The sequence below is a fragment of the Peromyscus maniculatus genome, chromosome 12 (assembly GCF_049852395.1).
Source record: "Peromyscus maniculatus bairdii isolate BWxNUB_F1_BW_parent chromosome 12, HU_Pman_BW_mat_3.1, whole genome shotgun sequence".
Taxonomy (NCBI): Eukaryota; Metazoa; Chordata; class Mammalia; order Rodentia; family Cricetidae; genus Peromyscus; species Peromyscus maniculatus.
Window position 1 is genome coordinate 35,623,275 of NC_134863.1, and position 144,179 is coordinate 35,767,453.

Here is a 144,179-nt window from a genome sequence, read left to right on the forward strand (position 1 = left end):
TGAAATGCTGTAGCTATATTCTGCCAGGCTTAGCTTTTAAGGACAGGAAGAAGGTTGGTAGATCAGTGACGAGATCTTGCCATTCTTACAGATCATCACACTTGTTTTTCCACTGTTGTCTGTCTCTGAAATGAACAGCTTTTTGGTTCCAACTGATCACGAGCTATGTCGATCCAGTAGATATCAAGTCTAGGGATTTTATCTAATCCAAGAGGAAGATAAGCAGTGTAGGCCTAGACCAGTAGACGGAATCATGGACGTTAGAGAGTCAGCAAATGCAGAGCTCACACAGGTCAACTCTTATCCTTGTTTAGACACACCACACTTTGAATGTCTGGATAGACATAAGAGTAGAGATGCTGGGAAAGCTTGCTTTTGGATATAGGGAGAGGTAATGGATTAGTATTCAATGTTTGTTTTTTTTACAAAGGTTCTTTCTTACCTTCACATTCCCCTTCTTAACAACAGTAATTACAATTCACCTGTTAAAATACCATGCCTAGTGGTGGTACCTGTGATGCTAGCACTTGGGAGGTAGAGGAAGGAGGACCAGAAGTTAAAGGCCATTTTCATCTACATGCCAAATTTGAGGCCAGCCTGGACTACATAGAGCTTGTCTCAAAAATGTTATTGAATGCTTTCCATAAGAGGAGTTGATTTGAGTATCAGGGATCAATTATGGAAAAGGCCTGGTCATATTCAAATTCAGGGCTTGCAATGGGAAGGAAATAGTGAGGGAAAAGAAGATGTATTATATAGAGAGTGACACGGAGAAACTCCAACACATAAATTGCCTGTTGGGATGAATTATTTAAGATTAAAATTCATTTTAAAAATATTTATTTTCGTGTGTGTGTGTGTGTGTGTGTGTGTGTGTGTGTGTGTGTGTGTGTGTTCATACCAGCAGAGGCCAGAAGAGAGTGTTGGGTCCTCTGGAACTGAAGTTGTAGGAGGTTGTGAATGTCTCAACATGGATGCTGGTAGCCAAATCCAGACCCTTTGAATGAGCAGCAAGTTCTCTGAAACACTGAGATATCTCCTCAGGGTAACTTTAAAATTTCTTTAATTATATTTTAACTTCTCTGTGAAACTTTCCCTTTAAACAATTATATTAGCTGTAACTCAGCACATTGACAAAGGTTTGTGACCCCCACACATACAACATGATGCGTGACTTTTCTACCTAATTTATTTTGGGGGGTGCAGGTTATTACATGTGAGAGTCATTATATTATTATTTTGAGAAATAACAGATGTATTTCTCATGATCATTTGGTAGTTTATCAAATCATTAAATTTCATTTGTATCTCATTAATGTTCCTTTAAAGAATGTCTCCAACAACGTCAATAATTGTGTTGTTGTTTTTCTTTTTTTCTCTATGAAGTCTTCTTGAACTTCTTTTCGGTTGTATCTGCCATGCTGACAAATTTCTCTAAAGAGATCTGGAGATTAAATATCAAATGGTAGTCATGTAGGAGGTGAGTTCTTAGAATAATTTGGGTTCTGAGAGGAAAATAAAAAATTGTTTCCATCAAGTTTTTTTTTCAATCAATAGTAATCAAGTTGCTTTAAACAATATTTTCCATTGTTAATTCTGTATTTCATCCTAATCATACTGATGTTACTGTTTTGAAACTCTTTGCCATATATAGTTTGGGCTTTTGTATTCGTTAAAAGCTCGTGTGTGTGTGTGTGTGTGTGTGTGTGTGTGTGTGTGTGTGTGTGTGCTGTAGTGGTTGAAAAAAAGCATGGGTTTTTCTGTTCCAAGTGATGAATTCATTAAAATCTTTTCAACATATTAGGTAAAAATTTTTTGGTGGGCAATGCTTGATTGTAGTATTGCTTTCGATACTATATGCAATTGCTATATTTAAACCTGTAGAGGTTTGAAGGAGAAAGGCCCCCACAGGCTCAGATATTTGAATACTTGGTCCATAGTTGGTGGAAGTATTTGGGAACAATTAGGAGGTGTGACCTGACCTGCTGGAGGAGATGTGGCACTTGGGTCAGGCTTTGATGTTTCAGAAGCCCACTTAGTTGTCTCTGTCTCATGCTTGTAGGTCAAGACATAAACTCTCATCCACTGCTCCAGTACCATGCCTGTCTGCCTGCTGTGATGCTCTCTGCCATAATGGTCATAGATTCCAACTTCTGAAACTGTAAGCTCCCAAAGCATTCTTCCTTCTATAAGTTGCTTTGGCCATGGTGTGTTAGAACAGCAACAGAAAAGTAACTAAGACAATCTTTGAACTACATCTCATATACTCTTTGGCACCCTGAAGAAACAGAGCAACATCCCACAGGTAGATATACTCATATATGTTCCAGTTTTAAAGTCATTCACAGATAGGTTTTTGTCAGGTATATCCCAAGTCTAGCTTTCAAATTTGCTGATATAAGAGGAAGATTCACGAAATTTAGTATATGGTTGTCTCTGTGGCTAGAATTTGTCACAGCAAAGGATTCAAATTGGAGGAACAGACTCAAGTTGAAACCTTGAAAAAATAGGTTCAAGTGTCTCAGAATTCTCTCTCATGGCACAGGCTGCATTTACATCTGCCAGCAACGAGTGTAATGTGGGAATGCTGTTCACATGGAGAACTCACTGGAACCCAAGAGTCTAAGGTTTATATCAAAGGCTGACCATGTAACTATTTTGTGGCTGTGTAACTGATTATACTTTCTGAAATTTCAGATCTCAGAAGGTAATCATGCATTCAGTATTGTTATAGTTTTCATTTTGTTTTTGAGACAGGGTATTACTATGTGGTCTCAGCTGTCCTGGAACTCACTATGTAAAGCATGCTGGCCTCAAACTCACGGAGATCTGTTTGTCTCTGCCTCCCAAGTGCTAGGACTTAAGGCATGCACCACCACATCTGGCTTGCTGTTGCTATAGTTTTTATCTTAATGCCCCTCCCAAAGGTTCAGGTGATAAAGGCTTGGCCAGTTTCTTAAGAGGTACTATCAGGAGGTCTCGAAAACTTTAAGAGGTGGGACCTGGTGCGAAATCTATAGATCAATAATTCTCAACCTGTGGGTTATGACCTTTTGGGGAGTTGAAGGATCCTTTCACAGGGGTCACATAAGACCATTGGACAAACACAGAGATTTACATTAAGACTGATAACAGTAGCAAAATTACAGTTATGAAGTAGCAATGAAAATAATTTTATGGTCGGGGGTCACCACAACATGAGGAACTATATTGAAAAGTTGTAGCATTAGGAAGGTTGAGAACCACTGCTCTAGATCATTGGGTATATACTCTCAGGGGGATGTTGGAACTCCAACCTTATCCCCTCTCTCTTTCGTTTCCCATGAGGTAAGCAAGTTTTCCTCTAGCAACCCCTCCTGCCAGAGATCTGCTACGTCACCACAAGCCCAAACACAGTAGGACAGACTGAAGGCTCCACAACTGTCAGTCAAAACACTGGGTCTAAGCTAATCATTTCTAGTGTTTGCTATGGCTACAGCAAGCTTCCCAACACAACCCTAAGCAGCCTTGTCCAGACAGAGCAAGCAAGGAAAGCAATTCATAAGTGAGGGAAGCGTTCGCTTAGTCAAGCACTCAGAAGCAGCTTGGGGCCAGTCTTATAGGTAAACTGGACTCTAGCCACTGGCCAACTATGTTATTCACTCCTTTCCATGCACAGATTTAAAAGGAAAACATTGAAAAGTGAGAACTTTCGCATTTGGATTTATTGCAAGATATATATATATATATACATATATATATGTATATACACATATATATGTATATATACATATACACTCACGTATATATGCATATATACATATACACATATGTAATGTATACAAAGTATTTATATATTGTATTCTTATACTATAGGTTCTGTTTTAAACACAATTAATTTCTCCGGAAATGCTTAAGAAAAATGGGACAGACTTGCCTTATCATTTTAATAAAACATGCAAAACCCAGAATTCTACGTGTCTAGGAAATTCTAATCAAAGCCACCGTCTCAGGCTAGGAAGTAGTACAGTGGCAGAGTGGCTGCCTAACAACTCCAGAGGTTCTGGGTTCTGTCCCCAGGACACCCCCACACTATCGCCCACTCCCCCCCCCAATACAGTTCCGGTATAGCAGATCTTTGGCTGACTAAATGGGGCTGAAGTATTGAGCCGGAATTGGGGCCTGCTATGGAGCATTTCCTTCCACTTCCTTACCCTCTTCCATGAGCTGGACCCCCAGTTACTAAAGGGAGAGGGGGAGGGGAAGGGGAGGGGAATATACATATATATATATAGAGAGAGACTATTTATTCTCTAGAAATGCATAATGTCTATGGTATGGATCCTGGGGATTTCCTGGTAATAGGATGGCATATCCAGCCATGATGGTATGGTTTTCTTCATGCAGCCTATCAGCTCTTGTACTAACCAGTTCCAGAAATACTCTCACATGCAAACCCATAAGTAATGCTTTTACTGTCAATGAGATGTCCCCAGCCCAGTCAAACTGACACCTAAAATCAGCCAACACATACACAACCGTCAGAGACAAGCTTAGGCAAAACCAGTAGTCAAGATAACTGAAGTATAAAGAACCCAATTTTTATAGCATAATCATGTGTGGAGGCTTATGAATCGTATACTTGAGGACTCTTCCAAACACAGAGGAGCCATCAAGACAACACCCAGACATCTACTAGCAACATTTTGATATTTTTCCTAACACATAGCCTTATGGAAACACAAATTTACATAAAAATGAAAGTTATACATGATAAGGGGGGTGGGTAGGACACATTTAAACATTTTGAATTACTTTATTTGTTTATCATGTGTGTTTGGTGTGTGCAAGTGCATGTACTCGAGCACCTTGGCCCACCTGTGGAGGTCTGAGGACAACTTCTGCCATGAGGATTGAGAGGATCAAAGTTAGGTGTCAGCCTTAGCAGAAAGCACCTTCAACCTCTGAGACATCTCACTGGCCCCAAAATAAACTTTATTGAACAAATGATGATTCTTATTTGTAACTTTGAAATACCTAGACATGTTATATGTGGGCTTCCATCTATGCTCTCACTAGAGTCTCAAGAGTATAAAGCCTGGGCCTGGTAAAGACAGAAAGATAATAAAAAGAATACAATCCAAGATATTCACATTAGTATGTAAATGTAGGAGCGATCTAGTGAGGCATTAATCTCCCGTTGTTGCTTTAGTAACATATCACAGACTTAGTATCTTGTAACTTCACAAGACATTTTGTCTCCTCGGCCATTATTTGCTTCTGTTTGTAGAAAAGAAAATCTAAATTATGCCACCTCTTCAAATTCTAGAAGCAGGCTTTTGGAGTCATTATGTTTAAATAAACTTATTTAGTAGAGACAAAGAATAGAGTATACAGAACATAGTTGAATTATATAATATTTGGTCTTGAATAGAGGAAATAATTGTTGTAAGAAGAAGAATGGTAAATACTATAAATAAAGCAAAGCCAATCAAACCAAAAACAAAAAGCCCATATTTAAAAAAGTATTTCAGTATGTCATTTTCTCATAGCCAGTTCCAGTCCGAGGAGTTACTCCTTGCTTCCAAATGGACCCAAGACAGACATTAGACCAAAGACCCACTGGCATATTCTGGAAAGCTTCCCTCTTTCCCCAGTAGCAATAATTTATATATCTCTTTTCTCAATCTTGCTGTGTGGAAAACTGAAATTTTAGCAACCATAAAACATTTTATTGCAGTATGCTTATTTAATACATGTTGCTGCGATCTGCATATGGTTTGTTGCACTGAATTCATGGGCTGCCTGGTTGGCCCCCAGTGTGGCATTCTTGAGAAGTGGTGGCATCTGTAAGGGGTAGGGTCTAGTGAGAGGTAGTTAGAGTGACTCTTGAAAAAAGTTAAGAGGTCAGAGAGGCAAGTTAGGTTCTGTGGTACTAGACTGGTTACTACAGAGTGAGCTGTTCTGAATTAAGTTCAGCTATTCAACTATTGTCTTCCTTTTCTCCTTTCTGGCCACATGACCTCTCTGTCTTGCTTGGTACTGTCTCTGAGGCTCTCAAAACAAGCTGATGCCTGTGCCATGTTTTGGGGCCTTCAGAACTGTAAGCTAAACCAATATCCCTTCTTCCTAAAGTATTTACTAAGACATTCTTACCCACAGGATGGATGCACCAGGAGACGTTAGTATTAAGAAAGTGACTTCCCAATGACAACCTAGCTCCATTCTAAAGAACCACAGTGGTTAGGTATAGAGTAAGAGCCTGGGAGGGGTCAGCTCTCTCTAGGAAATGGAAATAGGATAGTTATGGATGGATGTGGGAAGCTGGAACTGGAGGATCAAGTGGGAAGGAGGAGGGAAGAGGAAGGGAAGGGGGAATAGAGAGAGACTATTTCAGAGCTAGTATGGAAGCCTAATACAATAGAAGCTTCCTAAAATATGTACATATATGAAGGTGATCTCAATGAAATTGCCAAATAACAGGTGAGATAGCTCCCATTGGCCATCTCTTGTCACAAATGAAGCTTTCAGTACTGGGATTGGGTCACATCTAATTGAGTTGTTGGCCAAAGAGTCCCCACGGGAACCCCCAAACAAATAGAGCTGTTGCCAGCCTATAGGTTACTCTCCCCAAACTGACAGCAAAGCCCCGTTTTGAAGACAGCACCTACACAACTCACTGGACACGGAGAAGTCTAGCTGGTGCCTACACAGAGCCTTCACCCCTATGTGCTATCATCTTTGGTACAGGAAGGTACTCGGCACGCTACCAAAGGAGAAACATAAACACCAAGCCAGCCACAAATCTTTTGATCTACAATGGTGTCCTGTTTACAAGATACTCTCATGCAATGGTGGCACAATGCTGTGGGAGTAACCAACCAATATCTGATTTGACTTAGGGCCCATTCCGTGACATGGAACCCATACCCTACATTGCTTGGGTAATCAAGGACCTAGGACAAAATATCCCAGGGACCTAGGGTAAAGTCAAACACTACTTTTCTAAAAAAAAACAAAACAAAACAAAAGAAAAATAAAAATAAAAAAATAAGAGCAATGACTCTTATACATTTTGCTGTGTTCATAGATCTGTTCCCAGCTATCCTGAAAGCTTCCTCCTGCAGCAGATGGCAACAAAAAAAAGACTCACAGCCAGAAAATATGTAAAGAGTAGGAGATCTTGGAACACTCAGTCCTGAATGGGATGTCTCCATCAAATCCCTCCCCTCGGGGCTCAGAGAACCCTGCAAAAGAGGTGGTGGAAAGAAAGTAAGCGCCAGACATAGTGGAAGACACCAAGGAAACAAGGACCTCGAAATCTAAATCGACATGATTGACACATGTATGAACTCACAAAGACTGAGGCAGCATGCACAGGGCTGGTACAAGGCCCTAGAGCTGAAAAGAGAAATAGACATGTGCCCCATTCCTAATCCAGGAACTAACTCCAATTGGTAACCACTTGCAAATGAAAATTTAGTTTCTCCAAGTGAGACACTGGGAAAACAAACTACCCTTAAGGGTAGGGTAGGCTACATGCCCAACAGTAGATGGTCAACGGAAAACAAACTCAATGGCACATTTGGAGGTTCTTTGTCTCTTAATCTCATGACAAGACTTTCATTTCTTTTGAAAAAATTTTATCTTGTTATTTTATATATATATATATATATATATATACATACATACACACACACATACACACACACATGTGTGTGTGTGTGTGTGTATGTGTGTTATTTCCGCTCTTTTTACCCTACAGGTCTTTTGTGTATATATTATGGTTCCCAGTTTAGTGTTTTTATGGGATTTCTGAGTGTGTGAATGAGTGGGTCTCTGTGTCTGTATCTGTTTCCTATGCCTTTTCTTTGGCTCTTTTCTTTCTGTTTGCTTAGTTTGTTAGTTTTTGTTTTGTCTTATACTATATTTTATTATCACCCTTTAAAAACCTGTTTGTTTTCTAATGAGAGCTAGAAAGGGGGTGGATCTGGATGGGAGGGGGTGAGGAGGAACTGAAAGGAGTGGAGCGAGGGGAAACCATAATTGGAATATATTATGTGAGGGAAAAAATCTATTTTTAATAAAAAAAAAGGCAAAAAAGAAAGTGACTTCTCTGCCTAAACATGGCCTGAATAAGAAAGGGGGAAAACCCAGGAGACCTCAAACTGTGACAAAGAACTATAGGCCACTAAGGAACGCTGACAGTGAGAGAAATAGTCTTGTCCAGGGAAGAGCACCCCAACTGGTTATCCAGTACCAAATGATCAGCCCTGAAAACATATGTACAAGTACCATTATACAGACTGAGCAGGTTGTGCTTGGGGATTTAGGAGTATATATGTATATGTATATATATATATATACATATAAATATATAACACATATAAATGTACACATATACCAATATTTCATACATATACAATATTTACTATGTGTATATGCACAACAAAGAAAAAGTGGCTATGAATTTGAAAGAGAGTAAGGGTGTATATGGGAGGGGTTAGAGCAGTGGTTCTCAACCCATGGGCCATGACAGCTTTGAGGGTCAAATGACCCTTTCATAGGGGTCACCTAAGACCATTGGAAGACACAGATATTTACATTATGATTCATAAAAGTAGCAAAATTACAGTTATGAAGTAGCAATAAAAATAATTTTATGCTTGGGGGGTCACTACAACATGAGGAACTGTATTAAAGGTCACAGCATCGCCGGGCGGTGGTGGCGCACGCCTTTAATCCCAGCACTTGGGAGGCAGAGCCAGGCGGATCTCTGTGAGTTCGAGGCCAGCCTGGTCTCCAAAGTGAGTTCCAGGAAAGGCGCAAAGCTACACAGAGAAACCCTGTCTCGAAAAACCAAAAAAAAAAAAAAAAAAAAAAAAAAAAAAGGTCACAGCATCAGGAAGGTTGAGAATCACTGGGTTAGAGGGAAGACAAGAAGGGGAGAATGATGTAATTACTTTATACTCTCAAAAAATAAAAATCATATGTAACAAAAAAGTGACTTCCCATTTGAAGATGGAGGCATGGCTGCTTGTGGTCCCTCTGCCATTGTTTCAGACATTCTTAATTATTTTTTTAAATTTTTTTATTTTATTTTATTTTACTTTACAATACCATTCAGTTCTACATAACAGCCACAGATTCCCTTGTTCTCTTCCTTCCTGCCCCCCTCCCCTTACCCCAGCCCACCCCCCTTTCCCACCACCTCCAGATCAAGGCCTCGTTCGACCTGGTAGACTCAGTCCAGGCAGGTCCAGTCCCCTCCTCCCAGATTGAGCCAAGCGTCCCTCCCTAAGTCCCAGGTTTCAAACAGCTAACTCATGCAATGAGCCCAGGACCTGGTACCACTGCCTAGATGCCTCCCAAACAGATCAAGCCAATCAACTGTCTCACCCATTCAGAGGGCCTGATCCAGTTGGGGGCCCCTCAGCCTTTGGGTCATGTGTTTCCATTCGTTTGGCTATTTGTCCCTGTGTTTTACCTAACCTTGGTTTCGCATTGGCATAGGAGATCACTTCCTAAATATAACACCAGTAGCACAGACACTGAGAGAAACAATCAATCAATGGGACCTCTTGAAACTGAGAAGCTTTTGTAGAGCAAAGGATACGGTCAACAAGGCAAAGCGACATTCTTAATTCTTAATTCAGGCAGAATCAAGGTTTATAGGTCAACCATGGTTCTGTTTCATCCCATGTTCATTTTCACCAAAGTGGCTACGTCACAATCAGGAGCTCCGTTACAATTGTTTTGTTTATTCTTGGGGCAAAATTGTTAGAAGCAGGACATTATTTCTCATGGGTTTAGTTGCTGAATTATGCTCAGCCAAGTAAAACATAGAAACACTAAGTTTGAAAAAGATGTTATCTACTACTTCCTTTTCTTGGTAGGGAACATTCAAAATCTAAACATTTTCAACAGTCCCATAATCCTTACTTCTTCTTTTCCCAAGCTGAGATAATCATAACAGTATTTTAATAAAACTCCCCTAGATAAACTTTCAAGTCATATTAAATCAGCCTAAAACTATCATCAATACTGTATATTAAATTAAAGGTGGAATTGAAGCACACAATGAAGATCATGAGTAGAAAAATAGTCACAGAGATGTAACTTAGATGTTAATGTAACAAACTATTTTAAGGAAAAACCATCTAGATGTAGAACTCCGGGCTTGTAAAGTTCTGATATTTCATGCATGGAATGCTGAACCTCTATGGTTTATTAATATTAACAACTGCTACAAGTGACCAAACCAGATGAATATTGAAACAGACCACACTGAAGACGGTTGTGATGAAATAGGGCAGCTGAGAAATGTAAGGATTCTTGAGGATCTGTTATCTACCCTTTTTGTTTTTTTTTTGGGTAGCCGTGGTCTTCAAGTTAAATGACACAGATGTTGTTTTTCAAAAAAAAAAAAAACTTGCTTGTGAATGTGTAACTTTATCTCCATTTTTCCAATGTAGCAGAAGGGCCATCTGTGTAATAGCCGATGAAGACCTTTAGACCAGCTCTTCCACTGAAGACAAGTAGAAAAGCTGGACGTAATAGCAGTAATAAAATCTGTTAGCAGGTAAGAGAGCTAGCCAGGCAATGTTGAATTGCCTGGGTAAGGTACATAAGAAGAAAGAAAGGAAAAGGAAAAAAGGAAAAAAGAAGAGAAAGTGAGAGAGAGACAGAGACAGAGAAAAGCAAGGTGGATAAGCTGGACATGGTAATGTTTTAACTTGGTGATGCTTGCTGAGCAATCTATAAAAGCCGATTAAAAAATTAAAAAATTAATGGTGTTAATTTTTTTTCCTTGACTGGGGAAGAGTAGGATGAAGTAGGCCTGAGTGGATGATAAAACCTCTTTTCTTCTAGACTTTATTCTTGCTTTGAGTCACAGGATGTCGCCCTCTACTCCTAGTCATACCTTAGGATGAAGATATTCTGTTCACAGATTCTGGGAAGAAGTACATGAAAATCATTCCCAGAGGAAGATAAAAATCACAAAGGGGCTCAAATTACCGCTAAATTTTCTACAATATGAAAACCAAAACAGTGCCAGACACTTGAGACCAATCTTTACTGAAAGAATCATAAAGACAAGATTTTTTTTGGACAGGATTTCTCAGTAGCCCTGGCACTCGATGTGTAGACTAGGCTGGCCTTGAAATCACAGAGATCCTCCTGCCTCTGCCTCCTGAGTGCTAAGATTAAAGGCATGCACCATCATCAACCAGCATGACCCAATATTTAAAAAAAAGAATCAAATAGAAATTCTAGAACAGAAAAAAAAGTTAAGTGACAGAGATGATGTTTGCCATCTGCAATACAGCTCCCTCAAAAGGGAAACTCGTCATGATTTTCTTAACTCTGTATTTAACATATTGGATTCTGACCACTGAAAACTCACCTACTCATTGAAAACATCATATGATTATACAATACAGCATGCTTAGCTGTATATAATTTGAAGACAACATTTTTAACCCCCTCGGAGGTAAAACCATAATAATTCAACAGAACATTTATCATTCCCTTTTAGAAATCTTGAGCCAATGAAATTCGAATGAAATTTCAGGAAAACATCAGCTTTTGTGACTGCTGTGGTTTTCATGTTTCATATTATTTTAGAAGAAGGCCAAGGAATTCATTTATTTAATAATTTGATACTATCTGAGGCATTTAAGATAATTTCACGTGGAATGTTCTTTTTCAACTTTCAGCCTTAGTAATTCTTGAAGATCAGATGATCATTATCTGAATTTAGAATATTTTGCCACATTGTTAGTTTTTAGCCAAGATATGTGGAGGTGATTTTCATTTTCTTTTCTTCTTCTTCTTCTTTTTTTTTGGTGGTGGTGGTTGACTTCTGTATTTTTCTGGAATTCCCAATTACCACCCACAAGTAAAAACTGCTTTCAGTAGGAAATATCTTAATGCAGAAAATACTTCAAGATTGTATTCTCAACAAACTCTACCATTTATTTGGCTTCTGGGGGCATAAATACAGTTGGTAGCACAGAAAAGCACTGTGTCTGAGCACAGAAATGGATCCGATTATTTTTCAGTATTTATTCTCGTAGCAGACACTGCAAGGTGCCATGTGACCCCTTTCAGTAAAGGATTTTTGCTATTCCAGTTTTGATGGTGTTGTCCACAGTTCAGAACTTTTCTGGAATGTCGCACTCAGGTCTTCCTGTAGCCAGCTATTGTGACTGATGAGTATGAAGCTTTGAACCTGGTCATTTGGGGCCAATAGAGGACAACTCGAAAGGATGATTTACACTCTGGAACCCTGTATGGGATTACCTGAGTCTTGTATAGTGTTCTCTCCCTGTTCCACCACCTCCCTCTATCCCTTCATTTGTACAAATGATGGCTAAAGTTTCTCCACACACCAAACTCCATCTCTGAGTTTCTTTTCCACAGTACCCAAGGATGGCAATCTTCAAGTTTTCCTGAAATGAGGCATGGAGTCTCTTATCTATCAGTTTCTTTATACTCTTTGTATTAAGCTCCTCAGCAATTCAGAAGATTCATTATTACTCTTTTAAATAACATGTGGTCTGGCTAGGACACCCACACTCTCCATTAGGTAATCAGTTGTAATTTTTTTTTTTTTGAGACAAGGTCTCTCTATGTAATCCTGGGTATCCTGGCACTTGCTATGTAGACCAGGCTGGCTTCAAACTTAGGGAGATTTATTTGCCTCTGCCTGCCTCTGCTTCCTGAATTCTGGAATTAAAGGCATGCATCACCATGCCCAACTATGTAATGTTTAATAAATTTATAGATGACATTAATTAAGGGTGCAAGTGCATAGCTTATGTTGTGTTCAAAATCTCAAAGTAAAGCTCTTAACCGAATTTATCAAATATAATTTTGAAAGCATTAATAATTGGTTTCACAAAATTGTCTGTAGTGGGCAGCAGAGAGCAGTATTATTAATAAAAACTAGATTAGAGCAGATGGTTTATTTATTAAATAATCACACACAAAACGACAACAAACCTCAATGTAATAATAAGTGTGTGAAATTGAAAGAGAAAATAAATGACAGATGAATACTTATTGGAAGATATATTGAAGACAAGACAGAGCATTAGAAAGGGTTTAGAAAATGAAAGTCTAACTAACCAAGTACCCAACTATGAAGGTAGGTTTCCTGGGTCTTATTCCTGCTTCCATCATGTGTCACATGTGTGTCTTTGGGAAATTTACCTAGTCCTTTTGGCTAAGAAGGGGGAATGTAAAACGGGAATAATAAAGATACTATTCTGCATAGGGTTGTAGAGAGAATTAAATAGAGTAATATTTGTGAAGTGTTTAGGACTCTGCTTTGGGTGTTAAGTGTCGGGCTTAGTAAGTGTTATTTACCATGAATGTGACCAGTGAGATTTAGAATTGATTCTTAGCAACAAATAAAAGGCCACTAATGTTTCTTTATCCGTACAAAGTATGCTAACACACTAACCACTGAACATGTGTATCACTTGTTTGACATTGTATGTACTTTGCTTTCAAACACCCATGTCTAATTTTTTGTACAATTGGTAAAATTATAACAAAATGGTTGGCTCTTACATGATACATATGGTGGTTTTTATGTTGATGACATAGAGTAAGTAGAAGTGAAAATTTTCAAGGTAAATATCAACATAATGATAGGATGTGAAAGCAGAAACCTGCAGTTGACTGGCTGCATCCCCTTTTTCAGTGCTAGGGACTGAGCATGCTGGGCAAGCACTCAACCACTGAACTACACCCCAGCCCTTTGAGACTGAGAAATGCTCCTGAGCAGACGATGTTTAGATGTTTACTTGAATAGCCTTTGTAGACAGATACGTAATTTGGAGTAAGTCTAAGTTACTAGTTTGCAGTTGTCATGGCTTAAAGGGGCTCTAACTTACTGAAGCTTGCTAAGCCTTTGGCTTTTGGCTACCACACGATTGATCTATGCCATCCCACCCTGCTTCGGTTTGTTTTAAATCTCCATCACACTATTCTGGTTTTGGTTTTTGTTTTCTTTCTTCCTCAAATTCCCTGATTCGTAATAGATAACAGTAAAAGACAGTTGGAGGGTCTGTGTTTCTGCTTGAGCAATTTCTTTCTCTTGATCCTTTCTCATTCTTCTGCTCTGTCTCCTGAGGTCTGGTACCAAAAAGTACATGCAGGAAGAAACTAGGGCCTTGAGGTTTTCCAGAGAGAAGCCTGTACAAGATGCACACACACTTCTCTTATTATGGTGACTCTCACGGCACAGTGGATGATGATAAACTCTTGGAGGCTTAAATGCTTGTTCTTAAGAGGAGAAGGTGGGAGCTGAGAAAGCTGGGGTGTGGGGCGTGAGGGTAGAAGATGGGAGTGTTGAGAGAAAAAGCACACTCTTTCCACTCTTTGGTGAATTCTATGGTGTTGAAGTCATTGAATCGCCTCTCACACAGCTGGTTAAAGCTTGTGGTTTGTTCTCAGTTGAGAGCACAGGGAGCCTATCTGTGAAAAATCACACCTGAAGTCTCAGACTGGGGCGTGGGAGCCGAGTCTGAAGAACTCAGAGGCGGCAATTGTGAAATGCTGTGCTCAGCCCAGCAACCAGGTCTCCCTGAAACTTTGCAGGTCCCTTGAGCTTAGTTTTGATATTAGCATCAAGCAGGCATTAAAATAAATGACTAGTAACTTTTTTTTTTTCAGGCTGGAAATGTGGCTCAGTTGATGGTATGCTTGCCTAGCATGCAAGAAGCCAGGGGTTCAATTGCCAGTAGTGCTTAAACCAGGTGTGCTGACACAGGTCACAGTATAATCTGAGTACTGGGGAGGGGGAGACAGGAGGGTGAGAAGTTCAAGGTTATTCTCAGATGCACAGAAAGTCTGAGTCCAGGCCATCTCAAAAATGAAGGATAAAGAGAATAAAAATAAAGAAAAGCAAAATTAAACAATGTGTCCGGTCCCCCTCGTGCGCGCGAGCGTGTGTGTGCATGTGTGTGCGTGTGTGCGTGTGTGTGTGTGTGTGTGTGTGTGTGTGTGTGTGTGTGTGTGTGTACATGCCATGGTGCATTTGTGAAGGTCAAAGGATAGCTGTGGACTTGGCTTTGTTCTCTCCCTCTCCCTTTACGTAGATTTTGGGGAGTATAATCAGGTCTTCAGGCTTGCTGGCAAACACCTTTATCCACTAGGCCATTTTGTTCCCCTCATCATCAAGCGTTTTTGATGACACGAAAAAAAAAGCTCATGTCATTATAACATCAAGTGGAAAAAAGAATACAGACATGACTAAGAAAATTAGCCAACATCATTGACATTTGCCTGGCAGAGAATTTAAGCCCTGGTTCTGTCTGTCACCAGAACCTACAGTGTTAACAGCTTCGTGTGATGGAAAAACAGTATCACGATTTAAATGACGTTTCTTTGATTTTTTTTTTTTTTTCAGATATCTGGTGCATCACCGACAGAAGGGAGGACAGCCACTGTCCACTCATTGTCACAGCCCACATCTTCAAGCCTTTCTCGTTCTTAAGGATCTTATCTCATTATCTGAATCAGATTGATTCACTGAGAAAGCTTGAGAGGGGGAGGGGAAATACACAGTTTAATGTTTAGTAAGCGGGAAGACGGAACTGCCAACTTTGAAAAAAAAAATGCGTGCTGTTTTTATCTTTTTTCCTGTTTGCAATATTTTCTTCCCCTTCCTGGAGCATTTGCCCTGGGGTAGGAAATTCTTACCACAGAGTTGTTGTTTTTTTCTTCCTCTCAGCTATAATTTATGTGCATATGAACTAGTAACATTACATAGAAGTTTTCTGGAAAGTCAGAATCTCAGATGTGTGACAACTGAAAGAACCTAACTCTTCAAAAGTCAGAGAGAGTGAGTGGAAATTCAGTATTGAACCTCTAACAGAGGTCCGTGACTGAATGTCCACTGGTCTGGCAAGATGGACTCTGTGGATGTAATTCAATGAAGGGTCTATCAGATGGAGAGATAATGACCAGGACCAGATCGATCACAAAGGATCCTTCTAAGAGAGAGGCGGAGGGGTCATGGTCAGGGAATCAGGTATGACAACAGAGCAAAGGCCAGCACGAGGTGTCCACAGACCAGAGAGCAGGGGCACCTTCGAGGTGCTGGGAAAGGTTGAGCCTCCAGAAGCAAAGCCCTGCCTGGCCATGCCTTGCCCACACAATGCCATTTAACCCCATACAATGTCATTCAGCCTCTGCCTCACAGGCACTGCATTTGTGTTGTGTTAAAGCCACTAATTTTGGGATTGTTAGAGGAGTAACAGAAAAGTGATACACTTATGATGCTCCTAACATTGTTTGGGCTTCCACACCAGGTAGTAATTTCACCAAAGCATTTCCAAGGAGAAACATTTATTCTACCTTTAAAGACTGAAGAAGGCTATACATTCCCCCCCAACCCCCCAAATTGGAGAACTTTCCAGAACTTAATTGTGATTGGGAAATTTACAAGCATAGACCCCCCGCCCCCTAGGTAAAAATCCCACTTCTGTTTTGAATGGACAAATCCATCTGTCTTAGGCACGTTCAGAACCTTACTGTACAGTTTATCTGTGGGCAGCAGGAGAGGAGAACCAATGAGCTGGAAGCAGCTAAGTCGCTCAATCTGCTTCCTCTGCAAAGCTTCAGGGCATTGCACAGGAAATCTACTGCTGTGTCAAGTCCCAGAGAAGTTTCTTCTCTTCCAAGTTACTAATCAGACTAAGGAAGGGGCAGAGAGGAAAGGAGTGCTTGCTGCTGATGGGTTAAGAGGTGCTACCACGCAGAAGCCAGCGGGAGAGAGGAGGGAGCCTGGCCATGGTCACTGTTGCTCCCCTACCTGTGAGGAGAAAACGTACCGAGTGAGCGGCAGACGCCAGAAACCAGAAATGTCCTGCCTTTGGAGAACTTCTGACCTAGCGGTACTCTTGATATGGGGGGTCTTTGTGGCTGGTGAGTCTGAATTTTCCTCGGGAGAATGACTAGGGATGAGAGAGAGACCTGCTCTGTGCTGCTTTTGAGCCTTGTCCTTTTCGCCAGGCAAATGCAAGCAAGCCAGTTGCTGCTGTAGAGATGGGGTGGTGGTGGGGGTCCTCCAGATGTGAGTTATCTCATCACCCCTACTTTCTGCGTTGTCTTATTTATTTTGCTTTGTGTCCCACAATATAAGCGTTTCTATAATTTCCTCCACTGCTGTGTCCTCGTCTTCCCCTCCCTTTTAGGGCAAAGCAGAATAAATTAAAGGCATATTCATAGCAATCCAAGTGACATCGGTTCTCTGTATTTTCTCCCTCTTCGAAAAAAAAATTTAAATGATTGACTTTTTCCATAACCCATCTAGGTCTCCCTTGCCAACGGTGTAAGTTAGGAATATTTGTTTCTTTCTCTCACTTTCTGTGACTGTGGGCTTCATGCATACAGTTACGCTGGCATGTCTGTGATGTATGTCTGTATTTATCTTGAAGATGTGTGGGCTACAGGAGACACTTTCTGAATCAGAAGGTGCACTCCTCAATGTCTACGTTCCTGTAGGAGTTGAATAGAATTTGGGGCTACTGTGGGGGTGTCCTGGTTTCACTATAGAAAGGAGGTGGGAGTTGATGTGGGAGGCATTTTCATGTTTCACTTTTAGTCGATGGAGAAGCTGCAGGGAGCAACGGACTTAGCTCTAAATTTTAGAGTTGAACGATTTAAAGGAGAAATGGTGTTTTTTCCCCTCTCATCAGACTTTCTTTAAAATCATTTTTGTCTATCGCCGAGAAAAAAGACTATCTCATGATAACCTTGTTGGTGAGCACACGTAAAATAACTATGGTCTACCCCTGCACTTCTCTGCTGAGAATTTTCAAGTATCTTTTCTCTTTGATGTGCATAGCAACCCAGTGAGGTAGGCATGGAAAGACGGCTCCATTTTACAAAGCTAGACCTTGAAGCTCAGAGAGGTGAAATGATTTGTCCATGGTGATAAGGAGCATCACAGAACACTTGCGTGAGCAGTTCACCCGTACCGTTTTCACTAAAGAGAACCGCCCATTGTAACGCTGCTGAAAAAATGCTAAGCTAATATTGGGCTATAGATTGAATGGGAAAAGAACAAGATAGATCTGCATCTTTCAGGAGCTGGGCTTCTCTGGAAAGCTCCTGAAATGTGTGAAGGATGAGTTTGACAGGGGAAGCCAGGCAGGCAAGGAGCTGTTTGTGTCAGGTTGCCTTATGAAGCAGACAGAAAAGCAACAAAGTGGGAATGTAACAGATACTTTGAATTTTAAAGGCTGAAGGGTGAGTTTTTAAAACTGCGTCTGAACACACGTTGGAGATGCTACGTTCATCAAGTCTCCGCAGTCCAGGCTTGTATCATAAAATCATCAAGTGTTTCGAAGGCAAACAAGCAAATTGCTTTATACTCATGATCTGGCATGATAAGGTCACCGAGAAGTCATTTAGAATGGTGAGCTGAAAGCCAACCAGGCTGCAACTTTATGGCTTTGGTACTGGTGTCCCAGACAGGAGTAGCTGGCTCGCTCTATGTAAGATCGGTTCACACAGGAGAGGGGGAGGGTGTCAGGGTAAAGGATAGGATATGTTTCTTTTGCCTATTTACTTTTAAAATGTACTTTAAGCTGTAAACCATGTGGTATTTATCTAATAACAATGCTTGAGGGGGAAGTTAAAAAGAATGGAATAAACTCTCCGCCTCATGCGTGGCTGCCTGTCCTCCACTCTCACAGACCATACAGACCATGCCATTTCTTTCTACTTACTTTTGCTCCATTGTCTTCTAGGTTTTCTCATGTTCAAATTATGGTTTCATTCCACCTTTCATTGAAGTTACTGGTTTTGTCAATGTGAGTTGAAAAAAAAAAAAAAAAAAAAAAAAAAAAAAAAAAAAAAAAAGGAACCTACCCCTGCAGTGTTTTCTTCCTTTTCATATTTTTTGCTCATTTTCCTTATCTTCCACTAGGGGGCAGGTAGTAACCGGAGGAGATTAAAAGCAACTTCAAAAAAGCAATGAATTGTCCTTACTAACTTCAGCTTTATCTTCCTTTTTTAAATTTTGTGCCAGCTGTAAATTTGCCTATTAGCTTAATATATATGTGTGTTTTTCTCTGCATGTTCATGCTTAATATTCTGGTAAATAAAAATGCTAAGAGCTCTCTCTCTCTCTCTCTCTCTCTCTCTCTCTCTCGTGCATGTGTGGTATGTATAAGAATACTGGCTAAAAGTTTCCAGCAATCTAAATGAGGGAGATGAAAATAAAATTAAATCCTCAAGGAATATTTAAAAATCAGAAAATATGCCAGGTGGTGGTGACACACACCTTTAATCCCAGCACTCGGAAGGCAGAGCCAGGCAGATCTCTGTGAGTTTGAGGCCAGCCTGGTCTACAAAGCAAGATTCAGGAAAGGCACCAAAACTACACGGAGAAACCCTGTCTCGAAAAACCAAAAAAAAAAAAAAAAAAAAAAAATCAGAAAATATTAAAGTAAAAATGAGGAAAGGTAAAACCATGGGGTGTTGATAGTGTTACAGAGGAGTTGGGTCTTGACTGACAGCTTTGGGGAGATAGAGAAAGTCAGAGAAGAAATTGAGAGGAGGGATGTGTAACAGGAACAAAGGCCAGGAGGTTCTGTGAGACAATGGGACCTAGCTTGCAGGAACAGTGTGTTATATAATAATAAAAAATAAGGGTGCATTCCCAGGGGCTTTAATGAATAAATAGATCATCTGGATATTGTATAGTTAACGGCGAGGTCATCTGTTAGCTTGTGAAAAGAAACAATAATCTAGGGCAGTAGTTTTGGAGAATAATGTGGCGGCAGCATCCTCTTGCTTGGCAGTGGCACTCAGTAAAGTATTCGCATACCAGATATGGTGAGTGGTAGAGCTAGCCAGGAAGAGCTGTGAGATAATAGAAATAGGGAGTTTCTTAGCAGGGGTTCTTACAATAGGGTTATGTTGGTGGCTGAGAAGGGAATTGTAGAGGAAGGACATGAATGCTAGACATTCCTATCTATACTGGGGAGTATAGAAAAATCCAGCAGTTTTGAACCACGTATGGAGCAGATGTTCCCTCTAAGCCAATACAGAGATTTGAATGATGGAGGAAACACCAGAAATGCTGACATTTGGGTCTGAGGGGCCAAAATCTCTTTTCCTCTCTGTAACAGAGAGCAAGATCTAAGAAGAGATGGGAAAGGAGAAAATATCGCCAACAGATTACGTACTTAGGAGGAAAGAAATGCTCTGAGATTGAGAAATGGGTTGAGACATACATTAGATACAGGGAGGCTAGCCAGCTCAGAATGGCTAGAACAGGATGGGGATAAATGAAGGTACTCACTGTAGGTAAACTATGTCTCAAAGAGACTAGGGGAACTTCAGCGGATGATGCTTCTGAACAAAACTATCCAGTGGTCATTTGGTTTTATATTGCGTCTGAAGAATTAATCTATGCAGTCATTAAGATGTTATCAGTGACAAGGCGATTTTTCCTCTTCTCCCTTGATGTCACTGACTCCCATTTTCTAGCTCCTGTCTGGGTCTAGGGAGCCAGACAATGGGTGTCATGTAGCTTTGGATTGTGTGACACTAAGAAGTAATCACCGTTTATCACTTTAAGAAATGATAAACATCACAAACACATGTAATTTTTATGAGAGTTGATTATAATCTACTCATTTCCCCCAAGAACTGACATCATTCATGCGTTAGCCCTAAACAAAGAATTTCAAGGTTTTCATACCTTGAATTTATATGCCTTGCACGTCTGAAAACCTAGGCTCCATTCTGGGAACATAATCTTATTCTGTTTAAGGAAAGTACCATAGAGAAGCTGCAGCACTGAGGTCCACCCGGCAGCTCTTCCGTTGATAAGGAGGTAATTTTCTTCAAGCATCTCTGATGCTCCTAACTGTTGATGCCATGGCAGGTTTTCCCGGAGTCAGACTTAGCTGGAGTTTGATGTACAGAACGTTCGTGCATCTCAACCCTCACTCTGATCAGACACAGCAGGTGGGGGTGGGGGACTACTGAGCTAGCTGGCCCTTGAGAGATTCCACTTCGATGAGAACGCTGGTCTTTATATCTCCGCCTTACTCAGTTACTGGGTGGGCTGCCCCGGGAAGGGCTTGATTTTGAGCAAGGAAAGCAAACCCCCTTTGAAGTCCCAGAAAACTAAAGGCTGTCCGCTGGCAGCGCTCTCGGCTGGAGCAAGGGGCTGTCCCTGAAGGGGATTCTGGGTGGCACATTCTAGATACGCACCACAGTTGCCACCTCTTATGTTCTTCCTTCCTTCGTGAAACTCCGAGTCTCTATCTGGTCTTATTTACCCGATCGATTTTTTATCTTTAATTTTTATTTCATTTTCTTTTTGCTGTTGAGAAGTTCCCTCAGTTTTCTTTCGTATGAAAAGAATTATTAACGATTTTATGTTTGAGACATTTATTTTACTTTCATTATCAAAGCATGTTATTTGCTAGAGATGTGTAGAATTCTGGGTAGCGATTGGCTCCCCCCTACCCCCTTTTAGTGCCTAAAAAACTCTAATGAGAAGTCAGTCTGCCACTCACATCATTTCTCTAAATTTTATCTCCTATCTTCTAGGGCAGTTTTCAGCATTTCATCCTTGTTGCTGGGGTTTGCCACATTTAATCTGTTTAACTGTGGTAATTTCATCTGTAAAGGATTACTTAATCTTTTCAGACAGTATTTCCTCAGTTATGAAACAAGTGATTATGACACTATTAAGCGACACAGACTTTTCAGACTCAAGACACCTCTATACTAAATCTTTCATTTTGTATGTGGACCGATGAAGACTAGCCACGTTCAAGGAACTGCTGACCATGTCGCCTTACCTTTCAGTGGACGAGTTGGCATGGGACAGCTCTCCAGTACCAACAGTCAAAGGGAAAGAGCTGTGGCCAGAGTGTGTGTATGGGAACCCCTGATTTTAGGTGTGATACCCTGGAAATGACAGTGACATTCAAGAGAGAAACAATAGCGACTAAATTAGGGTTGAGATTCTTTTTAAGGAAAAACAAGTCATAGCTAAAATGAGGCTTGGCCACTTGGTCAGCCAAGAAGTAAGGGAGTGTTCTGCCATATGTCTGTCACTGTGCTTTGTACTGGGGATATTTGATGAAGAAAGATGTGGAGGGGCCGGGGATATAGCTCAGTGCCAGAGCATTACTCTATCATGTGTAAGGCTTTAAATTAAACCCTAGCACTTAAAAAAAGACAGCTATAGAGCTTATTTTCTTGGAGCTTAGAATCTGGTAGGGAAGACAGATATTAAACAAATTCTTGAAAATAATTAACATAAAGAATGTAGGGAAAATACAGGGTGGCCTAAAAATGTAATTGGTGAGTCGGATCTTGTCAGAGGGTCAGGAAGGCTGCCCCGAGGAAGTGACAGATATGGTGAATGGCAGAGCTAGCCGGGAAGAGCTGTGAGATGAACTCCAGGCTGGTGGAAGAGCCTGCACGATATTCAGAGAGAGCTGATTTACGGTTGGAATGAGCGAATCAACGGTGTGGAGGTTTAGTAGGAATTCTGGAAGCCGGGAGGGATACCGGGAGAATCAGAGACACAGGAGTGGGTGAAGACCTACGGATGGTGGTGCATGCCTGCAATCCCAGCATTTAGGTTGGTGGGGCAGGCAGTATGGGCCAGCCTAGGCTACATCATTAGAGGTTGTCTCAAAGGAACAAGCAAGTAAACAAAATGTTTTTAAACACGGAGGAGCAGCTGACATGAGAGGAATACCCCACACCAAGGTGCTGGAGGACAAAGGTAACTTGTGGAGAGGGTACTGAGTAGGCAGGCAAGGAGGCAGAGGGGGAAATGTGTAGGTGTTGTGGTGGGGGTGATGAAAGGGTCTTCAGAAGGAGAAAGTGCCCAAGTGCGTTGTTAATTTAGAGAGCGAACCGCCAGAGGCGACCCACAGATTAGTAAATGTATTTAGGAGCAGTAGCGTCCTGTTGGTACGTGTCATAGTTGACTGTGTGTGTATTCAAGGAGGCAAGGGACATTCTTTTTTTTTTTTTTTTGGTTTTTCGAGCCAGGCTTTCTCTGTGTAGCTTTGCGCCTTTCCTGGAACTCACTCTGTAGCCCAGGTTGGCCTCGAACTCACAGAGATCCGCCTGCCTCTGCCTCCCGAGTGCTGGGATTAAAGGCGTGTGCCACCACTGCCCGGTTGGCAAGGGACATTCTTAAAGGTGGAAAGAGAGGGATACACAGGGTGTGTTCAAGTTATCATCACTGGCTGCAAGGATCCATGATGTGCCGTGAGTCGGGTCTGTCCACATTTGCCCATAGTGGTTGGGTCAATGTCTTTTGTTTTCTGTGTAAGGTAGCAGTGGCCTTTATCCACAGTTCTTCAGTGTCACAACAGCTCTTATTACCACACAGAAAGCACAAGATCCCTGTCCGTCATAATCTTCTGACATTATTTATTTTATTCAATTTTTTTTTAAATTAAGCCTTAGTACAAACAATTCCATTTTAATTCTAACTTTCCCAGTATAAAAACCCAGCCAAGCAACTCAGGTGCATCAGTACTGCTGAGAAGATATAGGGGGACTATAAAGACGGTGGTGGCCTTTGAGATTGCCTTTTGAGTAGAAGGTGTGTTGCGGGGGGTGGGGGGGGGGGTGGGGAGCAGCCACATTGCTGGTACTGCTGGGGAAATGAGTGGGAGGAAAATCGATGCTGAGAGCCCCGGCCACTCATTCTAGAAGTTAGGCGGCAGAGAAAGGGGAAAGCAGAATCTACCTCTTTTTTTTTCCCCCTCCTCTATCAACAGTGGTAAACCTGGGACTATGCTAATGATAAGAACACCATCTGAGACAATGCGGTGCCTCAGTAAAAATGTCTTTCTGATCTCCGTGTGTGCATGCAATTTTAAGGTATTTAGTAACTTCCTTTTTCTTTTGACATTTTCTTACTTTACCATGAAATTCCACTGCCTTACCCCATTGCATGCTGCAGGGAAATTTACTTCTATGACCCTTTCTGGGGTGTTGACAAAAAAGTTGAAGTGGAAAATACGTGTAGATTCCAAATGATTAAGTCTAGCTGTGTTTATTCCCAAAGCAAGCCTTAATTGGTTCCTTCTTAGAAGTTACCCAGGGGCGATTGTAATCCAACACTTTTAAGACGTGTCTCACAGAGCCAGGCAGTGGTGGTACACACTTGTAATCTCAGCAGTCAGGAGACAGATCTTTGAGTTCAAGGCCAGCCTGGTCTTCAGAGCAAGTTCCAGGGCAGCCAGGGCTTCACAGAGAAACCCTGTCTCAAAAAAGCAAGGGAGAAAAACAAAACAAAACAACAACAGATGTGCCACACGGAGTCTTCTGTGGAGCCTAAACCGCTAGGGACACCCAGGCTCTCAAAGTTCCAGGTATCTGTGCTTTCAGGAACCTTTGCAGATGATGATGGGTAGAGCTGGGGTTCAGAGTGCTGCCCCAGGTCTTTGTTAGTTTCTTACTTGGGTTAGTCCCCCAGTCAGAGGACTGGGATCATTTCTGATGCACCCATCTTGCAATGTGAACTTTAACCAGTGGTAGAGCATCTGAGACCTTGCTTCATTCATCCTAGTATGCATAGAGCTCTACCAGTCACCGGACACCAAGCTACTTAATGGTAGCTGCCTTGAATGTCCTTACCACCGCGTGTGTCTGTAATCATGCCCTCTTAGGTCTTTTCAAAAGGAAACCACTTGGCTTTTTGCCTCCTACTCCTTCAGTACATCTAGGATCCTGCTTTCCCAGTTACCTTTCTTTACTCTTTTCTGTTCTTCCCATCTACAAGCACACTTTGTCTTCCTCTGTTTTTAGACACGTCCTTGGTTCTCAAGCACCATGTATTGCTCCATCTCTTACCCAAGTTTGAGATGACCAGGTAACAAGGTCACGGTCTCACGGCTTCCATCTTGTCTAGGGCAGAATCCTTGAGAGTTTAAGCCTCCATTTTGTTGACTCAATCGGCTCTACTCTCTTGGCCCTTTCAGGCTGGATTCTGCTCCAGCATCTTTACTCAGATCTTTTCCTTATATGGACTTCAGGGCCATCACTGACATTCTTGCTGCCAAGTTATAAAGTTCTGACTTCAAGATTTTCCGCATTTTAACTTGATTTAGATCCTTCATGTCAGGAGATCTTTCTTCTTCTGGATTTCATGACACTGTGTTTATTTTCTGTTTTGCTACACTGTTTCTGCCAAGCTCACAGCCTTCAACAGAGCCGCAGGTATACATGTTTTAAAGGTCTGGGTTTGACCTTTTCTCTAGTTCCCATACCACAGACATTCGGCAGTTTATGGGCTTGAGCTAGCTCTCAGTTGTCACTCTTCATATCATATTTTTAAAACTTTAAGTTAGCTGCCTATTCCTTAGTCTAGTGTCGAGAGTTGCTGGGAAGATTAGGTCCAATAATGCAACTGAAGTTTTTGGCATAGTTTGTATTCATAAACATTTAAAATGATTATTTTGTGCTTCTCAAATACATTGTTTCATGCCATTCAGTTAGCTCTCTACAGATGGACTTTTGGCCATTTTCAGTTTTTTGAGAAATAAGAGCTTTTTGTTTCTTTTTTCTTTTTCTTTTTCTTTTTCTTTAAGATACAGCAAGATGACTTTTATTAGCACTCGGCACAGATAATTACTTTGCTGTGGGATGGAATAAAATTTATTACTTACCATAAGTATTGTTTGCTTTCTAAATTTTATCTACCCGTTGAATTTGTTGTTTGAATTCTTGTTTCTTAAGTTTTGTTTTTGTAAGCAGTTTCTTCATGTCTTTGTTTTATAAACTATCTGGGTGTTTTATTTGATCTCTGAATCCCACTTGACCAGTAGGATCAAAGTCGCTAGCTATGACACATCCAAGATGCTGTTTAATCTTTTGTCAAGATATTTATGTCTGTTGTCCAGTTTTCCTTCATTCAGATTTTCCATTTTTTTCCAAATTGATTGTATACTTTCTGATATTTTCTGAGGAAAATTGGCCTTTGATGACCAAAATCAATGTTGTGAACAGTCTTTAGAATTTTGCCTGGAAATTTTTTAGTGATTTTTTTTTCCATATGAAGGATTTAAATCCTAGAGTTAAATATTTTAATATTTTGATCTCTAGTTACAGTTTCTATAGTTAGAAAAGTTTCTGGGTAAAGTCAACTGTCACATTTTACCTGGAACTTTCTCCCTGGTTTCAGTACTTGAACTCTCACATCCCAGGAAGCCCTACAGCTCCAGCAGCATATTATCTTACCCATCCTCCACCCTGCTCAAGGTGAAAAACCCCAAACTACCCATGTTTTCTCCCAGGGCTTTTGTTTTATATTTAAATATTTGCTTTCCTTTTGTCTGAGGAGTGAGATAGGAACCTGATCTTATTTCTTCCACATGCCTAGCTATCCCTCTTAATACCACTCACAAATAATGAAATGAATCACCCTTGCCTATAGGAACATAAGTTGCACTCATAATGTCAGACACTCTGTTCTCACATGTGTAATTAAGCAACTGAGATTCTCAGAAGCCCGTGTAAGATTACAGGGATCAGAAATGAAGACCTAATACATTGGTTGGTGTTCTGACTTGGATTTTGATGTCTTCTCTGTTTTCACTAGAACTTTGGGCTTCTGTCCAGATTTTGTTCCTTAACACCTAACTAGGGTGTTGTCTGCTGCTAGGTTGGTATCTTTCATAAGAAAAGATAGTTTCATAAAGTCTAAGAATATGAAACCAATTCCTAGATCCATAATTTAAGCCAATTGTGCTTAAACTATTAAAACTAAAACATACATGTTTGTACTTTTAATTTGCAATTTTTTAAAATTTGCAATTACTTTAACTTTCTTCTATGTTAACATATACTATGTTGTACAATATATGACGTGCACAGACATGAAGGGCTCATTCTATATCGAGGACCTGAGGGAGTTAAGAAGCAGACCACTGCAGACTCCCTCCAGCTTCTGCTCTAACAGCAGCAACTCTTTTGAGGTGATTATTCTCTGTGCAGAATCGTTGTTTCCTTAACTGTCTACTCATCCTCATCATCACATACATGTCCTGCTCTCAGCAGTAATATGTCGTTTGCTTTTTTTTGTGTTGTTTGTAACAGAAATATTGAACATTCTCTCTCATAATTGCTTTTGATTGCTCAGTGCAAACGAGCCATCTCAGTTTACCTGGAACTCTTTTTTTTTTCTTCTGGTTTGAGCACTAAATTTTCTGCATCCCAGGAAACCCCTTAGGTCTAGCAAAGTAAGGTCCTACTCATCATGTATGCTGTTCAAGACTCAAACAAAACAAGACAAAATAAAACAGAATTGCCTATTTTTTTAAAATTGTTTTTGTTCTTTATGTTTAAACCTTTGATTTATTTTATTTTCATATGAAAGGTGAGAATAATCCTTGTTTAAGTTTTTTTTTTAATATTTATGTGGTATATGTTCCTGTGTATATGCATGTATGCATTGTGTGTGTGTGTGTGTGTGTGTGTGTGTGTGTGTGCATGTGGTGTTCCTGGATCTTCAGGTTAGCTATCACAGACTTCCACCTATCTCCATACCACACTGTGAAAACCACTGCCTTAGAGTAGAATACAGTGAGGTCATTTGGATGATGATAATTTTAGTCTCAGAACCTCTGAGAAATAGGCAATTTAATCCCACAATTCAACGAGCTTTAATCTCATTCTATCTATAATTCAAAAATACCTTGAAAAAAATGACACTTTTCTAACCTACAGCTACAACATGCAGCTTATAAAATGTAGAAAAACATCCACCAAATAACAATTAAAGTTGCCATGTTTGACCTTTACTGGAGCTGGGAATTTTCCACACTGTAGTGACCTTATTGTCCTTGTGGGTTGCAAAAGTCACCTTGCAGTTGAGCTAAACTAAGGTCTACCAATGCTATCTGAATTTCTGGATCTTTTATGATGATGATATGAGTCACAAAGATGCATTCATTTAAAATAAAACCTCAAGCCTGGTATACTGGCAAACACCTTTAATCCCAGTACTTGGGAAGCAGAGGTAAGTGGATCTCTGTGAGTTTAAGACCAGCCTGGTATGTAGCAAGCTCCAGGCCAGCCAGGACTACATAGACAGACCCTGTCTGAAAAGAAATGAATAAATAAGATAAAATGAAACCTTGAATCTTTAGGAGAAATGGATCCATGATTACAAATGGATTTACCATCTCAGTTTACAATGTGCTTTTATATTCTACTTATACATAGTTTGTAAAACAAATAAACAACACTGTATGTATTTGTCAGAGGGAAAGCAATGCACCGTAATTCACCTCATTATATAAAACATTCAGAGGAAAAGGAAGAAGTAACTCTAGCCATTAGAAATGGCTTCCTGCTTCGCCTCCAAAGACTCAGACCCAAGTGTGTTGGAACAGTCACGAAGTTTGAGATTTAAGAGTGACAAATGAAGACAGAAATACTTTTACTTGTTTTTCCTTAGATATTTCCACAGATTCTGATGTGTCTTTCATGTGTTAAATAACAACGCACATGACAGGTTCTGAAGTTTATGATAAGCAATAAGAATGAGTTTTACGTAGCACAGTACCCATGTTGAAATATCTGTAGAAATGTGGAAACAAAACTACTTTATACTTTTTTTTTTTTGTGGCAATACAGTTGTGAACTCATAGCTTCATGTTTAAAAACCTACAGTTTGGACCTGATTTCAAAGTTTTGATACAAAGTTCACTTATTAGACCTTTAACCGTAAGTTTGCATTTCCTCCAAAAGACCTACAAATGAATGAAAAGGAAGAAAATCTTTACTTTTTTGTTTCTCATTTTTATGCATTAGTAATAATAAGTGACTATTAACAGGAGCGTTAGCTGCTTCACTATGGCTCACTCTGTGCTTGATTTGAGCTAATAGTGGCTCCCGAACCAGGAACTGTTAATGCTGGTATTTCAGAAATGCCTCCCTCCAGTGTTTTTTTTTTTTTTTTTTTTTTTGAGTGTGCACTCAAAACGCAGCATTTTGCAACAGATGACAATTGTTTAATCTCCCCAGGAAGTCATGTGTTGTCTCTGAGAGCCCTTTTCTGTCACTGAGGAAGCTTCTCCGGGTTTGCACAGTCATGCCTAGGCGACGTGTCCCGTGTGGGCGGTATTTGCTTGCTCAGGCATATATGTGACAAAGATGATTTGGGAAAGGAAACTTCTGCTTACTAAGTTACTAAGAAGTTTCGCTAACAGTAAAACCAAAAAGCATTCTCCTGTGCCGATTTTGACTTTGGTGGAAAAGTATTTGAATACTGCTTTCATTCAGAACCAAGGTCTTTGATATGTGTTGGTGATGGTACATGTGTTAAAACTTGGCCTTTCTTTCTTTCTTTCTTTCTTTCTTTCTTTCTTTCTTTCTTTCTTTCTTTCTTTCTTTCTTTCTTTCTTTCTTTCTCTCTCTCTCTCTCTCTCTCTCACTCTCTCTCTCTCTCTCTCTCTTTCTTTTTTTAAACAATGTTTTATTTTTAAAATTAGCTTACAGAATACAAAGTCTCCAGATGGGATTTTTATATGTATTCCATTTTGGTTCAATACCTGCTCCCCACTTGCTGGTTCCTCCTCTGCTTTGTTCTATTGTCTTCCTCACCCCTTTCCTAAAGCCCTGCCCTCCCCCAAGTCTGACTGACTCCTTTCTAGTTTCCTGGCCTTCACCCATATTTACTCCCTCCTGGACATACATTTAATAGCTAGATGCTAGGATCCATATATGAGAGAGATCATATGGCATTTGTTTTTCTGACCCTGGGTTACCTTGCTTAATATATATTTTTTTAGTTACATCCATTTTCCTGTGAATTCCATTTTTCCATACAGCTGAAAAAAGTTTGTTTCTTTTCTTTTCTTTCTTTATTAAAGTTTTTCATTTATTTTACATGTCTACCACAGTTTCCCCCTCCTCTCCTATTCCCTCCCTTCATCTCTCATTTATCCCCTCCCATCCATTTCTCCATTCAGAAAGGGGCAGGCCTCCTATGGGAGTCAACAAAGCACAGAACATCAAGTTGAGGCAGGACCAAGCTCCTCCCCCTACAGCAAGACCAGGCAAGGCAAACCAGCATGGGGAATAGGTTCTCAAAAGGCAGCTCAAGTGCCAGGGACAGGCCCTGATCTCACTAGGAGCCCCACAAACAGACCAAGTAAATACGGAATCATACCATCTGCAAGTAGGGATAGTTCTTTCTCTTGTGTTGTTCTAGCTAAGACAACACAATATTGACCACTATATTGAATAAGAAAATTATTTCATCTTTTGCATTTATTAAGACTTACTTTGTATCTTATAATGTGGCCAATATTAGAGACAGTGTTGTCTCTATCTGTTTGTCCATATTTGTTGAGTGGAATGTTTGGTAAAATATCTAAGTCCAGTTGATCTTTGGTGTAACTTGGCTCTGCGGTTTCTTTGCTGAGTTTTTGTTTGAAAGATTTATTTTGATGTGAGATTGAGATATTAATGTCTCTCATTATCATTGTGTCCAGATCTGTGTAGTATTTTATGGCATGTAGTATTTGTCTTAATGCAGTTGGGGTTCCAATAGTCTGTGCATAAATATTACAGCAATTACATTCTCTTGATGAAGTGTTCCCTTTGTCAGTATGTAATGGCCCTCTGTATCTCTTCTGAGTGGTTTTGGCCTGAAGTTTATTTTATCAAACATAAAAATTGCTGTGCCAGCTCGTTTGCTGCTTCTGTTCATTTGGTAGTTGGAGTTCCAACTTTTGACTCTCAGTTTATGAATGTCTTTCTTAGCTGTGTATATTACTTGGAGACAGCAGATAGTTGGGTCATGTAAAACCTGATACTCCTGATACAATTTTGAATAACTCTTTCAGCTTCATAATGCAAAATGTATAGCTTGATGAGTTTTGTCAGGTGTATACACTTGTAAATGATCACCATCAAGAAGATAAAAAGAACATTTACATGATTTCCAAAATCTTCTTCATCTATCTCTGAAGTCCATCTCTGCCCCACCTACTAGTTACTACCAACCTATTCTTGTCACTGTAGAATATTTACCAATTTATATCAGAAGAAATAATTTTGCATACTTGCAGACTGAATTAAAGAGCACATTAAAATGATCATATACAATGACTAAATTCATTCCATTCAAGTGATGTAAGGCTGGTTCAACATTCACATCAATAAATATATACAACACATAATGACTCAAGGACAAAAATCATCATGAGTATCTCAGTTATTCAGTAAAGACCTTGGACAAAGTTTAAAATCCCTTCATGATAAAACCTCTGAAGAAACTTAGAATAGAGCCTACTTCAATAGAATAAAGCCTAAACATGAAAGATATATAGCAAAGATTACAGTAAATGGGGAAGAATGAAAACATTTCATCAGAAATGACAAAAGTGTCTACTTTCTCCACTCCTATTCAATACAGAGTTCAAAGTCTTTAGCTACAGCAATAATGCAAGAGAAAGAAATAAAGAAGGAAAAAGTTAAATTATCCCTATTTTCAAATGATAGGATCTTATACTTAAAAGACTCTAAAGACTCAATGAGAAACCTTTTGGATCTGATAATTCCAGCATAGTAGCAAGAAACAAAATCAACCCATGGAAGGCAGCAGCTTTCTATACAGCAATAATTACTTGTTGAGAAAGGAATTTTTTTTTGGGGGGATCCCCATCTCCAATGGTCTCAGAAACAGGAGACCAAGAAAGAAACTTAAAAATAACTCTCTCTCTCTCTCTCTCTCTCTCTCTCTCTCTCTCTCTCTCTCTCTCTCTCTCTGTATGCACATGTGTGCAGATAGATGCTTAGGGAGGCGAGAAGAGGGCATTGGATCCCCTGGAGCTATGAGTCACTGCACTGAACTCTAGTCCATTCCAACAAGTGATCTTAACTACTGAGCCAGATCTCTAGCCATAGAGAGGAAAGATCTTGAGAATGAAAACGGAACAAAGAAATTGAAGAAGTTATCTCACCCCAATAAACACACACATTGGACAGGTAGTTCACAAAAGAAGTACAAATGAACAACAAATATTTGAAAAACCTTTCAATAATCTTAGCCACCAGGGAAACACAAATTAAAAGTACCCCACAATTCATCTGACTGTAATAAAAATGGCTATCATGAAAAAATAAAGGACAGCAGATGCTGGTGAGGATGTGGAGAAGGGGAACTTTCATACACTGCTGATGTAACCACTGTGGAGATCTGTATTGAGTCTCCTCAAAAACTAAACATAGAATTATCATATTCTCTAGTTATACCACTCCTGGGTCTACACCTAAAGGAATCTAAGCCAGTCAGTATACCACACAGATGTTTGCATATCCACGTTTATTGCTACATTCTTCACCATAGCCTGGATATGGAAGAACAGATAAAGAAAATGTGGCACATGTATGAAATTCTCTCATGGGCATCTAAGCACACGATACTTGGTATCATGTTAATGGAACAAGCTAAACTGTGGAAGATAAACATCCCCCGCTTCTTTCTTATGCAGACTCAAGATTTATATTATATGCATAGATGTGTGGACAAAGAGGACCAAAGGGAGAGAGCTGGAGGTGAGGAGTCAAATCAAGGTATTTGGGGAAATAAAGACAAAGATCACAAATTTGTTCTCAAATGCAGTATTTATATTTAAACATACAAACATGTGGTTTTGTATGTATATTTGACAGGAAAGCAGAAGGGAGACTATTTGGAGAGACCCAGTAAGATATAGGAAGTAGGGATGGGCAAGATAATGTGGGTGGTGGTGGTGGTGCAGAGAAAGGTCTATAATGACACATATCTATAAAAATGCTATAATGAAACCTAAATTTTATGCTGACTAAAATATTAATTAAAGATAAGTATCTTGCATGGCATCTTAGGTCTGCCTCCTTAACCCACCTATATCCATTTATATTTAGAATTAAAACTGTCAGTTTCCAGATTCAACCCAAATTATCCATGTGATTTTTGGCAACACTGATTACCTGTAACTCTTTAAAAAACCCTTTTGTTTCATGCTTCCTTTAAACGTTATTATTTTTCTTTACAATTCTCTTTTCTTTTCTTTTGTTGTTGTTGTTGTTGTTGTTTTGTTTTGTTTTTCAAGACAGGGTTTCTCTGGGTAGCTTTGGAGCCTGTCCTGGAACTCACTCTGTAGCCCAGGCTGGCCTCCAACTCACAGAGATCCGCTTGCCTCTGCCTCCCGAGTGCTGGAATGAAAGGCATGTGCCACCACCGCCTGGCACAATTCTCTTTTCTTAGAAGTTCCACATCCTAAGGTCCAGCTCAAATTCCATCTATGATCGGGAAGCTTCCCCATTCTCTAGTCCTCATAGTATTCCTGTCCAAACACACACTGAACTTCTGGATACCACAGCATGCTTTTATCATCGCACTGAAACTTTACATTGTACTGTTGATACAGCTGTTTAATCCCCTCGATCTTAAAGTCTTGGGTATAAGGAATATTTATTAATTAAAAAATTTTAATGGTCTTTTTTTTTGCCAGTAATTTCTGCTCAAAGTATGGACACTGACAATGCAGTTCCATAAGATCTTATCTCACAGAATGTTAGATTGTAAGCTGTTTATATGTTATGATTAGAACAAAGGAAAATCCTCTTTTGCTGTTTCATATTCATATCCAATCAACACATTACAATCATATTGGAAATCCTTTAACAGATAATTAAGAGCATTTTCACACTGGGATGCACTAAATATTGTGACACTGGAAGAAGAACTACTTAGTTGTTGGACATAGACAGGAGAGAGGGAAGGGGAGCAGAGGTGTCCAATGAAGAAGACCAAGTCAAAAGTTGGTGGTAGGGCAAACTGCTCAGCTGTGGTCATTTATGTATTTATTAGCATTAGCAATAGCAATCTGAAATGGCCTGAAGAATACAGAAGAAAAGGTGTTGTTAAAAGAATGGATTCATTTATGGATATTACCTCCCTGCATCTCTTTTCAAAACGTGTAAGGTCAGCAATGAAAGGTCTAGTGTCACCAAGGCCCTAAGGGATTCTCTACTGCAGCAAATGAGCAAGCTCGGTCACATTTTAGTTGATGCCCCATCCTTTAATGATAGTCATAACAAGTCAGTGCTTGATGCTTAGGTAGTGTTTGGACTTTAGACTATCAAACTGCTTTGTATGCAGCTAATGTTAATAGAGTATTTTTCTACTGTCATACTACCCTGCACATGCCTGATCTTGTCTGGTCTTATAAGATGAGCAGGGCCATCCTGGTTAGTACTTGGAGGGGAGACATTTTATAGCAGCAGTTCTCAACCTGTGGGTCTCGACCACCAGAAAACACACATTTCTGATGGCCTTAGGAACTGAGACATTACTCAGGAGCAAAATTACAGTTACAAAGTAGCAATGAAAATAAATTTATGGTTGGGTGTTCCTAAGATCATTCGAACTATGTGTTTTCTGATGGTAACAACCCATAGCTTAAGAACTGCTGCTTTATAGTATCATCTAGATTATGTTTTTTGTGTTTAAGAGTGTTGACCAATTTCCGATTCTGAAATTATTTGTTTATTTAGTACCAACTTCAAGAATGCAATCATTAAAAAGAATCATGGCATATCTAAAACTTTTTTCATCTGATGTTTGCAGCATACATTAGCCCAGAACACTTTTGAACAATGAGCAGCTAATAGTTTATTTTCTGTTCTGCTGTTTCCAAAATTTTTGTTTGGCGGTAACTTTGAAATTAAACTTTAATAGATTTTTCAAGAGCAGTATTTGATTCACAGAAGAATTCAGTGGAAGGTACAGAAAATGTCCACATCTGTATCCCTGCCCCTGCCTCTGTATGTGGGAAGTCTTCTCAGTTATCTGCAGTCCCCACTAAAATGATGCATTATTATTACAGCTCATGAATTTACACATTTGCACTTTAGGGTTCACCCTTATGCTGTGTATTCTATAGGCTTAAACACATGTAAGACAGCAATATCTAAGATCATAGCATCATACAGAGTCATTTCATTGCCCTAAAATCATCTTTGCTTTGTGTGTTCATCTTTTCCATTCCTCTAACCCCTATTGTTCACTCTAGCCACAGTTTTGCTTTTCCCACCATGCCACGTGGCAGCAATAAGTGTGAAGCTTTTCCAGTTTTTCTTTAAGCTTAGTCATGTGCATTTAATTTCCCTTCGTGTCTTTTAATGACCCAATAGTCCTCTCTCCCTCTTTCTGTAACTTAGGATTTCCAAATGTGGCCAAGGCGACCCTTGAACTTTCTAGTTGTCCATTTTCTACCTCCGAATTGCTAGGATTACATGAGTCTATTATGTCCAGTTTAACGCAGAGCTGGGGACTGAACTCAGGGCTTTGTGTATGCTAAACAAGCTCTCTATCCACTGAGTTTTTTCCTCAGCTCTGATAATTTCATTCAAGCACTGAGTGATATTGTCACTTCCAAATGTGACATAATATATATTTACCTATTTGTTTACTAAAGAATATCTTGGTACTTTCCAAGTTTTGACAATTATGGTGGGAGCTAATTCACATTCTTAGCAGCAATGAATAAGGGCCCCTTTTTCTCTGTATCCTTATCTGCATGTGTGTGGTTGTCTTCTTTTTCTTTTTTGTTAAATTAAAATTTCTATTTTTATTTACTTAAAGTATTATTACATTATTTTCCTCTCCCTCTTCTGCCTCTAATCTGTAATTATTTTCTCAACCATTATCATTCTGAGTAGTGTGAGATTTAATCTCAATATGTTTTTAATTTGCATTTCTCTGATGGTTAGTAATAGTGAACATTTTTCATATGTTTACTATTTATTTTTACTCTTTTTTGAGAATTGTTTGTTCATTTCATTAACTCATTTGTTAATTGGGCCATTTAATTTTAATTTTTTTTTTTTAGTATTTTGTGTGTTAGTCCTCCATTAGATATATAGTTAGCAAAAATGTCTCTCCTATTCTGTAGGCTGCCTTTTCACTCAAATATTTCCTTTGCTGTACAGAAATTTCTTACTTTAATAAAGTCTCTTTTTCAATTGCTGGCTTTATTTCCTGAGTGACTAAAGTCTTTGTCTATTACTATATTTTTAATGTTCCTTCTACCTTTTCCTCTAACAGCATGTCTTAGGATTTCTATTGCTGTGAAGGTACACCATGACCATGGCAAGTCTTTTCTTTTTTAATTTATTTTATGTACTTTGGTGTGAAGGTGTCAGATCCCCTAGAACTGGAGTTATAAACAGTTGTAAACTGCCATGTGGGTTCTGGGAATTGAACCCAATTTCTCTGGAAGAGCAGCCAGTGCTTTTAACCACTGAGCCATCTCTTCAGTCCCGCCATGGCAACTCTTAATAAGGAAAACCTTCAATTGGGGCTAGTTTACAGGTTCAGTGGTTTAGTCCATTATCATCATGGTGGGAAGCATGGCAGTGTGCAGGCAGACATGATGCTGGAGAAGGAGCTGAGAGTTCTAGATCTGGATCATCAGGGCTGTAGAAAGGGGGAGTGACACTGGGGCTGGCTTGAGCATTTGAAACCTCAAAGCCCCCCCCCCCCAATGACACACTTCCTCCAACAAGGCCACACCTCCTAATAGTGCCACTCCTTATGAGACTATGGGGGCCATTTTCATTCAAACCACCACACAGCAGCAGAGCTTCAGAGCTCATGTAAATGTCTGCTCCATTTGAAGTTGATTCCTGTAAGAGGTGAGAGATTGGAGACTGCTTTGGTTCATCTACATATGGATATCTAATTTTTGCAGCACTATTTTTTGACAAGGTTATCATAGTCCAATATGTATTTTTGGCATATTTGTTAAAAGTCAGGTGGCTGTATTGCCAAGGCTATTGGTTCATCTCCACAAATTGAAGATAAGGCTGTATTGCTGAAGACAACGTCTATGTAACTCATTGAACATGGAGAAGTCAAGTTGGCACCTACCTAGAACCTTCACCTCTGTTGACTAGTGTTCATGTTACTGGAAGGTACTCTGCATGCTACCACAGGAAACAGTAACTCCTAATGAAATGTCTCCATCAAATCCCTCCTCCCAAAGCTCAGGTGTCTCTGCTGAAGAGGAGGCTGAAAGATTGCAAGAGCCAGTGAGGATGGAAGACAACAAGGAAACAGTGCCTTCTGGACACAGAATGACTGCCACACATATGAACTCACAGAGACCATGGCAACATGCACAGGCTACACAGGTCTAAGCCACATGGGGTCCCAATGCTGAGGGAGGAAATGGACAGATCCCCACCCCTAACCCAGAAGCTATCTCCAACTGATAACCACTCACAAAGGAAAATTTAATTTTCTCCAATGGAATCTCACTGGGTATACAAACCACACTTAAGAGTGGGCCCCATGTCCAGCAGTTGATGGCCAACAGAACATAAACTCAATGGTATTTTTTTTTTTTTTTTTTTTTTTGTGTGTGTGTGTGTGTGTGTGTGTATGTGTGTGTGCCACAATGCTTTGTTTGGGCATTTCTTTTCCCTTACAGGTCTTTTGTTTATGTATTATGGTTTCTGTGTTTGTGTTTTTATAGGATTTCTGTGTGTGCAAGTATGTGTGTCTCTGTGTCTGTATGTGTTTCTTATGTTTTTTCTTTGGCTCTTTTTCCCTCTGTTTGTTTATTCTGTCCTGTTTTGATTTGTTTGTTTTTATTTTATCTTACTTTATTACAACCATTAATTTTTAGATGCCCGATGTTTGTTTTCTAATGAGAGAGAGCAGGAAAGGGTGTGGATTTGGGTAGGTGGGAGGATCTGGAGGGAGTTGGGGGAGGGGAAACCATAATTAGAATCTATTTTGTGCAAAAAAAAAAAACTACTTTCAATTAAAAAATCAGGTGGCTGTAGAGTTGTGGTTTACACCTATGTCCTCTATTCTGAAGAAAGGAAAGAAAGAAGAAATTTCTTCTTCCTTCCTCAGCCTCCCCTTTCCCAGCACCCTCTCCTTTCCAGTCCACTGTAATCCCACTTCTGTTTTCAGGTCTGTGGGTTGTATTCTGCTTTCACATGTGTAACATGTGTTACTTATCTTGATGTACCTGGATTATTCTGCTTAATAGCACACCTTCTAGTTCCATTCATTTTTCCAGCAAATGACAGGCTTATTTTTCTTTGTTTCTTTTTATGTGAATTTATCCTCAAATTCACTTTGTGGCCAGCTGCTCTGACATTCATGATTCTCCTGCTTCCCACACTGTGTGGGCATGCCTGGCTTGGGACTACTATAGTTGTGAGAAAATCTACAGAACTCAAGGAAGGAATACAAATAGGTTCCAGGGACTGTATAACAAGAAAGTGGACAGAGGAAAGGACACATACCCTGTTCCTACCTCTGTTCTGCTTCACTTCCGTTGTTCATTCTCAAGGTAGAAAGTAGGAGGAAAGAGAGAGGGTGAACTCTTTGTGCTTCTGTTTCTTCAGTTCTTGAGAGAGGCTCTGTTTCTTCATCTGTGTGAAGTGTTAATTACTGGACCAAATGTCTTTAACTAGGGGTATGGTATCTGGAGAAAGGAGTTTAATCAAGTCAGCTCATGTGGTATGCCTACACTGGACCTGCCAAGGGGCTGGAAGAAGAAAGGCAGGGCTACCCTACAAACTATTTGACAAAATAAGGTCACTCATAAGTGGGAAATAATAGATTAATATCTTATAAATGTTATTTTCAAGATGTTGACATATCAGTGATGATAAAACTTAGATTATTATCTTAAAATCATCTAAATATTTGAGCACTCTTATTTAAATATTTTCTAGAGTCAAGATGTATGAATGGGACTCAAACAGCACAGAACAGTTCATCACCTTTGCCAGAAGGTACTACTCTTCTTTATCTTGTGGACAACACTGTGGGAATGGAGAGTTGAACCTCCTTAGAAACAGTAACTAATGCTTTGCCTGCTGGACAGATTCAGGAGGAGTGGAAGGATCTGGTGATATGAGGGTTATGGTACGAGGGACCCTGAATTATTGCCTCTAAACCTTAGCTGTCTTAGAGTAAAAATGGCTATGGGTTTAGCACCCTCCCAGGTCTGTGTTGAAGAACTTTTCATCATCTAATTAGATGACTTTTATTTGGATGTGATTTGTGAGAACTTAAGGATCCCAAAGAGGCAAGTGACATAGAAATAGGATAGTTGAAATACTTAATACAATGTTGATCAGAAGCAAGGCTTATTCACAGCAATTTCGGCTCCTGTTAAAGTGATGATATTATTGACCTTTTGTCCCAGGTGATTGTAACAGATAATTTTGTTGAGTAATCATCACTCAGCAAATGCATGTCCGTCATGGATTCTTTAAGTCAGTGTACAGGCAGTGTGAGGTTTTATTGTACAAAATATATGTAACCCACAGGCCTTGAATTTTTACTTTAGAAGGTGAATGATGTATTTAATTCTGATAGATTGAACATATAGAAACAAGAAATGTGAGAAAAATCAAACATTTGTGGGATACACTCATTAACCAACCAATGCTCTAGTGTAACTTCATACATGCTGCTGTGGTTGGATTAACACAGATTTCCTCTTGTTCTCTTTGTGTGTGTGTCCAGCTAACATTACAGTGTCTGTGCAGATGGGTACAAAGGCTCCACTGTGCTGCCCTCATATTTCACTGACAAAAGCAGTACTAATAACATGGGAAATAACTACAAGAGACCAGCCTTCCTGCAGAATATCCTACAGAGTAGAAACCAAGGAGACCAATGAAACCAACTGTACAGACAGGAGAATCACCTGGGCCTCCACACCTGACCAGAGTCCTGACCTCCAGATCAGTGCAGTGGCCCTCGATCATGATGGGCATTACTTATGTTTTATAGCAACACCTAATGGGAATTTCCAAAAGAGACATGACCTCCAAGTTCTAGGTAAGCAACAGTGTCACACATTGTGGTATTTCAGGTCACCAGATTTTAGATAGAAACAAATATCTTTGTAATCTGTGACCAGACTGAATCCTTTTTCCCCTTCTATCTCCACAGTCCCTCCTGAAGTAACCCTGTCTCCAGGGAAAAATAGAACTGCAGTTTGTGAGGCGACTGCAGGCAAGCCGGCTGCTCAGATCTCCTGGACTCCAGATGGGGACTGTAAAACTAAGAAAGAATCTCACAGCAATGGCACCGTGACTGTCAGGAGCACATGCCACTGGGAGCAGAGCAATGTGTCTACTATGTTCTGCTTTGTCTCCCATTTGACTGGCAACCAGACTTTGTCCATAGAACTGAATCAAAGTGAGTATCCTTTAAAAAAAAAAGAATAATTGATAGTTAACATACTCACCTCTTTAATTTTTTGCCTGTATTTATGTATTTGTTTATGTATTTATTTATGATGTATTTATTTATGTATTTATTTATGATGTATTCATTTATGTATTTATTTATGATGTATGTATTTATGTATTTATTTATGTATGTATTTATGTATATATTTATTTATGTATGTATTTATGTATGTATTTGTGTATTTATTTGTGTATTTATTTATGTATGTATGTATTTATGTATTTATGTATGATTTGTGTATGTATTTGTGTATTTATGTATGTATGTATGTATGTATTTATGTATGTATTTATGTATGTATGTATGTATGTATTTATTTATTTATTTATTTATTTATTTATTTATTTATTGTGTTTGTGCATGTGCCATAGAAAGTACATAGAGGCCAGAGGACAACTTGTTCTTCTACCATATGGAATAGAACTCTAATCCTCAGGCTTGACAGCAAATGCTTTTACCAGCTGAGCTATCCACAGGCCCATCTACCTCTGTTTCTTTTTTTCTCTTTATCACTTTCTTCTTCTGAGATTAGATCAGATCTATCTTTGCAGCCAAGACTGGCCTTAAATTCATGGTCTGCTTTGTCTGCTGCCTGAGTGCTGGGATTACAGAGGATCTGTTTCTTCCTTGTGAGGGAACTGGCATTTAACTTATTCTTCAAGTAGTAGGTAATGAATAACCAGACACGGAAGGCAATTTGAGCTGCTCACTTGGACACTGCTCTACTGCTAGGAAATGCATTGTTGTGCTGGAGAGGTATTTTGTAACTTTGTATCAAGTTGGAAGAATTGCCAGTACTAAGTACTTCTTGTCTGCACTTCCCTAAATGCCCTGTTATTAGGTTCACCATAAAATATTTTCGTACTTCTATGATGTGTAGACTTTAATGCTCAGATTATTAATATAATACATTAATGTTCATGGCATTGGTATTTCTTCTCTTCCTGATTTCCCTTTTTCTCACAGTTGACCAAAGTGAGAGCCAGGTTTCCCTGCTCATTTTGTCTTGTCTTCTGAAGCCAGTATTTATTGGAAATTATGTGTACATTTGAAGCTCAATGATACATTGATAAAATGAGAACCTCCCCTGCTTTCTATTGAGTTGCAGAATACAATATGGCAGTTAGGAGCAAAGTCTTTGCACACCATGGCTTCTCATTCACAGCTGTATAAATATGAATATTATTCAAAATGTTCTGACTTACTGGGTAATCTGCCAGTCCCTTCCTTTTTCTTTCTGAAGAAACAGGGTGGCTTAGTATACTGCAAAGACAGCAAATAACAGAAGAATGTCCTACATCATTTTTTTCCTTAAAGACATCTCTTATTTTTTTCCCTTTTTGAATCAACAAAGGGATTGACTTTTATTTTGTCTCTGAAAGTTATGAAACACATTTTAAAGTTTTTCTTCTTACAATTTATTATTTTATGATATATATACATATATATGCATGTATGTATATATATATTACTTTGTTCATATTCCTCCCATTATCCCTTCTTATCTCCTTCTATTGAACCTCCTTTCCCAGCATGCTCCTTTCTACTTCTTTCATTTTTTTTTGGTGTTTGTGGCACATTATGTTAATTCGGGTTGCTTGCATGAGGGTGGATGGGGATTATGTAGTTGAACAACTTATGACCTCTCCCCCATCAGTGGTGGAATGTTGAAGAGTTCAGTCTTGTACAGCTCTTGTACATGTAGCCACTGCTGCTGTGAGTTCAACACCCACTTCATGCCTGGAGGACAGTGTTTTGCAACACTCCTTCCCATCCTCTGGCTCTTACCTTCTTTCTGCCCCTCTTCCTCTGTGCTCCCTGGACCTAGGATGCAGTGATAGAGATACAGTGTTTGGGACTGAACATTATTCCATTTAACTTTGATTTATTCTCACAACCTTGAGCAGTTATGGGTCCCTGCATTAACCATTACCCATTGCAAACAGAAGTTTCTATGACCAAGATCAAAAGCAGCATCAATCTCTGAGTGTAAAATAAATATTTAGAAGACAGCGTAACACCATGTCCATTTAGCAAAGCAACAGTAGGCTCTCCCTCACCCCAGGGCTCATGATCTTCCTGACCACCTGCTTTTGAGCATGTTTCAGTACCAGACATGAAGTCCTCCGTTTCATCAATGAAAAATATCCTACTATCAGGATTTATTACCTTTGAACCATAACATTTCCTGTCTGTCATTACAGGTGGCAAAGCATCACAATCTTATATTCTGTACGTCATCCCATGTACTACTATTATTATTGTTTTGATCATCATAGGATGCATTTGGCTTTTGAAAATCAGTGACTTCAGGTATTAACTGACAATTTTTTTTCTTCAATCTCATTGGACTAGAAAAGGCTGAGAAATGTGGGGCTGACGGGTCCATTGGGGAGTAACAACCATGTTCTCATAAGCAAAAGGGATGCATGAAGTGTTAGGCTGGGACACTTTGCTTGGTGACAGTGTTTAATGAGTTGCTCAGGTGTGTAGGCACCATGAATTAAGTCAGTAAGGGCTGAGAAGCTGGGCATGCTATTTTTTTTTAATTTGAGAAAATAACTACAATAATTATTTTCATGTAACAAAGAAATTGAGTCACATATATTTTATTTCATGAAGCTCCTATCTCAAGATTTTGCTTTTCTGCCTAAGAGCCAGAATTTTTTATTTGTTATAGTAAGTGCAAATCAGTGTATTCCATTCATTTCTGGTAGTTCATTTTTGATTTACTGAGACTTACATAATAGTTATCAGAGTATTTCGGTACTACAATTGTTTATCCTGAACAATGATGCTGCCTGCATTCACTCCAGATTTTTATGTTATTTTTTAGAAAATGTAAATGGACAAGACCAGGAGCTTCTACAGTTGTTGAGGAGGTAAGATAAATTAAAGGATATTTGCAAACTTTAAAGCCACATGGTCTGAATTCTAGCAACATAATCTGTAATTTGTATTAATATTCATGTTCTAGTTGAACAAAACAATGCTGATTTTACACTGTTAGTAGTCAGACACACTTAGTTCACTAATTACCCATCAAATACTATGTATATGCTACTCAGATACACCTTTTCACCTGATAAATTGTATCTTCATCACTTTTGCCCTATTTGGACTGTAATCTCTGGGGAAATCAAGTGGGTGTTTCCTTCTCCAGGAACTTGTGTCTAATTCTCGACTTCCCCTTTTCAGCACCACTATCATTTTTCTCTTATCTAAACTTAAAACACCTTGCCCCTTAGTCTCCTACAACCAACTTCTTATTGTCTTTGATTCATCCATTTGAAGTACTTCTCACATCACCACATCCCTCTACATTTCTATTTCACCCAACAGCTGTGTCACCCAAAATATAAATAATCAACAAATGCTTTTTGATAGACTATTAGAACAAAGCCTTGTTCTTCTGTTCATGTAAGTCAGAGACACATGTATAAGCATTGCTAGTAGATGCTAATATGGCAGAAAAATGGGTTATTTGGGTAATAATTTCTGGCTCTTTTGAATGGATTTTGACTTTGAGCTTTTCCCAAGGATGACATGCAGCCTTACGCCAGCTACACGGAGAAGAGCAATCCACTCTATGATACTGTGACCAAGGTGGAGGAGGCATGCTCAATGCCACAAGGTGAAGTCAATGGCACGGACTGGCTTGCTTTATCAGCCACTGGAATCTAGAACCAAGAAAAATGAATCAAGAGACACCATAATTACTGTTTTGCTTTCCTTAAAATTCTACAATGGAAGGATTGCTTGGAAACTTGCTCTTCAAAAGTTCTTAGAAAGCACAAATGTTCTAATGGATTTGCATTTGTATTCTTCTATGGTTGGAGGCTTGGAATCTCTGCTGCTACCAGTTAGTTCTTTGAAGAACTGATGTAATTATTTCAAAGAAAGCACAAGGTTCTTATACAATATCACATTGTGCAATATAGTGTGATGAAAACTGAGTTTCCTCAAGAAATAACTGCAGAAGGAACAATCATTACTAAAGAGTTTCTTATGAATTCTTCCAAAATTGTTTCTCTGTATATGACATAGCTATGGTATATGTATGCATTTATGTTTATTTACATATGTGTATACATGCACACATCACCTTGTCAAGACCGCTCCTTGTCAAAACATACTGGAATGCTGGACTTACAAAAGTTAATAATGTGAGTCTTGGAAACCTTTTTATAACAGCATAAGCAAAACTACCTCATTCTTTTTAATGTCTACGTAAAATTCCACTGTATGATTATATTGTAATTTAATTAATCATGGCCCTTGGATGGGCATTTAGATTTTGTTTTGTGTGTGGTATTAAACAATACCAAGTAGAATGTTTCTTATGGATAATCTCTGCATTCTTTGAGCACATAGCGAGATAATTTTTTGAGAGTAATGGTCCTGCCAGTTGGAATGTGTTTTTTATTATTAATAGATCAGTCAAATTGTGTCAATTGACATTCCCTCAAATTATGTTTGAATGTGCCTTTCTCCATATTCTTATTCTTGTTTCCTTAACTTTCTCACTCCCACAGTTTCTATTTTTCAGTTTTAATTAACTAGTTGGGGGATAAGTCTTAAGATTATGATATTAACTCTATTATTTAATGAAACTGGAATCATGTCTTTGTCAGGTCTGCAAGAGAGAGACAGCATTTGAGGGACAGTATTTTCACCTCCTTGTATCAATACAGAAATGCTGACATCTCATGCATGACAGTTTTACAGATGTGATGAGCTGTGCATTTTAACACTCTATTCTGATACATTTATCAAATAGCAAGTGTCTGTAAGTGGGACAACGGGGTTATTTACACGCTAAAAAGATGGCAATGGGATGATATAACTTTCTCCTTCATTTTTTGTTTACAGGGAGATATGGGGAATATATATATATATATACATACATACATATATACATATACATATATATATAATTTTTAACATCTTTTATTGTTAAAAATAAGCTTGTTCCCCTTTATATTAGGAAAAATATTTAGGATGGATTTTTTTTGTCTTATTTTATCTGCTTTGTTTTTTTTTGAAACAAGGCCTTGATGATTTCTAAGGTAGTTCCTCAACTCACCATACAGCCCAGGCTGGCTTCCCAAGGGCTGTGATTACAATTATGTGGCAACATACATGCAAAAATCATCTTCATATAATAAAATGATAGAAATTATAACAAGACTCATTCACTCTTCACATATCCCAATTGAGACATTTAAGGTAATTCGTTTGTATACTCAAGTATTTTCTTTTTTCTTTCTGGAAAATTATCTCTCTTTTCTTTCTTCCTATTTCTCCCTACTTCACCGCACTACTTTGAAAGTTATGCATTATAACATACATGTATTAGTGGCTATGTTTTATTTATGAACATCTAAAAAAGTGGTATCAAAGTATTATTGAAATTTAAAGTTTATTCTTTTATAAAATTTTTTATTAAATGTTTTCATTTATTTTACATACCAACCACAGTTTCCCCTCCTTCCTCTTCTCCCGTTCCCTCTCTCCACTTCTCATCTACCCCTCCCCCATCTACTCCTCCTCCTCTGTTCAGAAAAGGGCAGGCTCCGACGGGAATCAACAAAGCATACTATATCAAGTTCTTGGTCCTGAGGCAGGACCAAGCTCTTCCCCCTGCATCAAGACTGGGGGAGGCATGGGGAACAGGTTCCCAAAAGCCAGCTCATGCGTCGGGACAGGTCCTGACCCCGGTACTAGGGGCCCCACAAATAGACCAAGCTACACAACTGCCACCCACATGCAGAAGGCTTAGGTCATCCCATGCAGGCTCTCTAGGCTTTATCTTTATATTAGTCAGGCTTTTCTAGTGGAACAGAACCAATAGAAGGAATATATATGATTTATTAGATGGTTAATTCTCATACAGGAGAAACAGAGACTCTAATAATTGCTCAGTTCATGAGCCTGGCTTTCTCAGCGGTCCCAAACTGTTGCTGAAGGCCTGGAATATTCCGGGAGAGCCACCAGTCTTCAGTCCATGTCAAAGAGCCGCAGAAGCTGAGTCCCGACGTCAGTGAAGAACGAAACAGCAGGAGCAGCTGCTGCACAGGGTCAATTATGGAAGAAGTGCTTCCCTTTATTTGGTCATCTAGACATTCTCAGGCCATGTTGGCCTTGGATTACCACGTGATCTAGTAACAGACCTGGGTGTTATGCAGACACACGGAATTCAAGTGTTGTGGATGCTGCCACTCGGATGTAAGGGAAAGCCTGGGAGGCATCAGCTTCATTAAGAATATTGGCTTATAGTTTTCCTTTCTTATGATGCCTTCAGTTTTAGTATCAGTGTGAAATGGAACTGGAAAAACTGTATGGATTTGGGTAAGGGGTTGGAAGACTTGGTACTTGTTATTCTTCAAATGCTAGAAATTTTCAGTGAAGCCCTCAGGTCCTGAACTCCTATTTATTTTGTTTTGATGGGGAGTTGTTCATTACTGATTTAATCTTATCCCTAATTGTATTTGTCCAAACTTTTTATTTACTCATAATACTTCTTTGTGGGCAGTATGTTTCTGAGATTCCCTACTTCTTTTCAGTTATCTGGTTTGTGGTTTGTAATTATTCGTGGTAGTCTCAATGATACTTTAACTTTCAATTTACTATTATTACTATTACATCAATAGCTGTACAGTACTATACAGACAGGGCATCACTATGTTGCCCTCTCAATGCTCTTACCTCCATCTTCCAAGTGCTGGGATCACAGATGTGAACCACTGTTCCTGGCATTTTTATGGTGTTTTTGTTTCTATGATAACAACTGTAATGCTTCCTCTTTCATTTTGGCACTATCTATCTGTATCTCTTATCTCCTTTTTCTTGATAAATATGCAGGTCTTAATTTTGTTTATATATATATTTAAAAAAAATCCAAATTTTAGTTTCATTATTTTTTTCCTGTTATTTTCTGTTCTCCATTTTCCTTCTTTCCTTCATTCCTTCTTGAGCCTGGGCCTTATCCGTGCTATGCAAGCACCTGCCTTTAATCTACATCCCCAAGGCTTCTCATCCAGTCCTTATTGTTTCATTTCCTATGTTAACTTTCGGTTTAGTGTTTTCCTTCTTTTTCCTGCTCTTTGAAACATAGTTACATTTTTCATCTGATATTTTTAAAATATAGGTATTTATCATTATAAACTTTAAACTTAAAATGTCATTTTTAATTTTTCTTTTTAATTTACTCTTTAATCTACCAGCTGTTCAAAAATGTGTAAAGTTCCACACACTTGTGAAAAATTTCCTCAACACAGAAGAATTAGTTGTATATTTATACCCTGATAACAATCCACCTGGAAAGGAAATTGAAAAGTAAATTTTATATGCAGTAGTATCAAAGAGAATAAAGTCCTCAGAAGTAATTTTAGTTAAGTAGAAAAATACTAAAAACTACAGAACACTGATGAAAAAATTATGATTTAGACAAATGGAGACATTTTGTTTATTCATAGATTGGAAAACTTATAGTTGTGGGCCAAAGAATCTACAGGTTCAATACAATCTCTATCAAAGTCACAATGACATATTTTTATAGAACAGAAATTTTGCTGAAATCCATTTGGACCTATAAAAAATTTAGACTAGCCAAACCATTATAAATAAAAAGCGAAACCTGGAGGCACCACACTTACTTATTTCAACATGCATTAGAAAGCCACAGTAACTGAATTGCACACGATTGCTATAAAGGCAGATGTATATAAACTAGAATAATGTAACAGAGGCAGCAGAAATAAATCCATGAATATTTTAAAGATTTATTTTTACTTATGTGTAGGTGTGTGTGTGTGTGTGTTGGCATGTGGGCATGTGGGCATGTGGGTATGTGCACATGACTGCAGGTGCCCTTGGAAACCAGAGGCATCAGATCTCCTGGAGATGGAACTGCAGAAAGTTGTGAGTTGTCTGACTGTGTACTGGGAACTTGGGTTTTCTGCACGAGAACCTTTCCCTTAAGTAACTGCATTTTGTAATCTCCTGTAAGAGCAGCAAGTGCTCTCAACCACTGGACTATCTTTCCAGTCCCAAACCCATACATATTTATGTTAACTGACCTCTGACAAGGGTCTAAAGAATACACAATGGAGAAAGGATAGACTCCCCCAACAAACAGTATTGGAGAAGCTGGATATCCACATGCTATGTCAAATCTGACCTCTGTGTTACCATGCATGCAAAAGTCAATTCAAAACTCTGGGTGGATGAGGAAAATAAGGCACATATGAATCGTCCTTTCACCAAACACTGCCGCTTTGACCATCAAAGCACTGAAGAAGTAGTCTATCTCATGGCAGAGATCAGCCCTGGTGATAACCTCTAGACTGGAGAACTAAATGTAGATATCATATTGACTTTTTTCATAATAAGATAATATCAATTGCTCCTTTTGGCTAACCAGTGTTAACCATGGGGGTTCGGAGGGTGCCACAGGATAAAACTAGAGGATGAGACTACTTCCTGTTTAGGATGCTGCGAAAACAATGTGTGAGCACAAACTTCAGCCTGTGGGTATGTGTCCTCAGTCTTCATCTTCACATTCCACAACGAAAACCTGTTTGTGGCAGGAGACAGCGTATGCTAAATTGCTATAGCCGGAAAAACATCGAACAGAGGAAGAGGGTGAAATACAAAGTAGGAAGAGGTTAATGCTGATATTTGGATGGAGAATTACTTCTATTGCAGTCTTCCGATAGATCATACAATCCAAGCTTGTCAATCCTAAACACATGTACATACAGGTAACATTAAGTGGACTCAGTAGGTAGGTGCATGTGTGTGTGTGTGTGTGTGTGTGTGTGTGTGTGTGTGTGTGTGTGTGTGTGTGTAACAACAGTAATTAAAGAAAAAGAGGTCATGAAATTCAGAGGGAGTGGGAAAGCAGGAGAGATGCTGGCAGGGCAAGAGGAAGGGGTGGGAATGATGCAAATTCATTACTCATATATGAAATCCCCCCAAATAAATATTTTATTAGTTTACAAAACAATAAACGTCCATAGAGGCTTTCCATGGTTCTTTCATTTTGTTTGATTCTCTGCCCCCCCTTTCCCTGCTGTACCTTTGTCCCGAGTGTCCCCTTCCTTCAGGTGAAGCTCTTCAATGGCACTAACCCCATGTCAGCACAGAACAGCAATGTTTGCTGTCAGCTATTCTCTCTGGAGATGTCCTTGCATCTCTCACTTCCTCAACAGGTCCTGTCCTAACCTATTACCTTTCCCTTGGATCATAGCAAGAGACCCCTCCAACCCATAGCCCTACATCTAGTCTCTTTTTAAGAGTCATCCTTCAGAATACAACCATATATCCTTATAGATTATCCCATCAACACCCACGTTTGCCAAACTCCCCAACAGCCAGCTCTCCATTTGCTGTGTATTGGATGATGTGTGTATTTCTTATCTTCCCCCACTCTGCTGTTCCCGCATGTGCTCTTCTCACGCAACCCTATGGAGGCATGCTTCTAGACTTTGTTCGTGCTGGGTTTCTGGGTAAGCTTGTGTCAAACAGCTCTTCAGTCATCTCAGAACACTGCTCAGATAACCCAAACTTGGTCATTTATGTTCTACCCGTGTCAGATGGTAGTGCTGCCTCTTTGGACAGAATGACATCCAAAGTAAACAATATGTTTATTAAATTACTAGTGAGTAAAGAAGAGATCTATGACATGGTTGATTGCTTTACTTATACAGATGTTCACAATGAAAGTAATATTTGCATCCGGTGGATCAATGAAGAACACTGCTTTGTATTTATTTTTATGAATTTCTGTATTTCTATGTGTGTGTGTGTTTTCATGTATTTGTGCATGCATTTATGTGTGGGTTCACACACACATGTATGTGTGTGCATGGAGAAGCCAGAGGCTATGATCAGGTGTCTGTTTCAATTGCTTCTCCAGCATATTTTTGGAACGAGGTCTCTCGCAGAACCTGGAGCTTACTTTTGGCTAGATTGGCTGGCCAGCAAGCCCCAGATCCTCCCATCTCTACTTCTCCTGCACAGACAGTGCACATGCACAGAACTCCATCTGTGCTTTCCTTTTTCTTTTTTAACATGGTTGCTGGGAATCGTAACTCAGCTCTTCAGGCTTGAATAGCAAGCATTTTTACCAATGGAACCATCCCCTCAGTGCCCATTTTTATGCCTTTAAAGTGTTCCAGGTAAGAATGTGTTGAACAGTGCTCCCTAATGTAACTGGTGCATGGATATTACTAATCATTACTTCTTTCCTATGTCCAGTTAACATTTCTCAGTTTGTATCAGGAGCTACTGGCTCTGCTTCCCTCTGTCTCATGAAAAGCTTGATGCTAAAAACATAGGAGACACTACACTCTTCGGAGACCAGCCTTCTGATACCAAGGTCTACAGCCGACGTAGAAATGAACTTCACTCACCACCAAATGGCTTGCACGTCCTAACCGGCCCTTCAAGTCACTCATTATTACATATGTACTCATGTAATGCTTGCTGGAACTTTCCAGTGTGACAATCACCTTCTTATATTAAGTGAAGCACTTCACTGAAAGAGTGATATACTAATATATCAGGTTCAGGTTCAGGATGGAAAGACAGAATTTTTCCATGATTCTTGGAAGAATCCTTCATTTTTCCACCAATATTCTATAATCCACATCACCCACTACAACACTTTAAAAGTACTAGTGTTGATTATTGATGGAAGTATTAAGGCAACTCTACGTAGTTCAAAGGGAGGTTTATTTTGTGGGGTAACTTACAACTGAAGGGATAGGTTACAGGGTCCTTGAAAAGTGTAGTGCAGTCCAGCAGTGTTCTCTGGAGAACTCTGCTCAGTCTACCTCCAGCGTCCAGGATTCAGGAACCAAGAGAGCCGACACATACGGATCTCAGGTCCTAAGGACTCCTGTCTCAGCCCTGCCTCGTAGCTGTGACAGTTGCCAGAAGCCTCAATGGGGGTAGTACTTCCAGGTCAAAGCTGGAACAGCTACCCACTACAGTTGATAGTTACAGAGCCCTTACTACTTGCTAGAAGCTTGTGTGTTCTACATGCATTAATTTATTTAACTGTCATATTTCAAGAAGGACAATTAGTCTCAATTCACAGAGCGAAAACTGAGGCATACAGGGTGATATATATCATTCTTTATTATTCCTAAGGTGCATGTATTTTCTGCTTTTTAATATCTTCAATGTAGAATGAGTATCAGCTATCTCATATCTCAGTGGAAATATGCACTAAAAATATATAATCAGACGTAGAAGATTTGGCAGAAAGAATGTAAGCACCAGGGGAGGGGGTGGTGTGTTATTGATGCTGTATTCCAGGCATGGTATGGCCATTGTATTCTCAAACTCATAACATCTAGGGTTACTTGGACAAGATATAAGCAAGATTGGGAACATCAACACACTGTCATGGAAGGGTTAGAGGATCATAAGGTCCCACCGCTCTATAAGGATGGATTGAGAGCTAATGGCTACTAAGGGAGGGAACAATATTTCCTTTTTAAAAAGTCTTTATTTTTGATACACACATGTGGTGTGTTAGTATGTGTATGCATATGTGGGTACGTATATGTGTGCAAATATGCCTCTCCATGTGTACACATGTGGAGATTACAGGTTGTCCACAGGTATCTTTATCAATTGCTCTGCACTTTTTTTTTCTTTTTTTGAGGCAGGGTCTTTCACTGAAACAGGAGTTTGATGTTTCAACTAGACTGGCTGATGAGCAGATCTGTCTGTCTCTGGCCTCCCCACCCCTGCTCCAGTGCCCAGCAGAGTTGATCAGAGTAGTGACATGCAGTGACATCTCAACAGAAGTTATATTGTGAGCTCAGTTTTTCCTATCTGCTGATCTGCACTGTCTGTTTTCTGCTAGTGATGCTAATGAAGCCCCTTCTGGGCCCCAGAGAACGATGGAAAAGGCTGAGGAGTGGGTCTAGACAGACAAATGAGCTATTCTAGTACAGGGTGTACCTTATGAGAAATATCATGAATTGTTGACAGTTTTTTTTTTCAATTCTTTCACTATACAGCTAATATGTTAAAAATCAACAGCATTGCTCAAGTCACAGGAAGTAGTTGTGGCCGAGGTTGAAGCCGGATGTCTTACTTTAGAGTCCAAACCCCATAACTCAGGCTCATTAATAGTCCTCAGTCACTGACCATAAGCTGTCATGCTTTTCAAAACCTTTAGCTAGAAGCAATTTTCTGTCCTTGTTTATGTCGTCCCTCGAGGTCACACCTTTCTCAGCAAAGGACAGCTCTAGAACACAGCAGGAAATCGCATCATTGAGCAACATCGTCGTAAGACGCGACTGCAAAGAGCACAGGGCAGACCTGTTCTCTTGGTCATTTGTTTGGAGCAAGAGTCTGATCACTGGTAAGTAGGCTGGCATTATCTATCCAGTTATTAAAACATTTTCACCCATTGAATTATCTCTTCCAGAATCCAAATCGACTTAGATTGGATTTTCTCATTCTCTCCATTTATTTCACTCCCTCTTTCATGTTTCTCTTCTCCAGATGTTGCACTGAGATTGGTCTCAGATCAATCCCCTTCTCCCTTATTAGTTTAGATAGATTCACTAAAGAATTGGAGTGCATGTATAATGTAGTGAATGGACTCGGTTGACTTATGCCTTTTGATAGGAATTACATTTACGCCTTTAAAAAATGGCAACCTACCTTCTTCTGACTTCGCATTTATTTTGAGATACCCATAGGCACACTCATTTGTTTCCCTTGAATGCTAAGCTCATGGATTTCTCTTCAGTTATATCCAGTCTGTTGCTAATTTATCACTGAGATTTAACTTCAATGATTTTATTTCTAAAAAGTTAGTTCTTTTGTTTCTTTTCCTTTTAATCATAATAACCGTGTTTTATTTTAGGGTAGCTTTTTACCCTCTTCTGTTATTTTAATTATTGTTTTGACATATTTCCTGTGGACTACCCTAGTGGAATTGTAGACTTATAGACACAATGACCAATAGATATATTGTGAATGGGAGTGTTGTGTGAGTGCAGGATCCAGAGCATACTTTGGAAAGTCTGTTATGTATTTAAAGATTTAATTCTATATAGTAAGAAGAGGGCACTTTAAATGAAGGTGCCTACATATGAAAAGACATAGAATTATGAGATTGCTTGCAGGCTGCAGAAGAATTACAGTTCAAGTTGACTTGAGTAGAGCAGACAGACTGAGGAGACTTAGGAGTGAGCACTCCCACAGATGACTTCACAGAGGCATTCTTCTTGATATAAATACATTGCTACTTTTAGCTGAAACTGAGCATTTTTCTACCTATTGCACTTTAGCTTACAAAACTGAAATGTTTTCTGGTTTCTTCTCTGGGGGGTTTCAAGTTTCTCACTGATTTTCTTTCTTCTTTCATATTGATTTTTTCAAGATACTTTCATTTTCATCTTGGCTGGATTTAGCATCACCCAGCAGACTGAGGGGCTTTCCAGAAGATTAATTGATAAGAAAGACCCATCCTGACTGATTACAGGGATCACCACAACATCAACTAAATAAAAGCGACAGGAAAAAGCACACATTGTGCCGACATTTCCCCTTTTTCTCAAATTCCTGACCCACTTGTGACCTGAGCTGCCCCACTCGGCCACACCCTTTCTGCACCCATATGTTTGATCCTCTGAAGTAATGAAGCAGAAATAAATCTTCCCCATAATAGTTACTTTGTGTCCCTGCGACAGACTATCCAGAAGCAGGAGAATTTAAGAGGAGAAAGGTCTAGTTTGTGCCACTGTTTTCCGAGAATTTCAGTCCATCTTGGAAGGGAAAACATCCTGTCATTCACAGTGGTGGGATTGTGTCCTGGAGAATCCTCACATCATAGCAGAGTGGAAAGGAGAGAGATGTCCAGGACATGGGTCCAGTTTCACCCTTCACAGGCCTGCCTTTACTGAGGTGATTCTGCATGGTAGGCTTTTCTTCCTGAAAGGCCTTAGACCCCCAAATAGCATGACCAGCTGGGGAATAAAGCAACAAACCATGAGCTTGTTGAGGACATTTTAGATTTAAGCCACAGCACTTCCTTAAACTGTCACGCACTACCTTGTTACCGTGAATACAAGACTCTGCTCTGTAGTTATCATGATCACTCACATTTGCTGTAGAAATGTTTACTAGTGGTCCTTTAGGCATTTGATTTTCTTTGTTTTTTAAAATGACATTTTATTTTTGTGAAAATGAGATATTTTTTTTTTCTTCGAGACAGGGTTTCTCTGTGTAGCTTTGCGCCTTTCCTGGGACTCACTTGGTAGTCCAGGCTGGCCTCGAACTCACAGAGATCCGCCTGGCTCTGCCTCCCCAGTGCTGGTATTAAAGGCGTGCGCCACTACCGCCTGGTGAGATTTTTTCATTTGTTTTTTTATATGAACTTCAAGCAATCCATAAAAATCTTAAGTGCATCAATTTTTTATTGGTCGCATATACTGTTAGCATTAGATGAATGATTTTCTGTGAATATGCCTGTAGGTATATATCTTACATGGAAGGACAAAAAAAAAAAAAAAGGATTTTAAAAGTGCTTTCACTGTACCTGGAGAGATACCTCAGTGGCTAAGAGCACTAGCTGCTTCTCCAGAGGACCTGAGTTCTGTTCCCAGCACCCATGTTCTGTTCCCAGCTTACAACTGTCTGTAACTCTAGATCCAGGGGGATCTAACACCATCTTCTGGCCTCTATGGGCACTGCACACAGGGTGAAACACCCCCCCCCACACACACACAAAATAAAGAATACTTTCATTGAAAAGTTTGATTTTCAACAAAAACACCACATTTCTTGTTTCTAGGTTTTAAAATAGAGCAAGAAACTGGAACTGTTTATGAATTTGAGATTAAAAATGTCTTAAGCAAATGCAGCCCTGAGTGAATACCAGGATTAGTTAGGGACTTTAAATAGTAAAGCATCGGGGTTGGTTCATTAGTTACAACAAATGTACCATGCTAGTTGTGTTGTGGTCATTGTCTCTATGAAGGCAAAGAATTCATTGAAGAGACACAGGTAGTTATGCAGAAGTCTACTTAGTAAACCATAGCAAGCACTCCAAAGAGAGATTAGAATGACTTGTCCCAAGAAGGTGGGTGTAGAAGCATCCTGAGTTCCATATTTTGAGTGTTAAGAAAGTTTTATGAATATTTATGAGGTGGGTGGCATATTCATTGGGTAAGATGACAGTTTTCTCTCCTGAATCATGACGGAGCAGATGGATGGTACCTTTCAGATGTTTCCTACCATGACCCTCTAGAAAAACCCACAAAGCGCGAAGTGTCAAAACCACAATATAAAAGACATAATAGTGAAGCAGAAGCCTTTTGAAGATTCAGATACTTTGTTAGTACACATGTGCGGGAAATGCCCCAGAGCCTTGGATTATGAAGTGATGGGAACAACCTGTCTGCAGCCTCAGGGAGGTTTATTCTGTGTAATAATTTTATTATTACTTCACGTCTAGCTTCTCAAGACTGCTCAAGGTCTCATGGCTGTTGATTAAGATGTTTGCTGCCTCATGTTAAGAAATTGTGTCACTTTAAAAACTGTTGCTTTATCATTAAGAGGAGGCTGAGGTTTTATTATAGGTTGTCCGTCTGTGCAGACCAGAATGAGGCTTGGGCTGCCGTACATGGGCTGCTTCTCCCAGCTCCACAACTCCATCTGTGTTCCTGTGAATAGTAAGGAATGTTGATGGTGGGGAAATCTATGCTTGTGAGGAGGGCAGAGGTATTGGGAATTCTTTGTACTTTCCACTTCATTTTATTATAAACTTAAAACTAAATATAATTACTCTCTCTCCCCTGTGTCTTTCTAATGAACTTCATTTTAACAGGAATTTTCTGACTTACCATAATATGTAAGAGATTCAACAAATTAAAAAGAACCATGTTAAAAACAGAGAGACATCTACATAAAACAAATGTTTATTTTAATGAGTCTAAAGTACTTTCCTCTATGTTTTCTAAAGATTTATTAAAAACTTTTAATTATATGTATGCACATGTGTGCACACACATGAGTGCTATTGCCCATGGAGGCCAGAAGAGGGCTCCAGAACCTCTGGAGCTGGAGTTATGGGATGTTATGAGTTGCCTGATATGGGTGCTGGGAACTGAACTCAGGTCTTCTACAAGAGCAGTGCATGTTTCTAACTGCTGAACCATCTCTCTTATAACTTTTTTTTTTTAAAGAAAGAAAAAGATAACTTTATCAGATTGGGTGATGTTAAAGGAGTTCTCTAACACACAAAAATAATATTGTGAACCATATTCAAGAATTAAGTCAATGTGATGGAAGCAGATGCAGAGATCCACAGCCAGGCCACATGTGGAGCTCCAGGAGTCTAATTGGTGAGAGAGAGGAGGGATTCTATGAGCAAGAGATATTGAGACCATGATTGGAAAAAGCACAGGGACAAATAGCCAAACTAGTGGAAATTTATGAACTATGAACCAATAGCTGAGGAGCCCCCATGGAACTGGATCAGGCCCTCTGGATAAGTGAGACATTCGATTAGCTTGAACTATTTAGGAGACTCCCAGGCAGTAGGACCGGGACCTGTCCTTAGTGAATGACCTGGCTTTTTGGAACCTAGGGCCTATGCTGGGACACTTTGGTGAAGGGAGCTCAGCCTAGGTGAAGGGAAGAGGGGAATGGATCTGCCTCAACTGAATCTACCAGGCTGAGCTGAATTCCCAGGGAAGTCCTTGCCTTGGAGGAGGTGGGAATGGGGGATGGATTGGGGGTTGGGCAGGGGTGGCAGGAGGACAGGGGATTCTGTGGCTGATATGTAAAATTAAATTAGTTATGAAATTAAAAAATAAAAAAAGAATTAGGTCAATGTACATTGGTAAGACTGTGTTTTCACCTTTACACAGTCTCCACTGATCTCATATCACTAAAAATGAGAAATGGTTTTATTTCTACTTTATGTGTATGTATATTTTGCCTGCATGTATGCATGTGCACCATGTGTGTGCAGGTACCTTCAGAAACCACAAGAGGCTGTTTGGGCCTTTAGCACTGGAGTTGCAGATGGTTGAAAGCCACCTGATGTGGTTGCTGGGAAGGAAACTCAGGTCCCTTTGTGAAAGCAGTACATGCTCTTAAATATTGAGCCACTAATCTTTATCTTTTTATTAGTTAATTAATTAACTTATTTATTTTAGCTCTGTACTCTTTGTTACAGATCTTCAGGTAAGATAAAGGAAATCTCCTAGTGCTCATTTTGGTTCACAGAGTCTGTCTGTCTCTCTTTGTGATGCTGTTTATGAAAACATGGTGAGATCAGACAACAGAGAGTCAGCAGGGCCAGTGCTCATTCTGAGTGAGAGAAACAAAAGAAGCCAAACCCCCAGGAACAAACCAAATTCTAACTTGTCATTATCAACAACATGTCAAACATTATTTTTGTCAGAGGTTAGGAAGACATAGAACCTGCAGCATTTGAACAAATTTGTATGTGGCTCAGATGAGAGATGAACAGAAGGCAGTGTATTCTAAGCTAAGCTGAGTCTCACAACCTCAAGTGATCATATGATGCTAACCGATTATCTGCTTTATATAGAGAGATGTGGTATTTTTTACTCATGCAATTAATTCTATTACTTGAAATGCTTGTATTTTGTGGTGGAAATATTTGTGATAACATCAGCTCGAACAGGAAATTCATGTGGGTAACTTAAATTTAAGTGTTGAATGTGTGTTTTGGAGAAGCAGGTGAGGAAGGGTCAAAGGGCTGGCCAGAGCAGTGGGGGACGATGGTGCAGATTATGTGAAGGAAGGCAGAGACCAGAGAACCTGAGATGTTCAACAAGAAGGCAAAGGCATCTGTGGCGAAAGGCTGTCACCTTGAAAGTGAACATTTTCCATGTAGGAGATAGTTTACCTATCTTCAATATAAATAGCAGAGTTTAGCTTCTGAGATCAGCAGGGCTGCAGGGGTCTGGAAAATGCAGACCATTGTCAGGAACTGTGGTGTAGAAATGACCCAAACCATTTCAGAGTAAATCTGCTGGGTCACATCGGCAAAAATGGTTGGGTCAGAAGCCCCGAAGCTCTGTCTCTCCACCCAGGCAACAACTAAGCTGCACCCAGTTCACATTTTCAGAACTCTGAGACTCAGTCTAAACAAGGAGAGGAGGGCTGCTGAACTTCAGGAAGAGAGGGGTTGGCATCCTAACTCACCTGCCTGCCACTCCCTTCTTGGCTGGCTAGTGACCACTGAACTGGAAGCAGTCTCGAGAGTCCTTTCCTTGAAAAGTTGTCTTTCATTTTTTAGCTACCAGAGAAGTGCAAATCCAAACTACTTTGAGGCTCCATCTCATCTGCAGCCAGAATGACTGTGATCCAATAAACAAATTACAAATGCTGAAGTGGATGTGGGAAAGAGAGTGTAAACTGGTGTGGTTCCTATGCAAGTAGAGCTGCCATATGACCCAAATATACCACTCCTGGGCATATGTCCACAGGAGTCAATATCATAACAAAGAGGTATCTGCATATCTGTGTCTATTGCTGAATTATTCATAATAGCAAAGAACGGAATGGTTCTTGATGTACACCAACAGATGAAGGTAATGGAAATGATTCATGTATGCACAATGGAATTTTATTAAACTATAAAGGCAAATGAAATTTGCTTGAGTAGGGATCTAAAAAGTGGTATATTAAATAAGGTTACTTAGACAACAACTAATTTTTAAAGTTTAAATGTATGTAAATAAGGGGGCATGACTGTGAGTATGTAGAGATAGGAGACTATGGAAGGGAACAGGCAGTACTGAGAATGTCTAGGGGGGTCACATGAGACATGGGAGTGGAAAGGAGCCTCCTGGGGGTGGCAGAGTAAAAGAGAGGATGAAGAAGAGTGCTGTGGGATATCTTTCTGTGTGCTGTATGTGTTGCTCTGATTGGTCAATAAATAAAGCTCCATTGGCCTATGGCAGGGCAGGATGGAACAGGGTGGGAAAATCCAAGAGAGACAGTGGGAGGAGAAAGGAGAGAGGAAGGAGTCGCTATGAGCCACCGGCAGGAGAAGTAAGATGTGAAAATACAGGTAAGCCATGGCCACATGGCAACTTATAGATGAATAGAAATGGGTTAATTTAAGATATAAGAGCTAACTAGCAAGAAGCTTGAGTCATAAGCCCATCCAGTTCATAATTGATATAAGTGTTTGTGTGTTTACTTGGGGCCAAGGAGCTGTGGGATGCAGGTGGGAGAGATTCATCTCAACTGCAGGCCAGGCAGGACACCGGAAAACTTGTGACTACAGAAGAGGAGTGGAGAGAGGGGGAAACAACAAAACAAATTTTGTTTGAAAACCGACATAATGAAACGTAGTTCTTTGTATGATAATAAAAAAAAAAATAATCATGTTTGTGTATTTGACCTGCCTGGTGGCTCTCTGAGGAGCTGGCTCGGGGCCTTGCCTTTTTTATTGCTTCTACTTTAGAACAATCCAGGACTGAATCAGCCCTAAATAGCATTGTAAAAAGCTATTTACAGGTAGCTCTGTGGGTGAGGGATTAGAAATCTAGGATAAGCAGGAGACAGATAAAAAATATGGAAAGGAAGAGGCTGGGAACTGAGAAAGCAAGCAGGAAGTGAAGTATCAGGCACACGTGTAAACTCTCCAGTAACTAAGAGAGACACTGCCCACCTGCAAAGGCTGGAAAATGCTTTCTGGAGATGGAGTTGTCTACAGAAATCTTTGTCAGATCAATAGATGATTAGCAAGCTAAACAGACATGTAGGCAGACACAAATAAAGAGGAGTACAAACGTTAAAAACCAATTTAGAAAATTCACTGGACAAAAGGTACTGACCACAAGCAACAAAAACCCCAGGGACAGAGGAGAATATGAATTCCAGGCAGCTGCATTATAACATAATATGCAAATGTTTGTTTTTAACAATTAAAAAAATGAGGAACGCAAAGAAACAGGAAATCATGGCCTATATACAGGGAAAGAGGAAGTAGAAAATGTCTCTAAGGAAACACAGAGAACTTACCTAATCATCAAAAAAATTGGTTTAAGCATTTTGAATATGTTTAAAGAGCTGAAGAAAGCCACAGAGAAGCAAAACCAGAGGAGTACAAAACCAAGTAAAAGAACAAATGTGACAGACTTTTCCTGAAAAGAAAAAAATTGGGTTAATTGTCAAGTCCTTGAAGACATAGCTGTACCATTTGCTGTTCAGTCTCTGAATAACGGGAAAGTGCAGGTCTTGTCTCAAGTCCTGACTAGCATAGTCTGTGAGGCTGGATCATCTCAGCTAGCCAATTGGAAATTGTCCTGAGCAGTTTGTAGTCCAAAGCCGAACTTTGGATGATGTCTGTTGTAGCTGGAGGGCTTCTCTCCAGGTTCCCCAAGCCCTGGTGTCCCACAATCCACATATAAAATAATCACTCAGACACTTATATCACTTATAAACTGTATGGCCATGGCAGGCTTCTTGCTAACTGTTCTTTTATCTTAAATTAACCCATTTTTATAAATCTATACCTTGCCACATGACTGGTGGCTTACCGGTGTCTTCACATGCTGCTTGTCCTGGCGGTGGCTGCAGTGTCTCCCCCTCAGCCTTCCACTTCCCAGAATTCTCCTCTCTCCTTGTCCCACCTACTTCCTGCCTGGTCACTGGCCATCAGTGTTTTATTTATATATAGAGCAATATCCACAGCAGTCTGTTGTGGATATCATTTTATATAAATAAAACACTGATGGCCAGTGACCAGTCAGGAAGTATAGGTGGGACAAGGAGAGAGGAGAATTGGGGAAACAGGAAGAAGGGGAGAGACACTGCAGGCACCGCCAGAACAAACAGCATGTAAAGACGCTGGTAAGCCACCGGCCACGTGGCAAGGTATAGATTTATAGAAATGGGTTAATTTAAGATATAAGAACAGTTAGCAAGAAGCCTGCCACGGCCATACAGTTTATAAGTATTATAAGCGTCTGAGTGATTATTTTATATGTGGATTGTGGGACTGCGGGGTTTGGTGGAACCTAGAGAGAAGCCCTCCAGCAACAGGTGTCTGTCAGCCCAGTGATGTTATCACAGCTCTTGCGGAATTATTGTTATGGGGACCCATTATCCTTCTGGAGACATCAAAGGTTGCTGTTAGGTGTGGTCATGGTTCACTGCAGAAAACTGATAGAGACTCAAAACTGAAATCATGCACAGGAAGCTAGATGAAGCCTTTTTTTTTTCTAGAGTACTCTATATGACCATTAATATCATGACAAAAATTTAAATAATATATTAATCTTATAGATTTAGATATAAAATTCATGCCTTAAGAAACGTTTTAAAGAGTCAAAATAAAACCAAAGGATCATGAGATTAGTAGTAATAGAATAGTCCCTTAAGTTTGGTTTTCTTCTGTCCCATATCATGTCCCACATCTGACATGATACAGAGATTTTGCAGTTCCCTTTAACAAGCATCTTGGGTTTAGAGAAGGAGAGAGCCACCCTCCATCTCTAAAGCCATCTTTGCTTTTTAATTGAACTCAGACTGCATAAAGATCATTTCTGTTATGTGTCTGTAGAGAACAGGAGAAACAAACATTTAGGAAGATTTATGAGATTTTATCCTGTTAGATATGTGATATGCCAATAGGCCAATTTACTTTTTTTTTTTTTGAGACTTTTTTTTCTGGATGATTTACTCTTTTTCTCCAGTTGTCTCATTTGCTCAGTGTTCTTCAGATTCTTTACCCTTCATTCTCCTGAAAGACAAAAACAAAACCCTTCCCCAAACCTAATTTCAGGGAGGTTCTAAATCTAATCTTTATCAGTTTTGATTTATGGTTTCTCCTGAATTTTTTGTTTTCTTTTCTTCAGCTGTCTTATCACCCAGAGCAGTATGTTTTTGTTTTTTTTTAATTTTTTTTTTACAATAGGCATTAGGTTCTTTAATAGCTCTGTGAAGAAGTTTCTTCAAGGATGACAGGAAAAGAATGAATGGAATTTGACGTGGGGGCCTTTGAGAGGCTCCTAGGGTGTTTCCCTGATGGCAAAGGCAAAGGATTACCTTGTCTATCCCTTGCTGATCTACATTCATTAGTTCAGTGCCTGCCTTTGCCACACCTTCTGCATAATCCAGAAAAGAGGGAAGTTCTATTGGGATTATTCCTTGAAAAAGAAAAAAAAAACATTGTTTCTAGAAATGCTATTTACAGTCTCTTTTTAGATGACCTTGTTTACTACAATTGAAACATGACATTACTATTTTTCTTCAAACCTCTTGAAGTCACCTCTCCTATATAAGCATCATCATGGTCATAAGATTTAGTATTGATTGTATCTTGGATCCATTCCTCCAAGGGTGCTGATCTTTCCTTTAATGACATAATTACCCCTTTGCATTGTGCATTAGCACAATCAAAAGCTAGAGATTCAATTAATATTTGTCTAGCTTCTGAATTTGGTATCATTCTACTTACTTCTGAAGTCAATCTTTGTAAGAAATCAGTGAAGGTTTCTTTTGCGCCCTGTATAATTTTTGCAAATGATTCAATTATTATTATTTTTTTTTACAGAGACTGAGGCAGCAAGTACGAGACTACAGGGTCTTCTGTGTTTATATTATAGCTTTCATTTTAGTATTTTTATGGGATTTCTGAATATGTGAACAAGTAGGTCTCTGATTCTTGTGCCTTCTCTTGGGACTCTTTTCCTTTTGATGATTTCCTTGTCCAGCCTCAATGTGGTGCTTTTTCTTTTATCTTATTATATTTTGTTTGGTTATGTTTTGTGGTTATCTCTTAGAAGCCTATTCTTTTCTAGTGATACACAGAAAGGAAGTGGATATGGTCAGGAGCAGGGGTGGGGAGGAACTGGGAGGAGTAGAGGGAAGAGAAACTGAAATCAGGATATACTGTATGAGAAAGAAATCTATTTTTAATAAATGGGGGAAAATACTATCCTAAAGACAACCATGCCCAGGATCTTTTGAGGTTATTAACACTAGACAACCCTGCAGGCCTACTCCTCACCCCTACCCCTTGCTTTTCACACATGAGCCGTCTCCTGCAGATCCAGCTTGCTGTTACCCTGCTGTTGGGCACAAAGCCTTTGTGATCCTGCATAACAGCTTTGTCTTTTTTGGAGTTATAAGTAAGTAACTCTCTAAGTGTGTAGCTTGATTTTTTCGCCTTGCCCACAGTCAAGACAAACCTCTGTCACCCGCCAGTCCCACAGCTGCTCAGACCCAACCAAATAAACACAGACACTTATATTGCTTGCAAACTGCATGGCCGTGGCAGGCTTCCTGCTAACTGTCCTTATCTTGCTAACTGTGCTTTTATCTTAAATTGATCCATTTCCATACATCTATACCTTGCCATGTGGCTGGTGGCTTACTGGCGTCTTCACATGCTGCTGGTCATGGCGGCGGCTGCAGTGCCTCTGGTCATGGCAGCGGCTGCAGCCTCTCTGGTCATTGCGGCGGCTGCAGCGTCTCCTTCTGCCTTTCTGTCCTTTTATATCTCCTCTCTGTTAGTCCCACCTATCTTTCCTGCCTAGCCACGGCCGATCAGGTTTTATTTATTAACCAATCAGAGCAACTTGACATACAGACCATCCCCCAGCACAGCCAAGTGCAGACCATCTCAAACACCTGCACTCAGGCCCATGGTCCTAATCATCCTCTATACGGACCTGCTGGGTAAAGCCACAAAGAACCTGAGAATGGGCTCCCACAGGACCTACAGAACATCCCACAGCACTTCCCCTTTCTTTTTTTTTTAAAAAGGAAGGTTTTAACTTTTACACATCTCCAAAGCCAGCTTGGTATATTTGGGAATTTGGGCGTAGCTTCTCTTAACTACTTCCTGCTGGAGGGGGGCGCTGTATCTTATGGGGACGCAAAGAAAATTTTAGGTTCATGGAGTAGTCCGTGAGACTGTATCGTCTGAGCCAGTTGACTTGAAACGATTCTGGATGTTGGATCATCTGGGCCATGGTGTCATCGGAGACCTTTCAGGGGGTCTTGGCTGGTCAAACCTGATGTATCTTAATCTGGAAAAAATCCATAGCCTCTGGCTTTCTGTAGAGACAAAAGCAGAGTCTCCTTTCCAAAGTAACACATCCTTATATCCAAATTTTAAAGTCAAGATATCTTTAATATATACATATTGGTTTAACTCAACATCTTTTACGATCAAATGTTTTTCTGCAGTTAAAAATCCCAAAGACAATATAATCCAAACTCTCTGTGTGATATCCATCTTTACATGGCTTATTTTTTATATTACTTTTACTTTCTCTTTAATACCAACGTCACCGTTCCTGGAGAACTTACCGACGTCACTGCTCCGTGTGTTGAGTTCTGAATCCTCTTTACCACCACGCGAGGATTCTTCTCAGATCACACTTTATTGGAGCGCCTCTTGGTTAAGGGACTTTGTCTTTAGTATTTTTTTTTTTTTTTTCATAACACCGGCCTTTATCCCTGTTCATTTGTCCTTTTTCTTTAGTCCCTTTTTTTTTTTCTTCCCTTTTTTTCTTTAGCCCTTTTTTTCTTTAGCCCCACGTTCGGGCGCCAAATGTAGCTTGATTTTTTCGCCTTGCCCACAGTCAAGACAAACCTCTGTCACCCGCCAGTCCCACAGCTGCTCAGACCCAACCAAATAAACACAGACACTTATATTGCTTGCAAACTGCATGGCCGTGGCAGGCTTCCTGCTAACTGTCCTTATCTTGCTAACTGTGCTTTTATCTTAAATTGATCCATTTCCATACATCTATACCTTGCCATGTGGCTGGTGGCTTACTGGCGTCTTCACATGCTGCTGGTCATGGCGGCGGCTGCAGTGCCTCTGGTCATGGCAGCAGCTGCAGCCTCTCTGGTCATTGCGGCGGCTGCAGCGTCTCCTTCTGCCTTTCTGTCCTTTTATATCTCCTCTCTGTTAGTCCCACCTATCTTTCCTGCCTAGCCACGGCCGATCAGGTTTTATTTATTAACCAATCAGAGCAACTTGACATACAGACCATCCCCCAGCACAGCCAAGTGCAGACCATCTCAAACACCTGCACTCAGGCCCATGGTCCTAATCATCCTCTATACGGACCTGCTGGGTAAAGCCACAAAGAACCTGAGAATGGGCTCCCACAGGACCTACAGAACATCCCACAGCATAAGTGCCTTCGTGCTGTGGTTTGTCATCACAGGACTCTAAATTTCCTAACACAGGAAGGAAGAATCTGGTCTTTGCCTTTTTCTAGATTCTGGGGGCCTGATGACAATCTTTGTTGGTTCTTGTAGAAAAAAATATACCTCTGTTTTTGCCTTTGTGTTCGAGTGAACGTTTCTCTATATGTATGGTTATGCCCATTCTTCTTTACAAATGGATACTAGTTACACTGGACTATAGTGCCCAAACTATCCCAATTTCATTTTCACTACTTATAGACGAAATGACTTCATTTAAAAATAAGGCCACATTCTCAAGTATTGATACACAATTTTAAAATATAAAGGAGGCGGCAGATAGGCAAGTTAACCTGTGACAGGAAGTATTTGTTTAAAGTCACATTATTCTATGATCCATCACCTTTATTTGTAGGTTTATATCCAAGAAAATGGGTGCCATAGAGACCACAAAGCTTGTGCAAATCAAGTATTCTCATAGAATCTTTATATATGTTAGTTACCATATAGAACAATTTAAATTCATAGAGAAGCTGATGAATGAATTATGATAGATTCCTTGGTAAGTCCAAACCAGTATGCAGGGATGAACTCAGCAATGCATTTCATTTATGTGGAGCTCAGTAACCAATAAAATGAGCACATAGTGATAGATGTTAGAGCCGTGTTTGCTTCTTGAGAAGGAAAACCAAGGAAGATTATGTGGGGAACTTTGAGTAGCAAAATGTCAGCACCTTGGTTTGGAAATGTTGCAAATACTTGTCCAATTTCATATAGATGTACAGATTCATCAACTCAGTATTTGCTCATTTTTCAGGATATGATTTATTCTATAAAAACTTCACTACAAGGAGGATTGTCATAAAGTATATCTTAAAGTTTGAATATCATGAGAGAATGAATGAGTTAGGCATTGGCTTCTTTATCACTCAGAAAACATCACTTCCAATTTTTCCTGTGCAGGCTTAATCATCCAACAGCATGTAGAATGGAGATGAAGATAAAGATAGGCGAATGAGGAAGAAAAGTCACCCTTAAATCTGGTAAACTGAGTACAAGCACAGTTGACATCAAGGAACGACAGCTCACTGAGTCCATCCAGGGATTTATGGTGACTTGTGTTTAAGTAGAAACCACTCCAGATGAGTGCTTTCAGGAGGACTTTGGCTTTGGGGTTACTGATCTCCATCACTATTCTGGTGCTGGGTAAGTGTGACATTCTGAGGTTTTTAGGAAATGAAACCATTCTTCAGTTAACTTAGGACTGTGATAATCATCCTGCCTCAACCCTCTGACTCCTGGCATTACAGACATACACATTTGGTGCAGGCTAACAGGGCCACTTTAACAACTTCAGGTTACTTTAAAGGTGATTATTTTTAATAGGCAGGTTTTCTAAACATATTCCATATTTGTTGTTATAATAAATTTGAAGATGAGTGACTGTCTGAAAAGAAATGTTTTACTAGACTTCTTGCTTGTCCTGTCTTTAAGGTTGACACATATAAAAACAAAAACAAACACAAAAAAACACAAAACAAACAAACAAACAAATAAAAGACTAGAACAGTCTCTGAGAAGGGAAGCAGTGGATCCAGAGTAAAGTGGAGGCACTGAACTTAGGCAGGAAGGGATAGTCCTCCATTATTGTAAGGGAAAGAGGGACAAGGTGGTCTGGAAGCAGGTCAGCTCATGGATTGGTGTCATAGTTACAGAGTCTGTCTTAAAGCATTTGAAGTAAAGCTCTTGGATGTTGCCAGCAGAAAGAGGGGCCAAGATAAGGACCAGAGTCCATGAAATACCACTACAAAGATGGGACAGGCCATCCTGCTGGCTGAGGTGGTAGAACTCTAGTCTTAGTCCTGTTTCAGCAGAACCACAGTTCCTAAGAAGACTGATCAGTGTGAAAGTAAATTGACTTTTCCTCAAATACAAAAATACTAGTGTATTTTCTTCTACTTCAAAATGTAAAAAATATAAGTCTGACACAAAGCACACCATTAACGATCCATTTTCAACAGTTAAGGAAGCATGAGAGGCCTTTATATGAGGTTAATTTAACCATCTTCAAAATTTTTAAAACTACATATGTATGTATTTATGTGTGTTTCCATGTCATAGGATTTGTGTGGGGGCACAGGACAACTGTAGGAGTTGTTCTCTTTTTCTATGTGAGTCCCAGAGTTCAAATTCAGGTTCCCAGGCTCGGCTGCATATGTCTTTACATCCTGAGCCATTGCTAACCCCTAACCTTAAAGGTAGAGATTTGTTTTGTGATCCAGCACAAAATCAACGTTGATAAATGTACCTAGGTCACTTGAAAAAATACACACTATGTACATTGGAATTGTTTTATGAATGTCTTTTTGATCACTATAATTGATAGTGTTATTAATATATCCTATGTCTATACTACTTTTTAAAGTTCTGATTGCTTGATCCATTTCTGAGGAAGATGTGTCAAAACCATCATCTGTGATTATGAAACTATCTGCATGTCTCTTTAATTTAGTTAAAATTTGCTTTATGTGGTTTGAAGCCTCAATACTACATATGTACTACATCATGACAATTAACATTGTGTAGTTTTTAAAGTGACTAGTAACATTTTTTGAATAATTTTTCTGTTATTAACACAGACTCTAGTTTCCTTCTTTCCCTCTCCTTCTCTCTTCTCCTTCCTTCCCCTCTCCCATTTGTATATAGTTAATATTTTACCACCAGAAGTTTTTGGTGTAGTTATATGGTATTTTACATCATCACCAGTAACGCCTGTAACTACCTGTGGGAACATGGTTAAAAGATTGACCCATGGTGAACAGTACCTTGAGGAACTGTGAGAGAGGTTCAAGGAAGAAGGGCAGAGGGCCTTTTACCTCAGGAGCATTATGTTCCCTGGCTTGTTCTTGCATGTGCTTTTGTACCTCTGGTGTTAAAACATTTACATTAAATTTATATGACATGTTTATTGTTGTCATATGTCAGATTATAGCTACAGAACCCAATTCGGGGGAAAAAGGGCTGCTTTGTCAATATTTATAATGTGCTTACTGGGAATTATTTACATGTTTTTCTGAGCTCAAGCAACCTTCCTTGGATCATTGCTTTCTTTGTTACATTCATGTATGAAAGTACACTTAAACTGAAGTAAGGATGTCTACAGCATTAGACTGTAGTCCATTCCATCCTTCAAGGTCTTTAAATCCCAGGTTCTATAGACACAGATCTGCACAGGTCAATGAAAGTCAATACTCCCAACACTTCATACACATGCACATATTACCAGTCATTTTAATTCTGTTCACGTTTCTAGGTAGGTAGTGATTATTTTCCTGGGTTTTTGATTGGCATTCCTTTATAGTTACTAATGCTTTCTGTGTGTTAACTGGCATTTGACGATCTTTATTCTTGTGAAGTGTTTACTCAAATTCTCTTTCTGGTTTTCAAATCTGGTATTTAATGTGATTGAATAGTTTATTGGGAGTTCTTCATGGATGAGTGCTGTGGGATGTTTTCTGTACGCTGTGAATATGTGTTGCTCTGATTGGTTGATAAATAGAACCATTTAGCCTATGGCAAGTCAAGTTATAGCTAGGTGGGAAATTGAAGAGAGACAGAAAGAAGAAAGGCAGAGAGGAGAGAGACTCCAGTACCACCAGGAGAAGCAATGTGAAAACACTGGTAAGCCACGGCCATGTGGCAACTTATAGAAACGGGTAAAGAAGCCTGCCATAGGCCATGCAATTGGTAATTAATATTAAGCCTCTGAATGATTATTTTATAAGCAGCTGTGGGATATTGAGGCTGGGTGAGACTGGAGAAAACTCAAGCTATATTTGGCTGTCCAACTTACTGGCTCAATTTTCTACCTAAAACTTGAGAGAACTTAAAAAGAGACTTTAAAATTGAGTTAAGAACAGCTTCCTACTTTATGTCTCATATGGGCTGAGATATAGAGACATCAAGGTATACAGATGCCACAACATTTGGGCTTGACCTACAGCATGGTGAATTGTTGCCTTGGTACACAGAGGTGTATTCAAGCTGTGCAGCATGCTGCATGGTGGATTTAGGTTTTACTCATACAGATAAAAAGGGGTTATGGGCCAGCTGCATGCTACCTGAAGGCAGCATGGGCCCCAGAGTTGGTGGGGTAAGCATGACTCTCCTGGGTACCTCCACCATACTGGAAAGCTGAAGTAGGCAGAGTCAGCAGCCAAGGCTGCCACTTTTTGTCCTAGCCAAGCAGCTTAACACTTTAAAGTCTCTCCTGCCAGAAAAGGATTATAGGTTTAGAATAAGGCTGATTCAGATGGAATAAACCTCTAAATGATTTACATTATGTGAAAAAATACATGTAGGCTTGAAAGAGAGAAGAAAAGGAGGATATACAGTTTTATAAAGAAATAGTTTTAAAAATTAAATCTTAAAAAAAGTCAATAAGAATAATATAAAAGTTAAGCCAAGTAAAGATGGAAATAACACAAAATCTGGATACTGCATATTATTATATTATCGTTGGGATTTTTAACTGGAGAGAGACATTTGATTGTAAAGCTGTTGAGTTAAACCAATATGTATATTTTCAAGGTATCTTGACTTCTAAATTTGGATCTAAGAATATGTTGCTTTCAAAAGGAAGCTCTGCCTTTGTTTCCACAGGAAGCAAGAGGCTATGGATTTGTTCCAGATTAAGATGGTTCAGATTTGATCAAGACATATCTCCTGAACCTTAAAAGATGGTACCTATCAACAAAGGTTATAGCTAGTCTTCCCAGGACTTGGCCATTTTCTCAGGATCCCCATAAGATTGACAGCACCCCTGACCATCAGGAAGTAGTATGAGAGGCTACACCCAAATTCCCACAAAATTGTTTAGAAATATTTACTATTGAAACTACTTTTAAAGAGCAATAACTTGTTTGAAATGTTTTAAAATGCTATGGATTTTAGTTTATTGATACAAATTTAAAGTTAATCTTGTTATACTGTATGTATATTTTTATTCTTGTTTAAGGTATGCTTGTCCAGCTCATTTGGAATTGTTATGTATAATTAAGAAATACAGATTAATAGTTAATCATCTATGATAATCAAACTTTCAATCATATTAGTTTTTTTTTAGGTATACAAAGATATATATTTCAGACAGGTAATCTTCAAACACTTCAAAGACCTACAGAATATGGCATTTAAAATGATATAAAAACTTAGACTTTCTGGACAATAAGACACATCTGCTCCTGGCAGCACCAATTTACTTCAGAGAAAAGGATGGGCATTAAATATACTCCATATAGAGTTTATCTTCTTCTTGGCAAAAATAGCCATTTGGGCAAGGGGCTGCTCTTGTGTGGACTGCTGATAATATGTTATATATTCTGGACATGCAGGACCCATGGGAAAATAACCACTGAATTTGCCAAAATAGGGTGAAATGGTTCTTCAGGTTCCTTCTTTCCAGAGGTGACTGCCAAATATTCTACAGGACACAGGGAGAAGAGAGTAAAAAACTCTAGACTTTGGCTGAAGATGGATGCGCCACCTTTACAGAGGAACTCTGGATGACTGTCCAGGCAGGCAGCTGTCTCTGTCATTTCCAGAATTTTGGAAGTTGCTTACAATGCATTTCCTGTTTACTTAGGTAATATTATATCCTTCTAGGGTCTTTGATGTAGTTGAAGACTAGATAGTTATAATTATAGTTTTCCTTAGTCATGAAAAAAGATAAAACTAGATATGAGACTTTAGACTTACAAATATAGGATAGATAATTTTCTTTATTTTGTCAAATACAAACAGACTAGATATTGTAACTGTAATTCTTGCTTGATAACTGTTCTATTACATATAATTTTACTGTTAAAGTTAAAAACCTTCCTTTTTGATTAGACAGAAAAGGGGAAGTACTGTGAGATGTTATTCTGTATGCTGTGAATATGTGTTGCTCTGATTGACTGATAAGTAAAGCCATTTAGCTTATGGCAAGTCAGGTTATAGCTAAGTGGGAAACTGAAGAGAGAGACAGGAAGAAGAAAGGCAGAGGGGAGAGAGAAGTCAGCACTGCCAGGAGAAGCAAGATGTGGAAACACTGGTAAGCCATGGCCATGTGGCAACTTGTAGATTAATAGAAATGGGTCAAGTTATAAGAGCTAGCTAGCAAGAAGCCTGCCATAGGTCATGCAATTAGTAATTAATATTAAGCTTCTGAATGATTATTTTATAAGCAGCTGTGGAACCTTGGGGCTGAGAGAGACTGGAGAAAACTCTGGCTACAGATGAGTGTTAGATTGTATCAAACTTCTTTGGCATCTACTGATCATAGGATATTGAATAGGTGTACTGAGGGTGGAAAACCTTGCCTTGTTCCTGATTTTAGCAGAAATCCTTTGAGTTTCTATCCATTTAATTTAATTTTGACTATAGGCTTGCTGTAAATTGCTTTTTTAATGTTTAGATATGTCCTATGTATTCTTTATCTCTCTAAGACTTTTATAATGAAGCAGTGTTGGATTTTATCAAAGACTATTGCTGCAGTTAATGAAATGATCATGTAGGGTTTTTTTTTCCTTTCAATTTCTTCATATGGTTGATTACATTGGCTGATTTTCCTATGTTTAACCATCTCCACACTTCTGGGATGAAGCCTACTTGATCATATTGGATGATCTTTTTGATGTATTCTTGGATTTGGTTTGTGGGTATTTCATTGATTATTTTTGCATCTATGTTTATGAGGAAAATTAGTCAGTAATTCTATTTTTGTTGTATCTCTGTGGTTTGGCTATGAGGGCAACTATGGCCTCATGAAATGAGTTTCACAAAGTTCCTGTTTTTATTTTGTGGAATAATTCAAGGAGTATTGGTGTCAGCTCTTGTTTGAATGTCTGGTAGAATTCTGTTCTAAAACCATCTGGTCCTGGTCTTTTATTTTTTTATTTTTTTGGCTGAAAGAATTTAATGACAGCTTCAAATTCAATAGGGATTATAGGTCTGTTTAAATTGCTTATCTGATCTTGATTTAATTTTGGTAAGTGAAATCCATTGAGGAAACTATCCATTTCTTTTAGATTTTCCAACTTTATGGAGTACAAGTTTTCAAAGTATGACCTAACAATTCTCTGGATTCCTCAGTGTCTGTTGTTATATCCTCCTTTTCATTTCTGATTTTATTAATTTGGATAGTCTCTTTCTGGCTTTCAGTTAGTTTGGATAAGGGTTTGTTTATCTTAAAGATCTTATTTCAAAGAACCAACTCTGTTTCCTTGTTTTTTGTATTGTTATCTTTGTATTTTATTGATTTCAGCCTTGAGTTTGATTATTTCCTACCATCTACTTCTCTTGGGTGAGCTTGCTTATTTTTGTTTAGAGTTTTCAGTTGTGCTGTTAAGTCGCTAGTGTGAGATTTCTCCAAATTCTTTATGTAAGCTCTTAGTGCTACGAACTTTTCTCTTAGTACTGCTTTCGTTGTGTCCCATAAGTTTGGGTATGTTGTGCATTCATTTTCATTGAGTTCTAGGAAGTCTTTAGTTTCTTTCTTTCTTTTGCCTTGACCCAATAGTCATTCAATAGAAAGTCCTTCAGTTTCCATGAGTTTGTAGGCTTCCTGTTGTTTCTGTTGTTGTTGAAATGCAGCTTTAATGTATAGTGGTCTGTTAGGATGCAGGGAGTTATTTCGATTTTCTTTTATCTGTGGAGACTTGGTTTATGACTGAGTATATGGTCAGTTTTGGAGAACATTCCATGAGGTGCTGAAACGAGTGTATTTTGTTTTGTATTCGGGTGAAATGTTCTGTAGATATCTGTTGGATCCATTAGGTTTATCATGTCTGTCAGCTTCCATATTTCTCTATTTAATTTTTGTCTGAAGGACATGTCCATTAATGAGAGTAGGGTATTAAATTCTCCCACTATCAATGTGTGGTCTTAGCTTTAGTAGTTTTTCCTTTACAAACATGGGTGCCCTTGTGATTTGGAGATAGATGTTAAAAATTGAAATATCTTCTTGGTAGATTTTTCCTCTGATGAGTATGTAATTTCCTTCTCCATCTCTTTTGATTGATTTCAGTTTGAAGTATATTTTGTTAGGTATTAGAATGGCTACACCAGTTTGCTTCTTAGGGCCTTTTCCTTGGAAAATCTTTTTCACACCCTTTCCTTTGAGATAATACCTATATTTCATGTTGAGGTGTGTTTCTTGGATGTAGCAGAAGGGTGAATTCTATGTTTGCATCCATTCAGCTAATCTGTGTCTTTTTATTAGGGAATTGATACCACTGATATTGAGAGATATGAATGACCAATGATTGTTGATTCATGTTATTTTGTTGGTGGTCTTGGCAGTAATGGTAGTAGTGATGTGTGTGTTCCCTTCTTTTGATTTTGCTGATGTGAAACTATTTGTTTCCTGTGTTTTCACAATTGTAATTAATCTACTGAGGTATAGGTCTGTAAGACATCTGTCTAGGCCCTTCTGGCTTTTAGAATCTCCACTGAGAAGTCAGGTTTAATTCTAACAGATCTGCCATATATGTTACTTAGTCTTTTTCCTGGAGCATTTAATATTATTTCTTTGTTCTGTATGTTTAGTGTTTTAATTTTTATGTGGCTTGGGGACTTTATTTTATGTTCTAATCTATCTGGTGTTCTGTATTCTTCTTGTTCCTTTATCTGAATCTTCTTCTTTAGATTAGAAAACTATTCTTTTATGATTTTGTGGAAAATGTTTTCTGGGACTTTCAGCTGGGATTCTTCTCCTTCCTCTATTCCTATTATTCTTAGGTTTGGTCTTTTCATAGTGTCCCAGATTTCCTGGATGTTTTGTGTCAAGAATGTTTAGATTTAACATTTTCTTTGACCAATGTGACCATTTCTTCTATGGTGTCATCAGTGCCTGATATTGGCTCTTCCATCTATTGTATTCTGTTGATGAAGCTTGCCTTTGTAGTTCCAGTTCAAATTCCTAAATTTTTCATTCCCAGAATTCCCTGAATTTGGGTTTCTTTATTGCTTTTATTTCTACTTTCAGGTCCTGAATGATTTTATTCATTTCCTTCAACTGTTTGTTTTTCTTGGCGTTCTTTAAATGATTTATTCATTTCCTCTGACTGCTTGTGTTTTTCTCACTTCCTTTAAGGGATTTACTCATTTCCTCTTTAAGGACCTCTATCATCTTCATACAGTGATAAGTAATTTTGGTTCCCCATTAGTGGGTTTCTTCGCCTATGCAATAAGCCAGATTAAGCTGAATCAGAAAGACCAGGTTTAATGAGCAAAGTGCTGCCGGTGACTCTCAAGCCCTCCAGACGTGAGTTGGGGGAGGGAAGAGGAGCAATCACAAGGCAGGTCTAGGAACTGGAGCTTAAATACCATGTAGGCAAGGGCTTGAGCTTCAGGGAGTAGCCTGGACTTTTGATGGTCTTTGATGGTCTTTGCCCCTGAGGGGGGCAGGGTTTTGAGAGGGAGGAGTGGGGCTGGAGTGAAGTTTCAAGGTGGAGTTAACGGCTGAACATCCCAACCTTCTTGGATGTATGGGCACTGGTTCAAGTCTGGCTACTTCCTGTTGGCACTGGGGGGGGGGAGTCAGAAGTTGGTGGGCTTATGCTCAGCAGGAGGTATGGGTGAAGAAGTATTTGGTTAACTGTCATGACCTCAGGAATCTGTTTCTTGAGGAAGCAGGGAAGGCAAGTTGCTAGGAGAAAAATAGATTACTAACACCAGCCCTGTGAATGGTGCTAGCCATGGGAAGAGTGAAGACTGCCAGAAAGAATGGAATGGAGATGTGCCCTGGTTGTACAGAAGAGGCAAGGGTGAATGAGCCAGACACAGAACAGATATGCCCTTTATTGGGACATTCTGAAAAACTGGAGAGTGGGGGGTCCCAGTTGCTGGACAGACCATTTTTTCTGGATAGGTACTGGCTTGAACCTGGAGAGGTGGTATCAGCATTTATGTCCCAGGAGTTTGTGGGGGATGGCATGCCAAACTGGGGGATGTGTTCCAGGAGTAACTGAGCTATCACCTTTGCTGTTTCCTTGGAGGTGAGGAGTGCCTCCATCTATCTTGTAAAGATGTCAGCAAGAGTTAAGAGATAATGGAGCTTTCTATGAGTGGGCATATGGGTGAAGTCAACATACCAGCCCATATAGGTTAGTGTCCTTGGAGCTGGTGCAGGGCTGGCTTATCTGGAGGGCCCTTGTGGGCTGGCCTTGGCATATGTCTGGCAGAAGGAATGGATCTATAAAATATGAACTCAAAGATGGATGGGGTCAAAGGGGCCTCTAGAGAATATTAGTATCCACCCGGCCAGATTCCTTGATACAGTAGAAGAATTCTTTCCCCAGGAACATGCAGGTATCTTTAAAACAGCTGGAACAGACTTACATCTTGGTGTCATAGTAAAAGACTATGGCTTTGGGTTAAAACATTTTTCCTAGGGCCTGTTTTTAGCCTGATGAAACATGCAGTTCATTGGTTTAAGGTCTTTTTCTTTTGCTTCATATATATTCAAATATTCAGGACCTGCTATGGTAGGAGAGTTGGGCTCTAATGCAGACATATTGTCCTGGCTATTATTGATTGTGCTCTTATTCTGGCAACTAGGCAGCTGAGTTTGGGGTGAATATAGGTCTAGGTGTTTATTTTTGGGTTTGTCTTTGTTGGGTGGCTGTTTTTTTCTTTGGTTTCTGGATTTTCAGAGAGTGTGATGATTGTGTGTTGCCTGTTCTACTGGCCTGTTTGGTTGGTGTGTTCACAGGGAATGTCTGCTGGTGTGGGAGGCTGGGTTGCAGCAAGGGCTGGCAAAAGGAGGCCAGGAGGGGATGGTTAATGGAACCCACAGAGGCATGAACCTGGGGAAAGGGAGGCTGTGCCTGGTGTTGTATTGTAGTGCTAGGATGGAACCTGAGGTATTGGGTCTTGGAGAACAGAGTTGCAGTGGGGTTTTTTTTTTGTTGTTGTTGTTTTGGTTGTTTTTTGTTTTTGTTTTCATTTCCTTTTATGTTTTTAATTGAAGATTTATACTTTTTTGGTCTCTTGTTATTTAGCATAGGAGTTCTTTTGCTTTTATACTTGAGAAGTGCATTTACAATTAGTTCAATTCTATTATAAAAAAACATGAGAGTGCTTCATAGTAGCATAAGTACATTAGGATAACAAAACAATTCTATTCTTTTCTTCCTCTCTCTTAATTGTTTCTTGAAAGCTTTTGTCTTAGCCAGTGTTACACTTCTGTGAAGAGACACCATGGCCATGGCAGGTCTTACAAAAGAAAGCATTTACCTGAGACTTGATTTCTGTTTCAGAGCCTTTGTCCAATATCTTCATGGTGGGGAAAATGGAGGCATGCAGGCAGACATAGTAGCTGAGAGTTCTACATGTGGATCTGGATCCAAAGGCAGCAGGAAGAGGGAGGCACTGGGCCTAAGTTGAGCTTTTGAAACTCCAAAGCCCACCCTCAGCAATTCATTTTTTCCAACAAGGTCATACCTACTCCAACAAGACCACATCTCCTAATCCCTCTCAAGTAGTGCCACCCCTTAACAACCACTCACTTAAATATATGAGCCTCTGGAGCCAATTCATGTTCAAACCATCACAGCATGTGGCTATCATAGATCAATTTTTCAGAATTGTTCTTTGAAGTTGATAAAGACTATTTTTTGTTTCTTTCCCTAGAATGGTGTATTACAATGTAGTGCAGGCTGGCCTCAAATTACTATGTGGCCAGCTACTCTGAAGTTCATGATTTTCCTGCCACTATCACACCACCCTCCATATGCCTGATCTTGTCAGATGATCAGGGCCATCTCCAGGGCCTGGTTAGTACTTGGAGGGGAGACATTTTAAAGCAGCAGTTCTCAACCTGTGGGTCTTGACCACCAGAAAACACATAATTCTGATGGCCTTAGGAACTGAGACACTGCTCAGTAGCAAAATTACTGTTATAAAGTGGCAGTGGAAATAAATTTATGGTTGGGTGTTCCTAAGACAATCGGAAGTATGTGTTTTCTGATGGTCGCCCCCTACAAGTTGAGAACTGTTGGGACCTGCCCCACCTGGAACTCAGGTCCCCTGAAAAGGGAGACATGGAACCAAGGAAAGGTAAGTGCTGCTGCTTGCCTGTTCCCCAGCCTCCCTTTTTCCCAGGGAGACAATCAGATGCAGCAGAGAGCCAAGGTCAGGCAAGAACTCATTTATTTTTAAAACAAGCTCCTGTTTAAGCATAAAGAAAACAAGGGTGGGGGGGGGGGCAAATGCCTCATTGGGCCATCAGCTTAAAGATGACCAGATCACATACTTAGTCTGCAGTATTTATAGTGTTGTCTATGAGGGAATCATGTACTGACATCATCTTGACCTGAAGCCCCAATCATATTTTTTTGTAAACCACTTGGGTTCCACCCTCTACACTTTCCCTGGGGGCCAGCTTTACTAGTACCTGGCTGGATAGGCCCTTCCCCCACAGAGAACTGCTGTTTTATGTTATTATCTAGATTACGTTCTTTGTGTTTAAGAGTGTTGACAAATTTTCCATTTTGAAATTATTTATTTAGTACCAATTTCAAGAATGCAATCATTAAAAAAAATCATTGCATTTCTAAAACTCTTTTCATCCAATGTTTGCAGCATAGATTAGCCCAGAATACTTTTGAACAATGAGAAGCTAGTAGTTTATATTCTGTTCTGCTGTTTCCAAATTTTTTGTTTGGGGTCAACTTTGAAATTAAACTTAGACATTAATAGATTTTTAAAGAGCAATTTTAGATTCACAGAAGAATTCAGTGGATGGTACAGAAGATGTCCACATCCGTGTCCCTGACCCTGCCTCTGCATAGGCACAGTTGTCTCAGTTATCCCCAGTCCTTACTGAAACGATGCATTATTATTACAGCTCATGAATTTACACATTTGCACCTTAGGGTTCACCCTTATCCTGTGTATTCTATGGGCTTAAACACATGTAACACAGCAATATCTAAGATCACAACATCCCACAGAGTCATTTCATTGCTCGAAAATCATCTTTGCTTTGTGCACTCATCTTTCCCGTTCCTCTATCCCCTATTTTTCACTTTAGCCACAGCTTTGCTTTTCCCACCACGCCACGTGGCAGCAATAAGTGTGCAGCTTTCCCGGTTTTTCTTTAAATTTAGTCATGTGCATTTAATTTCCCTTCGTGTTTTTTAATGACCTCTCCCCACTTTCAGCAACTGAGGATTTCCAAATGTGGCCAAGGGTGCCCTTGAACTTCTTTCTAGTCATCCATCTTCTACCTCCAAATTGCTAGGATTACATGAGTCTATTATGTCCAGTTCAACGCAGAGCTGGGGATTGAACTCAGGGCTTTGTGTATACTAAACAAGCTCTCTATCCACTGAGCTGCATCCTCAGTTCTGATCATTTCTTTCAAGCACTGACTGATAGTGTCACTTCCAAATGTGACATAATATATTGATCTATTTGTTTACTAAAGAATATCTTGATACTTTCCAAGTTTTGGCAATCATGATGGGAGCTGATTCACAATCTTAGCAGCAATGAATAAGGGCCCCCTTTTCTCTGTATCCTTATCTGCACTTGTGTGGTTATCTTCCTTTTCTTTTTACTTAAATTAAAATTTTTATTTTTTATTTATTTAAAATATTATTACAATATTTCCATTCCTTCTTCTGCCTCTAACTTGTAATTGTTTTCTTAATGATTATCATTCTGACTAGTGCGAGATTTAATCTCAATGTTTTCAATTTGTGTTTCTCTGATGGCTAGTAATAGTGAACATTTTTATATGTTTATAATTTATTTGCACTCCTATTTTTGAGAACTGTCTGTTCATTTTATTAACTCATTTGTTAATTGGGCCATTTAAATTTTTGTCCATTTTTTTTTATATTCTATGTGTTAGACCTCCATTACATATATAGTTAGCAAAAATGTTTCTCACATTCTGTAGGCTGTCTTTTCACTCAATTATTTTCTTTGCTATACAGAAACTTCTTAATTTAATAAAAATCTTTTTTGTCAATTGTTGGCCTTATTTCCTGAGTGACTAAAGTCTTTGTCTCTTGCTATATCTTGAATGTTTCTTTACTTTTTCCTCTAACTCCATGTCTTAGTTAGGGTTTCTATTGCTGTGAAGAGATATCGTGAACATGATGACTCTTAGTAAGAAACCATTTAATTGGGCTGGCTTATAGGTTCAGAGGTTTAGTCCATTATCCTCATGGTGGGAAGCATGGCAGTGTGCAGGTAGTTATGGTGCTGGAGAAGGAGCTGGGAATTCTAGATCTGGATCAGCAGGCACCAGGAAGAAAGAATGACACTGGGGCTGGCTTGAACATTTGAAACCTCAAAGCCCACCCCCAGTGACACACTTCTTCCAACAAGGCCACACCTCCTAATAGTGCCACTCCTTATGAGACTATGGGGGCCATTTTCATTCAAACCACCACACAGCAGCAGAGCTTCAGAGCTCATATTAATGTCTTTGCTCCATTTGAAGTTGATTCCTGTAAGAGGTGAGAAATTGGAATCTGCTTTCGTTCATCTACATATGGATATCCAATTTCCACTGCACTATTTCTTGACAAGGTAATATTCCTCCAATACATATTTTTGGCATCTTTGTTACAAATCAGGTGGTTGTATTGCCAAGGCTGTTGGTTGATCTCCAGAAACTGATGGTAAGGCTCTGTTGCTGAAGACATCTATGTAACTCATTGAACATGGAGAAGTTGAGCTTCTGCCTACCTAGAGCCTTCAAACCCAAAAAACCCCGCCTAGTATTCATGTTACTAAAAGGTACTCTGCATGTTACCACAAAGAAAACATAAAACTTAGTCTTAAATGGGATGTCTCCATCAAATCCCTCCTCAACTCTGCTGAAGAGGAGGTTGAAAGATTGCAAGAGCCAGTGAGGATGGAAGACAACAAGGAAACAGTGCCTTCTGGACACAGAAGGACTGCCACACATATGAACTCACAGAGACCATGGCAACATGCACAGGCTGCACAGGTCTAAGCCACATGGGGTCCCAATGCTGAGACAGCAAGTGGACAGATCCCCACCCCTAACCCAGAAGCTATCTCCAACTGATAACCCCTCACCAAGGAAAATATAATTTTCTCTAATGGAGTCTCATTGGGTATACAAACCACACTTCAGAGTGGGCAACATGCCCAGTCAACACAACATAACACAATGGTATTTTTGGAGGGTTTTATTTATTTTTGTTTTGGTGTCCTAATACTTCGCCTGGGCATATTTTCCCCTTACAGGTCTTTTTTTTTTTTTTTTTTTTTTTTTTAATATATTATGGTTTCTGTCTTTGTGTTTTTATGGAATTTCTCTGTGTGCAAATGTGTGTCTCTGTGTCTGTATGTGTTTCTTGTGTTTTTTCTTTGCCTCTTTTTTTCCTGTTTGTTTCTTTTGTCCTGTACTGATTTATTTGTTTTTATTTTATCTTACTTTATTACTACCATTAATTTTTAGATGGCTGCTGTTTGTTTTCTCACGAGACAGAGCAGAAAAGGGTGCAGATTTGGGTAGGCAGGAGGATCTATGGGGAGTTCATGGAGGGAAAAACCATAATTAGAATCTATTTTGTGAAAAAAAATACTTTCAATTAAAAAAAATCAGGTGGCTGTAGCGTTGTGGTTTACACCTATGCCCTCTATTCTGAAGAAAGGAAAGAAAGAAGAAATTTCTTCTCAGATCTTCATTCCCTCCCCTTTCCCAGCACCCTCTCCTTTCCAGTCCACTGTAATCCCATTTCTGTTTTCAGGTCCATGGGTTGTATTCTGCTTTCACATGCGTAACATGTGTAACTTATCTTGCTGTTCTTGGATTATTCCACTTAATAGCATGCCTTCTAGTTCCATTCATTTTCCAGCAAATGACAGGTTTGTTTTTCTTTGTATCCTTTTATGTTTTCATTTGAAGATTTTCTGTACTTTTGTTGTATCTTTTGTTATTTAGCATAGGTATTCTTTTGCTTTTGGTTGAGGCATACAATTAGTCCAATTTTATTATTAAAAAGCACACTAGCACTTCATAGTAGTGTAAACACCTTAGGATAACAAAATAGTTCTATTCTTTTCTTCCCATCTCTTTAATTGTTGCTTGAAAAGCATGAAATATTGCAGATCAGTGCTTAAGAAACCAAGTTTGAAGTTAAGACTATTTTTTGTTTCTTTTTTTAAAGCATTGTATCACGATGTAGTCCAGGCTAGCCTCAAATTCACTTTGTGGCTAGTTGCTCTGACATTCATGATTCTCCTGCCTCCAACCTCTGTGTTGGCACACCTGGCTTGGGACTACTATAGTTGTGAGAAATTCTACAGAACTCAAGGAAGGAATACAAACAGGTTCCAGGGACTGTATAACAAGAAAGTGGACAGAGGAAAGGATGCACACCCTGTTCCTACCTCTGTTCTGCTTCACTTCCGTTGTTCATTCTCAAGGTAGAAAGTAGGAAGAAAGAGAGAGAGTGAACTCTTTGTGCTTCTGTTTCTACAGTTTTTGAGAATGGCTCTGTTTCTTCATCTCTAAAGTGTTCATTATTGGACCAAATGTCTTTAATTAGGGGATGGTATCTGGAGAAAGGAGTTTAATCAAGTCAGTTCATGTTGTATGCCTACACTGGACCTGCCAAGGGGCTGGAAGAAGAAAGGCAGGGCTACCCTACAAATGATTTGACAAAATAAGGTCACTCATAAGTGGGGATTAATTAATTAATATCTTATAAATGTAATTTTCAAGGTGTTGACATATCAGTGATGATAAAACTTGGAATTATTATCTTCAAATCATGTAAATATTAAAGCACTCTTATTTAAATATTTTCTAGAGTCAAGTTGTATGGATGGGAAGCAAATGGCACAGAAAAGTTCGTTACCTTTGCCAGAAGGTACTACTCTTTTTTTATCTTGTGGACAACACTGCAGAAATGGAGAACTGAACTTCCTTAGAAACAGTAACTAATGCTTTGGCTGCCGGACAGATTCAGGATAAATGGAAGAATCTGCTGATGAGAGGGTTATGGTATGAGGGACCCTGAACGATTGCCTCTAAACCTTAGTTGTCTTAGAGTAAAAATGGCTATGGATTTAGCACCGTCCCAGGTCTGTGTTGAAAATGCTTTGTCATCTAATTAGATGACCATTATTGGATGTGACTTGTGAGAACTTAAGGATCCCAAAGAGGCAAGTGACATAGAAACAGGATAGTTGAGACAGTTAATGCAAAGTTTATCAGAAGCAAGGCTTATTCACACAGATTTCTGCTCCTGTTGTAGTGATGACATTATTGACTTTTTTGTCACAGGTGATTGTAACAGATAATTTTGTTGATTAATCACCACTCTGCAAACTTGTATCCATCTTGGACTCTTTAAGTCAGTGTACAGGCAGTGTGAGGTTTTATTGTGCAAAATATATGTAACCCACAGGCCTTGAATTTTTACTTTAGAAGGTAAATGATGTACTCAATTCTGATAGAGTGAACATACATAAAGTAGAAATGTGAGAAAAATGTGCTATTTCTGGAATACATTCATTAGCTAAGCAATGCTCTAGTGTACCTTCATACATGCTGCTGTGGACAGACTTAACACAGGTTTTCTTCTCTCCTCCTCTTTGTGTGTGTGTCCAGTTAACTTTCCAGTGTATGTGCAGATGGGTACAAAGGCTCGGCTGTGCTGCCATGATATTCCACTGACAAAAGCAGTACTAATAACATGGGAAATAATACTAAGAGACCAACTTTCGTGCATAATAGCCTACAGAGTAGAAACCAACTGTACAGACAGGAGAATCACCTTGGCCTCCACACCTGACCAGAGTCCTGTTCTTCAGATCAATCCAGTGGCCCTCGATCATGATGGGCACTATTCATGTAAAATAGCAACATCTGATGGGCATTTTCAAATGAGACATGACCTCCAAGTTCTAGGTAAGCAACAATGTCACACATTGTGGTATTTCAGGTTACCAGATTTTAGATAGAAACAAATGCCATTGTAATTTGTGAGGAGACTGAATCTTTTCTCCTTTCTATCTTCACAGTTCCCCCTAAAGTAACCCTGTCTTCAGGGAAAAATAGAACTGCAGTTTGTGAGGCGACTGTAGGCAAGCCGGCTGCCCAGATCTTCTGGACTCCAGATGGGGACTGTAAAACTATGAATGAATCACACAGCAATGGCACCGTGACTGTCAGGAGCACATGCCACTGGCAGCAGAGCAATGTATCTGCTGCATTCTGCTTTGTCTCTCATTTGACTGGCAACCAAACTCTGTCCATAGAACTGAATCAAGGTGAGCATCCTTAAAAAAAAAAAGAATAATTGATATTTAACATATTCTTCCATGAAAGATAAATGTTCTAATTTCATTATGTTTGTGACAAATACTGTGGCCAAAAGCCACTTAGGGAAGGAAAGAGGAAAGTCAAGACAACTCAAGCAGAAACCATGGAGCTGCTTGCTAGCTCCTCAGACCTGTGCAAACCTATCTCACCTGCTGAGGGATTGGTGCCCCCCCCCGCCCCCTCCCCCGCCCAATGTACTGGGCTCTTGGGTAACTTTAAGCTGTATCAAGTAGACAGTTAAGCTAACTAGGACAACAGACCCACTTCAGACCCTAGTAACAAGTTTTCAGTTGTCTGTCTCCTGCAGGTCTCATAAAAGAACTATAAATTCTGGATGTTTCTACCACCTGTGTATCAGGTTCAGTGATTTGGTAGAATGGTTCACAGAACTGAGGATGCACTTTGCTTCCTATTACTGGTTTATTATAATGACTGCAACACGGGACAGACAAACAGAAGAGATTCATAAGGCCCTCTATGGAGGAAGGGGCATAGAGCTTCATGCTATCTCAAGGATGCCTGTTCTTTTAATTCCCCATACAGAAGCCTTTCAAACTGTATTGTTTAGGATTGCTGATAAGATTTTGTTACATGGTCACAATGATTAGACATCTAATCTTATCAGCACCAAGGCCCAGCTCAGATGGTTTTTCAAGTTGCTCCTTTCTTCTGAAAAGTCCTTTCGCCTAAGTCTTTCACCTAGTAAACCAGCAAGACACTATCCTAATCCTAGTTCTCCATGACCCAGAGCTAGTGCTAAAGAACTATTCTCATTCTTCAGATGGTTAGAGCATGTTCTTCTTGCTTAGCAAGAAGTTTTATGTTTTACAAGTCATCTAGAACAATCCTGACAACAGCAACAACAACAAACACTGGAAGTATCATCAGACCCAATTTCAAGCTGTGCTGTGCAGACAAAGTAGCAAAGCCAGAAAGGTACCAGCACAAAACCAGACATATTGGTTAATGGAACAGAATCCATGTCCCACAGATAAGTCCATGCATCTATAGCCACCTGCTTTTCCACAAAGATTCTAAAACCATCACTGAAGAAAGGATAGCATCTTTAGTAAACGGTGTTAGGAAAATTGGCTATCTACATGTGGAGGAATGAAACTTGATTCTTCTCTTTGCACACAAATAAAGTCCAAATGGAGCAGGGATCTCAGTGCTAGACCTGAAGCTCTAAAACTTGCAGAAGAGCAGCCAGGCCACTGAGCAAACTGCAGGGCATAGGCTCAGGTAAGGTCTTTCTAAACAGGACTCTGGTTGCTCAGGAAATAAGATAAAATACCAGCAAGTGGGACTTCATGGGATTAAAAAGTTTCTGTTCTGCAAAGGAAACTGTTAACTGACTGAAGAGGCAGCCTACAGATCTGATGGAGGATTCATATCTAGAATATGCAAGTCATTAAAAAAACCCAAAGCACTAGGAAAATAAACAACCAAACTGAAAAATGAGCCATGGAGCTGAATAGAGAGTTCTCAGAAGAAGAAATGCTAATGGCCACGAAATATTTTAAAAGCTATTCACCACCCGTAGCCATCAGTGTGATGCAAATTAAAACTGCTTTGAGATTTTTATTTTAACCCAACCAGAATGGCTAATATTAAAATAAAAGACAGTGGATGTAGGGAATAGTGAATCTTCATGCACTGTTGCTGAAAGTACAATTGGTGCAGCCACTGTGGAGATCAATGTGTCTGTTCTACAGAAAACTAGAAATAGACCTACCATATGAGCAAGCTCTTCCACTCCTGAGAACATATCAAAGTACTCTGACTACAGAGATGTATGCCCACCCATGTTCATAGATGCCTTTGTCCTAATAGCTAGGACATGGACACAGCTTAGCTGTCCACCAGCTGATGAGTGAATAATATCCACGGGTAAAATAATGCCACTGAAATTATAGAGGCAACTGCTTGATTGGATTTAAGACACAGGAGGAAACATGTACCTGGTATTTTAACTGTGGTCAAGAGCCCATGGATGGGGAGTTTTAAATAATTCTTTTATCATTTATTAAAGTGTAAAATCCATGCGCAAATATTAAGAAATAAATGGGGAATCTGAACAGAATCACAAGACACCACTTACACCCATCACTGCTTACTCCTCACTCAAAAAAAACAAAACAAAACAAAACAAAAAAAACAAAACAACAACAACAACAAAAAAAAACCTTCTCTTCCTTGGTCACATCTATCCCCAGTGAAAACCCTGCCTCTTGGACCAAAATGCTCCTCTCAATTGGCTAGTGGACCAGTGACAGAATTCCCCTAACAGGGGAGCTCAAAGGCTATTATTCTGCAAAATGAACAATCAAACTGCCCTCTAAATTTGTATCATTCTACCCATAGATTATTGGAATTCTCATGCCTCTTCAGAGAAGGTTATTTTGTAAGTGAATAGTGGTTAAAGTAGAAACTCTCAACTGGTCAAGGGGATAAGCAGAAAGTTTGTAAAATTCAGAGGTCAGAGGAAACCAGAAGAAACAACCTCTGCACCCGACAGGGTCTCTAAATTCCCAAGCTCATAGCAATGTAGTTTCCTGCCTAGGACCTGCACAAGACGAAGCCAATCAATATTTTCGCATGGAGTGGAAAGGAACTCCCGAGTCCCTGCCCTGTCAACTGAGGAGCTATGGACAATTAATGTTTTTTGAGGAGAGAGAGTCAGTTATCTTTAAGGGTGTTCTCCTCATAGGCCCCAACCCAGGAGTATATGGGCAACATAAACAGAAGCCAGTGGATTATTAAAAAAAATAATAAAATTTGGTGGGGGTAACAGAGTGGTGTGGATCTGGTAGGAGACAGGAGGAGGAGTTGTAGGTAAATATGATCAGGATAATTATATGAAATTCTCAAAACTGGGCAAGCCTCAATGAAACATTTCACTATTAGGTTAAGAATTTATACTGTATCAAGCTGATAATAGAAAAATAAATACATTAATAAAAAAGTAGAAAAGAATCTTTCAAATGACTAAAACTTTCATGAGATGCACTTCAGACAGAGGACTCAGAAGATCTGAGCTGGATTTGATCTGAAAACTTCCTCCCTGAGGACTAACTTTCATTGTCACCAAAGGTATTGTACAAGTTGCCCCAACAGGGAATCAACTGGTAATATCACAAAGCTATGAAGCTTAAGAACCACAATAATGACAATCAAGGCTGGTCCCTAAGGTGCAATAACATAAGCATATCTTGGCAGCAACCAATAGGTATCCAATTATATTCAAGGACCACTCAACAGGAGGAAAATTAAGCCTGGTACTGGAAACCTAGTCAACTACTCAAGGTTAGTGAGGCCATTCATTGATCTTAGAAATGAACCTACTACAGCCCTTAACTAAACCAGCAAAATACCTATCTAAATTCTACATACCCGTATGTCCACCAATAAGTGTGGCTCTTAACCCTTACCAAACAAACTTCTCTTTGTAATAGACAGAAGCCATTACAGAATGCCACAAATGGTCAAAATGCAGAGAAAACTGATCATGCCATGTCCAACCCCCATGGATACATCTACAACACAATTCCTATACTTAATGCTCAGAGAATATTGTAGAAGAGAGGGCAGAACACTACAAGAACCATAGGACCAGGAAATATACTATAAGATTGTGTCTCTTCAACTTCCTGAATAGAATATCAGTAGCACAGACACTAAGATCAACAATTAACAAATGGGACCTTAGGAAACTGAAAAGCTATGTAAGGCAAAGGATGCTCTCAATAGAACAAAAGAGCAACCTACAGATTGGGAAATGATCACCAATCCAACATCAGACAGAGAGCTGATCTCTAAAATATATAAAGAACTCAAGAAACTAAACATCAAAAAACCAAATAATCCAATTAAAAAAGGGGATATGGATTTAAACAGAGAATTCTCAACAGAAGAGTTTCAAATGTCAGAGAACATTAAAGAAATGGTCATCATCCTTAGCCATAGGGCAATGAAAAATCAAACTGACTCTGAAATTCCATTTTACACCTGTCAAATGGCTAAGATCGAAAACACAAATGACAGCTGATGCTGGAGAGGATGTGGAGCCAGGGATATACTCCTCCATTGCTGGTGGGAGTGCAAAATTGTACAGCCACTTGGGGAATCAATTTGGAAGTGACTCAGAAAATTTACAATCAATCTACCTCCAGAACCAGCTATACCACTCTTGGGCATATACGCAAAAGATGCTCAGTCATACCACAAAGACGCTTGCTCAACTACATTGATAGCAGCATTATTTATAATAGCCAGAACCTAGAAACAATGTAGATGCTCCTCAACCAGTGAATGGATAAAGAAAATGTGGTACATTTATACAATGTAGTATTACTCATCTGTTAAAAACAATGACATAAGGAAATTTGAAGGAAAATGTATAGAACTAGAAAAAATCATCTTGAATGAGGTAACCCAGACCCAGAAAGACAATCAGGGCATGTACTCACTCATAAGTGGATGTTAACTGTAAAATAAAGGATAACCGTGCTACAATCCATAGACCCAGAGAGGCTAGGTAACAAGGAGGGCCCAAGGGTAACACATGGATCTCTCTGGGAAAGGGAATAGAAGGGATCTCCTAGGTAGACTGGGGGCAGGTGGGTATGGAACTTGAGGGATTGGTTTGGAGGTGGGTGGGTGGAGGTGGAGAGTATTGAAAGAGATGACTGGAAAGGGGAGCTTTTGTGGACCAGGCAGAAACCTGATGCAAGGGAAATTCCCATGAATCTACAAGGATGACCCAAGCTAAGACTCCAAGCAATAGTAGATACACAGCCTGAAACAGCCATTCCCTGTGATCAGATTGGTGACTACCCCAATTGTTATCAGAGAGCCTTCTTCCAATAACTGATGGAAATAGATGCAGAGACCCAGAGCCAAACATTAGGCTGGGATTGGGGATTCCTGCTGAAGAAAGAGAAGAAAAATTGTAGGAGCTAGAGGGGTCAAGGACATCACAAGAAAATCCATAGAAACAACCACCCTGGCTCATAGGAACTCACAGAGTCTCAACCAACAACCAGGGAGTCTGCATGAGACTGAACTAAGCCCTCTACATATATGTGACAATTGTAGAGCTTACTCTATTTGTGAGAGTTCTAACAATGGGAGCAGGGCCTGTCCCTAATACTTTGGCTAACTCTTGGGAACCTATTCTTCATACCATTCCTTGCTCACCTAAAGAAGGGGAGGAACTTAATCTCACGGCAACTTGATATACCATGCTTTGCTGATACCCATGGGAGGCCTGCCCCTTTCTGAACAGGAACAGAGGAGGAGTGGATTGGGAGGTTGTGTAGGGGAGGTGGGGGCAGGGAAATGGGAGGACAGGAGGAAGGGGAAATAAAAATATTATTTATTGGATTGTAATAATAATACATTATTATTATCATAATGGTCAGGATGTAAAATAAATAATTAATAAAATAACAACAAAAGACTACTAAAAAATAATTGTGTCTCCTGGAAATGAAAGAAAAGCTTCACCCACAAAACCTCAATAATATTGCTGCCTAAACAAAACTAAAACAAGTAAATCATCAATAGCAATGCAAACATGGTAGGGGAAAATCTCATGGGTCCACACCCCTTGTGGTAGTATGAATGTAACTGGTCTCTATAATCTCATAGTGAGTGGCACTATTAGGAGGTGTGGCTTTGTATGAGTTGGTATGACCTTGTTGGAGGAAGTATGTTACATTGGGGGTGTGGGCATTGAAGTTTCCTATGCTCAGGATACCACCCAGTGAGTCAGTTGACTTCCTGCAACCTGCAAGAGTTAAGACTCTCACCTCCAACACCCCATCTGCCTGCTCACTGCCATGCTCCCCAACATGATGATAATGGACAGAACCTCTAAAACTATAAGGGAGCCACCGAAATTAAATATCATCCTTGTAAGTGTGGCTGTGGTCATGGTGTCCCTTCACAGCAATGAAAACCTTAACTAAGATGCTAATAGACAAAGAGCTACAGTTAGCTAAGGGGTGGTAGAGGGGGAGAAGTATTCTCCCATCAGAGATGACCTTTAATTGGTTATCTAATATCAGGTGGTCAGTCCTGAAATCATGCACATGCAAGCAACACAGAATAAACTAAGCAGATTTTATTTACATATTATGTAAAAATAGGCAACACCACCAATTTAGGAAGAAGAGGCTGGGAATTTGAGAGGGAACAATGGGAGGTTTGCAACATGGAGGAGGTTGGAGGGAAGAAAGAGGAATGGATGGAAATGATGTAATTATATTTTCATAAAAATAATGTAGAGTTTATATATATATACACACACACACTGGGGAGCATTAACAGTAGTTAGTGTGCCTTTATTCACTTTAAAATATTTTTTTAACACCTATCAACCACAAAAGTTAGACTTGATTCCTAAACTTGATCCTGAAATAATGATATATGTGTGGTATTTGAATTATAATTGAGTTTCTGATTTTGACATTCTCCAGAATTTTAGGAATACTGTAAGTGATTTTAAAGCTGTTTGCCTCTAATTTCTTGATTGGAACTATTATTGAACTGACCCGAATTTTTACCCTTGCCTGTATTTAAAGGTGTTACCAGCATGCCACTGCATTCCTTGCTGACCATTCTCTATGTGAAACTTTCCCTTTTGGGAATCATTTTGCTCATCATAGGATTTGTTTTCTTCCAGAAGAGAAATTACTTCAGGTAGGAACACAAAACTAAAATGTTGAGCCTCATTAGAAAGAAAACATTGTCATGAGTTTGAGCTCACAGTGGACTGGGAAAGTATGTTATATGGCCCCATTAAGGTTGTTCCCTCAGCCCTTCTTCAGCATCAGGCTGTTTTAAACAAGCTCTGACAAAAGGTCTGTTTTACTGCAGTTCTGACTGAGCAGAGACTTAGCCAGCCCTTTCTCTCAAGAATCAGTGGAAGGAATGAAGTTGCTGGAACTTTATGAGTTTATTTACAAGTTTCTTGACTTCTGTGGGTTTCTGTTCATTCCTGCTTAATCATATTTTTGTTGTTTTTATTTATTTCTAGAAAATGAAAATCCAGATTTCTGAAGCCTATTAGTCTGGTGGCACAATACAAGAAAGCAGCCATTTGCAGTCACCTTTCTAGTTGACACCCAGCATACCTGTTCCTGATGTCTCCATGTTTGCTAGAAGTCCTGTGACAGCTGGCAGTCATGCAGTATGAATATACAAGCAAAAGCTAGGTGCTTACCATCTTATGTGCTATTAATTACCATGCACTCTCTCCCATCCCTGCTTCTCAGGCCAAAGAGGAAGACAGCTTAGCAAATGTGAACAACAGTGCTAGGTGGATTTCCTTCACTCAAGTCCTCCAGGAATGGCTTCCATCAACTTCCTCTTTATTGGTTCATTTTACATGATCATAAATGTTGCACTGTCAGATGCCATGAGAAGAAACACCTTCAAGTCAGGCACTAGCTGGCCTTCTTTTCTTGCTTGCTTGCTACCAAATAGTTGGGTAGTTGCCTTTTATATTAAAAATTGAATACAAGACTAGAAACCATTTTTTAGCAGTATCTCTGTGCTTTAGTAGAGGTTTAAAGTTGAACCCAGAGAAGGCACTGCCAGTGTCATGGAGGTAACACTGAAAATCCCCTTACTGTTTAGAGCCCCAGTGTCTCAATTCCCTTTCTTGTCTGCATGGTGACTCACAGGGGTTGGGATGGATCAGGGAGGGTAAGGGTTAGACACTGATAAAGCCTAGTAACTGTAAACCAAGACCTTGTCTTCACTTGATAGAGACAGTAATCCTATAATAAAAACTTTGTTTTTAATTAAAAGGATTATTTCTTGGGTAACATGACAAGTGACTTGAGCTATTATTTTTGTTTTTAGTAAAAGTCTAGGGAGAAAATGAGTGTATGATACTAGGGGACACCTGGATGGTAGCCTCAAGTGGTTCTCTAAAAGTTTGAGTCTTGTCCGTTTCATAGTCTAATGTTATTGGTTAAGCCAGTGTAGAGGATAAAGGGGGTATTTCTCTAAACTACTGTTTTATTCTAGAACTCTGTTCTCTGAGTGGTTTCTATTCAGCAGGTGACTAGGGAGAGGGTAGATTGTATGGGGGATAATTTATGAGTCAGTCTTGGAGTAGTAAGCACACCTGCTCAGATTCCATGATTAGTACTCAGTAATATGACCCCACTAACTTGTAGGTAGCCTACACAATGTAGGGTTGCTGACTTGAAGAAAAAGTTTGATGGTTGGTGCACACTTACCAAATCCCTGCACACAATAAAGAGCAGGTACAGTGCTAATATCAACATTAATGTCTACTTTAATAGTTGGAAATTACCATGTGTCAAACAGTAAATCCATTCATAATTGTCACTCAAACACATCTAGGGTATGAGTTCTTTTTTATATCCTATTTCATTACAACATCTTCATGTTTAAGTCAGGACATTGAAGCACAAACCTAATTAGTCTTGACAGTAAAAACCCAGAGTCAGATATTGGGGTGAAAATTAAAATATTAGAGAAGCAGAGCAGCAACTACTTAAAGACTTCTTACCTCTATGAATCCTCAGACTGAATGGGGGGGGGTGAGATCCTGTCTTCACCCACCTTATATTCCTGTATCCACCTCCTTAGTTCTGAGATTAAAGGTATGTACCACCACTGCCCAGCTCTGTTTCTCTTTTAGACTGGTTATATCTTGTGTAGCCCAGGGTGGCCTTGAACTCCTGATCTTCTTGCTTCCTCTTCCCAAGTGCTGGGTGTACCACCACTGCCTGGCCTCTATCATTAACTAGTGGCTAGCTCTGCCCTCAGGTCTCCAGGTAAGCTTTATGTGTCAGAACACAAACAAAATATACAACATTGACCTCCTTTTAATCTAAAATAAAGTGAAGGGGAAAAAAAAGGGAAGGTTTTTAACTAACATAGAAAAACTATGTACAATAAGTACAATAACTATATACAAATATATACAGGCAATAATTATGTTAACAATGTCTAGTCCATTAGTATTTGACAAATTTAGAGAGAATACTCCATTACCTACCCTGTCTTGGTGAGTCCAAAATGTTGTACCTAATTCACTTTCTATCTTAACTTGCATTACCAATGTAGAAGTATCTTTTTATGTATCTCACCCTAATACACTTTATACCTCTTTTGTGAGTGTCTTTTCTGGATTTGTCAAAAAGGAAAACTATAACCATAAAAAGTCTTCAACTCCGTCAGAGACTTGAGAAAGATACAACATTACTTGAGTAAATAGGAAGTGTAGAGCAAACAACTTCCAAAAAATGTGAAAAATGCTAGAAACAGCTGGCTGCTGAAACAATCACCCAAGTTTCCTCTGCAATGTTGGGGCATCCATCTTTGGCCTACAGGCCTAGCATATTTGACAGACTTTTCTGTGAAGCAGGATTTATTTTTGTTTTTTTTTTTTTTTTTTTTTTGAGACAGGGTTTCTCTGTGTAGCCTTGTGCCTTTCCTGGAACTCACTTTGTAGACCAGGCTGGCCTCAAACTCACAGAGATCCATCTGCCTCTGCCTCCTGAGTGCTGGGATTAAAGGCATGTGCCACCACCGCCCGCCAAGCATCCCACCTTGTCTAGGCAAAGTTTGACAGTCACTTTCTTTTCTGCTGCTTGTCCAGAAGTTTCTTGCCCAGTATCCTACTTTTGCTCACTTTTGCTACAAAGTGAGCAAACTCCATATGGAGTTCCTTCAATGCCCTTCATTTTCTTTGAAGTAGATTGGTGCTCCCAAGAGCAGACATGTCTCATTGTCATAAAAAAAGAAACTTATGTTATTGAAAATCTTAAATGTCATATTCTATAGATCTCTGAAGTATTTGAAGCCCACTTGCCTATCTAAAATATATCTGTTTGACCTTGAAAACACACCTAATATGACTGCAAGTTTCATTGTAATAGATGACTAACTACTAACCTGAATTTCTTTATTATCCTAAACAGTTTGCAATAATAACTTTCAAGGACTAGAAATTTACATTACATTGTTAGATGAGCTGTATAGTACAATACCTTGAATAAGAGTATAAACTTATGTACAATATGTTCTAACCAAAATAACCTTAAATTTGTATACAATATATAAAAATCCATGTCAATGTAAAATATTTAAAACTAGTAGTTGCTTTTTTGGTTTAAAAGTAGATTCAATAATCCACCTTTTATCCTATCACTTTTATAACATATATATAGTATAGCAAAAATAACTTCAAATTTGTATCAATATACAAAAATCCAAGCCAATGTAAAATATTTTAAAACTAATAGTTACTTTTAAAAAGTAGCTTCAATAATCTACCTTTTTATCCTATTTCTATATCCTCCCTTTTTCTTTTGAGAAGGAGATGGTTGAATCTAATCTCCTTTGTTCAGCTTTTTTTTCCTGACTGTTGCCATTAACAACTTGTAACCAATTCCCCTAAATGATGACAAATATCCATAACTCACTAAACAATCAAAACCTGCCCACCCCACATCTTGGGAATATGGGTGTCATGTTCTTATATTTTTGGTTGTGAGCCTAGCCTTTAACGGCTGAGCCATCCCTCCAGCCCATGGTGTCATGTTCTTAAAATTACTTCCTGCTGTCTGGGGACAATGATATCTTAAGTGGACGCTGAAAAAAATTTGGTTTAATTGTCAAGCCCTGGGAGATGTAGTTGTATCATTTGTTGTCCAGTCTCTGTGTAATGGTAAAGTGCAGGGCTTGTCTCAAGTCCTGACTAGAGTAGTCTATGAGGTGGATCATCTCAGATAACCACCTTGAAATTGTCCTGAGCAGTTTGTGTCCAAAGCCAATTCTTAGGTGGTGTTTGTCAGCTTAATGGCATTACCATAGTACAGGTGAAATCATCATTATGGGATCCCATTATCTTTTTGGAGATGTCAGAGATTGCATTAGGTCAGATTATTCCTTTTCTTGGTAATTTTTTCTAGGTAATTCTCCCTTCTTCTTTGGATGTTTATTTATCCAAAGGTCTTTTTAAATTCCTAAAGACAGTTGTTTTTATTTTCCTGGAAAGACAAAAACAAAACCCTGGCCCAACCCTAACTTTGGGGAGTTTCTTTTTTGGCGGTTTGTATCCGATCAAAGAAAAAGTATTTGTTAGTCTTGTAAGTTAGTTTATATTGAATCTAATCAGGAGGTCTCTCTTGTTCAAATCTAATCTCTATCAATTTTGATGGTATCCACATCTTTTCTTCTCCTGTGGAAACAAAAGCAAAACCTCTTCCCCAATGTAACACATATCCTGGTTTCCATTCTGAGGTTAACACATCTTTAAAGTATACAGGCTGATTTAATTCAGTAGTTTTTTCCTATTATCCAATGTTTGTCTGTGGCTGTCATTGCTTTCTCATTAGCATTTAGAACATTTAAAGTTAATAAAGCATTATGCAGTCTACTTCTTGGGGGTCTTTATTACCCCTTTCTTTTTGTTAAGCATATCTTTTAGAGTTTGATTAAATCTTTCTATAACTGCTTGCCCTGTACGACTGTGTGGTATACCTGTAATAGGCTCTATGTTGTAATATGCAGAAAGCTGTTTTATTTTACTAGAGACATATGCTGATAAATTGCCAGTCTTAATTTGTACAGGTATTCCCATAATGGCCATGACTTCTAATAGATGTGTAATTACAGAATCAGCCTGTTTGGAACTCAAAGCAGTTGCCCATTGAAATCCCGAGTATGCATCTATGGTATGGTGTACCTATTTTAATTTTCCAAATTTTGCAAAATGAAACACATCCATTTGACAAATTTTATTTCTTTGAGTACCCTTTGGGTTACTTCCTGCAGGCAGTGTGGTTTGATTATACAAGGAAAAAGTAGGACATTTTCTTATAATTTTCTTAGTTTGTTGCCAAGTGATGAAAAAATCCTTTTTCAAACCCTTGGTGGTTTTTTTTTTTTAAATGAAATTCTGAGGCCTTCAGCACATTTCCTGTTAATAACTGATCAATTCAATCATCTACTTGTGTGAGAGGGCCTGGCAGACCAATATGGGATCTCATATGCATTTATATATATGAGATTATTCCTATTCCTGACTGTTTCCTATAATCGTATAAATAAGGAAGTTAATTCTGATTCACCAAGATGTGTGTAAAACATCTTAATGTGCAAAACAACTTTCTGCATATTGAGAATCAGTGACTATATTGAGAGGTTCTGTACAGTCCATTAGTACCATGAGAATAGCATATAATTTTGACTTTTGAACAAAATCATAAGTACCTTTGAGCCACTTTATTCAAATTTTCTGATTTGTAACCTGTTTTTACTGATTTATTTGCATCAGTATACAATGTAGGGGCTCCAGAAATTTGTGTTCCCTGTACAATGTGAGGAAGGATCTAGTTAGTTCTCTTTATAAACTGAATTCTCTTGCTTTTGGGATATTTGTTGTTAGTCTCTCCAAAAAAATTACTGCAAGCTCTTTGCCAATGTTCATTTTCTGCCCATAAAGAGGAAATTTCAGCATTAGTAAAAGGTACTAAAATTTCTGTTGGGTTTATTCCTGTCAATTGATGAAGTCTTAATTTTCCCTTTAGAATCAACTCAGAAACCTTTTCCACCTATGTCTATCATTTTTTTTACTCTGTTTGTGTGGTAAAAATATCCATTCTAAGATAATATCTTCCCTTTGCATTAAAATCCCTGTGGGGAATGCATAGACCATAAAATAACCAGGATGCAATCAAGCTCCAGATCCAAATGATCCACATGTGCAATCTGTAATTTTTTTCCACCAAAGCCAATTCTCTCTCAGCTTCAGCTGGTAATTCTCTTGGACTATTTAAGCTCTTGTCATTTTTTAAGATTTGAAACAAATTACCCAGTCCTTGAGTTGTTACTTCAATAGTAGACAGCAGATGGGTGATGTCTCTCAACAATTATTGAAAGTCATTAAGAGTCCACAATTGATCTCTCCTAATTTGTACCTTTTGGAGCTGAATTTTTTGTAGACCTATTTTATATCCTGAGTAATTAATAGAATCTCTTATTTGTATATTTTCAGGAGCAATTTGTAATTTCTAGCAAGGTAAAATTTTCTTTATTTCTTCAAACATTTTTGCTAAAGTATCTACTTTTGAATCGGCTAGTAAGGAAAGATATCTAACACCATTATTTTGTAACACACTAGAAAATTGAGGGACAGAGGTTGCAAATAGCTTGGTTCATTGTCTATCTTCCCTGTCCTATTTGTGGAAGACAATTCTCTTCATGACTAAACCTTCATCCCACTTCTCTAGTCATGTTTTACGTAGATCTCAAAGGTCATCCTCCAGTAGGCTAGGCCTTCCTTAAAGAGTTCATGGGCACTCCTTATTCACAATAAGTAGTTTTTCTCTGGTCAATAAAATGATACAAAAATGTCAGTTTGTCAATTTTGAGTTTGGATCTCAAAAGGTCCCAAGTGTTTCTACTTTTCATTCTTTGGGAAGATGGAAGGCCTAGCTGAAGGATGAGAACAGAACACAGCTGATCCAGGTCAGTCAAGCCATTCATCTCTCTTGAGACCAGTTCATGGATCCAGGAGTCAGCTTTCCATTAGACCCTAAGCAAGCTCAGTCAAGATCGTGAGACATGAGCCCGTGCTGATCCTAGATAAATGAACAATCATTGCCACAGAACTTTTGTGGTTGCTTATCAAGCAGCACATTTGAGTGTTAAGTAACTCGTACATTGCTCCATAACCTAACTCCAATTTTATAAGTAACTCATATATTTCTCAATAAGATACCTCTCTTTTTGTCAGGACATACATGGCATAGCTAATAGCCTCTTTCAGATTCACTTGCATCTGAGCCTGACTATTAGCCCTGGTAAATGGGATGTGTGATGTTTTCAGTACAACCTTTTAAAGAAAAGAAAGGATTTTCTTTTGCTTTCCAAGTTATCTGTGGAACTGCAGTGCTGGTATGATGCTTGGAGGTCCCAGAGCTACTTTATCCATGGATAATACTGAGGATGGAAGCTACTAATTAAGTGGAAAAAGAGAACAATGGAAGGACTTGGGCCTGATGACCATTGATTTACCCCACCAGCTCTCAACCATCCATTTGTTGTCGTGTGATAGAGAATAAACTATATTTTTCACAGCAATGCTATTTTGGGTTTTACTTTGCACATAGCTGAGATTAATTATAATTGAAACAAATATTTAGTTCAACAGCTGGGAAATTTACTATCATAGAAATTGGCTATATTTTACTCCTGCATATTCTAAATCATTTTTGTTATTGCTTAAAAGTAATTGTCTTTGTTAGGTTTTCTTTTGCTGTGAAGAGATACCAGGTCCATGGCAACTATTATAAAGTAATACATTTAATTGGGTTGGTTTGCTCACACTTTCAGAATTTCAGTCCATTATCATCATGGTGGGGAGCATGGTGGCATGCAGGCAGATGTGGTGCTGGAATAGTAACTGAGAATACTACATCTTGTAGGCAACAGGAAATTGAATGACACTGAACAAAACTCCAGTAAAGGAGACCTGAAAGCCTGTCCCCACAGTCACACACTTCCTCCAACAAGGCCACACCTACCTCCACAATACTCCACTTCCTAATAATGCCACTCTCTTTGAGATTATGGGGGCCAATTACATTCAAACTACCACATTCCACTCCTTGTCCCCCTAAAACTTGTAACAACATCATAACACAAAACTCATTTAGTCCAACTTCAAAAGACCCCATTGTGGTGATATTGTGTTCCCCAAAATATTGTGCATATTAATAAACTTATTTGGGGTCAGAACAGCCACTAGATATAGAGGTCAGAAAATGGTGGCACACATGCCTTTAATCCTAGCATTCCAGAGGCAGAGATCCATTTGGATCTCTGTGAGTTCAAGGTCACACTGGAAACAGCCAGGCATTGTTACTCAAGCCTTTAATCCCAGGAAGTGATGGCAGAAAGCAGAAATGTATTTAAGGTGTGAGGACCAGGAACTAGAGGCTGGTTAAGCTTTTAGGCTATTGAGTAGCAGTTCAGCTGAGATTTATTTAGATGAGAACTCAGAGGCTTCCAGTCTGAGGAAACAGGACTAGCTGAGGAATTGGTGAGGTAAGGAAGCTTTGGTTTGTTCTGCTTCTCTGATCTTCCAGTGTTTACCCCAATACCTGGCTGCAGGTTTGTTTTTATTAATAAGGTCCTTTAGAGATTTGTGCTACACCCCATAGCCTATCAGAGTCTCAACAATGTTTTGAAGTCCAAAGATCAAAGTCTTTCCTGAGACTCATGTAAAATCTTAACTGTAATCACCTTAAAAAAAAAAGCAGACCACATACTTCCAACATATAATGGCACAGGGTATATGTTACCATTCTAAACCATAAGTAAGGGAGCCTAGCAAGAAAATAACTGAACCAAAGCCAAACTGAAAACCAGCTAGACAAACTCCAAATTCTTCATCTTCATGTCTGATGACAATACACTCTTCAGATCTCCAACTTCACAGCTTCATGAAATAGCCTCTCATCTAGGTCTCCATTCAGGGACACCCCAGACACATGCCTGGCTTCAGCAGCTTTCTTGAGTCATGGATACAAATTCCATAACCTGCTTTTTTTCTTAACTTTAAGGCCAGAATCACGTGGCCAAACTGCCAAGTTCTGCTGCTTACTGGGGCTGGAACATGGCCTCCTCATTCAATCATATCTTCACCAGCTTTCTGACCTTCACTACCTGAGCTTGGCTGTCCTGAAACTTGCTCTGTAGACCAGGTTGGCCTCAAACTCAGATATCTTCAAGCCTCTGCCTTTGTAGTGCTGGGATTAAAGGTGTGCCCCACCACACCCAGTTCTAAGCTTTTCTTTAGTTCATTTTCACAAATTGGAAGCATATCTGGGTAGGATCTTGCCCCAAAGCCACCCTCCCTTTATTCCATTTCTTAATCTGTTTATCTCCTTGAACACAGAATTTAGCTCCATTCCATTTTCTGGTGGTCCTTTTCTCCTCAAAGCAAGTGGTGACAGTCATTTTAATATCTGACATTATATAGATTTCAAACCAAAACTAATCCAAAGAGACGGGGAAAGACACCACATACACATCAAAGAAAAAATCCACTAAGAAAACATTTCAGTTCTTAGCATCTATGCCCCAAACATAATGGTATTCAAGTTTGTAAAAGAAACACTACTACAGCTTAAATCACATAGTGACCCACGTACATTTTAAGTGGGAGACTTCAATATCCCACTCTCACCAACTGGTCGTCAGACAAAAACTACACAGAAATACTGGAGCTAACAGACATTATAAAACAAATGGACTTAACAGCTATTTACAGAACATTTCACCCAAACACAAAGACTATACCTTCTTCTCAGTACCTCATGGAACTTTGTCCAAAACTGACCACATACTCTGATACAAAGCAAATCTCAATAGCTATAGGAAAAGTGAAATAACTCTCTGCATCCTGTGAGATCACCACAGATTAAAGATTGATATCAACAATAAGAGAAATAACAGAAAGCTTATAAACTTATGGAAACTGATCAACTCTCTGCTGAATGAAAAATGGGTAAAGACAGAAAAAAGAAATTTAAGATTTTGTAGAAATGAATGAAAATGAATACATAATATACCCAAATTTATGGAACACAATGAAAATGGTGCCTACATAAAAAAATCTAGAGAGATCTCCCATTAGCAACTTAACAGAACTCTTGAAAGCTCTAGAACAAAAAGAAACAAGCTAACTGTAGAGGAGTAGAGGGCAGAAAATAGTAAAACTGAGAGTTGAAATCAATAAAATAGAACTAAACAAAGAATCAATGAAAGAAAGACTTGGCTCTTTGAAAAAAAAATCATTAAGATTGATAAACCTGGCCGGGCAGTGATAGTGCATGCCTTTGATCCCAGCACTTGGGAGGCAGAGGCAGGCAGATCCCTATGAGTTCAAGACTAGCCTGGGCTGCAGAGTGAGTTCCAGGAATGGCGCAAAGCTACACAAAGAAATCTTTTCTCAAAAAACAAACAAACAAACAAACAAACAAAAAAACAGAAAAGATTGATAAACCTTTATCCAGATTAATTAAAAGGCATAAAACATATCCAAATTAACAAAATCAGAAATGAAAAGGAGGACATGACCACAGACATGAAGAAGGTCTGAGAATCATAATGACATAATTTCAAAACCTGTACTCTGCCAAATGTTCTTAATAAGTACCACTTATCAAAGTTAAATCAAGATCATATAAACGATGTAAACAGACCTTAATTCCCCTAAAGGAAGCAGTCATTAAAAGTCTCCCAATCAAACAACAAACAAATAAAAACCACTCAGGGCTATTGATTTTAGTGGGGGAATTCTACCAGACTTTCAAAGAAGCATTAATACTAATACTCCTCAAATTATTCTGCAAAAGAGAAGAAACCTTGCCCAGTTCATTTTATGAGGACACAGTTATGCCCACACCACATAAGACCCAATAAAGAAGGAGAATTACAGGCCAATTTCCCTTATGAACATAGATACAAAAATACTCAATAAAATACTGGCAAACCAAATCCAAGAACACATCAAAACGATCATCCAACATGATCAAGCAGACTTCATCTCAGGGATGAGGGCAATATATAAAAATCAATAAATGTAATCCACCATATAAACAAACTGAGAGGAAAAAAAAAACTACATCTCATTAGATTCAGAAACGGCCTTTGACAAAATCCAATGCCCCTTCATTATAAAAGTCCTGAAGATCCTGGAGGTGATGGTACACACCTTTAATCTCAGCAATTGGGAGGCAGATATCTGTGAGTTCCAGGACAGCCTGGTCTACATTGTGAGTTCCAGGGCAGCCACAGCTGGAAATCCTGTTTTGAAAAAAATAAAACAAAACAAAAAAATAAAAATAAAAATAAATAAATAAATAAATAAAGAAAGAAAGAAAGAAAGAAAGGAAAAAAGAAAGGAACAAAATGACAAACTTCAGAATAGGAAGAGATCTTCACTAGCCCCACATCTAACAGAGAGCTGGTCTCCAAAATATATAAAGAGCTCAAGAATCTACACATCAACAAACAAAATAATCCAATTTAAAAATGGGATACAGATCTAAACAGAGAATTGTCAATAGAGGAATCTCAAATGACTGAGAAACACTGGAAGAAATGTTCAACATCTTTAGCCCACAGGGAGATGCAAATCCGAACAACTCTGAGATTCCATCCAGTCAGAGTGGCTAAGTTCAATAATATAAGTGACAATTATGCTGGAGAGGATGTGTAGCAAGGTGAATACTCCTCCATTGATGCTGGGAATTCAAACTGGTACAGTCACTATAGAAATCAATATGTCAGTTCCTCAGAAAATTGGGAATTGACATACCTCAAAACCCAGCTATACCACTTCTGGATGTATACCCAAAGGATGCTCTACCATACCACAAGGACACTTGCTCAACTGTGCTCACAGCAGTTTTATTTGTTATAGCTAGAAACTGGAAACAACCTGGATGTCCAACAACTGAAGAATGAAGAAAGAAAATATGTTGTATATACACAACAGTGTATTATTCATTGGTTAAAAACAATAACATCATGAAAATTTCCAGCAAATCAATGGAACTAGAAAAACTGATCCTGAGTGAGGTAACCCAGAAAGGCAAACATGGTATGTACTCACTTAAAGGTGGATATTAGCTATAATGTAAGGGATAACTGTGCTACCATCCACAGACCCAAAGAAGCTATGTAGCAAAGAAGGCTCAATGCAGGGACACATGAATCTCACTGTGAAGGGCAAATAGAACAGACATCACAGGTGGATGGGGAAAAGGTCTGGATTGGGGGATAGGCATGGGAACAGGAAGGATCAGGTTGGGGGAGGATGGAGTACTGGAATAGACAATTGGAATCAGGGCACCTGTGGGATGAGCTGGAAACCTAGTGGAATGGAAACTCTCAGGAATCCATAAAGGTGATCCTACCTAAGATTCCTAGCATTGGAAACTAACCTGGGCTCTTAGGGGCTCACAGAGACTCAACTGCCAACCAGAAAACTTGCATGAGACTGACCTAGGCTCTCTTCCCACATGTTACAGTTGTGTTGCTTGGTCTTCTTGTGTGACTCCTAACAGAGGAAGCAGGGGCTGTCTCTGTCTCTGGTTCCTGTTTTTTGGGACCCTTCCCTGCTACTGGGTTGCCTCATGCAACCTTAATAGGAGAGGAGGTACCTAATCTTACTGCAACTTGATATGCCATGGCTGGCTTATATATGGGAGGTCTACACTTTTCTAAAGATAAAGGAAGAGTGGAAGTGGGGGGGAAGGGGACAGGCTGGGGAGAGGGACTGGGAAGAGAGGAGGGATGGAGGGAGGAGAAACTGTGATTGGGCTGAGAAAAATTATTTATTAAAAAAAAAATAAAATCCTGGAAAGCTTAGGGATGAAAGAGGCAACCTTAACGTAATGAAGAAGTTTACAGCAAGCCCATAGCCAACATCATTTAAACAGAAAAATTCAAAGCAATTCCACTAAACTCAAGAGCAACACAAGGTTCTCCACTCTCTCCATATCTATTCAATATAGTACTTGAATTCTTAGCTGGAGTAATAAGACAACTGAAGGAGATCAAGGAGATACAAATTGGAAAGGAAGAGTCAAACTTTTGCTATTTGCAGATGATATGATAGTATACATTAGTGACCCTCCAAATTCTACCAAGGAGCTCATATAGCTGGTAAACGCCTTAATTGATGTAGCTGGATACAAGTTTGACTCAAAAGGAAATCAGAAGTCCTCCTATACACCAATGATGAATGTACTGAGAAAGAAATCATGGAAACAATACCCTTTACAATAGCCTAAAATGATACAAAGTATCTTGGGGAAACTCTTGTACGACAATAATTTTATTATTTGAAAAAAGAAAGAGAATATATCAGAATATTGAAAGATATCTCATGCTCATGGATCAGAAGGTTTTTTGTTTTGTTTTGTTTTGTTTTTTTAAACAAAGTAAAAAAGGCCATCCTACTAAAGGATTCAATGAAATCCCCATCAAAATTATAACACAATTCTTGACAGATCTTGAAAGGTCAATTCTCAGCCTCATATGGAAAAACAAAAAACCCAGGACCCAAGATAGCTAAACAATCCTGAACTATAAAAGAACTGCAGGAGGCATCACCATTCCTGATTTCAAGCTGTACTACAAAGTATAGTAATAAAAACCACATGGTATTAGCATAAAAACAGACATGTTGATCAATGGAATTGAACTCAAAATCCATACATGACTCACATACCTCTGGACACCTGAGGTTTGATAAACAAGCCAGAAATACACACTGGAAAAAAGAAAGCATTTTCAACAAATGGTGCTGGTCAAACTAGATTTCTGCACATGGAAAATACAAACAGATCCATATCTATCACCCTGCACAAAACTCAACTCCAAATGGATCAAAGACCTTAACATAAAACCAGTGTGATAGACATGAAAGTGGGGAATATTGAATATCGTGAGAGAATATATGAGTTAAGCTTTGGCTTCTTTATCACTCAGAAACATTACTGCCGTTTTTTCCTGGGCAGACTTAATCATCCAGCAGCACGCAGAATGGAGATGAAGATAAAGATAAGTGGAATGAGGAAGAAAAGTCACCCTTAAATCTGGTAAACTGAGCATAGGCAAAGTTGACGTCGAGGGACAGATCACTGAGTCCATCCAGGGATTTGTGATGACTTGTATTTAAGTAGAAACCACTCCAGATGAAGGCTTTTGGGAAGACTTCGGCTTTGGGGTTACTGATCTCCATCACTATTCTGGTGCCTGGTAAGTGTGACATTCTGAGTTTTTTAGGAAATGAAACCATTTTTTCTGGCTAATATTGACTGTGATAATCCTTCTGCCTCAAACTTCTGACTCCTGGGATTACAGTCATATACCTTTGTTGCAGGCTTATCAGGACAGCTTTAACACTCTGCAGGTTGCTTTAAAACGGATTATATTTAATAATCAGGTTTTCTACAAATATTCCATGGAATAGATTATTCTATTTATTGTTATCATTTGAATTTGAAGATGAGTGACAGCCTGAAAAGAAATGTTTTACTAGGCTGCTTGCTTATCTCATCTTTAAGGTTGAGATGTACAAAAAGAAAAAAGAAAAAAAGAAAGAAAGAAAGGGAGGGAGAAAGAAAGAAAGAAAGAAAGGAAGGAAGGAAGGAAGGAAGGAAGGAAGGAAGGAAGGAAGGAAGGAAGGAAGGAAGGAAGGAAGGAAGGAAGAAAGAAAAACCTCTGAGAAGGGAAGCAGTGGGATCCAGGGTAAAGTGTTGACACTGAACTTAGGCAGGAAGGGATAGTCCTCCATTACTGTAAGGGAAAGAGGGACAAGGTGGCCTGGAAGCAGGTCAGCTCATGGACTGGTGTCCTAGTTATGGAGTCTTAAGCATTTGAAGTAAAGCTATTGGAAGTTACTAATGGAAGGAGCAGAACAAGATAAGGACCAGAGTCCATGAAATACCACTACAAAGATGGGACAGGCCAGCCTGCTGGCTAAGGTGGTAGAACTCTTGTCTTAGTTCTGTTTCAGCAGAACTACGACAAGAGAACTAAGAAGACTGACCAATGTGAAAGTAAATTGATTTTTCCTCAAATACAAATTTATCTCCTACTACTTCAAAATGTATAATAAGATAAAAATCGGCCGGACGGTGGTGGCACACGCCTTTAATCCCAGTACTTGGGAGGCAGAGCCAGGTGGATCTCTGTGAGTTCAAGGCCAGCCTGGGCTAGCAAGTGAGTTCCAGGAAAGGCACAAATCTACACAGAGAAACCCTGTCTCAAAAAACAAACAAACAAACAAACAAACAAAAAAAGATAAAAATCTTAGATCTAGTACATCATTAATAATCAATTAAGGAAGCCTGACAGGCCTTTATATGAAATTAATTTAACCTTCTTTAAAAATTTTAAAAGTATAAATGTATGCATTTAATGTATGTTTATTTGTGTGTGTGTCCACGTCATAGCATTCATGTGGGGGCCACAGGACAACTGTAGGAGTTGTTCTCTCTCTCTCTCTCTCTCTCTCTCTCTCTCTCTCTCTCTCTCTCTCTCTCTCTCTCTCTCTCTCTCTTTAATGTATTTTCCAGAGTTCAAACTCATGTCCTCAGGCTTGGTTGCATGTCTTTACCTGCTGAGCCATCTTGCTGGCCCCTAACCTTCGCAAATGTAAAGATTTGTTTTGAACCCAGTACATAATCACCTTTGATCAACATACCTAGAGCACTTGAAAAAGTATTATTACATTAGAACTGTTTTATAAGTGTCTCTTTGGTCACTATAATCAATACTGTTATTAATATATTCTATGTCTATACTACTTTCTAAAGTTCTGATTATTCTGTTCATTTCTGCGGAAGATGTGTCACAACCTCCATCTATGACCTGGAGCCAACTACGTGTCTCTTTAATTTAGTTAAATTTTGCTTTATGTGGTTTGAAGCTCTGTTACTAGGTATTTACTTCATCATGACAATAAACATTGTACAATTTCAAACGTTTCTAGTAACATTCTTTGTTTCTGAAGAATTTTGTTATTCATATAGACTGTAGTTCCTTTCTTCCCTTATTCTCTCTTCCTATTCCCTCCCTTGGTGTTTTTCTCTGTATAAATTTAGGCAGATTGTTTCATTCAAAGATTTTGTCTGTTTCATCTAGATTATCAAATTTCTTGTCATAGAATTCTTTATAGTAGTTCCCAGTATTCTTTTAATGTTCATTGAAATTCAAGTAAATTCACTTTTGTTATTTGATTTTAGTAACGCATATCTTCTATTTTTTCCTCTTAGTTTGGCTGATTGATTAATTTTTGTAACTCTTCTGATGAGTTGATGGCCAGCTTTACTGATCCCTTTAAAGAATGAGCTTTAGTTTGCTGAATTTCTCTGTCCTCCTGTGTCCACTGATTCTGACTCTAATTTCCCTTCTGCTTATTTTGTGTTTGATTTGTTCTTCTTTTTCTAGTTTCTGGAAGCTTAAGTTTAAATGATTGAATTTTAGATAATTTTTCTTCTCTCATACAAGCAGTCAAGGATAGAACCTTCCCTCTAAGCATTGCTTTTTAGTATTCTACAAGTTTAGATAATTTCTATTTTTACTTACTTCAAAATTCCTTTAAAAATTACCTTAAGAGTTCTTGTACCCTAAATTGTTATTTAAAAATCATCTCTAAAATGCTTGTGGGGTCCATTTACTGTTACTGATGTCTAGTTTAATTTCATTATAGTCAAGGAGTAGTTGTGGTATGATTCCATTCTTTAAAATGTGTTAATATGTTGGGCTGGAAAGTTGGATCAATGGTTCACAGCACAGGCTGCTCTTTTAGAGGACTTGTGTTTTATTCCGAGTATGCACATGTTGGCTAAAAATATTTGTGACTCCAGTTCCAGGGAGTGTATTTTCCTCTTCTGGCTTCTGAGGGCACCAGGAGTGTAAGTGGTGCACATAGAAACATACAATCAATATACCCATACACATAAAATAAATAAAAAATTGTAATATGTGTTTTATGGCTCAGGATATACTCTATGTTCATGAAAGCTCCATATGAGCTTGGAGAAAATATATATTCTACTATAGGAAGTCACCTGTAGAGACATAAATAATATTGAGCTGGTGACAGAGTTGTTACACTCAGTTATGACTTGCCTGATTTTGTGGCTATTGTTGTTTTCTCTCTTTCTGATAGAGGGATGTTGAAATGTCTAGCCTAAAGAAGTATATTTACGTATTTCTTCCACCAGTTTGTAACAGGTTTTGCTTCTTAACTCTCTGTTATATACATACAAGGGATTTGTTCTTGGAGGAGAATTGATGGTGAATTATTCTACAATGCCCATCTTTATCCTTGATATCTTTTCTTGAATTCAAATTTTCTCTATTTAAAATTAATATAATTAGCCACTACCTTTTTTACTCTGTTAGCATAGAATTTGAAATTCATCTTCTATCACATTCAAACATCTGAGAAAGGAAGAGGGATGGTTTCTCAAAGATAGAATTTCCAACAAGAGTAGAAAGAATGTAGAGTTCTGTGTAGCAGTATGTCCACTAAAGTAGCAGAGGCCATGACCTCATTGTTTTCCTAGAGTAGAGAATAAGTATGCTGTAACTGCAAAGATGAACAAAAAATTGGTTAATCACATAATGCACAGATTATTCTGATTGTCAAGTATTCTACAGAATGCAAAAGAGGTAATTGCCAACTGGAATATGGAGCTATGGAACTAGAAGTCAAAGGAGACATGAATTCTCTTTTCAATTCTTCCTTGCATTTCTGTTTTATTTATTTTTTCTTTTTGTTCCCAATAACAAAGTAGGAAATATCAATGAGGAAGGGAGCTAACAGACAAATCATTTTAAATTTTGATTGTAAATTCATTGAAAAAGGGCTCTACATTGTCTAGGTGAGATGCCTACCACACGATCAAAGAAAATTAATTAGAGTGAGGTATATAGAAAAATTTTACCAGATCATCTTAGATGAGGACGTTCACATTGACTAAGGCCATACATGGGGATGTGATTAGGATATGGGGAAATGGAAGGGTTCCCTTGTAAAACATTGTTGGTCAAATGTGTAGATGAATTGCTAAAGGTCTTGTTAATAAAAACTTGGAGTCAGAAATTAGGGTTGAAGCCTGAGAGATCAGAGGAACAGGAAAAGCCACAAGCTAACCTCACCTCATCGACACCTCAGTCTTCAAAAGACCTACTTCCTGTATACACATGCCTATATGTTCTGCTATATCATTTGCTCTCTCTGTCAGGCTACATCACTTCCTCTTCCTGCACAGCTATGTCACTTCCTGTCTGTCTGTACAGACCTCCAGACCTCTATGGTTAGCTAGTGTTGGAATTTAAGGCATGTACACCCAGGCCTCGCTCTGTTCCCAGTGTGGCCTTGAACTCACAGAGATCTCTGCTTCCTGAATGAAAGGATTAAAGGTGTGTGATACCATAGCTTCTATGTTTAATATAGTGGCTGGATTTTTCCTCTGATCCTCAGATAACTTTATGAGGGGACACAGATAAAATATTACCACACAAATGAGTTGTCTTATAAATAAGAAACTACAAATTAATACCTCATAAATGTGAATTTCAAGATACTAATATATTTTCATCCCCAGATGTCAAAAAATCTAATGTTCTATAGTGTTTTGGATGAGTAATTTTAGTCAAGGTTAATGGTTATCTATTATGTTGAATAAGACTTCGTTGAGAAAGAAGATTTTTACTCTATATGAATATATAAAATAGATTTCTCTTTGTTAAATATTTTCTAGATTCAAGTTGTTCAAGTAAGGGAAAGGTGCAGGAGCCAGGGGGTTATCAGCCGCCTGAGCCATGGGATTATCAGGTGCAGGAGCCATTGGATGATCAGCTGCAGGTGCCACTGGATGATCAGCTGCAGGAACCACTTTTCTCATATGGTAATATCTTTCCATATATAGTGGCCATCACAGAAGGATATGGGTCTTGGTTAGAAAAGTAGCTGGTACACTGGGTGCAGTATTCCAGCCTTTCTCTTAGTTGGAGCAGCTAGAGGTCTAAGTGCTGTGCTGTGACAGGTCCTGCTAGTTGTTTCACAAACAAGGAGCATCCTTGTTTTCCTCCAAGCCTTTGTAAACTTGCAGTGATGGAAAGACCATGGGTGTCTTAGTTACTGTTCTATTCCTATGAAGAGACACCATGACCAAGGCAACACTTATAAAAGTAAGCATTTAACTGATGACTTGCTTACAGTTTCAGAAGTTTAGTCCAATCACTCATGGTGCTGGAGAAGTAATTGACAAATACATCCTGATCCACAGGGGGGAGAGAGAGAGAGAGAGAGAAAGAGAGAGAGAGAGAGAGAGAGAGAGAGAGAGAGAGAGAGAGAGAGAGAGAGAGAGAGAGAGAGAGAGGGAGATTGGGTCTGGCAAGGGATTTTGAAATTTCAAAGCTCACTCCTGTTGACACATTTCCTCCAACAAGGCCACACCCACTCTAACAAAGCCATGCCTCCTAATCCTTCTAATCTTTTCCAACAGTTCCACTCCCTTGTGATTTAGCATCCAGATACATGAGCCTATGGGGGCCATTCCTATTCAAATCACCCCAATGGATTTAAAGTCCCCCTTTTTTTGTTATCTTGTTATATGGCCTTTACTTGGCCATAAATTGTGAGGCTTGCTTGTGTGCCTAGAAGAGGCAAGTGACCCAACAACAAGAAAGGGGAGAGATTTTAGCAAAGCCAAGACTCATTCCTACAGCAAATTTCTCCATCATATAACTGTTTGTGACTATGTTAAAGTGAGGTCATCCTGACACACATTTGTCACAAGTGAGTTGGAACAGATGTTTTGATTGAATAAACATCCTTCAGTAAACTCTTATCAGTCATGGTGCCTTTTGCCCATGTATGGATTGCATGAGATTCTAAGCAGGAGAAGCTTGCAGATGCTGGGGTTTAAGTTACACTTTCTACAGATGAGCACAAATGGTCAACTTGTGTATTTAATACTCATAGAACACAGAAACAAAATCTATGGGCAAAACTAATGGCTGAGCTGTCTGTGAATTTACATTTTTCTAATAGGAAGGAAGGAGAACATATGTACTATATTTGATAATTTTACATATTTTCAGTAAAATTATGAATTTTTCATGTTTTTAAAAGCATTCATATCTTTTCACAGGAAGCAAATGTCTCTATCTTCTATTTCTACTGATTATTATTTTTATTTTTCGTGAGATGGTCAGGATAGGAAAGTTACACAATGTTTTAAATTTAATTGATTTCATTTGTTTATAATTTATAAATAAAAATAATTTCTAACTAGTTTCATGTAAATGCTATGAGTTATTTTTAATGATAGTGTCTTTACATTTTGCACATTAATGCTTATCTTAATCCTTAGGAGGAGGCTTTCTGATTATTTTGCTACTTATCAAAGCTTAAGAGGAGATAATCACATGGCTGAGTATTCTATATTATTTCTTGAAGGGCATGAATTGCATGATGACACCAATATTGTCTACCATCAAAAAATTAAACTCAGAACACTATTTTTGTAACTTAATGAATTTTATTGTGCTTTTATGTCTGGCTTACTTGATTTTAGCTCAAAGACTGAGAAGCAAGTGTCTGTCTCTAGATAGCAAAATTGTTATGTTAACTTCAAATACATTACAATACACACTGATTCACCAGAAATGTATGTGAGAGGACACAATTGTGAATTATAATTTATTAATTACACACTTTTTAGGATATGATTGCCAGAACAAAAGTCATTCAACTAATACAACTTTATGTAATCTACTATAGGTAAATTGAGCATACTGAGTCCTTTATTAACTTCTCTTTTTCTCTGTCTGTCTGTGTGTCTGTCTGCATGTCTCTCTCTCTCTGTATGTGCATGTGTTTCTCCAGTTAATATTACGATATCTGTGCAGATGGGTACAAAGACTCTGCTGCTCTGCCCTCCTGTTCCACCAACAAAAGCAGTAGTAATAACATGGGTAATAACCCTTAGAGGCCAGCCTCCCTGTAAAATATCCTACAGAGTAGAAACCAAGGAGACCAGTGAAACCAACTGTACAGACAGGAGAATCACCTGGGCCTCCACACCTGACCAGAGTCCTGATCTGCAGATCAGTGCAGTGGCCCTCGATCATGATGGGTATTACTCATGTGTTATAGCAACACCTAATGGGAATTTCCAAAAGAGACATAACATCCAAGTTCTACGTAAGCAACGAGTTTACCTACTGTGGTATTTCAACAGGTTTTAGATAGAAATGAATACTTTTGTCATTTGTGACAAGACTGAATCTTTTTTCCCTTCTATCTCCACAGTCCCTCCTGCAGTAACCCTGTTTCCAGGAGAGAATAGAACTGCAGTTTGTGAGGCAACTGCAGGCAAGCCGCCTGCTCAGATCTCCTGGACTCCAGAAGGGTACTGCAAAACAAAGAATGAATCACACAGCAATGGCACCGTGACTGTCAGGAGCACATGCCAGTGGGATCATAAGAAAGTGCATGCTGTGCTCTGCTCTGTCACCCATTCGACTGGCAACAGGATTCTATCCATACAACTGAACCAAGGTGAGTACCTGATTTTTCTCTAAAGAAAACATAATTGATATTTAACTCATTCTTCCATGAAAGATAAATATTTGAAGTCCATCCTGTTTGTGATCAATTGGCCAAAGGCCTCTTAAGGGAATAAAGAGGAAAGTCATGACAACTCAAGCAGAATCTTGATGTAGAAACCATGGATGAATGCTGCTTGCTAGCTACTCTGACCCATACTAAGCTGTCTATATCTCCCTATCGTCTATCTGTCTATCTATCTATCTATCTATCTATCTATCTATCTATCTATCTATCTATCTATCTATCATCTATCTATCTATGTCACCTGTCCGGGATTGATGGCACCCAATTGGTGTTCTTGGGTGGCTTTAAGCTGTGTCAAGTAGACAGTTAAGCTAACTAGGACAACAGACCCACTTCAGACATTAGTAGTAAGTTTTCAGGTATCTGTCTCCTGCAGTTCTTGTAAACTAACTATAAATCCAGGATGTTTCCACAGTCTGTGTATCAGGTTCAGTGATTTGGTAGAATGGTTCACAGATCTGAGGATGCACTTTGCTTACTATTACTGGTTTATTATAAGGATTGCAACATGGGGACAGACAAACAGAAGAGATTCATAGGGCCCTCTATGGAGGAAGGGGCACAGAGCTTCATGCTAGCTCAAGGATGTCTGTTCTTCTAATTCCCCAAAGAAGCTTTTTAAACTGTATTGTTTAAAATTGCTAATAAGATTTTGTTACATGGTCATGATGACTAATCATGGATCACTGGTGATGAACTCAATCTCTAGCCACTCTTCCTTCACAGGAGGTTCAGTGGTGAAGATGGTGGTAGTGTCTGGCTAAAAGTCCCTACTCTCTAATCACAATTTAGCCTTTCTTGTGATGGAATCCACCATGAAGCTCTCTAAGAGCTTCTAGACATCTGTCATTTTACTGGCATATCAAAGATATTTTTATTATGGTGACAATTCTTCTAGGAGCTGTGTTCCAAGAGGTGAACAAAGACCATCTATGTATTTCTTTTTTATTTTTAAATTTAATTTTTTTGTCTGTTTGTTTGTTTGAGATAGGATCTCATTACCTAGCCTTGGCAGACCTGTAACTCACAATGTAGACCAGGCTGGTCTGAAACTCATAGAGATCCACCTCTCTCCCCTCCCAATGCTAGGATTAAAGATATGAGCCATGACACTGATTTTTTATTTCTTATTGTATCTGAAAAAACTACTTCTCTGCCACAAGTATAAGAAGTTCCTCAAGAGTCAGAACTATGTTGTTCAATTCTTCATTTTCCAAGTCTGACTCACCATCTGACATACACATCTGTAATTAGGTTCTGATCCCAGATCTGATCTCCACATTTCACTTTCTGTGTTCCCAACAGGATTCAGGTCCTTTCATTCTCAGATTTTTTTTTCATGTTACTCCTTTTCTCTGAAAAGTTCTCATCATCCCCTCACCTCTTTTATCTAGTTGGCCAGCAAGACATTTTCCTAATCTCATCTCTCCCAGACTCAGAGCTAGTGCTAAGTAACCTTTCTGATTCTTCAGATGTTTAGAGCATGTCATACTCACCTAACACTGTTTGATGTCTTGTAAATCATCTAGAACAATCCGGGCAACAATACAACCTCAACGAGTTATCAAAAAAAAAAAAAAAAAAAAAAGGCACCAAGTTAATGGGGTAACAAAGTGTGGTGTGAATCTGGTAGGGGTTACAAGGAGGAGTTGCAGGTAAACATGATCAAAATACATTGTATGAAATTCTCAAAGAAATTTTTTAAATAAAAAAGAATAATGCCTTTCAAAAGACTAAGATTTGCATGATATGCACTTCAGACAGAGGACTCAAAAGATCTAAACTGAATTTGACCTGAAAACCTCCTTCCTGAGGATTAACTTTCATAGTCACCAAAGGTGTGAAAGCTGCTTCAATAGGGAAGCAACTGGTAGTACCACCTAATTATGAAGATTATGAACCACAACAATGACCAGCAAGGCTGTTCCCTAAGGTTCAATAGTGGCAATAATATCTTGGCAGCAACCAATAGCTGTCCAATTAATTATATTCAAGAGCAATTCAACAGGAGGAAAATCATGCCTGATACTGGAAACCTAGCCAACTACTCAAGGTTAGTGATGTTGTTTACCTTAGAGATGAACCTCCTACAGCCCTTCAAAAACCAGCTTAATACCTATCTAAATTCTTAATCCCTTATGAACACTAATAAGTGTGGCTCTTTACTCTTACCAAAGAAGCTTCTCTTTGTAATAGACATAAACCCTTATAGAACACCACAAATGGTCAAAATGCAGAGAACACTGATCACGTGATGTTCAGCCCCACAGATACATCTACAACACAATTCCTATACCTAATGCTCAGGGAATATTGTAGAAACAGGGGCAGATTTATAAGAGCCATAGGACCAGGAAGTCTGCTATAATATTGTGTCTCCTAGAAATGACTGGGAAGCTTCAATTATGAAACCTCAATTATATAGCTGCCTATACAAGACCTGAACAAGTAAACCAATAATAGATATGCAGACATGAAAAGGGGAATATCATGAGGCCTCAACATTAGACAAAGAACTACAGTTAACTAGGGATACTCAGAGGGGGAGAAATATTCTTCCATCAGGAATGGCCCCCCCTAATTCATTATTCAATACCAACTGATCAGTCTTGAAATTGTACATGCAAGCAACAATGAACGGACTCAGTAGAGTGTATTTACATACTAAATATAAATATGCAACAATAGTAATTTAGAAGGGGCTAGGAATTTGAGAGGGAGCATTGGGAGGTGGAGGATCATGGAGGAGATTGGAGGAATGGATGGAAATGATGCAGTTATATTTTCATAAAAGTAAAATAAAATTTGCATGGGAACTTTTTCCTTATATAGCTGGGAAGTATTAACAATAGTCAATGTGCATTTATTTACTTTAAAAATAATATTTGTTAATGCCTATCAATCACAAAAGCTGGAATTGATTTCTAAACTTGGTCCAGAAATAATGATATATGAGTGTTACTGGAATTATAATTGGTAAGGTTTTCTGATTTTGACAATAAATAAATATTTATTTATTGTGTATACAGTGTTCTGTCTACATGTATGACTGCACACCAGAAGAGAGCACCAGATCTCATTATGGATGATTGTGAGCCACCATGTGGGTGCTGGGAATTGACACAGGACCTCTAAGAGCAGCCAGTGCTCTTAACCACTGAGCCATCTCTCCAACCTGCCTCTAATTTCTTCATTGGAACTATTATTGAACTGACCTGAATTTTTACCCTTGCCTGTATTTAAAGGTGTCATCAGCCCTCTGCATTCCTTGCTGACCATTCTCTATGTGAAACTTTCCCTTTTGGGGATCATTTTGCTCATCATGGGATTTGTTTTCTTCCAGAAGAGAAATTACTACAGGTAGGAACAGAAAACTGAAATGTTAAGATGTGTTAGAAAGAAAACATTGTCATGAGTTTGAGCTCACAGTGGACTGGGGAAGTCTGTTATATGGCCTCATCAAGGTTGTTCCCTCAGCCCTTCTTCAGCATCTGGCTTTTTTAAACAATGGAGCCCACAGGTCTGGCAAGAGCATCTGACCTGTTGCGGTTCTGATGGAGGAGAGACTTAGCCTGGACCTCTCTTTCAGGAATAGTGGTTAAAATGAAGTTACTGGAACTTTACAAGGTTCTTGACTTTTGTAGGTTTCTGTTCATTCTTGCTTAATTATATTTTTTGTTGTTTTTGTTTATTTCTAGAAAATGAAAATCTAGATTTCTGAAGCCTATTAGTCTGATGACACAATACAAGAAAGCAGCCATTTGCAGTCACCTTTCTAGTTGACACCCAGCATACCTGTTCCTGATGTCTCCATGTGTGCTGCAAGTCATGTGACAGCTGGCAGTCATGCAGTATGAATACACAGGCAAAAGCTTGGTGCTTACCATCACATGTACTATTAATGATCATATACTCTCTCCTGTCTCTGTTTCTCAGGCCAAAGAGGAAGATGGCTTAGCAAAAGATGAACAATAGTGCTGGATGGATTTCTTCCACCCAAGTCCTCCAGGAATGGCTTCCATCAATTTCCTCTTTGTTGTTCATTTTAAATGATCATAACTGTTGCACTGTCAGGTGCCGTGAGAAGAAACACCTTCAAGTTAGCCACTAGCTGGCCTTCTTTTCTTGCTTGCTTTTTGATAGTTATCTTTTGTATTAATCATTGAACACATGGCTAGGAGCCATTTTTTTTAGCAGTATCTCTGTGCTTTAGTAGAAATTAAAAGTTGAGCACAGAGAAGGCACTGCCAGTGTCATGGAGGTAACATTGAAATTCCCCTTACTGTTTACAGCCCCAGTGTCCCAATTCTCTTTGCTGTCTGCTCTGATGCATCCATCACAGGGGATGGGATGGATCAGGGAGGGTAAGGGTATGACACTGGTGAGCCCTAATAACTGGAAACCTTTGCTTCACTTGATACAGACAGCAATCCTATAATTATATATATATATATATATATATATATATATATATATATATATAGAATTACTTCTTGGCTACAGTGACAAGTGATTAGCTATTCGTTTTGTTTTTAGTAAAAGTTTAGAGAAAAAAATGAGTATGTTATACTAGAGGATGCTTGGATGGTTACCTCAAGTGGTTCTTTAAAAGTTTGTGTCTTGTCTATTTCACAGTCTAACGTAGTTGATCAGGCCAGACAGAGGATAAAGGGGTTTTTCTTTAAGCTATTGTTTTATTCTACAATTTATTCTCGGTGGGGGCCCACAGAGACTCCACAATGAGGCCCTGTTCCATCTTGACTCAGGGTCAGAGAGTCCCATTTGCTTTGTCCCACAAGGCTGCATAATAGGATGTTTTGACCAAAGCCTTGGTTACCAGGTGTCTTATACTTCAAGACCTAATTACAAGATGCTTCACTGTAAGAAATGGTTACCAGGTATTTTGGAAATTAAGGAAGGGTCTATACTTGTTTGTACTTTTTACTTGACCTTGAAAGGGGGAGGTCTTTCACCTCTCCTCTTTCAGGTGTATAAAAAGCTCACTAGGAATAAATTGGAGGTGACTGTGGTATTGACCCAGATTTTTCCTGCTGCTTTCCTGTGTCTCTATCTTTTTATTTTACATCTACATCTCTATTTTTCATATCTTTATTTCTCAATCCTCACTCCTCCCTTTAAGGACTGTTTGATAGTCAGACTGGGCCACGACAATTCTCTGAGTAGTTTCTATTCAGCAGGTGACTAGGGAGAGGGAAAGATTGCATGTGCAATACTTTATTAGTCAGTTCTGGAGTAGTAAGCACACCTGCTCAGATGCCATGCCTAGAACTCAGTCATATGACCACACTAACTTGTAGGAAGCCTACATAGTGTAGGTGGTTAACTTGAAGAGAAAGAATGAGGCTTGGTGCACACTTAGCAAATCTCTGCACACAATAAAGAGAAGGAAAAGTGCTAATATCAAGATTAATGCCTGCTTTAATAGTAGAAAATCACCATGTGTCAAGCAGTAAATCCACTCATAATTGTCACTCAAACACATGCAAGGTATGAGCTCTTTTTATCTCCTATTTTATTACAATGTCTTCATGTTTAAGTCAGGACATAAAGGGGGAAGAGATCTAGCACTATAATTCTCTAACAGACTAGGAAATACAGGGGCAAAGATTGCATGTAGCTTGGTTCATTGTCTATCTTCCCTGTTCTACTTGTGATAGACAGTTCACTTCATGATTAAATCTTCATCCAACCTAGTCATGTTTTTAGTAGATCTTAAAGTTCTCTCCATAAAGAGATCATGGGCCCTCTTTATTCACTCAAAATAATATTCTCTGTCCAATAAAAAGATACATAAATGGCAGTTTGTCAGTTTTGAGTTGGGGTCTCAAAAGGTCCTGAGTGCTTCTACTACTTTTCACTCCTTGGGAATATGCAAGGCCTAGCCTGCTGGAGGATGAGAACAGAACAGAGCTGATTCAGGTCAGTCAAGCCTTGCATCTCTCTCTTGAGGCCAGTATAAGGATCCAGGAGTCAGCTTTCTCTTGGACCCTAAGCAAGCTCAATCAAGATCATGAGACATGAGCCGGAGCTGATCCTAGACAAATGAACAGTCATTGCCACAGAGTTCATGTGGTTGCTTATCAGGTAGCACATTTGAGTGTTAACTAACTCATACATTGCTCCATAACCTAACTCCAATTTCATAAGTAACTTATATATTGCTCAATAACATACCTCTGATTTTGTCAGGACAGACATAGCTAACAGCCTCTTTCAGTTTCCCTTGCATCTGAGCCTGATCATTAGCTCTGACAAATGAGATGTGTGATGTTTTCAGGACAACCTCTTAAAGAAAAGGAAGGATTTTCTTGTGCTTTCCAAGTTATCTATGGAACTGCTGTGCTGGTGTGCTCCTCGAGGTCCCAGAGCTACTTTATCCATGGATAATGCTGAGGAAGGAAGATACCAATTAAGTGAAAAAACAGAAAAATGGAAAGACTTGATCTTGATGACCATTGATTTACCCAACCAGCTCTCAGTCATCCATTTGTTGTTTTGTGTGATGGAGAATAAACTATTTTTTCATAGCAGTGCTATTTGAAGTTTTACTTTGCACTTAGCTGAGTTTAATTCTAATAGAAGCAAATACTTAGTTCACCACCTGGGAAGTTTATGATTAGAGAAATTCAGTGTGCCCTACTCACGTGCATGCTCTGGATAATTTTTGTTCTCTCTCAAAGGTAATTGCCTTCACTAGGGTTTCTATTGCTTTAAAGAGACAACAGAGACACGGCAACTCTTATAAAGCAAATCATTTCATTGGAGTGGCTCACTTACAGGTTCACAGCTTCAGTCGGTTATCATCCCGGTGGGGAGCATGGTAGCATGCAAACACATGTGGTGCTTGAGAAGTACCTCAGAATCCTGCATCTTATAGGCAACAGAAGGTCAACCTGCACGGAGCAAAGCTCTAGCAAGTGAGACCTCAATGGCTGCCCCCACAGTCGCACACTTCCTCCAACAAGGCCATACCTACCTCAACCATGCTACACCTCCTCATAGTGCCACTCTCTTTGGGATTATGGGGGCCAATTACATTCAAACTTCCTTTCCCTGACCCCCATAAGCTTGCAACAACATCGTAATACAAAATTCCTTTAGTCCAGCTTGAAAAGACACCAGAGTTTACCACCGTCTCAAACAATGTTTTAAAGTCCAAAGTTTGAAGTCTCTTCTGAGATTCATGCAATCACTTAACTGTGCTCACCTGTAAAAATCGAAATAAAAACGCAGATCACATACTTCCAATATGTAACGGCACAGGATATACATGACTATTCTAAAACATAGGGTAGGGAGGATAGACTCCTAACTCTGCGTCTCCATGTCTAATGTAAAAACATGCTCCAGATCTCCAGCTCTGTTCTGCTTTGTTGACAGCAACACATTTCTCTCTATAGGCTGGTTCCGCTCCCTGGTAGCAGCTCTCCCTGGCAGATGTGCCACAACTCTGGCATTTCTAACATCTTGAGCTCTCCAAGGCAGTCTAGGCTTCAACTTCACAGCTTCATGAAATGGCCTCTCTACTAGGCCTCCATTTAGGGACACCCCAGACACATGCCAGGCCTCAGCATCTTTCTTTAGGTAAAGAGGCAAATTCCATAACCTGTTTCTTCTATTCTACATCTAAAGCCAGAAGAGAACCATGTGGCCAAAGCTGCCAAGTTCTTCTGCTTACTGGGCCTGGAACAGGGCCTCCTCATTCAATCACATCTTCACCAGCTTTCTGTTCTTCACTGCCTAAGCTTGGCTGTCCTAGAACTTGCTTGCTCTGTAGACCAGGCTGGCCTCAAACTCAGAGATCCTCCGGCCTCTGCCTTCCCAGTTTTGGGATTAAAGGATCAAAAAGACCCAAGAAAACCCACAGAATCCACTAACATGGGCTCATAGGGGCTCACATAGACTGAACTACCAAGCAGAGAACTTGCATGAAACTGGCCTAGGTCATCTTCACATATGTTACAGTTGTGTTGCTTGTCTTCTTTTGAGTCTCCTAACAGAGGGAACAGGGGATGTCTCTAACTGTGTTGCCTGCTTCTGGGACTCTTTTCTCATACTGGGTTGCCTCATTCAACCTTAATAGGAGAGGAGGTGACTAGTCTTACTCTAAATTGATATGCTATGGCTGGCTGATATACATGGGAGGTCTGCACTTTTCTGTAGAGAAAGGAGGAGTGGAAGTGGGGGGAAGGGGACAAGTTGGGGAGAGAGTCTGTGAAGAGAGGAGGGAGGGAGAAGAATAAAAATAAAAGTCCTGGAAAGATTAGTGATAAAATGTACATAACTTAACAAAAAAGGCAGTTTATAACAAGCCCATAGCCAACATCAACTTAAACAGAAAAATCAAAGCAATTCCACTAAAGTCAAGAATATCAACTTAAACAGAAAAATTCAAAGCAATTCCTTTAAAGTCAAGAATAACACAAGGTTCTCCACTCTCTCCATTTCTATTCAATATAGTACTTGAATTCTTAGCTAGAGTAATAAGACAACTGAAGGAGATCAGGGGGATACAAATTAGAAAGGAAGAGTCAAACTTTTGCTATTTGTAGATGATATGATAATATACACAAGTGACCCCCAAAATTCTACCAGGAGCTCCTAGAGCTGATTAAAAACCTTAAGTGATGTGGCTAGATACAAGTTTAACTCAAAAGGAAATCAGAAGTCCTTCTATACACTAATGATAAATGTACTGAGAAAGAAATCATGCAAATAATACCCTTCACAATAGCCTAAAATGATACAAAACATCTTGAGAGAACTCTATCTGAGGAAGTGAAACCCCTATATGACAAATATTCAATTCTTAAAAAAAAAAAAAGAAATAGGAGAAGATATTAGGAGATGGAAAGATATCCAATGCTCATGGATGAGTAGGTTTTTAAACATAGTAAAAAAGGCCACCCTACTAAAAGAAATCTACAGATTCCATGAAATCCCCATCAAAATTCTAACACAATTCTTGACAGATCTTGAAAGGTCAATTCTCAGCCTCATATGGAAAAACAAAAAACCCAGCATTGCTAAAACAATCCTGAACTATAAAAGAACTGCAGGAGGTATCACCATTCCTGATTTCAAGCTGTACTACAAAGCTATAGTAAAAAAAAAAAAAAAAACCACATGTTACCAGCATAAAAACAGACATGTTGATCAATGGAATTGAATTCAAAATTCATACATAATGTACATACCTATGGACACCTGAGTTTTGATAAACAAGCCAGAAATGCACACTGGAAAAAAAAAACTACAGTATTTTCAACAAATGGTTCTGGGCAAGCTAAATGTCTGCATGGAGAATGCAAACAGATCCATATCTATCAACTTGCACAAAACTCAACTCTAAATGGATCAAAGGCCTTAACATAAAACCAGATATACTGAATGTGATAGAAGAGAAAGTGGGGAACAGGCTTGCACACATTGGCTCAGAAGATGTTCTGAACAGAGCACCAGTAACACAGGCAATAAGATCACCATTTAATAAGTAGGACCTCATGAAACTGAAAAATGTCTGTATTGAAAGGACACCGTCATTTGGACAAATTAGCTGCCCACAGAATGGGAAAAGAGTTTTGCCAACTCCACGTCTGACAGAGGACTAATGGGGTGCAGACCTATAAAGAATATTCTCAATAGAGGAAACTCAAAGGGTCAAGGAATATTTAGGGAAATGTTCAATATCCTTAGGCATCAGGGAAAAGCAAATCAACACTACTTTATGATTTCATTGGGCATTCAGGGAAAGACAGCTGGAAATGATGGGCAGAATGGGAACTTAGTAGAGTGGAAACTTCCGAGAAAGACATGAAGGCAATCCTAATGAGGTATCCAAATCACGAGGAAGATGGAATATCTTGTCATCAAACAAAGCTTCCAGTATTGGGATTGGGTTACATCTATTTGAGCCATTGGCCAAAGGGGCCACGTGAACTCCCTAAACAACCTAAGCTGTTGCCAAGACAATAGGTTGCTCTTCATAAACTGACAGCAAGACCCCATTGTTGAAGATAACACCCACACAACTAATTAAATATGGAGAGGTTGAGCTGGTGCCTGTGTAGAGTCTTCACTCCTATATTCTAGTGTCTATGTTATGGGAAGGCACTCTGTAGCTACCAAAAGAGAACTTTAAACACCAATCCAGTCACAAAACTTTTGATCTACAATCTCTTTTGTCTGCAAAATATGCTAGGGCATTGGTGGTACAAAGCCTGTGGAGTAAGCAATAAATGTCTGATTTGACTCAAGGCCCAGTCCACCAGATGGAACACATACCTGACCCTGCTTGGGTGACCAAGAACCAGACTAGCTAGCCCACAGACCTAGGGTAAAACCAAATACTACTGGTCTAAGAAAAGTAAAAATGAAATGACTCCAAATGATATTCTGCTATGCTCATAGATCACAGCCTTATCCAGGAATCATCGGAGACAATTCCTTCTGCCACAGAGGGGTAAAATACAGAAACCCACATCCAAACTTTACACACACACACACACACACACACACACACACACACACACACACACACAGAGAGAGAGAGAGAGAGAGAGACAGAGAGAGAGACAGAGAGAGAGACAGAGAGACAGAGAGAGACAGAGAGACAGAGAAAGAAAGACACACAGAGACAGAGAGAGAGACAAAGAGATAGAGAGACAGAGAGAGACAGAGAAAGAGAGCCACACAGAGAAAGAAACCTTAGAACACACAGCTCTAAATGGAATGTCTCCATCAAATCCCTCCCCTCAGTGCTCAGAGATTCCTGCCTTTTAGTAAGTAGAAAGCATGTAAAAACCAGAAGCGATGGAGGACACCAGGAGAACAAGCCTTCTAAATTAGCTAAGCAAAGCTCATATGACCTTGCAGAGACCGAAGTAGCAAGCACAAGGCCTACAGGAGTCTGCTCCAGGTCTTCTGTGTATATGTTATAGCTTTCAGGTTAGTATTTCTATGTGAATCCTGAATATGTGAACCAGTAGGTCTCCAATTCTTGTGCCTTCTCTTGGGGCTCTTCCTCCTGTTGATTTGCCTTGTCCAACCTCAATGAGATATTTTTTGTTTTATCTTATTGTATTTTACTTTGCGGTTTTTTGTTAAGTGTTAGAAATGTGTTCTTTTCTCCTGAGAGACAGAAAGGGGGTGGATCTGGATGAGATATGGGGTGTGGAGGAACTGGGGAGAGTAGAGGAAAAGAAAATGTACTCAGGATATACTGTATGAGAAAAGAAACTTTATTATCTATTATCTATCTATCTATCTATCTATCTATCTATCTATCTATATCTATCTTTTATCATTTATTTATTTTTAATTTTGCAAGACAGGGTTTCACTGTGTAGCGCTCACCATCTTGGAACTCTCTGTAGACCAGTCTGGCCTGGAACTCAGAGATTCACCTGCTGGGATTAAAGGTATGTGTCACCCCTGCCAAGCTGATCATACTTTTAACTAAAGAAGAAAAATAATATCCTAAAGACAAACATGCCAAGGAATTTGTGAGGTTATTCAAACTAAACAACCTTGGAGACCTACCCCCCACCTCTACCCTTTGCTTTTCATACATGAACCATCCCTACAGATCCAGCTTGCTGTTTCCCTGCTGTTGGGCACAAGGTCTTTGTGACCCTGAATAGCAGCTTTCTCTTTCTTGGACTTGTAAGTGAAGTTCTGCATTTTGTCTCTAAGTGCCTTTGTGCTGTGGTTTGTCATCACAGGACTCTAAATTTTCTAATACAGGAAGGAAGAATCCGGTCTTTGCCTGCTTTCTAGTTTCTGGGGCTTGATGACAATCTTTGTTGGTTCTTAACTTGTAGGGAAAACACACCTTTGTCTTTGCCTTGTGTTCGCATGAACATTTCTCTTTATGCATGGTTATGCCTATTCTTCTTTTCAAATAACAGTTACACTAGACAAGGGCCCAACCTATCCCAACCCTATATAATTTCATTTTAACTAATTATAGATGAAATAACTTCATTTACAAATAAGGCCACATTCTAAGGTATTGTTACACAATTTTAAAATATAAAGGAGGCAACAGACCAGCAAGTTAATCCATGACAGGAAGTATTTATTTTAAGTCACACTATCCTATGGTCCATCACATTTATTTGTAGGTATGTATCTAAGAAAATGGGTGCCATGGAGATCAAAAAGCATGTGCAAATCAAGTATTCTCATAGAATCTTTACCGAATAGAGCAATTCAGGTTCACGGAGAAGCTAATGAATGAATTATGATATATTCCTTTGTAAGTCCAAACCAGCACACAGGGATGAACTCAGTAAAGCATTTCATTAATGTGGAGCTCAGTAACTAATAAAATGAGCAAATGGTGATAGATGTTAGAGCTGTGTTTGCTTTGTGGGAAGAAAAACGAAGGAACAGCATGTCGGGAACTTTGAGTAGCAAAATGTCAGCACCTTGGTTTGGAAATGTTTGCAAATGCTTGTCAAAGTACATGTAGATGTACAGATTCATCAGCTGTATACACAATATTTGCTCATTTTCCTGTATATGATTTATCCTTTTAAAAACATTGCTTTAAAAGGGGAATAGTAATAAAGTGTCTCTTAATGTTTGAATATCATGAGAAAATAAATGAGTTAAGCTTTGGCTTCTTTCTTTATGACTCAGCATGCATCACTGCCGCATTTCCTCTGGACACTTAATCTTCCTGCAGCATGTAGAATGGAGACGAAGATAAAGATAGGTGAATGAGGAAGAAAAGTCACCCTTAAATCTGGTGAACCAAGCACAAGCAGAGTTGACGTCGAGGGACAGCTCACTGAGTCCATCCAGGGATTTATAGTGATTTGTGTTTAATTAGAAACCACTCCAGATGAATGCTTTCAGGAGGACTTTGACTTTGGGGTTACTGATCTCTATCACTATTCTGGTGCCGGGTAAGTGTGACATTCTGAGGTTTCTAGGAAATGAAACCATTCTTCAGCTAACTTTGGACTATGATAATCCTCTTTCCTTAAACTTCTGACCCCTGGGATTGCAGGCATATACATTTTTGCAGGCTAACAAGACAACTTTAACACTCTACAGGTTACTTTTAAGCTGATTATATTTAATAAGCAGATTTTCTACAAATATTCTAGCAAAGAGATTATTCTATTAGTCATTATCAAGAATTTGAAGATGAGTGATGGCCTAAAAAGAAATGTTTTAGTAGATTTCTAGCTTATCCCATCTTTAAGGTTGACATGTACCAAAAAAAAGAAAGAAAAAGAAAAAGAAAAGAAAAGAAAGGAAGGAAGGAAGAGAGAGAGAGAGAGAGAGAGAGAGAGAGAAAGAGAGAGAGAGAGAGAGAGAGAGAGAGAGAGAGAGAGAGAGAGAGAGAGAGAGAGAGAGAAAGGAAGGAAGGAAGGAAGGAAGAAAGGAAGAAAGGAAGAAAGGAAGGAAGAAAAAGCTCTGAGAAGGGAAGGAGTGGGATGCAGGGTAAAGTGGAGACACTGAATTTAGGCAGGAAGGGACCATCCTCCATTATTGTAAGGGAAATAGGGACAAGGTGGCCTGGAAGCAGGTCAGCTCATGGACTGGTGTCCTAGTTTTGGAGTCTTAAGCATTTGAAGTAAAGCTATTGGAAGTTACTAATGGAAGGAGCAGGACAAGATAAGGACCAGAGTCCATGAACTACCACTACAAAGATGGGACAGGCCAGCCTGCTGGCTGAGGTGGTAGAACTCTAGTCTTAGTTCTGTTTCAGGAGAACCATAGTTACTAAGAAGACTGACCAATGTGAAAGTAAATTGATTTTTCTTCAAATACAAAGATACAAGTTTATCTCCTACTACTTCAAAATGTATAAAAAGATAAAAATCTTAGATCCAGTACATCATTAGTAATCAGTTAAGGAAGCCTGGCAGGCCTTTATATGAAATTAATTTAAACTTCTTTAATTTTTAAAAAGTATATATGTATGTATTTAATGTGTGTGTGTGTCCCCATCCATGCCATAGCATTTGTGTGGGTGTCACACAACAACTGTAGGTATTTCTCTCTCTCTCTCTCTCTCTCTCTCTCTCTCTCTCTCTCTCTCTCTCTCTCTCTCTCTCTCTCTCTCTCTTTTTATGTTGGTTCCATGGTTGAGACTCTGGCTTGGTCACATAAGTCTTTACCTGTTGATCTATCTTGCTGGCACCTAACCTTCGCAAATGTAAAGATTTGTTTTGTGACCCAGCAAATAATCACTTGGATTAACATACCTAGAGCACTTGAAAAATATGTATTATTACATTAGAACTGCTTTACAAATGTCCCTTTGGTCACTATAATTGATAATTTTATTAATAAATTCTATGTCTATACTACTTTCTAAAGTTCAGATTATTCTATTCATTTCTGAGGAAGATGTGTCACAACCTCCATCTATGATCGTGAAGCTGTCTACGTGTCTCGTTAATTTAGTTAAATTTTGCTTTGTGTGGTTTGAAGCTCTGTTACTAGTTATATGCTTCATCATGACAATAAACATTGTACAATTTCAAATGTTTCTAGTAACATTCTTTGTTTCTGAAGAATTTTTCTGTTATTCATATAGACTGTAGTTCCTTTCTTCCCTTCTCCTCCTCTCTTTCCCTTCCCTCCCCCAGTGTTTCTCTTTGTGTAAATTTAGGCATATTGGGTCATTCAAAGATTTTGTCTGTTTCATCTAGATTATCAAATTTCTTGACATAGAATTCTTTATAGTAGTCTCCACTATTCTTTTAATGTCTGTTGGAATTCAAGTAATCTTGCTTCTGTTATTTGGTGATATTGACACATATTTTGTGATTCCTCCCCCTTAATTTGGCTAATTGATTAATTTTCATAACTTTTCTGGCTAGTTGATGGCCAGCTTTACTGATCCCTTTAAAGAATCAGCTTTAGTTTGCTGGTTTTCTCTGTTCTGTGTTCACTGATTCTGACTCTAATTTCTTTTCTGTTTATTTTGCATTTGATGTGTTCTTGTTTTTCTAGTTTCTGGAAGTTGGAGTTTAAATGATTGATTTTTAGATATTTTTTCTTCTCTCACAAAAGCAGTCAAGGCTAAAACGTTCCCTTTAAGCACCGCTTTTTAGTATTCTACAAGTTTCAATAATTTCTATTTTTACTTAGTTCAAACTACTTAAAAATTTTCCTTGAGTTTTTATTTCACTAAATTGTTATTTTAAAATGATATGACATCATCTCCAAACTACTTGTGGGGTCCATTTACTGTTATTGATGTCAATTCCAATATAGTTGAGGAATAGTCATGGTATGACTCCATTCTTTAAAATGTGTTAATATGTTGGGCTGGAGAGATGGATCAGTGGTTCACAGCATGGGCTGCTCTTTCAGAGAACTTGGGTTTGATTCCCAGTATGTACATGGTGGCTCAAAATATTTGTGACTCCAGTTCCAGGAGATCTAATGTCCTCTTCTGGCTTCCTAGGGCACCAGGCATGTAAGTGGTGCACATAGATACATACAAGCAATATACTCACACAAATAATATAAGTCAAAAATTTGTAATATGTGTATTATGGCTCAGGATATAGTCTATGTTCATGAAAGCTCCACATGAGGTTGGAGAAAATATGTATTCTACTATAGGAAGTTGTCTCCAAAGACATAAATAATATTGACCTGGTAACAGAGTTGTTACATTCAGTTATTCCTTGCCTGGACTTGTACCTATTGTTCGTTTCTTCCTTTCTGATATAGGGATGTTGAAATCTCTAACCTAAATAAGTGTATTTACCTTTCAGCAGTTTATAACAGGTTTTGCTTCTTAACTCTCTGTTGTTAGTTACATACAAGGGATTTACTCTTAGAGGAGACTTGATGGTGTATCTTTCTACAATGCCCATCTTTATCCTTGATATCTTTTCTTGAACTCAAATTTTCTCTATTTAAAATTAATATAATTAGCCTCCACATTGTGTTTACTGTTAGCATAGAATTTGAAATTCATCTTCTATCACACTCATACATCTGAGAATGGAAGAGGAATGGTTTCTCATAGACAGAATTTCCAACAAGAGTAGAAAGGGTGTAGAGTTCTGTGTAGCAGTATGTCCACTAAAGTAGCAGAGGCCATGACCTCATTGTTTTCCTAGAGTAGAGAATAAGTATGCTGTAACTGCAAAGATCAACAAAATCTGAGTTATTGCCATAATGCATAGACCAGGACTATTCTGATTGTTAAGTATTCTACAGAATGCAAAAGAGGTAATGGCCAACTGGAATCTGGAGCTATGGAACTAGAAGTCAAAGTAGACATGAATTCTCATTTTAATTCTTTGTATTTCTGTTTTATTTTTTCTTTTTGTCCTGTTACAAAGTAGGAAATATCAAGGAGGAAGGAAAATAATGGAAAATCATTTTAAATCCTGATTCTAAATTCACTGAAAGCTCTATATTTTCTAGGTAAGATGCCTACCATATGATCAAAAAAATTAGTTAGAGTGAGGTATATTGAGAAAGTTTATCAGATCATCTTGGATGAGGACATTCACACTAACTTAAGCGATGCTTGGGGACATGATTAGGACATGAAGAAAGGGAAGGGTCCCCTTGAAAAATACTGTTGGTCCAATGAGTTGTCTTATGAATGAGAAACTATTAATTAATACCTCAAGAATGTGAACTTCAAGATATTTACATACTTTCATACCCAGATGTCATAACATCTAATGTTCTATAGTGCTTTTTGGTGAGTAATTTTACTTAAGGTTAATGGTAATCTATCGTGTTGAATAAGACTTTGTTGAGCAGGAAGGTTTTTACTCTATATGAACATATAAAATAGATTTTCTCTTCTTTAAATATTTTCCAGATTCAAGTTGTTCAATTAAGGAACAGCATCAGGAGCAATGGTTTTATCCAGTGCCAGAGCCATGGGATGATGAGCATGAGGGGCCACGTTTCTATCAGGGTAATATTCTTTCTTATGTAGTAGCCATCATTGAGTAGTTAGATGGAGAGTGGATTTTGGGTAGAAAAGTACCCGGTACCCTGAGTGCAGTATTCCAGTCTTTCTCTTAGTAGGAGCATCTAGAGGTCTAAGTGACAGGTCCTGAGTAAGTGACTGCTAGCTGTTTCCCAAACAATGAGCATCCTTGTTTTCCTCTAAGCCTTTGTAAACTTGCAGTGATGGGAAGACCATGGGTATCTTAGTTACTGTTCTGTTGCTGTGAAGCAATGCCATGACCAAGGCAACTCTTATAAAAGAAAGCATTTGATTGATGACTTGCTTACAGTTTCAGAAGTTTAACCCAATATTATCAGGGTGGGGCCATGGTGGCACTCATGGTACTGGAGAAGTAGCTGACAAATACATCCTGATCCACAGGCAGAGAAATTGATAGAGATATAGATAGACAGACAGACAGACAGACAGATAGATAGATACACACACACACAGAGAGAGAGAGAGAGAGAGAGAGAGAGAGAGAGAGAGAGAGAGAGAGAGAGAGAGAGAGAGAGAGATTGGGCCTGGCAAAGGATTTTGAAACTTCAAAGCCCACTCCTGATGACACATTTCTTCCAACAAGGCCATACCCACTCTAACAAAGGCACACCTCTTAATTCTTCTAATTTTTTCCAACAGTTCCACTCCCTTGTGATTTGGCATCCAGATACATGAGCCTTTGGGGGCCATTCCCATTCAAATCACCCCAATGGATTTAAAGTCCCCCCTTTTTGTTATCTTGTTATATGGCCTTTATTTGTTCATAAAATGTGAGACTTGCTTGCATGCCTAGAGGAGGCAAGTGACGCAACAACAAGAAAGGGGAGAGATTTTAGCAAAGCCAAGACTCATTCATACAGTAAATTTCTCCATCATATAACTGTTTCTGACTATGTTAAAGTGAGGTCGTCCTGACACACATTTGTCACAGGTGAGTTAGAACAGATGTTTTGATTGAATAAACATCCTTCAGTAAACTCTTACCAGTCACGGTACCTTTTGCCAATGTATGGATTGCATAAGATTCTAAGTAGGAGAAGCTTGCTGATGCCGGGGTTTAAGTTAAACTTTCTACAGATGAGCACAATGGTCAACTTGTGTATTTAATTCTCATGGAACACAGAAACAAAATCTACAGGCAAAACTCATAGCTGAGCTTGTTAGGATTCTGCCCCCACTCCAGCTATGCGCAGTTCAGGGTCTTGCATCTTACATCATCAGTGTGCAAGTAGGTATGAGTCTTAAAAGCGGGATGCAGACACAACCCTCTCTCTCTGTGCTCTGCTCTCTCTCTGCTCTGCTCTGCTCCTCCCCCCATCTTTCTCTCTCTCCAGGCCTGGCTCTCCTCTTTCCTCTCCCCTCCCTTTCCTCTTATAATGCTCTGAAAACTAACACTGGGTTCTGTTGCAACCCAGAGCAAGATATTGGGGTGAACGCTGAAAGATCAGAGGAAACAAGCCACGGCCACTTCTCACCCTGCCAACTTCTCAGCCGATCCTGTTTCCAAGAATCCTCAGATTCAATGCTCCTGAGTCCTAAGCCAAAAGGGCCTCTAGTTCATGTCTCCTCACGCCTTATATTTCTTTCTCTGCCAAGCCATTTCACTTCCTATTCCTAGTGCTGGGATTAATGGCATGTGTGCTTCCTGAATACTGGGGTTAAAGGTATGTGCCTCCACTGCCTGACCCATTTTTAACTCTGTGGTTGGCTCTGTCCTCTGATCTTCAGGCAAGCTTTATTTCTTAGATTACAAATATTACCAAATTTTTTTGCCGGGTGGTGGTGGCACACACTTTAATCCCAGCACTCGGGAGGCAGAGGCAGGCGAATCTCTGTGAGTTCGAAGCCAGCCTGGGCTACAGAGTGAGTTCCAGGAAAGGCAAACAAATATTACACTTTTTCACTGGAAGCAAATATTTCTAAGTGTTAGACCCCAAAATCTAGGGTCTCAAGTGGGCGCCCCAAGAACCCAGATTCCAGTCCAGTTGATACAACAGCACGAGGCTTATGTTGTGGCTGTACAGTTGGGCAAACTCAGCTCCAGAGAGTTAGAGTCACACCCATTGCAATCACATGGGTACTTTTAAAGGAAAAACCCACAAAAGCCATAAGATTACAATTCCCATACAATTTCATGGCCTGATCACAGGGTGATCACAGAGTAGGTACAGTCAGGTTTGCATGCACATTCTTCCCAAAACCTCAAGGGGGTTATCAGGGCAGGAGTGGAGTTTACACAAAGGTCACAGTGGTCCTTCCTGGAACACTTGCAACTATCCCAGTCACAGTTTAGCACATCTCTTAACAAAAATCTTTTTACATTGTTACATTGTGGCAGGGGTGGTTGAATAATGGCTGAGTCAGGTTGTCCTTGGAACTAGTTTTCTTTTTAGTTCCTTATTCTCTTGGGGCTTGAGGGTGTAAGCCTGAAGGGTTAGGGTCTTTCATTCCCCCATTTTCTTTTGACAAATTTTAATCTTAAAATTATGGTATTACACTTAGTAACTCATGGCCTGTAATGGCCATGCATAGTCCATGTATAGTTCGCCATCTTGTCTCTATGCCAGGGAGTTTTCTTTTGACCCAACATTTTAGCCTTTTTTGAACAGGGAACATGGGATGATGTATTCTCTTCTGGAACTGCTTCGAGTTGGCATTGGGGCACCATTGTCAGCTCCCCAAAGGCTGAAAATCTAGTCAAAGACTGGGCAGGGGACATTTGTTAGAAGAGAAGAATCATGTTAGCTGGGCTGGTCCACGTTAGCCTTTAGTAAGTTCAGAGCCGATAGTCTTCTGGAGCAGTGGAGTCAGCAACTGAAACTTGGAGGCGTCTGCCAGACAAGTAGAAATCTGTTGAGACAAATTTAAACTAGGAACAGAAGTTAAAATTTATGAACTTATTTGGAACCCTTAGGTCCATACCCTTAGTAATGGGAAAAGCAGTAGTCCCAAGATGAGGAGAGAGGAAAAATACCATCTTTAGGAATACTCATCTGGGGTCCTTTCAACCTCTGTGAGGTGGGTCTAGGTTTTTATAACTCTTTTGATCCTTTGAGGCCTACTTACAAAATGACATGAAAGTTTTAAATACATTAGTATTACCAATCTGTACTGAAATCCATATTGTAGACAAAGCAGGTAATGAGTATCTGTAAAACAGCAGAAGTGGACTCCTACCTTTGAGTCCCAACAAGAACTACAGATTTGGGCATTTTTCTTCTGTCCAGAAAGACAGGTATAAGTTGGACAGAGATTTTTGGCCTAGTGAGAAGCACTTTTAGGTTTACATTTAGACGTATTTAGATGACATCTAAAACAAATCCATAATGTTGAGCTTGTGACTGAACAGTAAGTAGTCATTACTCGATCAGCTCAGCAGGACTCCTAAATGTTAAGCTCTGAACCATAGAACAGAAGAGTAATCTGAAACATCTCATTTTAGACTCATATCTGAACCTTTATGATTTATTTAAACTTTTATATCTTAGAACATTTTTTAAAGGTGAACTAACAAGCTAGTTATGGCCTTGTAGAAGAATGTTGTCTGATGCTGCCATGCTGACAAAGTTAGAGCTAGCCTAGCCATCAGTACTGTCAGAGATCTGAGAAGGATAAACTATATCTGAGTGCAGACCAAGAAGCATCCAATCCTATAAATTATAGGGACCAACCCCTACCCAGGTCTCCATAGCGTTGGAGGCACCAGTCAGAACAGCATCAATCTTCTTCCGCCATCAGGCCCATAAGGCAGAGTATTTTTCCTGTGGAATAGGGACACAGAAGACTGACCTTGACCAGGCAAAAGAGTGTAATCAATTTCAGTGTCCTACTGCTCATCCACAGTCTGGGCTGGGTCCTGGCAGCAGGTGTTGCATTGGAGCATCTTGCCCTGTGGTCAGCATTGTCATAATCCAGGCAGAGATGTTGTGGTGCCTCATACGTAATCTTCTTCAGAGACCTTGGGTCACTGCTAGGATCTGGAAGCCTGTTTGATATAATAAACTTTTAGATCAACATTTAAATGTCATATTCTGCTGATCTCTGAAGTATGAGGGCTGTCCAGGTATCTGAATAGACAAACTTAGTTTCTAATTACTTGTTTCAAGCTCAACCCTGAAAACATATGCAAGGGACTGAGTAAATGAGTAAACTTATCCCTATAATATTATATCAGTACTTATTCACCCTGACTATAATTAAAAAGAAACTTGATTACTCATGACTGACTATTAAAAACAATGCTTTTAAGTTGAGGCTCTTTTAGCATCAAATACAGGTTCAGTAAAGAAACCAAAACAAAATATCAATATATGTATCAGCTTATTCAAATAACTTAAGTTTAACAAACTTAGCAAATACAAGGAGGCTAGACAACATTCTTAAGCCTGAATGTACCTTGGGTAAGGAGAAACATTTTTAAGTAAAAGATTAAGATAATCTTTTTGGTTCTTTTACTTAGAGCCTTGGATGATTTCTTTGACCCTACCTTTGGCAGCATATACATAGCCTGTCTGTTTTATTTTATTATGGCTGGTGTTTCCGGTGATCATCACCTGACACTGGCAATTTTTAAACTGCTAAGGTCCACCATAGCAACCAGACTCTTTTTGGAACTTTAGTCCTGTCATATATTTGTAAACCTCAGCTGTTTTCTATGATCCTTTTATGTTTTTAAAGTCATTATAATTTTACATGGGTAAATCTTAAATTATAAAGTTTAGCTGTCAGAGCAAGGTATATTCCTGTATAAAAGCATTGATGTGCAGCTTTAATATTTATCAAATATCTTATTTATTAAACATATGTTATTATCTATTTAAATTTTTTAGAAACTTGCTGTTGAACACTTGGTAAAGACATAAGTACTTAGGTATTTATATATATTATATATAATATGTATAAACAATAATTACTTGCATATATATACACGGTTGGATGCAAGTTACATTCATACATACATACAGTTAAAACTTGCTTACATTTCCAAGTCATATACCTGTCCATATACACACATAAGCAGTTTGCAGAATCATTAGCCATTTTTAAGATGAAAACCAACCAGAATTAACTTTCAAATTCAGTATTTGCAGGTACAAGAAACCATAACAGTTTACTGACCTTTTATAACATTTTATATCAAAGTCTTTTTTGTGATTCCCCTCAGTAATCTAGAATATACTGTAAAGTTATAATATTTTAAACAAGAACAGAAATACATGCATATATCATAACAAGAATAAATCTAAATTGGCATCAGCACTGTACCACAGACAAGAAACTGTTGGTTAGCCTCATACAGTGAATGACATTTCATTCTTGGAGCCAGACTCTGATCAGCTTTTAGCCCCAGGGCATGTCTTGGGAGCCCCACCCAACAGCATGGGAGATGAAGAGGATGGGAAGGCATGCACCATGGGGACAAAAGATTGCTGTTAATCTCAGAATTTCAGTACATGAGAGCGGCAGACTGAAAGTGACTCCATGCCCTGGCTGGGCCCACAGGCCTGCAGGCCGTTCCTCAGCTGTGACCCTGGAAGGGCAGTTAGTTCTCCACCAGCCCCCAAACTCTGAGCTCCTCGAGACTCTTTAAGAGTAAGAACAATGTTTTCCAATTCTGCATTTCTTAAGTCTGACACATCACCTAACATAAACACCTGTAATTAGGCTCTGGTCATCATAGATCTGATCTCCACATGTCCCTTTTTTGTACTCCAAACATGATTCAGGTTACTTCATTCTCAGATGATTTTTTTCAAGTTGTTCCTTTCTCTGAGATGTTCTCCTCCCCTAACATCTTTCATCTAGCAGGCCAGCTAGGCACTTTCCTAATCCCATCTCTCCAGGACCTAGAGCTAGTGGTGAGTAACCTTTCTGTCTTCAGATGGTTAGAACTTGTCATCCTCACTTAGCACTGTTTGATGTCTTGTAGTCTTTTAGGACAGCTCTGACAACAAAATAATCTCAATGAGTTATCAACAACAAAAAAAAGATACCAAGTTAATGGGATAACAAAGTGGGGTGTGGATCTGGTAGGAGTAAGGAGGAGGAGTTTTAGGTAAACACGATCAAAGTACATTGTAAGAAATTCTCAAAGAAAATTTTTAAATAAAAAATAATACCTTTCAAAAGGCTAAGATTTGCATGGGATGCACTTCAGACAGAGGACTCAAAAGATCTAAACTGAATTTGACCTGAAAACCTCCTCCCTGAGGATTAACTTTCGTAGTCACCAAAGGTGTGAAAACTACCTCAATAGGGAAGCAACTGGTAGTACCACCTAATTATGAAGATTATGAACCACAACAATGACCAGCAAGGCTGTTCCCTAAGGTTCAATAGTGGCAATAATATCTTGGCAGCAACCAATAGCTGTCTAATTATATTCAAGGTCCACTCAACAGAAGAAACCTAGCCAACTACTCAAGGTTAGTGAGGCCATTTGTCTTATAGATGAACCTACTACAGCCCTTCATTAAACCAGCATAATACCTATCTAAATTCTACATACCCTTATGTCCACCAATAAGTGTGGCTCTTAACTCTTACCAAAGAAGCTTCTTTCTGTAACAGACAGAAACCAATACAGAACTCCACAAATGGTCAAAATGCAGAGAACACTGATCATGTGATGTCCAGCCCCCATGGATACATCTACAACACAATTCCTACACCTAATGCTCAGAGAGCATTGTAGAAGTGGAGGCAGAAACATTAGAAGAGCCATAGGACAAGGAAATCTGCTATAATATTGTGTCTCCTGGAAATGACTAGGAAGCTTCAGGCATGAAACTTCAGTTATATACTGCCTAAACAAGACCTGAACAAGTAAACCAGCAATAGATCTGCAGACATGGAAGGGGGCTCTCATGAGGCCTCACCCTTAGACAAAGAACTATAGTTAACTAAAGGGTACTGAGAAGGGGGGAAGTAGCCTTCCATCAGGAAAGGCCCCCTAATCCGTTATCTAATACCAAGTGGTCAGTCATGAAATCATGTACGTGCAAACAACACTGAATGGACTCAGTAGACCGTGTTTACACATTAAATATAAATATGCAACAATAACAATTTAGAAGAGGCTAGGAATTTGAAAGGGAGCATTGGGAGGTGGGGACAAATGGAGGAGGTTGGAGGAAGAAAGAGGAATGGATGGAAATGATGCAATTAAATTTTCATAAAAATAGTTTGCATGGAAACTTTTCATTATATAACTGGGAAGCATTAACAAGAGTCAGTATATGTTTATTCACTTTTGCATTTGTTAATGACTATCAAGCATAAAATCTGGACTTGATTTTTAAACTTCATCCAGAAATAATGATATATGAATGTTACTGGAATTATGATTGGTAAGGTTTTCTGATTTTGACATTCTCTAAAATTTTAGGAATACTGTAAGTGATTCTAAAGCTGCTTGCCTCTAATTTATTGATTGGAACTATTATTGAACTGACCTGAATTTTTACCCTTGCCTGTATTTAAAGGTGTCACCAGCCCTCTGCATTCCTTGCTGACCATTCTCTATGTGAAACTTTCCCTTTTGGGGATCATTTTGCTCATTATGGGATTTGCTTTCTTCCAGAAGAGAAATTACTTCAGGTAGGAACAGAGAACTGAAATGTTAAGATGTGTTAGAAAACATTGTCATGAGTTTGAGCTCACAGTGGACTGGGAAAGTCTGTTATATGGCCCCATCAAGGTTGTTCCCTCAGCCCTTCTTCAGCATCAGACTATTTTAAACAATGGAGCCCGGAGCTCTGACAAAAGGTCTGCCTTGCTGCAGTTCTGACTGAGCAGGGACTTAGCCGGCCCTCTCTTTTGGGAATCAGTGGTAGAAATGAAGTTTTGGAACTTTATGAGTTTATTGACAAGTTTCCTGACTTGTGTGGGTTTCTGTTCATTCCTGCTTAATTGTATTTTTTGTTTATTTCTAGAAAATGAAAATCTAGATTTCTGAAGCCTATTGGTCTGATGACACAATACAAGAAAGCAGCCACTTGCAGTCACCTTTCTAGTTGACACCCAGCATACCTGCTCCTGATGTCTCCATGTGTGCTAGAAGTCATGTGACAGCTGGCAGTCATGCAGTATGAATACACAGGAAAAAGCTTGGTGCTTACCATCTCATGTGCTATTAATTACCATGCACTCTCTCCCATCCCTGCTTCTCATGCCAAAGAAGACAGCTTAGCAAAAGATGAACAACAGTGCTGGGTGTATTTCTTCCACGCAAGTCCTCCTGGAAGGGCTTCCATCAACTCCTCTTTGTTGGTTCATTTTACATGATCATAAATATTGCACTGTCAGATACCGTGAGAGCAACACCTTCAAGTCAGCCACTAGCTGGTCTTCTTTCCTTGCTTGCTTGCTATCAAATAGCTGGACAGTTGCCTTTTATATTAAAATTTGAATACATGACTAGGAGCCATGTTTTTTAGCAGTATCTCTGTGCTTTAGTAGAGGTTTAAAGTTGAACCCAGTGAAGGCACTGCCAGTGTCATGGAGGTAACACTGAAATCCCCTTACTGTTTAGAGCCCCATTGTCTCAATTCCCTTTGCTGTCTGCATGGTGACTCACAGGGATTGGGATGGATCAGTGAGGGTAAGGATAAGACACTGATAAACCCTAGTAACTGTAAACCAAGACCTTGTCTTTACTTGATACAGACAGTAATCCTATAATAAAAATATATATTCTTAGCTAAAAGAATTATTTCTTGGATAAAGTATCAAGTGACTGGGCTATTACTTTTATTTTTAGTAAAAGTCTATGGAGAAAATAAATGCATGATACTAGAGGATACCTGGATGGTAGCCTCAAGTGGTTCTTGAAAGGTTTGAGTCTTGTCTATTGCACACTCTAATATAGTTGATCAGGCTAGAACAGAGGATAAATATTTGGATTAATCCATGGAGTCTATTTAATGATCAAAGATTTCCTTTGGGGATAAACTCACAACCATGGGAGATTTATTGTAGGGTCCTGGAAAGCTGAGCTATGGTCCATGCTGAACAGCTTGGTCCAACATCTCAGCATCCAGAACCATGAGGTAGCCAAGAGGGGCCAGCACACGTGTATCCCAGGTCTTACAAGTCCCCCATGGCCACACACCAGAGGCTGGTACCTCAAGGTCATAAGCAGGTGTAACAGCTACACCTGCCTCACTAGGGGTGGTGCTTCAGGGCATGGCTCAAATAGTTACCCACTACAGATAAACGGGTATTTCTCTAAACTACTGTTTTATTCTATAACTCTCTTCTCTGAGTAGTTTCTATTCAGCACGTGACTAGGGAGAGGGAAAGATTGTAAGTGCAATACTTTATGAGTCAGTCCTGGAGTAGTAAGCACACCTGCTCAGATGCCATGCCTAGTACTCAGTTATATGACCTCACTAACTTGTAGGAAGCCTACGTAGTGTAGGTGGTTAACTTGAAGAGAAAGAATGAGCCTTGGCGCACACTTAGCAAATCTCTGCACACAATAAAGAGAAGGAAGAGTGCTAGTATCAAGATTATTGTCTACTTTAATAGTAGGAAATCACCATGTGTCAAGCAATAAATCTATTCATAATTGTCACTCAAACACATGTAAGGTATGAGCTCTTTTTATCTCCTATTTTATTACAATGTCTTCATGTTTAAGTCAAGACATAAAGGGGGAAGAGATCTAGCACTATAATTCTGTAACAGACTAGGAAATACAGGGGCAGAGATTGTATGTAGCTTGGTTCCTTGTCTATATTCCCTGTTCTACTTGTGATAGACAGTTCTCTTCATGATTAAATCTTCATCCTACCTCTAGTCTTGTTTTTAGTAGATCTTAAAATTCTCTTTATAAAGACTTCATGGGCACTCTTTTTTCACTCCAAGTAGTTTTCTCTGGCCAATAACAAGTTACATAAATGGCAGTTTGTCAGTTTTGAGTTTGGGTTTCAACAGGTTCTGAGTGCTTCTACTTTTCATTCCTTGGGAAGATGCAAGACATAGCCTGCTGGAGGATGAGAACAGAATACAGCTGATCCAGGTCAGTCAAGACTTTCATCTCTCTCTTGAGACCAGTTCAAAGATACAGGAGTCAGCTTTCCATTAGACCCTGAACAAGCTCAATCAAGATCATGAGACTTGAGCCTGGGCTGATCCTAGACAAATGAACAGTCATTGCCGCAGAGTTCATGTGGTTGCTTATCAGGTAGCACATTTGAGTGTTAAGTAACTCATACATTGCTCCATAATCCAACTCCAATTTTATAAGTAACTCATATTGCTCAATAAGATACCTCTCATTTTCTCATGACAGACATAGCTAATAGCCTCCTTCAGTTTCCCTTGCATCTGAACCTGACCATTAGCCCTGTCATAAGTGATATGTGATGTTTTCAGGTCAACCTTTTAATAAAAAGAAATATTTTCTTTTGCTTTCCAAGTTATCTGTGGAACTGCAGTGCTGGTGTGATGCCTGGTGGTCCCAGTGTTACTTTATCGTGGATAATGGTGAGGATGGAAGCTACTAATTGAAGTGAATAAACAGAACTATGGAAGGACTTGGGCCTGATGACCATTGATTTACCCCATCCAACTCACGACCATCCATTTGTTGTCTTGTGTAATAGAGAATAAATTATGTTTTTCACAACAGTGTATTTGAGGTTTTACTTTTCATATAGCTGAGTTTAATTCTAATTGAAACAATACTTAGTTCATCAATTGGCAAATTTACTATGATAGAAATTCATTGTGTTCTATTCATCATGCTCATGTTCTGGATCATTTTTGTTCTTCCCTTAATGATAATGAAACCAGGAGAGTGAAATCGTGTGTCAGAGTCATCTTCAGGATAATTTTAGAAGAATTTGGAAAGTGCTTGAATCTGAGGATGTGGAAAGATGATCCAGTAGTTAGACGATCTCTAGATATTTGAGGACATGTCTGTGCTGAGGGACTGGGGAGAAGAAACATTGCATGGTTTCCCAGGAGGGGTCTGAATAGGGAGAGAAAGGAATTGAAATAGACTGCACTCATCACTAGTCAGAAAAACAGATGTGGCAGCCAGACTCAGCTCACGGCCACAGTTTTCGATCTGGTGTTAGCTGAAAGAGTATAAGGCTACACAGCTCCCTTGTCCAACCTCCTCATCTTCCTTCTCTACACAGATGTGGAAAAAGTTTCCTTTTTGGACCATGCATGCATGTATACACACATATAGGCATGTATGAGTACATGCCCTTGAATGTTTATATATTGTGATGCTCCCATGTCAGAAACTAGATGAAGATGCTCATGTCTTTTCACAACACTAGAATTTACTAAATAACAATAAATTCATAAAGTACACTGTCCCATTGACAGCAATTTGTTAGGTAGTACCAAGTCTGACTAAGGCAACCTATGATAGTTGACTGAGGCAACCTAATTTCTTTTGTTCCAAACTTAACTATTAGTTAATATTAATTAACTAATTAATATTCACTGTCAGATCATATTTTACATATCTCACAGAAAATATGTCTATGTATCTATATATGTGTTATGTGTGCATATATCTGTCTATCATCTATCTATCTATCTATCTATCTATCTATCTATCTATCTATCTATCTATCATCTATCTATCACCACTACCTATGTGGTTTACAGAATGTGGACAAAGGGATAAAAAAGCTGCAGCAGACTTTACGATGTTCCAAAGAGTCCTAGTTGAGAGGCACAAACAAACTGATAGGGATTCTCGAAGTGCCTCCAGGGAGAGGAAGGGTCCAACAACTAACCCCAAGAGCCTGTCAGAGATGCTGCTCTTACTATTGCAGAGTCAAGTTGCAGGGGCAGCGTTTAGCTTCCTGAGAGTTGAATCAAGCTGTATAAGCAAGGTGCAGACCAGGGAGGCATCAGAGCCAAATGGTTCTTACAGATGATTGATGGATGGACCGATGGCAGTCAGCAGCAAGGGCCAGGCCAAGCTGAAGCCCCTGGCACAGTTAGCAATTTTATGCATGTTGGTTCCTTGACTCACACACACGGTGGTTGGATAACAGGTTAGTGCTGGGGGATGTCTTTCTGTGTGTTGTGAATATATGTTGTTCCCAATGGTTAATATCTAAGATGCCTTGGCTTAGAGGCAGGCGGGAAATCCAAGGAAAGAGACAGGAAAGAGAAAGGCAGAGTCTGGAGAGATGCCAACCTCTAAGCTACCTTGCCATAGGCCAAAGCAGCTTATTTATTCACCAGTGGGAACAACATATATTCACAGCATGCAGAAAGACGTCCCCAGCAGGTTGGTGAGGCTGCTGGCATCACAGTGTTAGGTGTCCTCCTCCTTATGCAGTACAGGTGAGGATGTTTATCCTTCCCTCAATCTGGTCCATTCAATATGTCCTTGGGCCTGGTTTTCCTGATGTGACTATATTTGCATATAGTCCTCATTGGCTTTGATAACTGTGTAGGGTGCTGCTCTTACTTCTGGGTCTCTCAGTCTGTGCCTCCTGGGTGGCACTGAGCAAGTCGTGGTGTTTATATCCTAACAAGCTCACCCTGCTTCTGCACTCGCACCCAAAATGGAGTCTGATGCTCTTGTATAATGGAGTCTCTCCGGGTAAGGCATGGCTGCATAAGCTACCATTGTGTACAATATCACCATATTCAGAGCAGGGCAATCTGATCACAGACTATATAATCTTACTCAAAAATCAGTATGGTCTCAGATGGAGGGAAATTGGAAGCACAACACAGTTGAGAACCACTAGATGGTGCTTCGACTTAATTCTTTTTAACATTTTGAAGCAAACTAAAATGAACTTTGCCTGAGGCAAAGTCACCCTGTATTTCTTCATTTTTCCATGGAACGAGCCTACATCGCATCAACTCTTTAGCTTTTCTCGGGTGCTGTTTGGAATAGCTACAAGAAGAGGAGGAACTAAGCTTTTACTTAAGGAGAAAAACATCTTTTCAGTTCCTAAACGTGGGCTGCTCTTTTCACTTAATTTTAGTAGAAATGTTTGCTTACCAAATGAGTTGGGAGTGGACACTCACACTTGAAAGAAGGAGGATCTTCTTTTAAATTTTCTCCACGGGTGAACCAAGGTTAGTATCATTTCTTCAGATGTAGAAAAATTGCTTGCTAGTGTCAATGACTTTGGGTAAAATGAGCTCTCCTTTCTCACTTCCTAGGTCCTCCCCCTTCATATCTAGAGGCATATACAGTATTCTAATGCTAGAAGAAAGCTACAGATAAATTAGGTCAACTTCCTCATTTTCTAAAAGAGGAAACCGAGACTCTCAGATTCAGTGGTCATGCGGTGTTACTAAGAAGTCAGCTGCTCTGCTTCACTGCTTACCCAGAGAACACAGCTACTTTCCAAGGCCAAGCCAGACAATGGCACTCTCAGAGGAAGAGGTTTGGTCATATCTTACTCGTAAGGCCCCAGAGCCCCCACCGGCCTCATCTTTCTCGTCTGATTGGCCAAGCTCATGTGATGCCCAGAAAAGAAGAGGGGAAGATACTTAATACTGATTAGTCCTTTTGCGGAGACAGGCGGACCCGGGCGGAGAGCTGGGCTTAAGATCAATCTTCTACCAGGCACAGGTCCTTGTGGGAGAAGAGCGTGTGGAGACCTGGGGCACTGTGAACAAGACAGAATGGGAGGATGTGTGGGAGGCCTTGCTGATGAAGGTGGTGACAGTCGGACTGAGTTAAAAGATGCACACGAATCTGACAGTGGGAAAGCTCAGGGAAGACAGGCAGAGCAGGAGGAGAGGACGGCCTGGGTGGTCAGGGTGGGTCTCCGTCTGGGTGACAGAAACCGTATGACTTCTTCACGTTTGTCTTGCGTTTCATAAAGTCATTTGGGAACAGAAGACAGTTTTCAAGATCGCCAGCGATGTTCCGCAGATCCAGCTAATCTTGATGAATTTGTAAAGTTCTCTGAACAGAATGTCCAAATCTTCTGACTGATTCACCCAACACTGATTTGAAGATCCAATGAGCAGCCAAGAACACTGGCTCATATGGAGTGGCGAACCAAAACGGGCCTGCATCAGGCAGTGGGTCTGCTGGATGAGGCCAGTGGAGAGGGTGGGCCTTCCTCTCTGAGCTGAAGAAACCACTTTTGCTCAAGTATTTCTCCCTGTTCTGGTTTCCCCTCTTGCAATAAGGATATATAGTTCCTACTATTAGATCAGCTGAAGAGAGGGTTTTGAAGATCATCTTTATCTGGTTATTAATGTCCCTGAAACAGATGCTGTAGAAACACAAAGTCTTGTCTGTCAGCCTATCCAAAGGGTCCTCGTGTCCCAGGAAAATGTTTCAGGGCTTTCTTCCTCATTACTCCTGCCTTCTCCCCCTGTGAGAGACTCTGAGAGCTCACACATGGGTGAACACAGACAGGATCCCATGACCGGTCTGTCTTTCTCTGTGAAGCTTTGGAGGTTTAGTCATTATGAGAGAGAAGAATCTATCTGTCATCCAGCATTGCAGAGGGAAGCTCTGGGGTGAAACGAGACTGTCTACAACTCTAACCAGAGGAAGAGAGAAAGCCTCCACAGACTCACATTCATCAACAGTAAACAGAACACAGTACGTCAAAACAGGAGGAAACATGAGGTTCAACTCAATATTAGAGCTTTTAGGGAAAAAGAAAAAAAATCACATTCCAAATCGTTCGAATGATGTGCCTGTCACTAAGAATGGATCCTGTATTAAAAAAAAAAAAAGAATGGATCCTGACTGGGAGACATTTATGAGGGACTGATCATATACTGTTGCCTGGTAACGTGATGAAAATGCTTGAGTACATTACACTTCTCAGTTTCTCTTCCGAAAACAGAGTGCCAAGCCCTCTGGAGGACAGTGGTCTGGGGTTAAGATGAGATTTACCACCATTTTGAAAGGTATCTTGTCTACCATGCAGCATCCCGAGGTTCCCAGACAGCCACAGAACCTATCAGGAAGACGGATCTGATGTGGTTGTCAAGCTTTTCAATGGACATGAGCACTTCTATAGACCCAAGTGAGGCTGTGTGGGACCTAGGAGCCAGGCAAGGTTATATATTTTAATTTTTTTCCTGCAAGAAGACCCCATGGCTTATTTACAAACCCCAAATTCCTTCATTCCCAGTCTTA

General features: G+C 39.2%; 3 protein-coding genes and 2 long non-coding RNA genes across 5 annotated transcripts; all 5 read left to right on the top strand.

Annotated features, from left to right (window-relative positions):
- Positions 1-16,563: 16,563 nt before the first annotated feature.
- Cd200r1 (CD200 receptor 1) lies at positions 16,564-44,632 on the top strand. The gene is made up of 7 exons (XM_006975776.4): positions 16,564-16,923; positions 38,761-38,820; positions 39,560-39,877; positions 39,992-40,240; positions 42,499-42,607; positions 43,131-43,176; positions 43,835-44,632. Exons 1-7 carry the CDS (start codon positions 16,569-16,571, stop codon positions 43,976-43,978), a joined length of 1,281 nt encoding a protein of 426 aa, XP_006975838.2. The 5' UTR covers positions 16,564-16,568; the 3' UTR covers positions 43,979-44,632.
- Positions 44,633-52,428: 7,796 nt separating this feature from the next.
- Positions 52,429-93,261, top strand: LOC121821582 (cell surface glycoprotein CD200 receptor 5-like). Its single transcript, XM_042258922.2, has 7 exons — positions 52,429-52,682; positions 66,455-66,697; positions 82,339-82,398; positions 83,142-83,441; positions 83,555-83,803; positions 90,443-90,560; positions 90,898-93,261. Exons 2-7 carry the CDS (start codon positions 66,634-66,636, stop codon positions 90,902-90,904), a joined length of 798 nt encoding a protein of 265 aa, XP_042114856.1. The 5' UTR covers positions 52,429-52,682; positions 66,455-66,633; the 3' UTR covers positions 90,905-93,261.
- Positions 93,262-104,537: 11,276 nt separating this feature from the next.
- On the top strand, positions 104,538-111,645 carry LOC102908422 (uncharacterized). Its single transcript, XR_013043753.1, has 3 exons — positions 104,538-104,687; positions 109,208-109,354; positions 111,340-111,645. It is a non-coding gene; the product is annotated as an uncharacterized LOC102908422 (long non-coding RNA).
- A 62-nt stretch (positions 111,646-111,707) lies between these two features.
- Positions 111,708-116,508, top strand: LOC143266845 (cell surface glycoprotein CD200 receptor 4-like). Its single transcript, XM_076548344.1, has 3 exons — positions 111,708-112,014; positions 115,335-115,449; positions 115,788-116,508. The coding sequence occupies exons 1-3, from the start codon at positions 111,708-111,710 to the stop codon at positions 115,792-115,794; spliced, it is 429 nt and encodes a 142-aa protein (XP_076404459.1). The 3' UTR covers positions 115,795-116,508.
- A 19,927-nt stretch (positions 116,509-136,435) lies between these two features.
- On the top strand, positions 136,436-137,491 carry LOC143268125 (uncharacterized). Its single transcript, XR_013043754.1, has 2 exons — positions 136,436-136,666; positions 137,002-137,491. It is a non-coding gene; the product is annotated as an uncharacterized LOC143268125 (long non-coding RNA).
- Positions 137,492-144,179: the final 6,688 nt, after the last annotated feature.

Coding starts and splice junctions, on each gene's coding strand:
- Cd200r1 (XM_006975776.4), top strand. CDS start 16,569: ATGAGCTGGAAGCAGCTAAGTCGCTCAATCTGCTTCCTCTGCAAAGCT. Junction 39,878..39,991: donor ACATGACCTCCAAGTTCTAG/GTAAGCAACAGT, acceptor CTATCTCCACAG/TCCCTCCTGAAGTAACCCTG. Junction 42,608..43,130: donor TTGAAAATCAGTGACTTCAG/GTATTAACTGAC, acceptor GTTATTTTTTAG/AAAATGTAAATGGACAAGAC.
- LOC121821582 (XM_042258922.2), top strand. CDS start 66,634: ATGAGTGCTTTCAGGAGGACTTTGGCTTTGGGGTTACTGATCTCCATC. Junction 82,399..83,141: donor TTCGTTACCTTTGCCAGAAG/GTACTACTCTTT, acceptor GTGTGTGTCCAG/TTAACTTTCCAGTGTATGTG. Junction 83,804..90,442: donor GTCCATAGAACTGAATCAAG/GTGAGCATCCTT, acceptor CTGTATTTAAAG/GTGTTACCAGCATGCCACTG.
- LOC143266845 (XM_076548344.1), top strand. CDS start 111,708: ATGAATACTTTTGTCATTTGTGACAAGACTGAATCTTTTTTCCCTTCT. Junction 112,015..115,334: donor ATCCATACAACTGAACCAAG/GTGAGTACCTGA, acceptor CTGTATTTAAAG/GTGTCATCAGCCCTCTGCAT.